The sequence below is a fragment of the Caenorhabditis remanei genome, chromosome I, assembly GCF_010183535.1.
Source record: "Caenorhabditis remanei strain PX506 chromosome I, whole genome shotgun sequence".
NCBI classification, from domain to species: domain Eukaryota; kingdom Metazoa; phylum Nematoda; class Chromadorea; order Rhabditida; family Rhabditidae; genus Caenorhabditis; species Caenorhabditis remanei.
This window is the reverse complement of record NC_071328.1, coordinates 15739434-15881998: the sequence shown is the minus strand read 5'-3', so window position 1 is coordinate 15881998 and position 142565 is coordinate 15739434. Positions and strand designations below refer to the sequence as shown.

Genomic DNA, 142565 nt, shown 5'->3' with positions numbered 1-142565 from the left:
AATCCTCGTTCTCACGCTTTCTTCCCTTGGAATTCTGGCCGGAGGACTCCTTGACGTCTTCAACGGTGGAGCACTCGGTGCCGTCGCTTTCAGTGTCGGTATCGTCGTCAGAGTCATCTGAATCCTCTTCTGGGAAAGTGATGAACCACTCGTGACATTTGATATCCTCCAGCTTAGCTCTCTCCGTGAAATCTGCCCGAAGAATACGACGAATGAGATCTGGAAATTATTGAAATTGGTATAAAAATGTGTATTTTGGTCACTGTATTTTTGTCAGTGTAACTTGATAAATCACAACTCGGTCATCATAGTATCTCACCATGACATCACTCGACACTCCTGGAAACAAGTGCTATTTCCTAAGATATTACCATAGCACTCGTTTGCAGTTGTGTCGAGTATCTTATAAAATTCTGAAACATACCGTAAATGCGAGGCTCCAACTCAACTCCATTCTGGCATTTCTTCCATTTCGCAAGAATCCACTTTTCGTATTCTTCGTCTTTCAATCTGGAAAACAATCAATGATTAACTTGTGAACCTATTTACGTCGAAGGCACCTCAGACAGTTGTAGATACGGATTCTAGCGTCGCAGAACATTTGCGCCAAAGACGCGCCAGATCACAGATTCTAGGCGCGACAGTCATCTTTAAAAGTCGACAACTCACCGATTCGCCTCAGTCCATGGTTGATTTCCAGTCGCCATGAAGAACAAAACGATACCAGACGACCAGATATCCGCAGGCGGTCCCTCGACACGATCCTCTGTCAACACTTCTGGAGCCGCGTAACTACGTGTGCCTTTATGTCCCTTCACCATCTCTTCATCGTCACATTCATCACGGAAAAACGAGGCGCTGCCGAAATCAGCAATTTTTAGAGTTCCTGGAAAAGAGTTATTTGGTAGTTTGTAGTCAACTATTGTGTAGTAGCTATTCAACAATACTCAAAAAACTGACCACCACTAGAAACCAGAAGATTCTCGGGTTTGATATCCATATGCACCACGCCGTTCTCATGCATATAGCTCAATCCAGAAATGAGCTGCTGAAATAATCGATGACACGTCCTAACAGAGAATCCATGTTCTGGAATCCAATCATATAAGCTTCCTCCTTCAACATAATCCATAAAAAACAAGGCGCCATCCCGGAGGTCACTCCGTTTGTGGATTGTCGTCAGATTGGGGTGGCCACCGTCTTCCGTAAGGTACCGTTGGATGGTGTACTCCGTGTTGATGTCCTTGTACCACACTCGTTCAGTTCGTTTGACACGTTTCATTGCATACATCTGATTGTCTGATAGAGTGACAAGTGACACGTCTCCATACGATCCTTCGCCGAGTTTCTTGATGACAGTGTAGTTGATTTTCGGGTATGTGACGAATGAGGGCATTTTGAAAACTGAAAGAAAAATGGAATTGGAATGGTTCAACAGGAAAAGGAGAAAATTGGTATAACACGATAAAAATCACCATGACTTAGTCCTACAGTAATCCGAACGTAGGCTATAAGGTACAGTAGGAAGGTCGGTACAAGAATAAAATGCATGAGAATTGAAATCAATAACGGGAAGACGGAAGAATGACAACCCCTACTGGTACCCCTGTTCTCACAGTACTCCTGCCGAGCCGCTACGCATACGGGTCGCGTGACAGTGGGAAGGTGATGGCACGATCGATAGACGTCTTGGGAAAAAAGGACGTGTGCGCACTGCCGCAACGCACACGCGACGCAAGGAAGTGAGAGTTGGAGCCGTTTACTTTAAAGGCGCATATCACAGAGTGGGCGGAGCAATGAGAAAAGTGTCAATTGTAAAAATGTAGCGCAAAATAGGTAATAAAATGAGAAAATTAGTTTAATGAGCAGAGCGAGCAAAATGTGAAAAGTGAATAAAAATCGTGAAGCGTTTCGAAAGTTTAGGCTAGCTTTGGAGTAAGGTACGGTAATCTTGGACTACGGAGTACAGTACAGTGACCTACGTTCAGGTTATGGAGTACGGTACATACAGTAACTTAGGCTCAGGCTATGTGGTACGGTAGAAATGTAAGGACAAGAATAGAATGCATAAAAAAGGGAAAACAATAACGAGAAGACGGAAGAATGACGATTTACCCCTACCGGTACCGCTGTTCTCACAGAACCCTGCCGAGCCGCTACGCGTACGCGTCGCGTGACAGTGGGAAGGTGATGACACGCTCGATAGACGTCTTGGTAGGAAATGGACGTGTGCGCTCAGCCGCTACGCACACGCGACGCAAGGAAATGAGAATCGGAAATTGAAGCCGGGTACTTTAAAGGCGCATATCTTAAAAATGGGCGGAGTTTTTAGAAAATTGTCAACTACAAAAATGTAGCGCTTGGTTTGATGTGCTTAAATAATTTGAAATATCACTAATTGAACAAGTTTTCGGCTAGCTGGGAAGGGTTGCACCGACAAAGGTACACTGACAAAAAAGGATTCTGCACAGCTCTGCGGTACAGTAAGCTAAACTTAGGCTATGGAGTACAGTAGGAAGGCCAGGACAAGAAGAGAATGCAATAAAATTGAAAACAAGAATGCGAAGACGGAAGAATGATGATGCACCCCTGTTCTCACAGTACCCCTGCCGAGCCGCTACGCATACGCGTTGCGCGTCTACTAGGGGGTAGATGGTTGACAATGTGTGAATCACATTGTACAAAGAGGTTAGAGTAGATGCATAACAGGTCACAACGCTCTCCGGGAAGTTTTCATAATGCAACTACGCTTTTCTGTCCTTTTCCGCCAAACACCTCTGTCTGCGTACACCATCTGTCCATCCATCACAACAGTAGAGATGAGAAAAGGATAGTCATATTCCCTCTAACTAGGGAATGTTCCAGACGTAATTTGGCCTTTTAACTTGGCTTATATCCTATAAGGTACTTCTGAACACGCTGATTCCGAATATGTAATTCAATTTTGCAGAACGCTTCGCTGAACTGAGATATATGCATTTTAAGTCATTTCTAGTGCAAAAATCTCAATTTTCAAGAGGCATTTTTGGCTTTTGCACCGTCGTGATTAAACTTTTCCTGAAAACTTTTTTTACTAGATAAAGTTTTTGATGTACTTTTGCAACCTCAATTCACACATATTACACAGAAAAAATTTGAAAAACTGAGTTTAAAATTGATTTTCAGCCTCTTGAAAAATGAGATTTTTGCACTAGAAATGACTTAAAATGCATATATCTCAGTTCAGCGAAGCGTTCTGCAAAATTAAATTACATATTCGGAATCAGCGTGTTCAGAAGTACCTTATAGGATATGAGCCAAGTTAAAAGGCCAAATTACGTCTGGAACATTCCCTAGTTAGATAGCCTACTGGATGGCCGTCGACAAATATGGTTTCTGATTTTCATTGAGTTCTTGTTATATATTATTGCTATTTTTATTCGGTGCTGAATATTGAAGGTAAGAGTTATAAGAAATCAAAGAGATCATTGATTATGTTGTTTCAGTGTTGAACCTGATCTGGAAAAACAGTCAAACGTTGAGATTTTGGAGAAGTGAAAGAAGAAACACCAGAAAATTTTGCAAAACGGATAGATAGAATATGAGATTGTGCTGACAAAGCCTGACCGTAAGAGATTCGTTTCCAAGATATTGACGGACACGAGGATACTGCTCCCTCCCACTCAACTCAGCCGGGAGGACAGCTGCACATGCTCCAGACCATTTCCAATGGACTCTCCTAGGCCGAAACGTCGCAATCTGGATCTCAATTCATCCAACTACCGTATCATCGATGATTTTCCAAATTTTATAATGATATCTTCTATTTGCAACATGATTCCACTACCGTTCCTGATTTTGTATGGTTGACCATTTCTTTTCTGTAGTTGTGTCTGAAAAACACTTACTTTAATGTGTTTCCGTTTTTTTATACTAATAAATACATGTGGAATATAAATTTTGTTTTTCCTTGATGTTCCAGAAATGCTTTAATTAGTTCATTGATCATATTTTTTTGTGGAAAAACGAAAAAAAAATGCGACTTAGCTCAAAAATTGTCTTTTTTGCAGTTTTTCAACACAAAACTTACATTTTTCCGCTGAAAAACGTCAAATAATCAATTTCAATCTTTAAAAAAGATGTTTTCCTGCTAAAACCTCTTTTTTTGCCGCAAATAGTGATTTTCCGTCTAAAAATGCCATTTTCAACAATAAAACCAAAATTTTAGTTATAAAACGCTGACTTTCAACCGAAAAATGCGATAATTTATTTCAAAATCCCTGTTTCTCAAGCTAAAAACTTGATTTTAACTATTTCTCGGTTCGAAAATTTCAGTTTCCCTTGAAAATCTGAAATTTCATCTCTAGATTAGTGAAAAATGCGTGACCGGATACGATTCATCCGAAATAAACTCCGCCCCCTTGACTCTGGGTGCGGATTCTGCAAAATTCCTTGTGATGCATCCGACGAGTGGGAATACCACGTCATGCTCTCTAGCTAGCTCCGCCCACTTTTGCGGTATGCGCCTTCAAAGCTGAAAACAGATCATTTTGTCATTGCCACGACCACATAATCAACCCAATTTTGAAAATTCGTTTTGTTTGTACAGATAAAGGACTACATTTTGAAATGCATAATTTTTTAAAGCTCCGCCCACTTTTGAGATATGCGAGGATGCCTGCGGCGCTAGAATCCATGAGCTGGCGCGCCTTCGGCGCAAAAGTGTCGTAACATGTCTGCGACGCTAAAATGCTTATCTACAACTGTCTGGGGTGCCTGCGGCGCAAGAATGGATATATAGCACAGGCTGGCGCGCCTTCGACGTAAATAGGTTTACAAGTTAATCATTGATTATTTTCCAGATTGAAAGACGAAGAATACGAAAAGTGGATTCTTGCAAAATGGAAGAAATGCCAGAATGGAGTTGAGTTGGAGCCTAGGATTTACGGTATGTTTCAGAATTTCATAAGATACTCGACACAACTGCAAACGAGGGCTACCGTAATACATCATGAAATAAAATTCAAGTTTCCCTTTCCCAAAATATTACGGTAGCACTTGTTTCCAGGTGTGTCGAGTGACGTCATGGTGAGATATGACCGAGTTGTCGGATCCTAGGTTAACCAAGTTACACTGACAAAAATACAGTGACAGGCTGGCGCGCATTTTGAGAGTGTCAAAAAATCATGTGTTTCCATGATCTGGTGAAATATATAACATCGGAAAGCATTTCGAGAGAGAAACAATCATTCTTAAATGAAAACACATTTTTATTTCACATTTGTCTGTCGATTTGAAAGTTGTAGGAGAACATTTTTGTGGGCAAATCATATTAGGAAGTTGAATTCTGTGCATACTAATCCCATCTGACGAATTTTTCGAATTGGCAAAAGAGTTGAACCTTTTTTCTTCTATAGATAAACGAACTGACACCAATGTTGCGTAAGCTCTACTCCGATTCCGGCTTTTGAACTTGAATACGGTCGTCGCTGATTTTGTACCACATATCTCTTTCTTTTGTCCACGTCCAGTAGTGACCTGTCCTTCCTCCATCTTTGGTGACGTAAACGCGACAAGAGACCATCTCTTTGCAAACATGCTAACTTCGACTGGAAATTCTGTGAACCGTTGGGTATGGGCTCGGTTGAGCACCAAAATGTGGTATTTTCCTTGATTTGTCCAATCCTCCGGTCTCCTTGCATCTCCGTGGGGGCAAAATTGCTCAGAATCGGTCACGTCGTCTAACACATCTTGAAGTGATCCATCTTGTACGATCAAGTTCGTGTAAACTCCAGTAGGAGTGACGGTCGATTTGAAAGTTTTAGGACAACGTTCATGTTGGACTTGGCATCGCAGACTTCATTGTGACGTCGCTATTTATCCAAATGAGTTTCTACTCAAGATTTCTTCTTGGAACGGTACGATTTTATACATCATACTGATGATGACGTTCAGGAAACAATTATGGATATTTGTACCACAATAGAACCATTTTCTCCCATGTCACCAAATGATAGAATATGTATTGTGGTGAGTAGTATCTTAAAGTCAAATTTTTGATAATTAATATTATCTTCTATATTTTTTGACTCTTACCTTCAACATACAGCACCGAATAAAAATAGAAATAATAAAACCAGAACTCAATAAAAATCAGAAGACATTTTTGTTGACGGCCATCCAGTAGGCCATCTTAGAGGGAATATGATTATCCTTTTCTCATCTCTTCAGCTGAGATGGTTGGACAGATGGTGTACGCAGACAGAGGTGTTTGGCGGGAAAGGACAGTAGAGCGTAGTTGCATTCTATGGAAACTTCCCGGAGAGTCCTGTGACCTGTTCTATGTATGCATCTACTCTCACCTGTTTGTCAATCTGATTCACACATTGTCACCCATCAACCCCTAGTAGACGCGCAACGCGTATGCGTAGCGGCTTGGCATGGGTAATGTGAGAACAGGGGCACCGTCATTCTTCTGTCTTCCCATTCTTGTTTTAAGTTTTATTGCATTCCATTCTTGGCCTGGCCTTCCTACTGTACTCCATAACCTAAGTTTAGCTTACTCTACCGCTGAGCTGTGCAGAATCCTTTTTTTGTCAGTGTAATTTCGTCAGTGTAACTTTTCCGAGCTGGCAGCAAACTTAGAATTTATTCGATGTGTGATATTTTAAATAGCGTATGTACATCAAACCAAGCGCGCCATTTTTGCAGTTGACAATTTTCTAAAAATTTCCGATGCTAACTTCCTTGCGTAGCGGCAGTTCTCCAAAACGTCTATCGATCGTGCCATCACCTTCCCACTGTCACGCGACGCGTGCGCGTAGCGGCTCGGCAGGAGTACTGTGATAACAGGCGTACCGGTAGGGGTACATCGTCATTCTTCCGTCTCCTCGTGATTTTCGAATGTTGTGGTTCTTGTTTTTGCGATTTCTTTTTCAAATGTTCCGGCTCGTTTCGAAATTTTATGGTAAAAACGCAAATCGGTCGAAACAACTTTTGATATTTTATTTAATTATTTAAATATACAGTAAAAGTCACTACAGGTCAGGTAAAGCGTCCCTCAGCAATAAACAACTTTGATCAGTGTACCTTTGTCGGTGTAACTCTTCCCAGCTAGCCGAAAACTTGTTCAATTTGTGATATTTTTAATTATTTATGTACATCAATCCAAGCGCTTCATTTTTGCAGTTGACACTTTTCTAATAGCTCCGCCCACTTTTGAGATATGCGCCTTTAAAGTACACGGCTCCAATTTCCGATTATCATTTACTTGCATCGCGTATGCGTAGCGGCAGTACGCACACGTTCTTTTCTTCTGTGACGTCTATTGATCCTGCCATCACCCTCCCACTGTCACGCGACGCGTGCGCGTAGCGGCTCGGCAGGGGTACTGGGAGAACAGGGGTACCGGCAGGGGTACATGGTCATTCTTCCGTCTTCCCGTTATTGATTTCATGCATTCTATTCTTGTCCTGACCTTCCTACCGTACAGTGCGGTACGCTCCATGATTTTTAATCTTGTTATATCAATTTTCTCATTTCCATTAGCCAATTATTTTAATTCCCTTTTTTGCAGTTTTCGAAATGCCCTCTTTCGTCACATACCCAAAAATCAACTACACTGTCATCAAGAAACTCGGCGAAGGATCGTATGGAGACGTGTCACTTGTCACTCTATCAGACAATCAGATGTATGCAATGAAACGTGTCAAACGAACTGAACGTGTGTGGTACAAGGACATCAACATGGAGTACACCATCCAACGGTACCTTACGGAAGACGGTGGTCACCCCAATCTGACGACAATCCACAAACGGAGTGACCTCCGCGATGGCGCCTTGTTTTTTATGGATTATGTTGAAGGAGGATGCTTATTTGATCGGATTCCAGAATACGGGTTCTCTCTTAGGACGTGTCATCGACTCTTTCAACAGCTCATTTCTGGATTGAGCTATATGCATGAGAACGGCGTGGTGCATATGGATATCAAACCGGAGAATCTTCTGGTTTCTAGTGGTGGTCAGTATATTTTTTCAATTTTCAAATAGCTAAAACACAATAGTTATATTTGACTACAAACCACTAAATAACTATCTTCCAGGAACTCTAAAAATCGCTGATTTCGGCAGCGCCTCGTTTTTCCGTGATGAATGTGACGATGAAGAGATGGTGAAGGGACATAAAGGCACACGTAGTTACGCGGCTCCAGAAGTGTTGACAGAGGATCGAGTCGAGGGACCACCGGCGGATATCTGGTCGTCAGGCATTGTCTTGTTCTTCATGGCGACTGGAAATCAACCATGGACTGAGGCGAATCGGTGAGTTGTCGACTTTTCCGTGATCTGACGCGCCTAAAGTGTTGTAACATGTCTGCGACGCTAGAATGGTTATCTACAACTGTCTGGCGTGCCTGCGGCGCTAGAATGCATATATAGCACAGGCTGGGATGCCTTCGACGTAAATAGGTTTACAAGTTAATTATGAATTATTTTCCAGATTGAAAGACAAAGAATACGAAAAGTGGATTCTTGCAAAATGGAAGAAATGCCAGAATGGAGTTGAGTTGGAGCCTCGGATTTACGGTATGTTTCAGAATATCATAAGATACTCGACACAACTGCAAACGAATGCTACCGTAATATCTTAGGAAATTAAATTCAAATTTCCCTTTCCAAAATATTACGGTAGCACTTGTTTCCAGGTGTGTCGAGTGATGTCATGGTGAGATACCACGGTGGCCGAGGTGTCGGATCCTAGGTCAGAGGACTTTTATGTCTGACCCGAATTCAGTGACCAGGTTCAAAACGTCCCTTTTCATATCAATTTCAAGTATTTTCAGATCTCATTCGTCGTATTCTTCGGGCAGATTTTACGGAGAGAGCTAAGCTGGAGGATATCAAATCTCACGAATGGTTCATCACTTTCCCAGAAGAGGATTCAGATGACTCTGACGACGACGACACTGACACTGAAAGCGATGCCACCGAATGCTCCACCGTTGACGACGTCAAGGAGTCCGAGTCCTCCAGTCAGAATTCCAAGGGAAAAAAGCGTGAGAACAAGGATTATGTTGAGGAAAAGGAGGAGGATAGCAATGTGAAGAAGAGAAAAGTCGAGGAGAGTGATGATTGATTTTTTAAATTCCCTGTTTTTTTTGTTGTCTTAAACCCTAATACCAGCGTGTCATACAAATCGCCACCAACTTGTTTCCTGTTTTTACGGTGGTACGCTTTTCCAGAACTGTCCCTTTTTTTTTAGAACTCTTCTTTCTCTGAACTTTCCTTTTCCAGAACTGTCCCTTAACCGTTTAAGTTGATTATTACAAGCTTATAATGTTAAAATTTAATCTGGAAATCATAAAGATTGTTCATTTTCTTTTAAATGTTTCCAATCATTTCCAACTAAAGCCGTCAAAATTGACACTTTACTCCATTGCTATGCGTTTTGATGAGATCTTCAGCTCTGAATTCTATGAAAAAAAAACAAGACAGCATTTTTATGACTGAAATGCCTTCTAAAATCTCAATTCTATGAAAACTTTTACTGTTCAGACTGGAAATTATTAAAACTGTTCATTTTCTTCATTTTTCTACTTTTTATATGTTACAGAACTTCTAGAACCCTTTATTTTGAACAAAAACCCTCAAAATTGACTGGAAATTATGGTTTTTACTCAAAAAAGCTTCGATACTGGGTTTGGTCAAAAGTGTTGTTTTGGAACGATTTTTCATCAAAAATTCTCAATTATTTCAAGTTGAAACATTTTAACATCTCCAGAAAAGCTCGATATTTACTTGAGAACGCATTCCAGCCTGTTTCCATCTAAAAAATTTGAGTTTTTCCAAAATTTTCTGAAATTTTGGAGTCGTTTCACCAGAAAAAACCTCTGCAGTGGAAGGAGAGGTTCGGACTGAAAATTGGGCGGGTTTTTGAGTGTTATTTTACTAGGAAACGCGTCAAAGGCGCCCCCAAATTCACGAAATTGGCCAAAACTACTGCAAAATCCACCTAAAATTGTCAAAAAATGACTGAAAACCGGCGAAAACTGATCAAAATCTCTGTAGAAACGAAAAGACTTCAAAACGCGCCGGAGGCGCGCCAGTCTAATGTTATTTCACCAGAAAACGGGTCAAATATCCGTTAGACGACTTCATTTTTGTAAAAACCAGAGTCCGGCGTACCTTTGGCGCGTTTAAGAAACAGTATTTGACTCTAGGGAAAGTCTGGGCCTCCTTGGACGTACTTACACCAAATTTGAACTGTTTTCCGCCGATTTAGAGGCATTTTTAGACAATTTTTAGTTTTAAATCAGCGAAAACTGGTCAAAAATCATGTAGAAACGGCGTGACTTCAAAACGCGCCGAAGGCCCGCCAGACTATAGCTGCTTCACTAGAAAAGCGTCAAAGACACGTCAGGAAACTTCAATTTTTCTTAAAATTAAAGTCCGGCGCACCTTTGGCGCGTTGAAGAGACACAATTTACACTTTTAACAAAGACTGGGCCACCTTGGACGCGTTTTTGGAGAAACATCGAATTTTGACTGTTTTCAGCCGATTTAAAGTCATTTTCAGCCAATTTTCAGCTTTTTAAGTTTGTTCTCGCTTCTGTATATCCTGTCTACTCAACTTTCACGATTTTTTCAAATCGTCCCAACCGCTGCCGCTTCCCCATGGCTCAAATGCTGACTAGGCAGTGCCTGAATTAAATATTCATGTTTGATTTAAACACCTTTTGCAGAGACATTGAAATCATTATTCTAAAAATAGTTTTCAGCAGCATTGCGTTCTTATCTAAGTACTATTTTTGACAGTTTTTGACAGCTTGACAATGGTTTGGACTGATAAGGAGAAATAGTGAGAGAGACGCAGAGAAAGAGAACATTGGTTATTTTAAACGTTTTAATTATTTCAAATATCTTTAGTTTTTCAATTAGTTTTACTTTTTTTGACCATTTTTTTATGTTTGAAATGAAGGGCCCATAATCCAAGGGTACATTGAATCCAAGGGTACAGTGAATCTTAGGGTACATCGAGAACCTATGATCATGGGGTACATCCATAGGGGTATCATAGGGTACATCGAGTCATAGTTTTCACAAAATTTCAGAAGTATCAAGGTTTTTACTAATTTTTGATAAAAAACTTTACAGACGTAGTTCGAGGAACATATTACTGCTGTTTGGGATAGTAAGCTTTAGCATCACTCTAGGGAAAGTCTGGCGCGCCTTGGACGTGTTTACACCAAATTTGAACCGTTTCCGCCGATTTAGAGGAATTTTTAGCCAATTTTCAGTTTTTTTTAGTCTGTTTTCGCTTTTGTCCATCCTGTCTACACAACTTTTCACGATTTAGTTTGAAACGCCCCGACTGTTGCCGCTTCCCCACGACATTATTGAAAACACGCGTCAAAGGCGCCCCAGAAAAGAAGAGGCGTCTCCACATGTTCCCTTGCGTTTGTGTGTACGTCGATTAGTGGGAGGGCAGTTGGTCACTATTCCGAGAAAAAGGGGGAATGGGGGGTCTTAAGAAATAGAGAGTGTGGGAAAGTGGAGGCGCAGAGAAGCAGAGAAAAAGGAGAGAGGTATTGCGAAGAGAGACGCAGACACGTGCTGGTGTGTTGGTTATCTTCTTCTTCTTCTCGTTTCCATTCCGTTTGTTCAATACTAGCTTAGGCTGACGCGCCTTTGGCGTTTATATTTTGATTCCGGCATACTTGCAACGTCCGGGACCGGCTGAAAAATTTTTTAACTAAAATTTTGAACGAAAATTTGAATTTTTTTGAATTTTTTCCCCAAAAATGTCGAATTTTCGACTATACTTCAGAATTCAATCAAAAATTGAACATATTAATGTAAAATTTCTAAAAAAAAATCAAAAAATTCGGTAAAAAATAGGTTCTTTTTTTTGAAGCCGGCCTTCGGGCTGTAAGCTTGCAAGTATGGACTCCGGGACGTTTCGAAACCATTTTTAGTGAATTTTAGGCAATTTTGAGTGAATAAAATGTCAAAAATGACCTAAAGACCTCATTTTTTGCATTTTTCCTACAAAAGTTACAATTTTTACATGGGTTTTTGTAAAATTGTGGTTTTGTAAAAAAAAAATTCAAAGAGGTTTTTAAAGCAATTTTTGACATTTTATTCGCTCAAAAATGTCAAACCATGACATTTCGATACTAAACTTTTAAAAAAATACTCATTTTTCATCGATTTTTTTGCGTTTAGTTTTGAAATGTCTCAGTTTTGAAATGTCCCGTTTTATTTCATTTAATTTTTGCAGGGTAATTAAACCAGAGACTACCTACTGAATGGTTCGGTCGACAACAACTATATTATATTCCTGATTTTTATTTAATTGTGAGTTTTCAAAAATATCGATTTTCAGCAAAATCTTTGTCTTTTTTCAGCTAAATTTTTGTATTGTATTGATTGCTGCTTTGGTCTCAAACCAACAACTGGAATTGTTTGTGAGTTTTTCGTTATTTCTTTTTCTATAGAAAATATTTGAATTTCGACAAAAATATCCTATTTTTTCCATAATACAGTAGAAAAGTACGTAAACTGTCTCAAAATCGATATTAATACCGAAAAATGCGTTCAATACACCCCAGATTAGAAAAACATTGTTAAAATCGGCTCTAAATCAGTCAAAATCAGCTAAAATCGCCAGAAAATCCCTCCTTTCTTGAAAACGCGTCCAAGGCACCCCAGCCCCCAAAAGTCAAATTCTGTCTCTCATTCGCGTTAAAGGTGCCCCACATTCTCATTTTAATCAAAAATTGAAGTTGTCTGGCGTGCCTTAGACGCGTTTTCTGGTGAAATAACTATAGTCTGGGACGCCTTTAGCGCGTTTCGGAGTCACATCGTTTCAAAATAGTTTTTGAACATTGTTCTCCGAGTTTTCAGTCATTTTTTGAACATTTTAGATGGTTTTTGCAGTAGTTTTGGCCAATTTCGTAAATCTGTGGCGCCTTTAACGCGTTTCCTGATGAAATAACACTCAAAAACCCGGCCAGTTTTCAGTCCGAACCTCTCCTTCCACTGCAGAAGTTTTTTCTGGTGAAACAACTTTAGACTCCCCAATTCCAGAAAATTTTGGAAAAACTCAAATTTTTTAGATAGAAACAGGCTGGAATGCGCTTTTCTGGAGATTTTAAAATATTTCAACTTGAAATAATTGAGAATTTTGATGTGTTTTAAAATCAATAATTTCTACAGAATTTTTGGCCTGTTTTCGCCTTTTTCCAGGTTTCTGAGGTTTTATAACAAATTTTGAGAGCTTTTCTAGTATTTTCAACTAATTTTACAAACCTGGGGCCTCTTTGACGCGTTTTCTGTTGAAAAATACTCAAAAACCTCTGAATTTTCAGTCATAAAAGCTGTGAGATACGAGCCTTCACTCTTGCCGCTGTTGGTCTCGCAGACTTTTGGTCTCTCCTTCCACTGCAGAGGTTGAACGAAGATTCAGCGTTGTGTTCCACATCAAGTCAGCTCGGAGATACCGCATGTCCATGACCACATTGAACGCCAATCTCCAGTGAGTACCGTATTCACAACTTCGACTTCAAACGCGCCATCTGTTACATGCTCGCGATACCACCGAGAAGTTGAGCGGGAATTCAGTATGTTATTCCATATAAAGGACAGCCGAAGATCCAGCATGAAAGTGCACACTTTGAGCAGTCACATGAGGTACGCAGTATTTACAGTACCGGACAAAAAACTATCAACTTTGGCTGTTTTCAGTAGAAAATGACCAACTTTGAGAGTGTGTCATAGTAATTCTGAATGTCACACCAAGAAAACTTTTAATGGATCATATATATTGAACGTAAAACTCCATTTTTGTAGTTGACAACTTTTTCGTAAAAACACTCCCTAGCAAGTTGCATATCGACAAAGTAATTTCTCCCTCAAAGCGACCAGTGCAAATTAGTGCGATTTTTGAGCTGTCGTCTTAAAATGACCACAACTTTTTAGGGAGCGTCCGTACAAAAAAGTAATCAACTACAAAAATGGAGCTCTACGTTCAATCTATATGATCCATTAAAAGTTTTTTTGGGTGGGACAATGAGAATTACTATGGCACACCCTCAAAGTTGGTCATTTTCCACTGAAAACAGCAAAAGTTGATACCTTTTTGTCCGGTACGGTATGTATAACACCAGCATCCTTTCATTTTCAGTGTTCGTCTAAACATCAAATTTTCAATCGATTTTAACACCCAAGGCGCCCCAGCCTTTGCCAATAGTCAAATTCTGTCTCTGAATCGTGCCAAAGGTATGCTTGACTCCAATTTTATCAAAAATTGAAGTCCACTGGCGTGCCCGCGTTTTCTGGTGAAGTAACCTAACGGTCACATCGTTTCTACATAATTTTTGACCAGTTTTCGCCGATTTTCAGTCATTTTTTGAAAATTAGGAGACTAAAATTCGAAACCGAATTCTAGAGAAATGTATAAATATTTGAACTACTTACAGTGATATGCTCAATCCCGGGAAGCACTGCAGATGTTGAGCGAAAATGCAGTATGCTGAACTACTTCAAGTCGGCCCATTCGCTATCCATGCAAGTTGCAACGGTTAATAGATGTTTTTATTATTTAATAAAAGATAATAGTTGTATCCAAAACTTGCATTCTGTTTTCTAAATACTATTTGGTTAAACCCAAATTGATTACCTTTTCTTCATTGATATCTTCCATCTGGTTTATTTCATTAATTTCGCAGGGTTTTTGAACCAAGACTACCTACTGAATGGTTCGGTCGACAACTATATTATATTCCTGATTTTTATTGAATTGTGAGTTTTTTACAAAAATTAATTTTCAGCAAAAAAAATTTTTTCAGCTAGTTTTTGGATACATTGATTAGTGGTTTGATCTCGAAGACAGTTTTTCATTGGCGTTCCAGGGCTGAATGTGTGCACCACCCGAAATGGTGCAATCCCTGTGATTGCATGGACAGACTTATTGTAGGCGTGGACGACCTTCTGCAAGTAGATGTCCCAACATCCTTGTAGGGTCGTAGTGCGGTCTCGATGACTTGATTCGCTCTCTCAACTTGTCAATTGGATGAATGATGATATGCTGTGGAGATTTGGTGAGTGACGTTTCTTGAAAGTAGGAAGTGGGCTACCACTTTGGACATAAAGTTAGCTTCTTGATCGGTGACGACGATCTTTGGGACCAGGCTTGGTCGAGGTGGGAAAATCGGGATACTCGATTTCTCGGTTTTCCCGACTTTTTTCGGGAAAATTTCCCGACGAGAATTTTCCCAAAAATTTTTTCGAGAATTTTTCCCGACCGGGAATTTTTTGTAACAGTAATATTCAAAAGTTCGAAATTTTCCATTTATTTTTACAGGGTTTCAACCGATTTTTTGTTGTTTTTGAACAAAATGCTTCTCAATTTTCACCTACGGTGCTCCAAAATAAAAAACTATTGAGTGCTGAAAGTTTTTCGAAACTGATGTTTCTCCTGCAAAACGTTAAATTCATGGGGTACCAATCTCGAACTGTGAAACCAAGTATACATTAATGAATAAAAATAAATTCTATCGAAAAATAGTTGTTTTTAAGTCATTTGAAGTCAGTTTGACAAAATTCTCGATTTTCCCGAAAAAAAATTTCGAGAAAAATTTCGAGTACTCGATTTCTCGAAAAAAAACTCGAGGAAAATTTCGAGTACTCGATTTCCCGAAAAAAATTTCGGGAATTTTTTTCGTTCTCGATTTTCCCGAAAAGTTTTTCTCGACCAAGCCTGTTTGGGACTCAAAATCTGGCAAACAGTCTGTCGCTGAGTGCTTGGACCGTTGTCATTGCCGTCTGGTATTCCAGAGGTTTGGCGACAATGAATTTGGAGAACACACAGCTCATGACCAAAACATATTTGTAGGAGCGTTCCGTTGTTGGCCAAGGTCCCACGAAGTCGCAATGGTCTCGTTCGAATGATTGTGACACGCTAAATCACAATTACCATCTGTTTTTCCAGAAAGTGAACCCCGCTCGCTCAACCGAAAACTTGGCTGCATTGATGCGCTCCACTATCGCCGTTCCTACCTGAACTGCTTCTGTGGAACGCTCATTCTCAATAAGTTCAAAGACCACGTGAGAACAAAAATGCAGCTGAACATGATGAACGCCAGACTACGGGTTGTAACCAATGCCGCTGATGTGAACGTTTATGATCCTACTAGGGCTACTGGAATGTTCCTCAGAGAAACTCCGTCACGCAAAACTGAACCCGTTGGATTCAACAATCGGAGAAACTAAATGTGTGTTTTCGAAGGTAACTTATTTCTATTCATCATACTTGCAAACCGGGCCGACACGGGCCGGCGCGTAACTCGCTTCAAACTCAGTTTTATGAGCTCAAAAATATACCAAAATGTAGATCTCATAGTCAGCGAGTTCTATGTCTGTGACCTACCACGGGCCGGATGGCTATTTATTATTGTACCGCGGGTCGGGAAAAAGTGCAAAAAAACGCGAAAATGACCAAAAAAGCCATTCTAGCCCGGCCCGCGGCATATTAACGAATAGACATCCGGCCCGTAGTAGGTCACGGACATAGAACTCGTCGAGATCTACATTTTGGTATATTTTTCAGCACATAATATTGAGTTTGACGCGAGTTACGAGCCGGCCAGTTTCGGCCCGGTGTACAAGTATGCTATTTATTCACCTATCCTCCCATTTTCAGGTGACGGCGACTACAAACAAGGAGACAATCTTCCTTCCTGGGCGAGACGTGTAAATTTGTTGGAAAAAAGTGAGTAAACGAGAAATTCAATGAAAATCTTGTCCGAGAGGACTACACGGCAACATTGAAAAAGTCGATGAAAATTTCGTAAACTGCTTCAAGATCGATTTTGACCCCAAAAAACGCGTCCAAGGCGCCCCAGACTTTGGCAAGAGTCCAATTCTGCCTGACTCCGATTTTTATCAGAAATGAAATTTGTCTGGTGTGTCTTTGACGCGTTTTCTGTGGATGGAAATAAATTCAAATTTTGACGGTGCTGGGGCGTCGTCGGCGCTCTCATGGCTCTTTTGAATGTTTTTTTGAATCGAAAGTTTGCACTACTTCACTCCTAATCTCACTAAATTCTATCATGTCATGTTAATTTTCAGGGCCAACACCATCTCCGGTTCATCAGAATCCGGGTCAATGAAAATTTCCTCTATTAGATAATTTATTTTGTATTCATTATCAATAAACGATAATTGTGTAGAGAAACTTGCATTCTTTTTTCTAAATAATATTTGGTCGAATCCAAATTTATTACCTTTTCTTCATTGATAGGAACATATTTTTCAGATTCTTTTTAATTTAATATAATTTTGCAGGGTAATAAAACCAAGACTACCTACTGAATGGTTTGGTCGACAACTATATTATATTCCTGATTTTTATTGAATTGTGAGTTTTTTAAAAGAAAAAATCGGTTTTCAGCAAAATCGTTGTTTCTTTTCAGCTAGATTTCGTATTTATTGATTGATGTTTGGTTTCCAACTGACTGGAATTGATTGTGAGTGTTTTTTCTTCCTTTTTCTATCTTAAAATCTCTGAATTTCCACAGAAAAATCACTGAAAAACGCAAAAGTTACTCATGGCAACCGTTATATGATGAAGTCGATTCTCCATAAGATAAACTTGTGTTTTGTGAAAAAGAGACCGGTTTTATTTAAAAGGATTGGCCTCCACATTCAAAAAAGTTGTACTTGAAGGTAGTGAGTTCAATATGACTGGAAACCAAAAATAATCAATTGATTTTTAGCTCATGCGTCACAACAAGAGTTTGCATTTGAGTTTATCATATTCTTACTGAAAATGAGAAAGTTGGCAGTCATTCGACACAAGAGAGGATGAAAATTGGTAAGGGATTGTAATCCCTTACCAATAAATACTTAATATTCCATATTGCAAACCGGGCCGGCTCATATGTAACTTGCTCCAAACTCAATATTACGAGCTGAAAAATATACCAAAATGCGGATCTCGACGAGTTCTATGCCCGTGACCTACTACGGGCCGGATGGCTATTCGTTAATGTGTCGCGGGCCGGGCTAGCAAGACATTTTTGTCCATTTTCGCGATTTTTGACACTTTTTCCCGGCCCGGGCCACATTGACGAATAGCCATCCGACCCGTAGTGGTCACGCCAAGCTCAACATTTTTGTAGTTGCCACTTTTCCACTTTTGAGATATGCGCCTTTAAAAATGCCTGCGGTGCAAGAATCCATGAGTTGGCGTGCCTTCGGCGCAAAAAATGCCGTGAAATGTCTACGACACCAGAATGAAACTGTCTGGGATGCCTGCGACGCTAGAATGCATATATAGAACAGGCTGGGGTTCCTCCGGCGCACAATATAGATGCGAGAGGGAGGAAGATGAGAGACCCAGAGAGACGGAACGTGCTCTGGGCAGACAAATTTTATACTTGCAAACCGGGCCGGCTCATAACTTGCTCCAAACTCAGTTTTATGAGCTGAAAATTATACCAAAATGTAGATCAAAGCGAGTACTATGTCCGTGACCTACTACGGGCCGGATGGCTATTTGTTAATATGCCGCGGGCCGGGCTAGAATGACTTTTTGGTCATTTTCGTAATTTTTGGCACTTTTTCCCGGCCCGCGGCACATTAATGAATAGCCATCCGGCCCGTAGTAGGTCAAGGACATAGAACTCGCTGAGATCTACATTTTCGTATATTTTTGAGCTCATAATATTCAGATTGACGTGAGTTACGCGCCGGCCGGTTTGCAAATATGCAATATTCTGTTCGAAAACTAATTAATTTCAGGAACATTCTCATTACAACAAGAACCTCGATATCTGTTCTTCAAATCGAGAGACGTCGGTCCAGCAATGATATTCTTCCGCCAAGTCTTCAAATATGTAAGTCTAACTTTCCGAAGATGTTGCAAAATGCAAATATATCTTTTCAGGTGGGAGAAACTGTCGAGATCAACCAAGAGTTGTGACATGTGACGTGGAAATAACGGATGCGTTCAAATGTCTCCTTGTAAAAGTTTTCGAGATGACAGAAATGTTTGCTGACCAAGATGTTGTGCTCATTATTAATAAAAGATAATAGTTGTATTCAAAACTTTCTTTCTAAATACTATTTGGTCATATCCAAATTGATTACCTTTTCTTCATTGATTTCCAACGCTTAAACTTTCCAGATTCTTTTTAATTTCATCTAATTTTTCAGGGTAATTAAACCAAGACTACCTACTGAATGGTTTGGTCGACAACTATATTATATTCCTGATTTTTATTGAATAGTGAGTTTAAAAAAATCAATTTTCAGTAAAATAGTTGTTTTTTCAGCTAGATTTTGTACTTATCAATTGATGTTTGGTTTCCAATTGACTGGAATTGATTGTGAGTCTTTTTTTTCTTTTTCTATCTTAAAATCGTCGCAGAATTGAGTTGAAAAGTACAAAAATTGACTGAAAATCAATACCGCAAGACGCGTCTGAGGCACACCAGTCTCTAAAATTGCATTAAAGCCGGTTTGAAATCAACAGAAACAGGCGATGCCAAAAAAAACGCGTCCACGGCGCCCCAGAATTTTTCCGAAAGTCAAATTATTCCTGTTAAACGCGCCAAAGGTACGCCGGACTCCAACTTTTATCAAAAATAAAAGTCGTCTGGCGTGTCTTTGACGCGTTTTCTGGTGAAATAACTTCAGTCTGGGGCACCTTTGACGCGTTTTGAAATTACGTCGTTTCTTCAGAATTTTTGAGCAGTTTTTGCCGATTTTCAGTCAGTTTTTTGAAAATTTTTAGGGCTCTGCCTATTTTACAAATCTGGGGCGCCTTTGACCGAGAGAAGTATCGAAAAAGTGAAATTTCACTAACTCAAAAAATGATATATTCCAGGACCACAACGGCACCGTTCCAAAGAGTCCACGTTGACTACGCCGCTTTCTTCAAAAAACAAGAAGAAGAAGAAAAAATACATTGTTGTCTTGGCTTTCAGGCAAATTCATAATCGCTGAGCCAGTCATGGATCAAACTGTAGAGACTATGTGCAATGTATTCACGGAGACAGAGTAGTCAGCCGATTCGGAGCACCAAAAAGTTCATCTAGAAGACTGTTTCCTACATATTTCGCAAATTCATCGACCGCTCAATTTGGTTCATTCAAATGAGAAGTGTTTATACATCACGATGGCCACAATGGATGAATGTGCAATAAGGAAAGCTAAGTGGATTTGGAGCACCAAAACTATTCGACACAGACAGAGGCACCAACTACATGAGCAAGAAGCCAATAATAAAAGAAAATTTTTTTAATAAAAGATAATTGTGTAAAACCTTGCATTCTTGTTTCTAAATACTATTTGGTCGAATCCAAATTGATTACCTTTTCTTTATTAATATCCAACGCTTAAACTTTTCAGATTCTTTTTAATTTCATATAATTTTGCAGGGTTACTAAACCAAGACTACCTACTGAATGGTTCGGTCGACAACTACATTATATTACTGATTTTTATTGAATTGTGAGTTTTTTACAAACATTGAGTTTCAGCAAAATAATTTGTTTTTTTTCAGCAAATTTTTGTATTTATCAATTGATGCTTGGCTTCCAATTGACTGGAATTTATTGTGAGTCTTTTTTCTTCCTTTTTCTATTTTAAAATCTTTGAATTTCGACAAAAATAGCCTATTTTGGGCAAAATTTGAATTGATGTAACACCGAAAAATGCGTCCAAGGCGCCCCAGCCTGCGCCAAAACTCAAATTCTGTCTATGAAATGCGCCAAAGGTACGCCAGACTCCAATTTGCATCAAAAATGGAAGTCGTCTGGCGTGCCTTTGACGCGTTTTTGGTAAAATAATTTCTAGTCTGGGGCGCCTTCAGCGCTCTCTCCATTTCTACAAAAATTTTTGATCAGTTTTCGTTAATTTTCAGTCATTTTGAGAGTTTTAGATAATCGACTTTCTGCCAAAATCAATTCGCTGCAAAACACAAAAGTGACTCAAGGCAACCGTGATATGATGAAGTCAATTCTCCAAATCTAACACCATGCATTCAGAAAAAAAATGAACAAGTTCAATTGTTTTCTCGACGGAATTCGTCACTCTTATTGCTGAACTTTTGTGTTTTTTGATTGATGTTTTGATCTCAAATCGACTGGAATTGATTGTGAGTTTCTTCTTTTTCTATTTAAAATCATTGAATTTCTACAAAAATAGCTTAATTTGCGCAAAAATCGATGTAAACACCAGAGTTGTCCGGAATCGGGATTCCGGAAATTCCGGATTCCGGATTCCGAAATTCCGAAATTCCGGGGTTTTTCGTCATTCCGGTTCCGGATTCCGGATTCCGGATTTCGAAAATTCGATTCCGGTTCCGGATTCCGGAAACAGAAAAATCGCATTCCGTACAACTCTGGTAAACACCTAAAAACGCGTCCAAGGCGCCCCAGACTTCCAAAAGTCAAATTCTGTCTCTTAAACGCGCCAATGGTACGCCGGACTCCAATTTTTATCAGAAATGGAAGTCGACTGGCGTGCCTTGGACGCGTTTCCCGGTGTTTGAATCAAACATTAAATAACGGGAAATGGCCGAATTTGAGCTAAAAAAAGTACAGAAACTTCATCGAAAAAAGCGTCCAAGACGCCCCAGTCTCGAAAATCGGCTAAAAATCGACTCGTATTGGCTCTGAAACGCGCCAATGGTACGCCCGTCTCCAATTATTATAATCCAAGATGAAAGTCGTTTGGCGTGCATTTGACGCGTTTCCTGGTGAAAAAAACGTTAAATTTTGATGATCTGGCGTGCCTTCGGCGCGTTTTGAAGTCATAGTTAGAGTTTTTTCTTTGAACCTGCAGAAAGTAATCCACATCTTTTTTGCAGCTGGTAAACGAAGTCTTCTTGGTGATGGACGTGAGCTGAAGAGCGTTTCCCGCATCAAATTTTAGTGACGGAGGTGTACTACATCACAAGACACCATAACACTACCAGCATTTTCCCGCACCAAGTATTTTTGGTGACGGACGTGTGCTAAACTCAGGAAAAACGACTCGAAAACTCAAACCACTCGAGAAATTCAATTGGCTGAAGTCTACTGGATTATAGAAGTTGGATGGAGCCCTTAGAAGTCACAGTAGAGAGCTAAAAACTAGAAATGTTTCAGCCGCAAGTTTCTAACCACTTTTAAAATTCCGTTTTTATTATTAATAAAAGATAATTGTGTAAAAACTTGCATTCCTTTTTCTAAATACCATTTGGTCGAATCCAAATTGATTACCTTCTCTTTATTGATATCCAACGCTTAAACTTTTCAGATTTTTTTAATTTCATATAATTTTGCAGGGTTAATTAACCAAGACTACCTACTGAATGGTTTGGTCGACAACTATAGTATATTTCTGATTTTTATTGAATTGTGAGTTTTTTATAGAAAAAATCGATTTTCATCAAAATCGTTTTTTTTTCAGCTAGTTTTCATATTTAATGGTGGATGCTTGGATGTCAAAACGTTGACAAATGCAAAACTGAGTGACTCAAGAAAACCGTGATATGATGAAGTCGTTTCTCCGTAAAATGAAGTTATGTTACACTCTCGAGAGTGCATTGGAATCTGACGACTGGAATTAATTGTGAGTTTTCGAACGATCCTTTTTCTATTGGAAATCTTCGAATTTCGACAAAAATAGCCAATTATTTGCAAAGTTAAGTTGAAAAGTACAAAAAAAAACGCGTTCCAGTCTCAAAAATAAAATCGGCTTAAAATCGATTCAAACTGCCTACATCAAAAAAAGCGTTGAAGGCGTCCCAGATTTCGCCAAAAATCAAATTCCGTCTTCTAAACGCGCCAAAGGTACGCCGGAATCCAATTCGTATCAAAAATTGAAGTCGTCTGTCGTGCCATTGACGCGTTTTCTGGTGAAATAACTTTAAAACTTGTAGGTCTGGGGCGCCGTCGGCGCTTTTTGGGCTTACGTTGTTTCTATAGAGTGTAGGACCAGTTTTCGCCGATTTTCAGTAAAAAAAAACCTGAAATTTAGCTATTTTGCCGGCATCTGTTTTCTTCTCCACGACCCTAACTAAACCACTTACAGGACTTGGAAATATCAGACGTCAACAGTACCATCTGGTGGTTTCTCCTTCGGATACAGTAATTACGCCTATCGCAAATCAGCTTATCAGATAAGACCGGAACCGGGGTAGGAGAGAAGGATTCCAGGAAACCCCGACACCAGAAAACGGTGAAGGAAACCTTCCAAGGGAATCACCACCTGACAATACCCTACTCCGAACAGCAATCTTCAATCCTGAAGTTGGCGGAAAACTTGGAAAAGGAGAGAACATAGGGGACCGAACTTTGACACACAGGACAACTATCGAAACTGCAGTCGGAGTCCTCCGAATTCACCACCGAAACTAGGAGAGAGATGGCGGTAACGGAAGGAGAATTCCAACCTGGAGAGAACAGGGAGAAATGACAAAAATCCTGGACAAGAGAATATCCAAGATGGAAAATCGTCCGAGATTAAGGAATGACTAGACGAATTCTCTCGTGCTCTTTTTCATCGGTGTCACATTGAAGCAGTGGAACTCATACCACTTCAGGACGAGCGCTTCTGAAATACAACCGATTAGACGAGGACAAGATATTGGGAGGAGGCAGCCAAGATGCTAATCGAAGCTCATGACTGTCCCGCGGAGTCCCTCAGAATTCACCACAATGGAAAACGGGAACAGGAGAATTCCAACCTGAAGAGAACAGGGAGAAATAACGAAAATCCTTGATGCGATTTATAATTTGTTTTCATTATTAATAAAAGATAATATTTGTATCCAAAACTTGCATTCTTCTTTCTGAATACCATTTGGTCGAATCCAAATTGATTACTTTTTTTCATAGATACGAAGCGTCTCAGTTTCAAAACGTCCCGTTTTATTTCATATAATTTTGCAGGGTAATTAAACCAAGACTACCTACTGAATGGTTTGGTCGACAACTATATTATATTCCTGATTTTTATTGAATTGTGAGTTTAAAAAAGTCGATTTCCAGCAAAAATCATTGTTTTTCAGATAATTTTTGTATTTATTGATGGAAGCTTTGGTCTAAAATCGACTAGAGGAAGTGATTGTGAGTTTTTTCTTTCATTTTCAATAATAAATTCTTTGAATTTCTACAAAAATAGCCTATTTAGAGCGAAATTTGGGTAGAATTTCAAAATTTGAATTTATTGATTTCCACCTGGAAATGACCGAATTTAAGCAAAAAAGGACGGAAATTTTCTCAAAATCAATGAAAAAAGCGTTCAACGCGCCCCAGACGTTGCCTGAAATTAAATTCCGTCTTTTAAACGCGCCAAAGGTACGCCCGTCTCCAATTTTTGTCAAGAATTGAAGTCGTCTGGCGTGCTTTTGACGCGTTTTTGAGTCACGTCGTTTCTGCACGATTTTTGATAAGTTTTCAGCGATTTTCAGTCATTTTCGGAAAATTTCAGAAGTTTTCTGGCAATTAGGAGACTAAAATTTGAAACGAAAACCTTGAAGTATAAGTATTTGATTTCCTTACAGTGATATGTTCCATCCCAGGCAACACTACCATGTTGAATTACTACAAGTTTTCCCACTCCGTATCCATGTGGCGACGGCTGACTTGAGAGACTCATGGTTAGTATCATTTTCCAGCTTCTCACCTTTGTATTTACTATTTCAGATCACACAACTACCCCCACGCAGCTGAAGCAGATCTTCCTGACGTTGCTACGGCTTGGACGGCAGCTGGAGAATTAAAATCGGCTATTTCCACGAAGTCACCATGCTGCGCAACGGTATCCCAGGTATCTCCTCCCTCACACAACTTCTCGTCCATACTGTTTTCTTTTTTCAGCTAGTTTCGCTTTTTTAGAAAAAAAGCAATGGCAATCAAAATTCAGACCGTATATTGATGGAGCTGAGACCACTATGATCACTGATCATGCTCCACTCAAAGCACTGCTGTACAGAACGGACCTGCAAGGTCGACTCGCGAAATATCAGATCATTCTCCAAGAGTATAACGTCACCTACCGCCTTGGAAAAGCGAATGTGGTTGCAGATGCACTATCATCCATTGGTATACTGCAGTAATCCCACAATGGGTCGATCTGAAAGCAATCAAAGAAGAGCATCATGCAGCCAAAGAACTCGAAACAGTAAGAGACTAACGACGGAGATATCTACAAGAACTACAATGGATACCCAGTCGTTTATCTACAAAAGGGAACTAAATATGGTCTAAAACAGGAAGAAGGTGCTCATCTCGGAAGAGACAAGACGATAGGAAAGAAATCGCTACATGGCCAGGACTCGAAATGGAAGTTCAGAATATCGTCCAACTTGTCAACACTCAAAAGACTCGACGGAAACCAGAACGAGAGCTTTCCTCCACGAATTCGGAGACGTTTCTCAACCGTCTGATAGAGTTCATGCCGATTTCGTAGGAGCATTGCCAACAACTGACCGAGCAAGAAAATATAAAATAGTTTCTGAAAATTTTCAACATTCTAATAAAAGATAATATCAAAACTTGCATTGTTCTTTCCTAATACTATTTGGTTGAATCCAAATTGCTTACTTTTCTTTATTGATATTTTTCAGCGTTTCTAAATGCTCCGGTTTATTTCATATAATTTTGCAGGGGTTATTAAACCAAGACTACCTACTGAATGGTTTGGTCGACAACTATTTTATATACATGATTTTTTGTGAATTGTAAGTAATTAGAAAAAAGTCAATTTTCAGCAAAATTGTTGTTTTTTTCAGCTAGTTTTTTGCATTTATTAGTGATGCTTCGGCCCTCAAATCTCAATTCGACTGGAATTGATTGTGAGCTTTTTTCATTCTTTTTTCTATTGAAAATCTTTGAATTTCGACAAAAGTAGTCTATTTTTCGAAAGATCTAGTAGAAAAGTATTGAAACTCCCTCAAAATCGATATTAAAACCAAAAAAATCGTTTAGGACTCCCCAGGTTTTGAAAAAATTGTAAAAATCGGCTAGAAATCAGTCAAAATTATTTGAAAAATCGCTTTGAAATTACTCCTTACTTTAAAACGCGCCAACGGCGCCTCGGACTTAGCGAAGAATCAAATTCTGTCTCTGAAACGCGTCAAAGGTACGCCCGACTCTAGTTTTTATCAATACTAAAAGTCGGCAGGCGTGCCTTTGACGCGTTTTCTTGTGAAGTATCTTTAGGCTGGGGCGCCTTTGACGCGTTTTGGAATCAATTAGTTTCTACGGAATTATTGACTAGTTTTCGTCGATTTTCAGTCAGTTTTTTGAAAATTGCAAAAGTTTTTTTGACAATTAGGGAGATGCTAAAATTTGAAGCCGAAACCTATATGATTTCTTTACAGTGATATGTTCCATCCCAGGCAGCACTACCATGTTGAACTACTTCAAGTCTACCCACTCCATATCCATGCACGTGACGACGGCTGACTTGAGGGGGGAAATTGATGTTAGTATCTTTTCTTGGAAATTCTCTCCTCATATTTACAATTTCAGATCACACAACTATCCCCACGCAGCTGAAGCGGACCGTTGAGATGTTGTTAGGGATTCGACAGCAGTGGCTATCAAAATTCAGACCGTATATTGATGGAGCCGAAACTACTATCATCACTGACCATGCTCCACTCAAAGCACTGCTGTACAGGACAGACTTGTCAAGCGCAAATTCAGTACGCTGAACTATTTCAAGTCGGCACATTCTCTGTCAATGAGTGTCAGCACAGCAGATTTGCGACTTCTGTAAGTTTTCCACCCTCAAAACGCCCACAAACCTCCTTCCTTGTAGGTCTCTCAATTATCCACCCGCTGCCGAAGCCGATCTTTCCGATGTCGTCAGACGACAGCTGCCGGCGAGCTTAACGACAACAACGTAGCTCACCGCCTCATTTCCACAGATGAGAACGGTTACTTCCACGAATTGACACAATTACGAAACGGCTTGCCACGTAATTCTTTCCTTAGTTAACATTCCTACAACTAATAGTTCTTTTTTCAGCAAGTTATGCCATTTTGAGTGGCGACGTTAAGTTCAACGCTGCTGGATCGCGAGTCATATCGGCTGGTAGTGACGACGTCAGTGACCAACCTCCTGCGAAGCGTAGGCACATTGCCAAGAAGAAAATATTGCCCGATGAAGAAGCCATACATTACCGCCATATTGCCACACGCAAGTTACAAGCGAAACATATTCTTTTCGGCAACTTCTGAATTCTTCTTCCCCCTTTGTGCAATTTTCATTTCCATTTGACTCCATTTGATCTTTATTAACTTTATCTTTATTAATCTAAAAAAGATAACAAACAATTCAACTATTTAATCGATCTGAAAGACAACTGAAAGACAACAACAATCGTAAAGCGATTCGACTTACACAACAATTACACCAAAAAATGTTCACTTTCTAAATTCCCGCATTGCGTAAATCTAATCGCCGTACAAACCAACACGTTTTAATTAAAATTCAAAAATCTATATCCCATTTTATGCCACAGCCAAGAGAAAATCGATACCCACCGGGTTCGCATTGGCATTGTTGTTTCTAGCCTCCACGCCGACCAGATCTTCAAAATTGGGATTTTTGATATTTGGAATGCATCGTGGCGCGTTCGGGTGAACTGCTGCGCCAGCAATCAGACGCTTACTGCAAATAATTCCTTGCTATTTTCTTCCTTTCACAATGGACTCACGACTTCAAGTATCGAGCATTTGCTAAAAATCGCTCTAAACGCCCTGAATTCACGTTTTCCCGGCTCAAAATGAGCCTAGGTGGAAGAGTTTTCACACGCGAATTTTTGCCCCCGTGTAGTCCTCTCGGACAAAATTATTTATTTTTATTTCTCGATTTCTCGTTTTCTTGCTTTTTTCAACAAAATTTCGTGTTTTTTCTTCTTTTTTTACGATATAAATTGAAAAAAAACACGGAATTTTGTTGAAAAAAGCAAGAAAACAAAAAATCGAGAAATGAACAGAAATAATTTTGTCCGAGAGGACTACACGGAAGCGAATATTCGCATGGGAAAACTCTTCCACGAAAGCTCATTTTGAGTCGGGAAAACGTGAATTTAGGGTGTTTAGAGCAATTTTTAACATGTGCTCCAATGATGAAAGTTGTTCAGAATTTTCTGAAGTATCAGAATCTGAAATATGAAAAAATATGACTTCAGTCCTCCTTTAACAATATTTGTATATCATTTTCGGGTTACTGTACACACCAGTTCTCGCAATCAAGTGTACAGAACTTTTTCGACTGAGTATTTCATGCGAGTTTTTCTAGGCCACACATTGCTGCAGCCCCGCCGTGTGAGACTACACAAAAACGCGTCAAAGGCGCCCCCGGCTCGAGCCCACATGTTCCCTCCCGTTGCGTTGAGAGCACCAAAGAGGGGATGAGAAAATGCTGTGGGAGATGTGGAGACGCAGAGAAGCAGGAAAAAAAAGTGTATGTGGGCGTTGCTAAGAGAGACGCATATAGTTTGGTGAACGCCTGGCGGCGTATTGATTTCGCCTTCTTCGACTTTTTGTTTCGTTTCTTCAATGGGATGTTTCGAAACTAGAAAATGCTTCATTTTTCACCGATTTTTTTGCGTTTAGTTGTGAAATGTCTCAGTTTTGAAATGTCCCGTTTTATTTTATATAATTTTTCAGGGTAACTAAACCAGCGACTACCTACTGAATGGTTTGGTCGACAACTATATTATATTCCTGATTTTTATTGAATTGTGAGTTTAAAAAAATAGATTTTCAGCTAAATCTTTGTTTTTTCAGCTCGTTTTGTATTTATTGATCCATGTTTTGTTCTCAAATCGGCTGGAATTTGTTGTGAGTTTTTAAATTCGTTTTTTTAAATTCAAAACGTCGGACAGACAAAATTTATAGAAAATTTATTTTTTCACCACAAAATCGCCCATTTTGCTCCAAATTTGGTTGAATGCGCCCAAGGCGCCCCAGCCTTCGCTGAAAAGTACCGAAAACTGTGTGCAAATTGATATTAAAACCAAAAAAAAAGCGTTTAGAACGTCCTAAATTTTTAAAAATTGAGAAAATCGGCTGGAAATCGCTCCTAACTAATAAACGCGTCCAAGGCGCCCCAGCCTTTCCCAAAAGTCAAATTCTGTCTCTGAAACGCGCCAAATCTACGCCAGGCTTCAATTTCCATCAAGAATTGAAGTAGTCAGATAGTGCCTTTGACGCGTTTTTTGATGAAATAATTTTTAGTCTGGGGCGCCTTCAGCGCGTTTTGAAATCACGCCAGTTTCTACTGAAATTTTGACCAGTTTTCGCCAATTTTCAGGGGGTTTTGAAAATTTTTTAGGGTTTTTAAAGCATTTATAGCCTAGCCTGGGTAGTGCTGTCAATTCAGACTGCCTAGAATTCAAAAAAAAAAATTGAAAATCGGCTAAAAAGGGAGTTATTCTCTAAACTTTAACCCAAAATCAGTGAAAACAAAACAAAACGTTTTCTTCCAGGTAAAGAGACCAACATGGCTAAATGATGAGGCAACCAACCGAATCGCGAAAAACGTGAAAACATACCAAACCGTGGCGGCAATCAATGCGATGAATGCCATGAAGGGAACAAAATTTAAGAAGAAGGAAAACACCAGGACTCGAATGTTTCAAATGGCTCTTTTGTATCGTCACCAATGCAAAAATTGGAAGAAGGATATTCGTGAACAAAAAGGATGTTTTGACGAACCAAGCAATGAGGATTTTCCAACAAGTTCTTCTTCACGGAGAAACATCAAACGACGCTCAAATAAACAGCCACTGTTGCGTGTTACATCTCCATTTATTTTGAATACATAAATATATACCCACTACAAGGCAGTACACTTTTACAATACATGCTTTCACAAGGGAATTCTTTGGAGACGTCTTTTTAAAACGACCTATAAATTAGGTTTTAGATATTTTCGACTACGAGGAGTCCATTTCTGCAGTCAAAACCGGCTAAATGTCTCTGCGAGCCGAGTTATGAGCTTTCAAACTTTTCATATGTACAAGCGCAGGTTAACTGGGGAACACAGGTGGAACCGCGAGGTGGCGTACATGCGACCGACTTGAAATTCCGTGTGAACAGGCTTAACCATATAAAAAGTTTGAAGGCTCATAACTCGGTTCGCAGGGACATTTAGCAGGTTTTGACTGCAGAAACGGTCTCCTCGTGCACAGGCTCCCAAGCTTCCAATACGCCAAGCAATGCCAGAAAAAGACGCGTCAATCAAGTAGCTGGCGCAAATTCGGACGATTTTTCGAAAATTTTAGCCTTTTTCGATCTTTTGTTCTGTTACATTTCACGGATTGTTTTTGTTAGAAAGACATTCCTCAGACTGAAAGACGTTCAAAAAGTGTAAAAACTTTAATTTTGGTGGAGTAAATAAAAAGATACGGCCGTTTTCACAGTGAAATTCATGAAACTTTAAAAGTATAGAACTCCTCCTACGCTGAATAAAAATTCAACTTTTTGTGCTTAATAGACTCGAAAAACACTACCTTAAAAAGTTCGGGAATTGTTTTTGGAAAAATTGTCACAGAAACTTTAAATTCCCAAAAAACTGCATTTCAAGCCAAAAAATGGGGTCTAAAATTTGAATTCGCGCCGAAATTGCGAAATGCGTCAACAAAAATCGGCAAGTGCGCAAACAAAAACACGCGAAACGTGCAACACCGCACCTTGCTTTACCGGAAGCGGGGGAGACTGTGTCGTGGTTGAAAATACCTATAACCAAATTGATAGGTCGTTTGAAAGTGGCGTCTCCAAAGACTTTCCTTGCCAGGCATCTCTGCGACTATCAATTTACACTGACCAATATGTAGTCAACTTTAAAGGCGCGTATCTCAAAAGAAAAGAGCTACCAAAAGAGGGCGGAGCTACCAAAAGACTGTCAACTACAAAAATGTAGTTCTAGTTTTGATTTACAAAATGCACATAAATTCGAAAATGATCAATTTACACTATCCCCATTAATCAGCCAAGACGCCTCGTTGATCAAAAAACGGCGTCCAAGGCACCCCAGCCTGCTGCCGCTACCTCAAGAACATATGTTCACTCCCGTTGGTGTGTGTGTGTACACAGCAAGTGCGCTCCATTGAATAGTGGGAAATAGACCAATTCAAATAATAGTCCCTCTCATGTATCCGCCCTCCCCCCTTCTGAGAGGACGATTTCCATTTTTTGACTTTTTTTCTTATTTTTCGTTTAAACTCAATACCTAATAATTTTCTCCTATTAATTTAATAATTTTGCAGAGTAACTAAACCAACTGAGACCAACTACCGGATTGATGGTCGACAACTATGTATTTATATGTGATTTTTTGTGAATTGTGAGTTTAAAAAAATAGATTTTCAGCAAATAATTGTTTTTTTTTTCAGCTAATTTTTGTGTTTATCGATTGGTGTCATGATTCAAGAAGGCCCAGAAGCAGTGCGATCTCTGTCTTCAAGATCCAGAAGTGTGAGTTTCTCCTTTTTCAATTTGAAACCTTTGAATTTCGACAAAAATATCTTAATTTCCGCAAAAATCGATGTAAACACCTAAAAACGCGTCCAAGGCGCCCCAGAATTTGCCGGATAGATTCGAATTCTGTCTCCAAGACGCCAAAGGTACGCCGGACTCCAATTTTTATCAAGAATTGGGGTAGTCAGATAGTGCCTGTGACGCGTTTTCTGGTGAACTAACATGGGCTGGGGTGTCTCCAGTGTTAGAATTATTTTGAGTTTCATAGATCAGAAGAGGGTAGATTGAAAACTTACTTGCAGTCCTTTTTTGGAGTCTGGGAGACCGGGTAATAATATTAAACTTGTGATAATTGCAGTGAAGTTTTTTTGGTTCAATCTGCAGCTTTTTGAAAATTCCTGTGTCAGTTTGTTCTCAGTGTTTCAACCGGAAAAAATTCCAACAACTCTGAGTGGCCGGGATTAAACGGGATGAGCAGAAAGTATTTCTATATGTCATATATAGAAAGTATGGTTTCATTTGACTTATTCTGGTTTCAGGGTCCTTCCGAAACACCAACATCCAGAAAGCATCGCAATGCTGGAAACACATGTGCTGACTCTGCAAGTGGAAAGAAGGTGTACCACCTTCAAGCACCCAATTTTCAGCAGGTTTGATCGTGGTGCTGAAAATTTGAGATGAATGTTTGATTTTCAGACCGAACAAGAAATCTCTCTTGGGGAACTGAAGAGCAGAGAAAAAAAAGGACAGCTCCTCCGTGATATCGATAAGGGAAAAGTCGAAGAGTTGACACTTCTTCCATATATTACTCTTGTCTATAGTCACGAAACATCCTCCCAGCCAGTATTCTTTGTGAACGCTCAGACAAGTCGTATTACGTATTATTGCTGTTGCACTGTATATTCCCCTCCTGTCTCTAGTATCCTTTCTCACTCTCTTGAAAAACCCCTCCGTCTTTATTCTCGTAAAGTCCTTCAACGCTGTAATATTTCATATTCTTCCTACCCCCACCGGCTCGAAATCCTTAACTTAGTCTCCCTCCGTCACCGCCGTCTCAAAGCCCAACTCCTTCTGCTTTATAGCTTTATTAGCGGTGCCACTTAATTCCCCAACCTTAAATTTCATGTCAAAATCTCTCAATCACTTCGACGTCCCATGACCTTAATTTGTTGCCATCCCTCTATCCCCGATTTTTTTGCATCCTACATTCCAATTTGGAATGCTATCACTGCTAATGTCCCCCAATTCCTTCCTCCATCTAAATTCGAAACTCTCCTTAACTCCTCTATTACCCGTTTTTAGTATTTTAGTTAATTATTAAAATTAAACTTTCAATTTTGAGAAAACTATATACATGTTTCTATTTTTATTTTTCCAACACGAAAAAGTGAATAAATGATATTTTATTATTTGTTCAAAATATATAAATTTTTTAAATCAGGATTAAAAAGAAAAAGGTATAATAAAATAATAGTCCAAATCGAGTGGGTCACGTGGGCGGAGCGCGGGATTCTGAAGTCTGACGGACGATCTCGTTCTTCCCGTGTGTCCGGCGTATAATCCCTCCACTGAAAAGTTTTTTTTTAAAACAAGAATTTAGTATGAGATTTTACTCACCAATTCGCCTCGTGAAGATGACGGTCGACTTCTTCTTCCGGGTGATCACGCTGGAAAAAACGAAAATATTAAGATTGAAGTATATTTTGAAATTTAAGTACTCACCTCGAGGCTTGACTGCTGAGGAGTGCGGCACATTCTTTTCATCTTCTTCTTCCGGTTCTTTTGAATTCCCAGTCGTCCAATGGCAAGATCGACCTCCTCGTTGGCGACATCTTCTTCCTCCTCTTGACTTCTGGAGCGGAGCGCGGGATTCTGAAGTCTGTTGGTCGATCCTACATATGCCAAGACCTCTTCTTGATCCGGATTCTGGAGCTGGAAAAATACAACAATATAAACTGATAACCTTAAAAACTAAGTACTTACCCAGAGCCAAATTCCTCCTCGGATATCATTGCTTGTTTTCATTTGTTTTGATGGATGTCGAGCTTTTTTCTTTGGTGTTTGGTTAGAAACACTGAAAAGGAAAAGATTTTCCTAGTTGAAAAATTGTTTTAACGTACCTCTCGTTGTGAACAACCAGACGCTTTCAAGAAAGAAGGTAGAAATGGCGAAAAAGTCAAGAAAGGTCTTTTAGTAGAGGGAGTACGAGACACAGACGTTTTCGATTAGTCATTTCTCAGTAAACACACGAACACGTCTTAGAACATTTTAGAAGAAAGATGAAATTTGAAAAAGTACAGAAATTTGAAAATAGATTTTGAAGATATCAATTACGCGGAAGACGCGGACGCCGCGCGCGACGCATTTTTTCAGAGATACCGTATACTCTGAAACTTGGGTCTCGAAACGATTAGACAGATATAGTGTAGTTTCGAAAATATTCATTTTTTAAAGTAATTAACGGAATAAGTAATTAACGAAATAAGTAATTAAATAATTTCGTACCTTTGACGCGTTTTCTGATAAAATAAATTCAAAATTTGAATTTTAGGAGAAAAATTATGTTTTTTGAGCTGAAAAACTCGAAAAATTTCAAAAATTTGGTAAAAAAGGCAAAAAAAATGAAATTTTTAATTATTTTCCAGGTTTTTCTACTTTTTTCAACATTTCAATTATATTTTTACTCATTTTTTTTGGAATTAAAATCGCTTTCAGACATAAACCAAAAATTTCAGATTTGTTTTCTGCAAGAAAGTTTGAAAAATCACTAATTTTCGCATTTTAAAGGCATTTTCGGTATTTTTTATGATTTATTCGATTTTCTCCTATTTTGTATCATTTGTAGGGTCGATATGCTTCTGATGAATCTGAATAAGCCAGAGAAAGTGCCTGGAAACCATCTCAAATGCTATTGAGTTGGCAATCTTCACCGAGAGGATGTGGAAAGTGATTCAAAGTAAGACATCTTGAATAGGATAGACGAGAATAAAACATAATTTCAGAGGTTACTCCGTGACTAGCCGCTAATTTTTTGGAAAATCCACTAAAAACCTGCGATAGATATAGCGAGAGATTTTGGATTGAATGAGAACACAGTTGGAGACTTTCAAAATTGGTTCAGAGACAACAATGGTGGGAAAGAGAGGCAAATGGAGAATTGTGTAGCTGAATGAAAGTGCCATGTATATGCTGCATCGCCATGCCATTTGGATTTTTGGGTTGAAACTTCATCTTTCAAATAATTTCATTCATTTTCATTATTAATAAAAGATTGTTGTACTAAAACTTGCATTTTTCTTTCTAAATTTTTCATGGATATCTTTCAGCGATTATAGTCTTGATTTCGAAGCGTCCCGGTTTATTTCATACCAGCCTGTCTCCCCCGCCTTCGGCGGTTGAGCCGGCTGGTCTCTCTTCATTCGCGTGGCCATTAACTTTTGAATGTGCCCGCATGGCCGAGTGGTCTAAAGCGGCGGTCGTTGTCCAAAGTACGCCAGTTCGGTTTTGCCCGCTGGCTCAGTTTCTCTTCTCTTTCCAAAACCGCTGCGGACATCGCCTCAGACAAACAGACAACGCCCAATTGTCTTTTATATATAAGAATGATAATTTTTTAGGGTAATTAAACCAAGACTACCTACTGAATGGTTTGATCGATAACTTTATTATATTCCTGATTTTTATTGAATTGTGAGTTTTTTTTGGAAAAATCGATTTTCAGCAAAATAGTTTTTTCAGCAAATTTTTGTATTTATCAATTGATGCTTGGCTCTCGAATCGACACGGGTTGCTATGAAATTGATTGTGAGTTTTTCATTTTTCAAAAAAATTATTAAACTGCATGAAAATTGGCTTAAAGTCGACTCAAACGGTCAAATTCTTTTTTTAAAACGCGTCCAAGGCACCCCAGAATTTTTAACAAGTCAAATTCTGACTCTTAAACGCGTCAAAGGCGCGCCGGAACCCTATTTTCATACAAATAGAAGTCTGGCGTGCCTTCGACGCGTTTTCTGATAAAATAAATTGAAATATTGACGAACTAGGGCGTCTTAGGATTCAAACTTTAAAAAAAATTGAAAACATAAACGTTAGAATTCCGTATAGATTTTTTTCAAAATTAAAATTGATTCAATAGGAGTCAAACGTCAAAAATTATGATGTTCCAGTGGATGGATTTCAATGGAACAACTCAGCAGGAGGTCACCAGTACATTCACAAAAATGAAAGTCGTCTTTCTTCTAGTTTTGGTGTTCTTCTCTGTAAGTTTCTGCTCAATGAAAAATACGGAATACCAAAAGAGACAGTGGTAAGAACGTTTTGAAGTAGCAAAGAAGTTTTTTGACTTTTTTTGTTTTAGGATCGTCTCAAAGAGACTGTAGACAACTTGAGTGAGAAAACTCGTGAAGCTCAGGTAAGACTATCAGAAGTCGACTCGAACTGAAATTATTGTTTTAATAAATTTGTTGGATTAGCACATATTTGTTTTCTGTTTCCATGTTTTCAGACACTGCATCAATTTTACTCTGACAAAATCATATATTGTCATCTTTAAAGATGCATATCTCGAAAGTGGGCGGAGTTACAGGAAAACTGTCAACTACAAAAATGTAGCTCTAGTTTAGTACTGCAAGATCATCCAAAAATCATTTAGCCGTTTATCAAAATAACGCGTCCAAGGCGCCCCAGACCAGAGAAGGCGTCTCCGCTGCCGGTTCCCCAAGGCCACATGTTCCCTCCCGTTGCGTTTGTATGTATGTCGATTAAAAGGAGAGCAGTTGGCCACTATTTGAAGTAAAGGGAGGGAATGGGGGGTCTTAAGATATAGAGTGTGGGGAAAAGTGGAGACGCAGAGAGGCAGAGAACAAAGAGAGAGGAATTGCGAAGAGAGACGCAGACAGTTTGTTGACCCATTTTTCGTCTTCTTCTTCTCGTTTTTATATCGTTCATTTTTACTATACTAATTTTACTAGTTTCGGTTCCCGGACGTTTTGAAACTAGGAAATTCCTCATTTTTCAACGATTTTTTGCGTTTTGTTGTAAAACGTCTCGGTTTCGAAATGTCTGGTTCATTTCATATAATTTTTCAGGGTTATTAAGCCAAGACTACCTACTGAATGGTTCGGTCGACTACAATTATATTATATACTTGATTATTTTTGAATTGTGAGTTTTGAAAAAAATCAATTCTTGCAAAATATGTTTTTTTCAGCTAAACTTTTGTATTTATTCGTTGCTTAGATGTCAAATCGACTGGAATTGATTGTGAGTTTTTCTTTATTTCTTTTTCTACTAAAAACCTTTGAATTTTAATAAAACTAGCCTAAAGGTGACGATTTGAGACCGAATTTTAGCTGAAAAATACGGCAATAGGAAAGCGCGTCTAAGACGCCCCAGCTTGAAAAATTATCGAAGGCTCTTTTGGCAATTTTTTCGTTTTCGCCACTTTTTAACGGCACGCGGCATATAACCATCAGAGTTTTCCGACTACCGGGCTTTTTTTCCGTTCCGCCTTCCGACTTCCGGTTGGCCCATAATCCAAGGATACATTGTGTTCATAGAGGAGCTATGATCATGGGGTACATCGAGTCAGAATTTTCATAAAATTTCGAAAGTCTTAGAGTTCTATTCATTTTTTTGAAAAAAAGCGTCACAGGCGGAGTTCAAGGAACATTAAGAAAAGATCAGCAATATGTTCCTTGAGATCAGTCTGTAAAGCTTTTCTCAAATGTTGATGAAATGTCTGAGATTTCTGAAATTTTATGAAAACTCTGATCCGATGTACCCTATGATAATCTCAAGGATGGGCCCCATGATCATAGGTCCTCTTTTTCGATTTACTCCTTGGATTATGGGCCGATTATGGGCCCTTCCGGATAAGAAATTTTCACTTCCATGCAACTCTGCTAGCCCCCCGGCCCATATTGGACATAAAAACACGCCGAGATCTACATTTTGGACTATTTTTCCGCCCAAAAATTGAGTTTTAAGTGAATTTTCGGCTCCGAGCCGGTAAATCAATGTTTATTGAATGATTTTCAGGGAAAAAGCGGGAGCTTTCAACTCAGGTTGTTCAAGTTAGTGGTAACCACTTCATGACGGTCTTAGTAATGACGAAATGTAACATTCCCATGTACCACTACACTGACATGCTGAAACTCCAGATGATAAATGGTGCTAACATCGGTGTTAACCTTTATTACGGTGGTGTGTATGCTGTGAGGAAACCGATGGGAGCTACGGATTGGAGCGTATGAAACATCGAGAGCCACTACTGTTCCGTCGAATGGACCGAAAATTATTGATTTAATAAATTTGTTGGATTAGCACATATCTGTTTTCTGTTTCCATGTTTTCAGACACTGCATCAGTTTTACACTGACCAATATGTAATCACCTTTAAAGGCGCATACCTCAAAAGTGGGCGGGGCAACCAAAAACTTGTCAACTACAAAAATGTAGCCCCTTTCTTGATTTACAAGATAAAATGAACCAAAAACAAAAAAACCAAAAATTGATAAAAATTTGACCCCAAGCGGGATCGAACCCTGGTAGCCATTCTCATAGTCGTCCACCTTGACCAACAACTTCTCGGCCAATCTCAAATTTGGCTAAAAATCGGTTTTCTGGCATGGAAAACAAGGTTTTGTATGATTTTTAACGTCATAAATGGAATTTTTGCTGAAAAATCACATTTTGGCGTGAAAAATTTTACTAACTTTGGCAATTTTCAACTTTAAAGGCGCATATCTCAAAAATGGGCGGAGCTACCAAAAAACTGTCAACTACAAAAATGTAGCTCTAGTTTTGATCTACAAGAAAAACATAAATTCAAAAATATTCAATTTACACTATTCCCATTAATAATCCCGCAATATTCAATTAAAGCGCGCTCTACTGACGAAATTCTCAATAGAGCGCGTTTTTCACACAAAAAAAAAGACCAAAAAAATACAAAAAATTATTTCGTCCAAACTTTGACCGTCAGACTGTCCGTCTGTTCGTTGGTGTCCTTTTTGAGTTCCGTCCGGAATAATTGCGCTTGTTGGAAGGCGATCGATCCCTCACCGCCGGATAGTGTCGCCTGGAGAGAAAAATTTGGATTAGGGCACGCCCACAATTGAAAAAAACGCGTTCAAGGCGCGCCAGCCTTCGGAAAATTGCCGTCAACTCCGAAAAATGCGTCTAGGGCGCGCCAGACTCGAAAATCGCTTAAAGCGGACAAAATCAAAAATGCGCTCAAGGCGCGCCAGCCTTTGTCTATATTGTCTCTCAAACGCCCGACTTCAAATTTTATCAAAAATTGAAGCCGCCTGGCGTGCCTTTGACGCGTTTTCTTCAGATTGAATGAATTAGGCCACGCCCACTTTTGATTCCGGCCCTTCCCCTCAGAAAGGGCGGGATTTGAGAGCTTGATGGTGCCACAAGGTCAAATTTTGTTTGATTTGATCGGAAAAAAATGGGCGTGGCTTAGAGAAGTGGCTCCGCCCACTTTGAAGGCGGGGCTTAAAAGTGGGCGGAGCTTATAACCTATCGTAGCTGATCAAGCTCCGCCCACATTGAGGCCACGCCCACTTTTTTGAGAGACTAGTCTTTTAAAATTCAGTAGAAAAGAGGCGTGACCTAAAAGTGGGCGGCGCCTAAAACCTATCGCAACTAATCTAGGCTCCGCCCACTTTTAGGCCACGCCCGTTTCAGAGAAAATAGGCGTGACCTAAAAGTGGGCGGAGCCTAAAACCACGATTTCATAGATTTTCAGACTCTAGAAAATCGGTTTTTAGAAAATGGACGTGACCTAAAAGTGGGCGGAGCCTATAGAAACGTATTTAGGCTCCGCCCATTTTCAGAGTCTAAAAAAGGGGCGTGTCCCAACAAGTGGGCGGAGCTTACCGAAATTTTCAAAACTCCCGCTTTCGGCGCGTCGATTGTCAATATTCCGCTTTTCGGGACTCTCATGCATGTCTGAAATTTCAGATTATTTTTTCAGACAAATTTAATTTTTGACTCCGCCTACATCTCCCAAACACGCAATGACCATGACGTGTGCCTTTTCGAATTTTTGAATTCCCGCCACACGGATTTCCACTTTTTCGATCGTTTTTGTCGTCGGGGTGATGAGAGATTCCAAGTCGAAGTACCATGAGATCTGGAAAGAAAAAACGCGTCAGAGGTGCGCCAGATGGTGAAAAATGGCGAAAAATGACTGAAAAACCATTAAAAATAGCTCAAATCTGTCATAACGTTAAAAAAACGCGTCAACGGCGCCCCAGATTTGCGCCGTTGACGTTTGGCTGAAAATCCTTGAAAAGCTCTCTAACATTGTCAAAAAACCTCTGAAAATTGGAAAAATTTCTGAAAATAGGCTAAAATTGGTCAAAAATTATGTAAAAACGACGTCATTCCGAAACGCGCCAAAGACACCCCAGTCAATCAAAATGAAATTTGAAAACGCGTCAAAGGCGCCCCAAACCGTCCAAATTTAACGGTTTTTCACCTGAAAACGCGTCAAAGGAGCGCCAGACGACTTCAATTTTTGATAAAAATTGGAGTCGGGCGCACCGTTGGCGCGTTTCAGAGACAAGAAATCGACTTCTGGCAAATGACTGGGGCGCCTTGGGCGCGTATTTTCAGTTCGGAATGACTTCCAGGCGATTTCCAACCAATTTTTCCTAATTTTTGAGGCTGGGGTGCCGTCGACGCGTCGTTTTCATGGACTTATCAACTTAAATTCGGTTTAAACAGTGGAAAACGCGTCAAAGGAACGCCAGGAAGCCAATTTCTGGTATTTTTGGGGCTGGGGCGCCTTGGACGCGTTTTTCGGCAAAAACTGATTTTGAACTGTTTTCAGCGGATTTAGAGTAATTTTTCAGCCAATTTTCAGCATTTTCAGCCTGATTTTGCCCCAAATCCTCAGATTTCCCTCCTTCTGTCGAAATACTAAAAATCGGCAAAAACGCGTCAAAGGCACGCCAGACGACTCCAATTTTGATAAAAATTTGAGTCAGGCGCACCTTTGGCGCGTTTAAAAGACAAAATTTGATTTTAGGCAATGGCTGGGGCGCCTTGGACGCGTTTTTTGAAGGGACAATTTCCAGTCTATTTCAGCCGATTTCAACCGATTTTGAGCCAATTTTCATGCAATTTTCGCGTCTGGGGCGCGTTTGACGCGTTTTTTGGCGATTTAGAGTAATTTTTCAGCCAAATTTCATATTTTGTAACCCATATTCTCACATTTCCGTCTTTCTGTCCATCCTGTCGACACAAATACACAAAATTCCAGTCGGTTTCGACGACTCGCTTCAAATTATCACATTCGAATGCTTGAGAGATGAATCCCGCCTCGGGAGACTGTGAATAGACGTCTCGATTGACGTCATATGAGAATTCGAAGCAATTCTCGTTGGAATTTACGAGTTTTATGGGCTCGCCGAGCACTTTTGGCGCCGCCGAGGGGGCGGAGTCGGTGCCAGCTTCACCACGAGCACGACGCCATTCTTCGGGGCCTGGAAACGAAGGTTTTTGAAGAAAAAACTGAAAAAATCGCTGAAAAACAGTAAAAACCACGAAATTTGGGCGGGGGGGCAAGTTTTTCGAAATTTGGATTTCTAAGCCATCGACTCATTTTTTGCGTTTTTCAGCGATTTTTGAGTTCTGAAATGCGTGGAACACTCAATTCTGAAGGAAAAACTGAAAAAATCGCCGAAAAACAGGAAAAACAACGAAATTTGGACAGGGGACTAACTTTTTCAAAATTTGGATTTCTAGGCCACCAACTTATTTTTTCGATATTATACTCATTTTGAAGCTCTTTTCACGCTGAATTCGAATTTTTCACTCTCGTGACCTAATTTTGTGATTTTAAGCCATTTTTGACCGGGGGACTAGTTTTCCGATAATTTGGATTTCTAGGCCACCAACTTATTTTCGACATTATACTCATTTTGAAGCTCTTTTCACGCTGATTCTGAATTTTTCACTCTCGTGGCCTAATTTTGTGATCCTAGGCCACGCGCCGCTTACCAGTAGTCCGTCCACCCAAATCGTCTCCCAACTTCTCCCATCCGATCTCTTTATTCCTCTTCTCAACCGCCATCATTTCCATTAATTCACACATTCGACGAATCGACAACTCTTTCTTTCGCTCCTCCGTTTGTCCGTCCATTTGACGGGCGTTCAGTTTCGAGAGAAAGTTCTCGAGTACCGCTGGACGGACTTCCGTCCGAAGGGAACGCTGAAAATGATTTTTTTTTAAGTGAAAAATCACTTTTTTCAGTTTTTTAGTGAAAAATCGCGAGAAAACCACTTTTTTAGAGTCGAAAAACGCGTAGTTTCGAGAATTTTCAAAAATGAATAGGCTCCGCCCACTTTTATAGATTGAAACTGCTGTTAAATGGCAAAAGTGGGCGAAGCCTGGAAAGGGGGCGGAGCCTAGAGACCTTTTTTGGTTGGAATTTGGCTCCGCCCATTTTTCGTTAAATATTGCTAAAAAATGAATAAACCCCGGATGGAGTAGTATTGGTGGGCGGAGCCTAGATTATTTTTTGACGGGAATTTAGGTCCGCCCACTTTATTATAGGCTCCGCCTACTTTTATTGCTGTTAAACGTGGAAAATGGGCGGAGCTTAAGACCATTTTTAGTTGGGACTTGGCTCCGCCCACATTAGACCACGCCCCTTTTAGAAAAATTTGAATTAAAGTGGGCGTGGCCTGAAAAACTTTCCATGTTCAACCGAAAATCTCAAAAAACACCGAAAAAGTGTATTTCCAGCCAGTTTCCCGCTGAAAAACATAATTTTGAAATATGAAAACGGGTTTTTTGGCATAAAACCGTGAAAAAATCGCCGAAAAACCGCAAGAACAACGGAATTTGGACGGGGGACTAACTTTTTCAAAATTTGGATTTCTAGGCCACCAACCTATTTTTCGATATTACATTCTTTTTGAAGCATTTTTAACGCTGAATTCTAATTTTTTAGTCATTCGGCCTAATTATTTGACTTTAGACCATTTTTGACTGGGGGACTAGTTTTCCGAATTTCGGGTTTCTAGGCCACCAATCATGATTTTTCACCATTTTTTTCGGCGAAACTCGGTCTAAAACCTACCGTATTCTTACTATCGTAAACATATCTCCACGTGACGTCAGCTACATGATCAATACCGTATCCGATACAGTATCTCAACTGTTTTCCCCATCCACGTGTATATAAAAGTGGGCGGTCCATAGTGTTCTCGCACGGATCCACGTGGATCCATCGATTCTCCTTTTTGATGAAAACTTCATTCCACACGTGGTCGGTCGTGTCCAAAACGAAGCGAGACTCGAATCCGATCGCCGAGAGCAAAAGGCCGAAACAGTTGGCCCATTCACCGCAACGACCCGTTCTGGAACACGGATTTTTGAGTGAAAAATGAGAAAAAACCACAAAAAATTAACAAAAAAATGAGGAAAACGCGAAAAAACCAGTAAAAACGACGAAATTTGGACGGGGGACTAACTTTTTCAAAATTTGGATTTCTAGGCCACCGACTTACTTTTTGCGTTTTTTACCGATTTTTTGTCCTAAAAATTCTTGAAACACTCAATTCTGAACAAAAACTGAAAAAATCGGTGAAAAACTTCAAAAATAACAAAATTTGGACGGGGGACTAACTTTTTCAAAATTTGGTTTTGTTGTGGCGTGAACTAGCATGGCCTAGCCTAGTGATCGCCTAACCCTGAGGTCATACGTGGCAAGAAGATCTGCCCATATAAGCCGAGAGAACTAATAGTTTTCGGTTATTCCTTATGTAAATAAATGGTTATTTATACTCCACTCTCCTGCCACCTAGCGATATAATATTGCTCTTCTGTCACTCATCATATCCATATCATAATCATCAGCAAAGTTCACTTCCTCTGGTGCCCGCGCACTTCTTCCACTCACTCTTCTACCAAATACCTCTTCCCCAACGAAAGTATCACAAAAATCTGAGGAAGACATCGATGCTGTGGGATACACCATGGGGTTTGGGAGTCGTCCGAAGACGTTTCGGTAACGTCTTATATGAGGTTCAAGTCGGTGAACGTTGTCATCGATCTCATGCGAACCAGTTGAGACTGCGTTTCGGAGACAGAAGTAAAGAGGATATGTTTGAGGAGACTGTATTTCCAATGTTTTTCGGACAGGCTGAAGGTGACGGGGTAGAGAACCAACTATCTGGGGGCCCGAGGGTTCACAGGGAGGGGCTTAACTCATTACAATTTTCAGACCCGCTTCAGTCCTCAGATGTTTCCTCAGATTTTTGTGATACTTTCGTTGGGGAAGAGGTATTTGGTAGAAGAGTGAGTGGAAGAAGTGCGCGGGCACCAGAGGAAGTGAACTTTGCTGATGATTATGATATGGATATGATGAGTGACAGAAGAGCAGCTCAAGAGTCTACTACCAGCAACCGCAGTGCTTCAGCTAACACCACAACTGCCACTGCCATCAATCCAGCGAATATCAAAGGTCCACAATCCGAATCCAGTACTAACCCAAGTCATTCTTTGCGACGAAGCCAACGGACAAAGCGTGCTCCAAACCGATTCGATCCTTGTCCAGCTCCAAGTCAAGGTCGAGGAAAATCACGAGGATCCTACCATCCGGATCATCCAGCCGCTCGTGACCGAGGTGTTGCTCCAGCCTCGAATCGTTTTGTTCTACCTAATTCGTCGTCGAAGGGGGGAGGTGTTGGCAAGGAACGTGGCCGCCCTCGCTGGCATTAACGTGACGTGAACTCTACGTAGTATTGAACTCTTAATTATTGATTATTCCTTGGTTTCCTACACTAAGAAACCTGTGCTCAAGTAAACTATTATTCTGTCTATCACTCTCTATTCTACTCTTCCTCACGACATAACAGGTTTTCTAGGCCACCAACTGTTTTTTTGCGTTTTTCACTGATTTTTGTGTCCTGAAATTCGTGAAACACTCAATTTTTAAAGAAAAACTAAAAAAAATCGCCGGAAAACAGCAAAAACAACGAATTTTGGACGGGGGACTAACTTTTTCACAATTTGGTTTTCTAGGCCATCAACTAATTTTTCCGATATTATACTCATTTTGAAGCGTTTTTCACGCTGAATTCGAATTTTCCACTCTCCGCTCACCTCGTCTGCAACAATTTCGCCGGATTATTATACCGCGGGAATCGCATTTCAGTGTTACACCCAATACAAATGAACACTTCAACACGATTCGCGTCTCCGTCGTCTTTTTCCTCTTTCGTCGGTGTTCCACTCAATCCGTCCGTCATGCATTTCAGGTAACAATTGGGACACTCGGGACGGTCGAACCAAGTGAAGAATTGCGTTTTGAACCATTCCAGAAGGTCTGGAAAATGTTTTGTATTCAAAAACTGCAAAAATCGGCTTAAAATTGGCTGAAAATCTGCTAAAAATCACTCAAAATCGGTCAAAAACCATCTAAATCGGTCGAAATTGTCCTAGAAACCCAGATTCTCAAAACGCGTCAAAAGCGCGCCAGGAGTTTGGAAATAAATGAAAAACTTTCAGAAAATGCGTCAAAATTATTAAAAATTAGAAAAACTCGGCGAAAATCGATTAAAATCTGACAAAATCAGTCAGAAATCGAAAAAAAAAATAGAAATCGGAAAATTCCAAAATTTGGATTTCTAGGCCACCCATCTATTTTCGATATATTATACTCATTTTAAAGCTATTCTCACGCTGAATCCAAATTTTCCACTCTCTTGGTCTAGTTTTGTGATCTTAGGCCATTTTTGACCGAGGGACTAGTTTAACGGAAATTTGGATTTCTAGGCCATCATTCTATTTTTTCGATATTATACTCTTTTTGAAGCTATTTTCACGCTGAATCCAAATTTTTCACTTTCCTGGCCTAATTTTGCTATTTTAGGCCAGTTTTGACCGGGGGACTAGTTTTCCTGAAATTTGGGTTTCTAGGCCACCAACCAATTTTTCGATATTATACTCTTTTTGAAGCTCTTTTCACGCTGAATCCGAATTTTTCACTTTCCTGGCCTAATTTTGCTATTTTAGGCCAGTTTTGACCGAGGGACTAGTTTTCCTGAAATTTGGGTTTCTAGGCCACCAACCAATTTTTCGATATTATACTCATTTTGAAGCTCTTTTCACGCTGAATCCGAATGTTTACCTCTCAAAACCTCTTTTCATCGCCTCCATTAGCCATTTTCTCCACCAACTCCTCCGGCATCACACTTCTCGCCAACGCCTTGTACACCTCATCGGTATGAGCCGTACGGATTCCCGTATACCGTACGAATTGCTCCAAAAATTTCTTTTCGTCGTCAGTCGCCGCATTCGGATTGGCTGGGGTGGCCGAATAGTGTTTCTGGATGGTCGAGACGATCGCCGCACGGTTTCCGCCGCGAATTAATTCGATTTGTTGACGATTTTTGAAGAAAATGAAGGTTGGGTAGGCGTTGACACGGTAGCGGGTGATTAGTTCTGGAATTTGAATGGTTTTTGAACAAAAAACTGAAAAAAAATCGCCGAAAAACAGCAAAAACGATGAAATTTGAACGGGGGGACTAACTTTTTCAAATATTGGATTTCTAGGCCATTGACGTATTTTTTGCGTTTTTCAGCGATTTTTGTGTCTTGAAATGCGTCGAACACTTAATGCTGAAAGAAAAACTGAAAAAATCCCCAAACACAGCGAAAATAACGAAATTTGGACGGGGGACTAACTTTTTTAAAATTTGGATTTCTAGGCCACCGACGTATTTTTTGATATTATACTCATTTCTAAGCTCTTTTCACACTGAATCCGAATTTTTCAGTCTCCTGACCTATTTTTGAGTTTTTAGGCCAATTTTGACAGGGGGACTAACTTTTCCAAAATTTGGATTTCTAGGCCATCAATCTTCCACCGACTTGGCAGCTGTCTTGCAGGAAAACCGTATAAAAGCTCTTTTTTCAAGCAAAAAACTGAAAAATCTTAGAAAAACCGAAAAAATAACGAAATTTGAACGGGGGACTAACTTTTTCAAAATTTAGATTTCTAGGCCACCAACTTATTTTTCGATATTATACTCGTTTTGAAGCTCTTTTCACGCTGAATCCAAATTTTTCAGTCCCCTGACCTCATTTTGAGTTTTTACACCAGTTTTGACTGGGGGACTAACTTTTCCAAAATTTGGATTTCTAGGTCATAAATCTTCCACCGACTTGGCTGCTGTCTTGCATGAAAACCGTTTAAAAGCTCTTTTTTCGAGCAAAAAACTGAAAAATATTAGAAAAACAGCAAAAACAACGAAATTCTGTCGGGGGACTAACTTTTTCAAAATTTGGTTTTCTAGGCCACCGACATATTTTTTGATATTATACTCATTTTGAAGCATTTTTCACGTTGAATCCGAATTTCTTAGTCTCCTGGCCTAATAATGTCATTTTAGGCCAGTTTAGGCCGGAGGGACTAGTTTTCCGGAAATTCGTGTTTCTAGGCCACCAACCTCTCACAATATCTCCATTAACTTTCAGAAAAGTTGCATTGGGGTATTGCGACGAGTACTCGTCGATAATCGGTGCAATCGCTCGACACGGTCCACACCAATCCGCAAAAAAATCCACTAGGATGAGACGATTCGCGTCGGCGCGCTCCAGAATCCGATCGAATTCCGCAGCGGACGTTATCTCGTTTACTGGCATTCCTGGAAATGAGTGAAAGTTTGGAAAAAAAAACACTGAAAATACAAAGAAATGACGATCGATATTGTATCGAATAGAAAGCAAATTGTTTAAAAAATCCAATTTTAACGCAATTTTTTCTTGGAAAAAATGTGAATTCATAAAAGATAGAATAAAAGTAAAAGAAAAATAAATAAATTAGAATAATCAATCCTCTCGTTTTCGGATATTCCGATTTCCAGACTTCTTTTTGAACTCGATTGGTCCTTTTACCTGAAAACAGGAAATTTTGTTGAAAAAAGTCAGGAAAATTTTTTGTGGTTTTTTAGTTCTAGGCCACCGAATTGTTTGTTATTTTGAACAAAAAACTGAAAAAATCTTCAAAAACCGACAGAAACAACGCAATTTGGACGGGGGACTAACTTTTTCAAAATTTGGATTTCTAGGCCACCAACTTAATTTTCGATATTATACTCTTTTGAAGCTATTTTCACGCCGAATTCGAATTTTTCAGTCTCCTGTCCTAATTTTGGTGATTTTCAGCTCTAAAACGCACTTTTTTCGTCATAACCGTCGCCGTCTTCTCTCCAAACTCGAATTTCGGCTCTTCGGCTCTCTTTTTCTCTTCTTCCTCCACTCTCTCGGCCTCTTCTTCACGAAAACGGGCGGTCAGTGGCGATTCGAATATCTCCGTTTTCTCCGTTTTCTCCACTTTAATCCACGCTCCGTACGGTGCCGCCGGAATCGACTGGCGTGCCTGTGGCGCGTTTTCTGGTGGAATAAATGACGGTTTCGGCGGTTCGATCAGTCCGATTTCTGGCATTTTTTCGGGTTTTTGAGAAGGGGGCGGAGCTTCGAGCATCTCTTCGTACGGCTCGTCGAGCATCGCCTCGCGTTCAGGGGTACCTGGAAATACGGTTTTTAGGGAGTTTTTGAGACAAAAATGAGATTTTTCGGCGGAAAAATAGCTGAAAATTGTTAGAAATTAGTTCTTCAGAAAACGCGCCAAAGTTACGCCCGACTCCAATTTTTATAAAAAATCGAAGTCGTCCGGCGTGCCTTTGACGCGTTTTCTGGTGATGTTGAATTTAGACGGTCGGGGGCGCCTTCGGCGCATTTTCGATGCCATAATTTAAAGTTATTTGAACAGAAAACGCGTCAAAGGCACACCAGCCGACTCAAAATTTTCATAAAAATTGGAATCAGGCGTACCTTTGGCGCGTTTCAGAGACAGAATTTGACTTTTGGCAAAAGGATGGGGCGCCTTGGACGCGTTTTCTCGCAGAAATTCGGGAATTGAGAAACGCTGGCGTGCCTTTGGCTCGTTTTTGATCAATTTTCACCAAAATGTTCAAATTTTTGATGAATTCGACGCATTTTCTGCGAGTTTTCTTTCATTTTTCAAAACAGCGCTGGCGCGCCTTGGGAGCGTTTTCAAGCCAAGGGTCGAAAAAACGCGTCAACGGCACGCCAGACTTGAAAATCATCAAAATTTCCAGTTTCTAGACCCAAAAATCGTGATTTTTTCATATTTTTGCATGAAAAATCTGGGAAATTCGGAAAAAACGCGTCAACGGCACGCCAGCCTTTATTAATGTCTAATTTTCAGGGAGAAAACGCGTTCTGTCTCTTAAACGCGCCAAAGCCACGCCAGACAACTTTAATTTATAAAAATTGGAGTCGTCTGGCGTGTCTTTGACGCGTTTTCTGGTAACTTCAAATTTAGACGGTCTGGGGCGCCTTCGGCGCGGTTTTTGGATGAAAATTTCTTGTTTCTAGACCCAAAAATCGTGATTTTTTCATATTTTTGCATTAAAAAACGGAAAAATCTCTGAATTTCTCACCAACAATCTCGAATTCCTCCTCCTCGTCATCATCCACTTCACTACCGTCCTCCTCCTCATCACTAATCTCTTCCTCTTCTTGATTTCCTTCCATTTCCTTCCGTTTCTTTTTCTCCTCCGCTTCCCTTTCTCTCCATTTCTTCTCTTTTTCTCTGCGTCTCTCCTCCCACAACGCTTTTTTCTGCTCTTTCGTCAGCTTCCGTCCGTCACTCGGCGGACGATATTCCTTATAGTTTTGCTCTTTTCTATTCGATTCCACGAGATCTGTGAGTCCTGATGCGGCGATTTGCGATTTGATGTACGATTCGACGTCTTTTTTACCACTTCGAACCACCTGAAAATGGGGGAAAATTGGGGATTTTTGGTTCAAACTTGACTGAGAATGAAAAAAAAATCGGTAAAAATCTTTGAAAATCCAGCTGAAATCGTAAAAAAGAGCCTAACGATGACCTGGCGCGCCTTTAGCGCGTTTTAATGACTGAAAATCGTGAAAACACCCCTTTTCTCGGCCCAAATCAGTCAGAATCGACCGAAACCCGTCATTTTCACCCGAAAATAGAGCTGAAACTCTCAAAAATAGGACAAAAAGAGGTCCGGGGCCTTGACAACTATCGAAAAAGGGGAAAAATTGGAATTTTTGATTGAGAACATGCTAAAAATCACTGAAAATCGCTCAAAAATCGGTTAAAAATCATCTAAATCGGTCGAATTTGACCCAGAAACCCAGATTCTCGAAACGCGTCAAAGGCACGCCAGCGGTTTTTCAGAAAATGAGTCAAATTGATTAAAAATTAGAAAAACTTGGCGAAAATTGATTAAAATCGGTCGAAATCGTTCAGAAATCAAGATTTTTCATCGAGAAAACGCGTCTGAGGTGCGCCAGATTTTGCCGAAAGTCAAATGCTGTCTTTGAAACGCGTCAAAGATACGCCCGACTTTCATTTTTCAAAAATTGAAGTCGTCTGGCGTGCCTTTGGCGCGTGTCTGCCGTTTTTCAGAGGTTTTTGACACTTTTTTCAGTATTTACTGGCGCACCTTAGAAGCGTTGTAAAGGTGCACTTAAAACGCGCTAAAGGCGCGCCAGATTCATTTAAAAAGTCAAAATTTGGCTTAAAATGTGCTGGAACTGGCCAAAATTCTTCAATTTTCGGCTAATTTTGGATAATTTTTCGGCTAAAATATTCAAAAATAACGGATTTTTTCCAAATTTTCGCTATTTTTCTCACCTGAACCTCATCCATTCCATAATAATTCTTCGTCCTCTGCTCTTCGAAATCTCGACATTTCTGTTCGTATTGTTTCTCGGTGTAGAAATGATTCGGTGTATCCCATCTCGTCGAATTATCAAACAGATTCCAATAGTAACTCCCTGGTCCATCCGGATTTTTCGCCCGTACCCACGCGATTTCAGCACATTGTACTTGAGTTTCAGGCATATAGCCGACTGCGAGATGTTCTGGAAGGGCGGGACCAGCTGCGTTCGGATTCGTTACTGTAAGCAAAAAAAAATTGGATTTTGTTGGAAAAATCCTGTTGAAAATCACTCAAAAATCGGTCAAAAACCATCATTGACCTAGAAACCCAGACTCTCGAAGCGCGTCAACGGCACGCCAGAAGTTTGAAAAAAAGGGAAAAAACTCTCAGAAAATACATTGAATTTATAAAAAATTAGGAAAACGTGGCGAGAATTGATTAAAATTGGTCAGAAATCGGGTTTTATTGAAAAACGCGTCGAAGGCGCCCCAGACTTCAACTTCTTCATAAAATTAAACTGATAGGCGTGCCTTTGACGCGTTTTTTGATGAAATAACTTTACATTTTGACGGTTTGGGGTGCCTTCGGCGCGGGTTCGTCGATTTTCAGTGATTTTTTTTTCAAATTTTAGAGGTTCTTAGAGGTTTCTTAGAGATTTAGGATTTTTACCGATTTTTAGTCATATTGAGCCAATTTTCAGCCAAAAACGGGATTTTTGCTTAACACGGACACCCGGATACACATCTGGACATAAAAATGGAAAATTCTGTTCTTTCGGCTCAAAACGGGTACTATCTGATTTTTTTTTTCAAAAAATTGATTGAAGAGGCACGCCAGAATTTTACCGAATTTTCGTTAGAGCGCACTTTCATTGTTCATAACAAAAATTTGGGCATAGCTTCCGCATCTCTGTGGCAAATGCGCTCTACTGATAATCTGGTGTGAAAATCATCATTTTTCGATCAGGAAAAAGGCGATTTTCACACAAAATTCGCAGTAGAGCGCATTTACCAAACCGAGATCATACTATTTTCAGGTAACCGAAAATCACGATTTTTCCAATTCCCAAAACGCGATAAAGGCGCGCCAGATTATCTGATACCTAGCTCAGTTTTTGTCGTTTTTCCACGATTTTCAGTCAATTTTAAGATAAAAATTCCGATTTTCCCCGATTTTCAAGCAATTTCCACCGGATTCTCGCTCAACTTACAATCTCTATACGCAGACACCACATCCCCCTTGGATATTTTCAGATCGGGCGCCCCGCCCACTGCCGTCGCCGCGCCCCTTTTGACGGCACCAGCCTCCCGTCTCGACGCCATCGCCCCGATGACAAAAGTTGCGTTAGAGCGCATTTTCATTCCTTATAATAAAAATTTGAGCATAGCTTCCGCAGCTAAGTGGCAAATGCGCTCTACTGATAATCCGGTGTGAAATTCATCATTTTCAATCAGAAAATGGCAATTTTCACACAAAATTCGCAGTGGAGCGCATTTACCAAAACCGAGATCATAGTATTTTGGAGATTTTCAGTCAATTTTCAACCAAATATACACGATTTTCCTCATTTTTCGGCGGGTTTTCAGGCGATTTCCACCGGATTTTTGCTCAACTTACAATCTCTATACGCCGACACAACATCCCCCTTGGAAATCTTCAGATCCGGCGCCCCGCCCACTGCCGTCGCCGCCCCCCTTTTGACGGCACCAGCCTCCCGTCTCGACGCCATCGCCCCGATGACAAAAGTTGCGTTAGAGCGCATTTTCATTCCTTATAATAAAAATTTGAGCATAGCTTCCGCAGCTAAGTGGCAAATGCGCTCTACTGATAATCCGGTGTGAAATTCATCATTTTCGATCAGAAAAAGCGATTTTCACACAAAATTCGCAGTAGAGCGCATTTACTAAAACCGAGATCATAGTATTTTGGAGATTTTCAGTCAATTTTCAACCAAATATACACGATTTTCCTCATTTTTCGGCGGGTTTTCAGGCGATTTCCACCGGATTTTCGCAAAACTTACAATCTCTGTACGCGGACACCACATCCCCTTTAGAAATCTTCAGATCCGGCGCCCCGCCCACTGCCGTCGCCGCGCCCCTTTTGACGGCACCAGCCTCCCGTCTCGTCGCCATTTCCTTCGCCATCGCCCCGACATCTTTGTGTTTCGTCGGATCGAAAATGTTCATTCTGAATAATCCAGTCGGCGGGAGACTCGGTCCCGCGAGTACTCCTTCCCCATGCCTTGCCATCGACGCCGCCGCCGCCGCTTCCATTTTCGCGAGTGTTCCATTCAATTTCATGTCGGCCAACTCTTGTTTCTTCCCTTTTTGCATTGTTTCACGGATTCGTTGTTGCAGTTTCGCTTTGTGTCCTTCGCCACGTTCATGGTTGTCCAAAGAGATCTTGTTGTTCGCGAACCATACCTAAAAATATAGAGAATTGACTGAAAATCGATGAAAATCGTGAAAAATCCCGCTTTTCTCGATCCAAAACACTTTGAATCAACCTAAAACCGTAATTTTCAGCCAAAAATTGAGCTGAAACCGTCAAAAACAGACAAAAAGGGGGGGTAAAACGCCTTGGGAGCGTTTTACACTCAGAATTTTCAAATTTCAAAGATTTGACCGCTTGGAAATGGGAAAAATCGGGATTTTTGGCTGGAAATTGACTCAAAATGAATAAAATTCAGTAAAATAGCTGAAAATTGATTGAATAGAAGCTAGAAAGAATCTGGCGCGCCTCTAACGCGTTTGCATGACGGACTTCAGAGATTTGGGATACTGTAACTGCAATAATTTTGCATTTTCTCCATTTTTCAGTGATTTCTGTGTGAAAAATAAGCAAAAACATGCTAAAAATCGATGTTTTGCTTATTTTCGGCACAAAAATCACTGAAAAATGGAGAAAATGCAAAATTACAGTAGTTACAGTATCCCAAATCAAAAATCCGTCATGCAAACGCGTCGGAGGCGCGCCAGATTCCTTCTGGTTTGCATTCAATCAATTTTCAGCTATTTCCACCGATTTTTATTCATTTTCAGCCAATTTCCAGCCAAAATTCTGATTTTTCCATTTTCAGACGGTTCCTTAAAATCCGACATTTCTGAGTGTAGAACGCTCCCAAGGCGCGCCAGCACCATTTTTGGCCTATTTTTGGAGTTTTTTTTCACAATTTTCAGACACTTCCAGCCGACTTTACGATTGTTTGACAAAATTCAAAAGTTGATGTTTTTGGAGAAATTTTTTACAATTGCGCTGAATTTTCTCTGAAATTAGCTTAAAATGCTGTTTTTTCTTTAAATTTTGATGTGTTTAAGTCGAAAAATTGTAATTTTTGGCCCAAATTTGATTATTTTCAATTTTTATTAAAAAATCTATTTTTTTAAGCTATTTTTAGCTGCAAAACTTGGATTTTTATTAATTCTAGGTTGAAAAATCATGAAAAATTCAATTTTCATGGTTAAAACTTCTATAAAACAGCCTAAAATCTCTTTTTTCTCAACTTTTTTCCACAATCTTTGTTGTCCTTCAATTTTTTACACACTTACCTTGCAAATCTCGCAAAAATGGCGTCCCACTGATTTCCATTGTTCTGCCATGTCTGAAAATTCGAAAATTTAAGAAAAAATCACGAAAATCGGCTGAAAAAGTTATGAAACGTGGCAAAAAACGGCAATAAATACGAATTATGCATTTGTCCGAGAGGAGTCCGAGAACTGACGGACTAGAATCCTCCGCTCGGCCATCACCTCTCGGACTCCTCTCGGACAAGTGCTACAAATATTTTTTATTTTATTTTCTCGTTTTTTGCTCGATTTTTATCGTTTTTCTTGGTTTTTTACTTGAAAAATTGTGTCAAAAATGAAAAAATTAAATTTTTTAGCTAAAACAATGACGGAACCCGAGCGGACACTAGAAATTCCCGACGAAATCTTCTATTTGTCGTTGGAATTTGAGGATGTGCAGAAAACTTGCCTGTTTATATCGTCAAATGCGAAACAATTGATTGAATCTGACAGACTGATTGAGTTTTATAAGTGAGGAGCTAGAAAATTATGGGAAAAGAAAGAAAAAAAGAAAAAAACATTTTTGATAAGAAGAAAAAACGATTTTTACCCAAAAACCATCATTTTTATGGTTTTAGCATCAAAAAACTTGAAAAACACGATTTTGACTACTAGAACCCATAAAAACACTATGTTTAGACTTAAAACCTTAAAAATTCGCATTTATTCAATAAATTTTTTTTTGGTAAAAAAACCTCAAAACTGATCAATTTTCAATATTTTTTTACATGAAAAACTTGAGAAAAACGCGATTTTTACTTTTAAAACGCTCAGAAACCTTATTTTCCTGCTTAAAATCCGGAAATTTTCAGTTCTCTGCCCTAAGACCGAAAATCCTTCGAAAACCTGAATTTTAGCTATTTTTAAATTTCAAAAAACTCTGAAAACCCTGATTTTGACTACTGGAATCTATGAAAACCTTGTTTTTCGAATGAAAACTAAAAAAATCGCATTTTTTCACTAATAACGATTTTTGGTCAAAACAAAACTTAAAAATTATTAATTTTTAGTGTTTTTATGCAAAAACTTGATAAAAACCCCTATTTTCACTCTTAAAACCTCCAAAAAACCTAATTTTGACAACTGAAACCTATCAAAAACGTATTTTTAGACTGAAAATCTTAAAAATTGGTTTTTTTTTCATCTAAAAATGGTTTTTGCACAAAAAACCTCAAAAATCATCAATTTTAGCGTGTAGTTGGTAGTTTTTTTTACAAAAATAAGCATTTTGCTCGAAAAACTGCACTTTTTATCAAATTTTAACCAAAAAAACTCTGAAAAAACCCAATTTTCTTACCTAAAATAACGAAAAAGCGCATTTTTTTTCGTTTTTTAAATGTTTTTGCTCAAAAAACTTCAAAAATCATCAATTTTTACCGAAAAACTCTGGAAAAAACCCAATTTTTACACTTAAAACCTTCAAAAAAACCCCAATTTTCCGCATTTTTCTAGACGCCACTGCTACGGAATCGTCCGATGCGTAGAAGTGGACAAGAAATGTTCGAAACGTTTCATTCCCGATTTCATTCAATCGATGCAACACGTCGATTCGGAGAAAGTGATTGAAAACGTCTATAAAGTGTTGGTGTCCCTCCCAATTATGCTGAAATCCAGATGGGATATGTTGACGTTGTTGGCGAGCTCAAGAATGATTACACATCTGGATGATATACTGTTCAAGGAGGTAAAATTGGCTGGAAATCGAGTGAAAATCGTGAAAAAAACAGTCAGAATCGACCAAGAACTGTAATTTTCAGCCGAAAATTGAGCAGAAACAGTGCTGGCGCGCCTTGGGAGCGTTTTTCTCCTAGAAATCAGTGTTGTTGGGAATTCCGACTTCCGACTTCCGGATAAGAAATTTCACTTCCGACTTCCGTCATTACATAACGGTGAAATTTCGGAAAAGTAAATTTCGCAGAAATACATGGAAAAATGGTCTAAAAGGACAGAAAATAGGCTTTTCTTCAGTCTAAAACTAATTTTCCACTGATTTTCGCGAATTTTATTAACTTTTTCTAGGAGTTTTTGAATCTTTGCGAAAAATCTAATACCAACTTCCGACTTCCGACTTCCTACTTCCGGATAAGAACATTTTCACTTTCCAACATCTCTGCTAGAAATGTCGAATTTAGAAGATTTGACAGGCTGGAAATGAGAAAAATTGAGAATTTTTTTGCTTGAAAACGCTCCCGAGGCGCGTCAGTCAAAATTACTGTAGCAACAGTAACCTGAATCTTCGAATTCTGTCATTTCTCGATGTAAAACGCTTCCAAGGCGCGCCAGACCCCATTTTTCACCGTTTTTATTAATTTTTTGAGAATTTTCAACCAAAAAAATCAGTAAAATCAGTTTTTCCGCCATTTCTAGAAATAAAACGCGCCAACGGTACGCCATGCCCCCAATTTTGACGGTTTCAGATCCCATTGTCAGTCAAAATTCCCCGATATTCGAAAATCGTGAAAAATCGACTGAAAATTCCATTCTTTTTGGTCCAAAATCTTCAAAAACAGGCCAATATAGGTGCTGGCGCGCCTTTAGCGTGTTTTAGTTAGATGATATACTGCTCAAAGAGGTCAAACTGACTGGAAATCGTGAAAAATCCCGAAAAATTTCGTTTTTTTTGTCAAAAGCGGTCAAAAACTGACCAGAAAGGTTCTGGCGCGCCTTTAGCGCGTTGTCATCTTGGATATATCGGATTTCAAAGGTTTGACAGTCTGGAAATAAGAAAAATCGAAATTTTTGGCTAAAAATGAATAAAAATGGATAAAATCGGAAGTTTTGGTTGAAAATGACTGAAAATCGCATCAAACACTCCGAATATTGAGCGCTGAAACCGTAAAAATGAGCCAATAGACAATCTGGCGCGCCTTTTGCACGATTTAGTTTGATGATATACTGTAGAAGGAGGTAAAATTGACTGAAAATCGATAAAAATCGCAAAAAACCGTCATTTTCAGTTAAAAATTGAGCTGAAACCGTCAAAAAGAGACCAAAAATAGAGTCTGGCGCGCCTTTGGAGCGTTTTACATCTAGAAATATCAGATTGACCGTCTGAAAATAAAAATAGGATTTTTAGCTGAAAATTGACTGAAATTTCCGAAATTCCAGGTGATGTCGTGTGCTCCGGACCAAGATCTCGCCGCCCGCTGCTCCAGTATGGTTCTTCAGATGGCCTCGAATCCGAAGACGTCGGAAAGAGCGGCTGGAATTATTTATAGGTACTACTGTAGTTTTGATCCTAGGATCTAAATTTTAGGATCCGACTACTGTAGTTTTGATCCTGGGATCTAAATTTTAGGATTTGACTACTGTAGTTGTGATCCTAGGATCTATATTTTAGGATCCGATTACTGTAGTTTTGATCCTAGGATTTAAATTTTAGGATCCTATTACTGTAGCTTTGATCCTAGGATCTAAATTTCATGATCCGATTACTGTAGCTTTGATCCTAGGATCTAAACTTCAGGATCCGACTACTGTAGTTCAGATCCTATGATCTAGGATCCGAATACGGTAGTTTTGATCCTAAGATCTAGGATCCGGTTACTGTAGGTTTGATCCTAGGATCTAAAATTTAGAATCTGATTACTGTAGTTTTGATCCAAAAATGCCAAAAATCTCATTTCCAGAGGTCTCACCTCGCCAGTCTTCTCCGTCCGTAACAACGTACACCGTTCGTGGCTCTGTCGTCTCATCAATATGAAAAGTTCACTGAAATGTATCGAAACTATTCTGAATCTGTGTCGGACCGAAGTTTGTAAGGTAAATTGTGTTTTTTTAGTCAAGTTTCGATAAAATGGCTTAAAATCCATCATTTTTTCCAAAATTTTTGACGATTTTCAGTCATTTTTTGATCAATTTTCTTTCAGAATCAATCAAAAATGTGGCCGGTGGCATTCCGTGAAATTGCCGGACTCACTTGCGTCGATTTGGAATGGAAAGCGGTTTTGGAGGAGGAGCCGTACGATACACTCACTTTTGCACTTTTAGCCTATTTTGCTGTATTAATTGCATTGAAACATACGTCAAGTCAAGTACACATCAAATTGAAGTCTAATGATGAGGTTGTGCTGAGAGGTACGGCTGAAAATCGGCGAAAATTGGCGAAAATCAGCTGAAAATCGGCTGAAATTGGCTGAAAATCGGCTGAAATCGGCAAAAATTGGTTGAAAATCCGCTAAAATCGGTTGAAATCGGCTGAAAACTACAGTAGCCCGATCTTGAAATTTAGATCCTAGGATCAAAAGTACAGTAGTCGGATCCTATAATTTAGATCCTAGGATCAAAGCTACAGTAGTTGGATCCTAAAATTTAGATCCTGGGATCAAAACTACAGTAGTCGGATCCCGAAATTTAGTATCAAAAGATCAAAACTACAGTAGTCGGATCCGAGATCCTAGGATCAAAACTACAGTAGTCGGATCCTAATATTCAGATCCTAGGATCAAAACCACCGTAGTCGGATCCTAAAATTTTGACCCTTTGATCAAAACTACAGTAGTCGGATCCTAAAATACAGATCATAGGATCAAAACTACAGTAGCCGAATCCTGAAACTTGGATCCCAGGATCAAAACTACCATACTTGTCAAATGACGGGCCGGGCCCGTCAGGCCCGTCTTGTCAGGGATATGAAATTTTTGAGAAAAATTTTCAATTTTTTTTTTCAATTTTCAATTTTTCAGGCGGAAAAATTGACAAAAAGACACTCATATTATTCTATGAGAAAAGTCTGAGTTCATCTCAGTACACCTTAATCAAATTTGAAAAAAAAATTTGAAAAAAAATTGAAAAAAAAAATTGCCTCCAAAAAGACGGGCCTGACGGGCCGGGCCTGAAAAGCTTCGGCCCGGGCCGGGCCGGGCCTGACGTTTTGAAAAAAAAGCCCGGCCCGGCCCGGCCCGGCGCGGCCCTTGACAAGTATGAAAACTACAGTAGTCGAATCCTAAAATTTAGATCCTAGATCTCTAGCTACAGTAGTCGGATCCCAATATTGGGATCCCAGGATCAAAACTACCGTAGTCGGATCATAAACTTCAGATCCTAGGATCAAAACTACAGTAGTCGGATCATAAAATTTAGATTCTAGGATCAAAACTACCGTAGTCAGATCCTGAAATTCAGATCATAGGATTAAACCTACAGTAGTCGAATCCTAAAATTTAGATCCTAGGATCAAAACTACAGTAGTCGGATCCTGAAATTTTGATTCTAGGATCAAAACTACAGTAATCGGATCCTTGGATCAAAACTACAGTAGTCGAATCCTAAAATTTAGATCTTAGGATCCAAAACTACCGTAGTAGGATCCTGAAAATTTGATTCAAGAATCCAAAAATACAGTAGTCGGGTCCTGAAGTTTAGATCATAGGATCAAAACTACAGTAATCGGATCCTAAAATTTCGGATCAAAAATTTTTTCCTTGGAACAAAAAAAATTTCAAATTTTTTTCAGGGATCGAATATTTCGGCGCGGTGGCCGCAAAACAGGCGTTCATCGTGTGTTCCAAATACAAAATCTATCCGGAACCCCTTGAAAAAGCGATAATCTGTGAAATGTCGTCCAACCGTAACCCGGATATCTACGATATAATTGACGAGGAAATGGTGAAAAGTTTCAGTCGAGAGACGCAAATGCTCTTTACGAAAGAGAAATTGAAATATTTGATCGCCGAGCAGAAAAGTCATCAGGCGGAGATTAAGAAATTGGAGGCGAAAGGCGGAGAATTGGTCGCAAAACTCGATAAATTCTATCCGGCGGAAGATGATGGGTGTTGGAGGGTTGAGGTCAACTTGAATTCTGAATCCGCTGCGTTGAAGACGTTGAATAGGTTCCTGAAGATTCAGCGTGAGTGATTTTGACTGAAAATTGCTTAAAATCGCTAATTTTCACCTTAAAATAGCTGTAAACCGCTTAAAATCGCTCAAAATTGCTTATTTTTACCTAAAAATGACTGAAAATCGCTTATTTTTACCTGAAAATGGCTGAACATCGCAATTTTTACCTAAAAATGGCCCGAAATTGCTGAAAATCGCTCAAAATAGCTCTTTTTCACCTAAAAATAGCTGAAAATCGCTAATTTTCACCTAAAAATGGCTGAAAATCGCAATTTTAAACCTAAAAAATGGCTGAAAATCGCAATTTTTCACCTGAGAATGTCTGAAAATCGCTAATTTTTAACCTGAAAATGGCCCGAAATTGCTGAAAATCGTTCCAAATTGTCAAAAATAGTCTTAAAGTGGCTGAAAACTGAATTTTTTGCATTTTGAGCTACATTTTTTGAAGTTTTCACGCAAAAAGCTCTATTTTTAGCTGAAAAATGCGAAGTTTTGCAGATTTTAAGGTGGAAAACTAGGGTTTTGAGAGTTATAAAAGAAAAATTGGTTTTTGTCAAGTTTTTCACGTAAAAACGCAAAAAATTTATAATTTTTGAGGTTTTTTGTGCAAAAACTCCGTAGCTAAGCAAAAACTAGGTAGTGAAAATCATAAAAATGACGGTTTTTTCACATTTTGACATGTGGAACCCATAAAATCATATTCGTATCTGAAAATTCCTGAAAATTCGCTTTTTTTTTTTCACTAAAATTGAGTTTTTTGCCTGCAAAAACCTCAAAAATCACCAATTTTTAAAAAAATCCGGCATATTTTCAGACCCAACAGAGGAGTATCCATCAGTTGCGGCCGTCATGGAACACCTCTCTCGTCAGAATATCGACGAACGACTATTCTGTCAGAAAATGACGATAATCAATGATATTGTCAGACAACATTATAATGAGAGGAGATTCAGTCGAAAGACTTACTCGGAATTAGTTTTCACTATGATTACCAAAATTCCGTTGAGGGTGAGCGGGAATTTGAAAAAAAAATGACTGAGAATTAGAAAATTTCAGTGTTTTTCACATTTCTAGCGCTCAAAAATGACCATTTACAGCCGAAAATTGCTGAAATCCGTGATTTTTCAGCTTTTTTGAGTGAAAAGTTCTTTAAAAATGGGCGAAAATAGACTTTCAAGAGAAATTTTATCAAAAATGGCTGAAAATCCGTTATTTTTGGCAATTTTCCGAGTGTTTTCTAGCCTAAATTGTCTGAAATTGACTGAAAATCGAAAATTTAAGGTGGTTTTTCAGCGATTTTTCAGTTTTCTTGAGTGAAAATGTTGTATTTCTGATCTTTTTTCAGCCGTTTCTCAGTGAAAAATGTCTGAAAATTGCTCATTTTCAGCAATTTTCAGTGTGTGGTTGTCTGAAATCATTGAAATACGGAAAATCCGAATTTTCTGTGATTTTCTGCAATTTCGTATTACTCCTGAAAGCTGCTGAAAATGAACGATTTTCAGACATTTTCTCACTATGAAAATGAAGAATAACCAGCTGCTGAAATTCTCGATTTTCTGTGATTTCACCGAATTTTCCCAATTTTTCACTCAAAAAAGCTGTAAAATTGCTGAAAATGCCCCATTTTCAGTAAATTTCAGGCAAAAACTGCCAAAAATAGAGCATTTTCAGCCGTTTATGATAAAAGATATTGCTGAAATCCGTGATTTTTCAGCTTTTTGAGTGAAAAGTTTGTGAAAAATGGGCGAAAATAGACTTTCAAGAGAATCTTTATCAAAAATTGCTGAAAATCCTTTATTTTTGGCAATTTTCCGAGTGTTTTCTAGCCTAAATTGTCTGAAATTGACTGAAAATCGAAAATTTAAGGTGGTTTTTTCAGCGATTTTTCAGTTTTCTTGAGTGAAAATGTTGTATTTCTGATCTTTTTTCAGCCGTTTCTCAGTGAAAAATGTCTGAAAATTGCTCATTTTCAGCAATTTTCAGTGTGTGGTTGTCTGAAATCATTGAAATACGGAAAATCCGAATTTTCTGTGATTTTCAGCAATTTCAGACTACCAGACACTGAAAGCTGGTGAAAATGAACGATTTTCAGACATTTTCTCACTAGGAAAATGAAGAATAACCAGCTGCTGAAATTCTCGATTTTCTGTGATTTCACCGAATTTTCCCAATTTTTCACTCAAAAAAGCTGTAAAATTGCTGAAAATGCCCCATTTTCAGTAAATTTCAGGCAAAAACTGCCAAAAATAGAGCATTTTCAGCCGTTTATGATAAAAGATATTGCTGAAATCCGTGATTTTTCAGCTTTTTTGATGATAAGTTCAGAAAAATGGGAATTTCAAGAGGAACTTAATCAAAAATGGCTGAAAATGCTCAATTTTTGTCTAAAACTTACTTTATGTGGTTTTTCAGCGTTTTTTAATGAACAATGTCTGGAATTGCTGAAAGTAACTGAAAATCCTGAGTTTTACAAAATTTCCCCAACTTTTCACTAGAAAAAAAACGGAAAAATCGCTTAAAAATTGATAATTTTCAGACATTTTGGATAAACTATTTTGGGAATGCCTACTTTCGCCCATTTTCATCATTTTCACGAGTTTTGATCAATTTTTTTACCGAAAAAAAGCTGTAAAATTTCTGAAAATTTGCGAAATTTCAGTAAATTTCGGACATTTTTGGCTTGAAACGCTCTTTTCAATGATTCAAAGTATTTTCATCTAATTTTCTCAATTTTCACTCGAAAAAAGCGGTAAAATTTCTGAAAATCTGCGGAATGGATCATTTTCAACTAATTATCGCCGTTTTTGCACCAGAAACGCGTCAGAGGCGCGCCAGTTTCTATTTTGACAATTCTGGGCTCAATTTCAGCCAATTTCAGCCAGAATTCCTCATTTTTAAACAAGAAACGCATCTAATGTGCGTTAGATGACTAAATTCCACAATTTGGAATTTTTTGCTCGAATTGGTAAGCAAAATGATCCGCTTTTAGGCTGAAAATGGCTGAAATTGAGCCCAGAATTGTCGAAACAGAGGCTGGCGCGCCTCAGACGCGTTTTTGGTGCCAAATCGGCGTAATTCGGTTGAAAATCGGTTGAAAATGACCCAGAATTGGGTAGAAGAGAGAAAATTCGGACATCCGGACACACAGACAGACGGAAAAGTCCCTAGGAGATTTTTGGCTGGAATTGAACAAAACTGCATTCTCAAAACCCATTTTCACACAAGAAACGCGTCTAAGGTGCACCAGATTACTAAATTGAGACTTTTCCGTCTGTCTGTGTGTCCTGATGTCCAGATTTTCACGTTTCTAGCGATTTCTGGATCATTTTTAGTCAATTTTCAGCCTGATTCACTCTAAAAATGTATCTGAGGCGCGCCAGTTTCAATTTTGACAATTCTGGGCTCAATTTCAGCCGATTTTCAGTGAATTTCACTCAAAAAAGCTGTAAAATTGCTGAAAATGCCCCATTTTCAGTGAATTTCAGACAAAAACTGCCAAAAATAGAGCATTTTCAGCCATTTTACAAATATTCTTTTTGCAGGCAGTCGTCGACTACGTCGGGATGACAATCAAACTGGAATGCCTAAAAGAGATAATGCTTCGTGAGAAGATATTTCTAATGGCATGTAATTTGATGAAATTGGAAGACGAGAATGCTCGTCCCCTCTCACTTTTTCACTGTTTCATCTCAACTTGCTATGGAGAACCTGTCAAGATTACAGAAGTCTGGAATATTGTTAAAGATCTGAAATGTGGAATTAAAAAGAGAAAAATGGCTGAAATGTTGGCCAAAGTCGTGACGAGCAATGAGATTCAAGTTGGTAAGGGATTTGAGGCGATTTCAGCGATTTTACGGCTTTTTTCGAGCAAAAATGACTGAAAATGGGCTGAAAATGAGCCCAGAATTGTCAAATTTGAAACTGGCGCGCCTCTGACGCGTTTCTGGTTCAAAAACGGCGATAATTGGCTGAAAATTACCAAAAATCGCCAGAAACGCAAAAATTTTGGACATCCGGACAGACAGACAGACGGAAAAGTCTCAAATAGTGAAATTTGGTGATCTGGCGCACCTCCGACGCGTTTTTGGGAACGGTGGCTGAAATGGGATAAAATTGACGCCAGAATTGTCAAAAAAGGCATTTCTGACTGCAAATTGGCTGAAATTCACAATAAATCGAGTCTGGCGCGTCTCGGACGCAGTTTTATTTTGAAAATATGCTGAAAATCGCTTAAAATAGCACCTTAGACGCGTTTTTAAAACGTTTTTCTGGCTGAAAATTAGCTAAAAATGACCCAGAAATTACTAGAAAAGCGGAAAACTGATAACTGGCGCGTCTTTGACGCATTTTTACCTGGAAAGTTTTTTTAAGGCAAAAATGACTTAAAACTCGCTGAAAATAGGTGGAAATTACTGAAAATGGACTGAAAATGATCCCAGAAGTGTCAAAGTTGCAACTGGCGCTCCTCTGACGCGTTTCTGGTTAAAAAACGGCGTTATTCGGTTGAAAATGAACCAGAAATCGGTGTGAACGCGAAATTTTGGACATCCAGACATACAGACCGACGGAAGTCATTTTCAACGATTTTTCTGTACAAATTGACCAAAATTATCTTTAAATTGGCCGAAATACTCAATTTTTTAACATCTGGCGTGCCTTTGACGCATTTTTGCTTTTAGTGGAACAAACCGTACTCCATAGCTGGAAATGACCTAAAAATGCTATAAAACTGTCAAAAAATGAGCAAAAATAGCTCAAAATAGGTCGAAAAAATGCAATTTCATGCGAAAATCATGGATTTCGGACGAATTTTATGCGATTTTCGTCATTTTTCAATAGTTTTCCCTTCATTAACCACAAATTCACTGAAAGTCTTGGATTTGAAAAAAATCAAGATTTTAGGCTTAAAATTGGCTGAAAATGATCCAAAAATCGCTAGAAAAGCGAACATCCAGACACGCAGAAAGACGAAAAAGTCCAAAGAGTGAAATTTGATGATCTGGCGCACCTTAGACGCGTTTTTTGCGTAAAAATGGTTGTTGAGAATGCGGAGAGAGTTCAGCATATTTTCAGCCAGAAGTCTCAATTTTCATACAAGAAACGCGTCTAAGGAACGCCAGTTCACCAAATTTAACCGTTTCGGGACTTTTCCGTGTGTCTGTGTGTCCGGATGTCCGGATTTTTGCTTTTCTAGCGATTTCTGCGTCATTTTCAACCAAATATCGTAGATTTTGGGCCAGAAACGCGTCTGAGACGCGCCAGTTTCTATTTTGACAATTCTGGGTTCAATTTCAGCCCATTTTCAGTGAATTTCCGGTTATTGAAGGGAAAATTATGGAAAAATGACTAAAAATTGCATAAAATTTGATGGAAATTCATAATAGTATTAAATAACCTGAAATTTCCCCATTTTCAGAAATCGAAGACCTCCATGATATGGTATTGTGTTGTTTGGGTATTCATCCACAACGATTCGACATTGAATCCACTCAATTATACGTGGCCGCCCTCTCGAAACTTCTGGATTTCCGAAATGAGACGGAACGGATTCTGTTGTTTGAGGCGATTGCGACGACACCCACTATTCTGGAATTGGTAAGCGAAATGGTTCAAAAACGGCAATATTCGTGTTGAAAAATCGGCTGAAAATTGGCTGAAAATGACCCTGAAATCGCTCAAAATGCGAAAATCTGGATATCCGGACACACAGACAGACGGAAAAGTCCCGAAATTGATGGCGCGTCTTAGGCACGTTTTTCGTGTAAAAATGTGCATTTCTGGCCGGAACTGAACTGAAACGCGTCTAAGGTGCGCCAGAGAAAATGACTTAAAATGCGGTTAAAATAGGTGGAAGTGAGTGAAATTTGGTTGAAAATTGGCTGAAATTGAGCTGGCGCGCCTTAGACGCGTTTCTTGTCTAAAAATAAGCATTTATGGCTGAAAATTGGCTGAAAATGACCCCCAAATCGCTCAAAATGCGAAAATCTGGATATCCGGACACACAGACAGATGGATATGTCCCAAGAATTGACAATCTGGCGCACCTTAGACGCGTTTTTTTTGTGTAAAAGTAGGATATCTGGACACACAGACAGACGACTGGCATTTTTTGCGATTTTATCTCAAAAATCCGCATTTTTATCTGAAAATTTGAAAATTCGTTGAAAATTCAAGAAATCACTCGATTTTTTGACCTTTTCAACGATTTTTCTGTAAAAATTGACTAAAAATAGCTCAAAATTTGCCAAAATAATCAATGTTGTGAAATCTGGCGCACGTTCGACGCGTTTTCGCAAGTACTGAGCTCAAAATAGCGAAACACGGCAATATTCAGTTAAAAATGACCCGGAAACCGTTGCAAACGGGAAAATCTGGACATCCGGACACACAGACAGACGGAAAAGTCACAAGAGTCGGCAATCTGGCGCACCTTATCCGCGTTTCTTGTGTTAAAATGGGGATTTTTGGCTGGAACTGAGCTCAAAATCCATTTTTACACAAGAACGCGTCTAAGGTGCGCCAGATTGCCGACTCTTGTGACTTTTCCGTCTGTCTGTGTGTCCGGATGTCCGGATTTTTGCTTTTATAGCAACTCTGGGGTTATTTTCAGCAAATTTTCAACTTATTTTTAGACAAGAAACGCGTCTAAGGCGCGCCAGCTCAATTTCAGCCAATTTTCAACCAAATTTCACTAACTTTCACCTATTTTAAGCGTATTTTAAGTCATTTTCTCTGGCGCACCTTAGACGCGTTTCTGTTCAGTTCCGGCCAGAAATTCACATTTTTACACGAAAAACGCGCCTAAGACGCGCCAGATCATCAATTTCGGGACTTTTCCGTCTGTCTGTGTGTCCGGATATCCAGATTATCGCGTTTCTAGCGATTTCTGGGTCATTTTCAGCCGAATATTGCCGTTTTTTGCACCAAAAACGCGTCCGAGGCGCGCCAGTTTTGATTTTGACAATTCTGGGCTCAATTTCAGCCGATTTTCAGTGAATTTCGGCTTATGAAGTGGAAAACTTTGAAAAAATGATTAAAAATTTCATAAATTAGGAAAGAAGTAAAAATTTGATCAATTTCAATGGTTTTTACTCAATTTTTGCGATTTTTGGGTTGTTTTTAACGATTTTTAGTCATTTTTAGCAATTTTTTGGTCATTTTCAGTCTAAAAATTCGCATTTTTTTCAGATCCAAGACATTCTATGCCACCCGGCGGCGTCATTCTCGAACTCAGCCTTCCAAATGGTTCTCTATTTCTTCACTCGTTTCCACGTCGGCGCCCTCCAATTCTATCCGGAATCCCATCTTCGTACCATCGCTCAAATCGTCAATTTCTGTCACTGGTCGATTCGAAAATTCGCCGGAGAACCAATGATTCTGAGTATCGCAATCGACGCCATTTGCGGATATCTTCCGTGGAGTTATTTGAGAGAAAAAGCACTTTTGAACGATGGAGGAGCCGATGAGTTGGAGGATCCTGTTGAGAAATTGATTGTCAAAAATTTGAGACATAATCGATATTGGTAAGCGATTTTAGAGAGGAAATCGGCTGAAAATTGGCTGAAATTGACTAAAATTCACTATACATGGAGTCTGGCGCGCCTTAGACACGCTTTTAGGCTGAAAATCGGCTGAAATTGAGCCCAGAATTGTCAAAATAGAAACTGGCGCGCCTTAGACGCGTTTTTGGTGCAAAACTGGCGATATTCGGTCGAAAATTGGCTAAAAATGACCGAAGAATCGCTAGATAAGCGAACATCCGGATATCCGGACACACAGACGGACGGAAAAGTCTCAAATAGTGAAATCTGGTGATCTAGCGCACCTCCGACGCGTTTTTGGGAAAAGTGGCTGAAATGGGATAAAATTGACGCCAGAATTGTCACATTTCTGACTACAAATTGGCTGAAATTCACAATATATCGAGTCTGGCGCGTATCGGACGCGATTTCAGGCTGAAAATATGCTGAAAATCGCTTAAAATAGGTGGAAATGAGTGAAAATTGGCTGAAATTTATCCCAGAATTGTTAAAAAGAGAAACTGGCGCACCTCAGACGCGTTTCTGGTGCAAAACTGGCGATATTCGGTTGAAAATCGGTTGAAAATGACCCAGAATTGGGTAGAAGAGAGAAAATTCGGACATCCGGACACACAGACAGACGGAAAAGTCCCTAGTTTTGGAATATGGTAATCTGGCGCACCTTACACGCGTTTCTTGTTAAAAATGACCTCCAAATGAAAATGACCCCCAAATCGCTAGAAACTCGAAAATCTGGACATCCGGACACACAGACAGACAGAAAAGTCCCAAATTGTGAAATTTGGTGATCTGGCGCACCTTAGACGCGTTTTTTGTTGAAAAATGGGGTTTTCTGGGCTAAAATCGGCTGAAAATTATCTAGAAATAGCTTGCGTTTTCAGTTTGCAAACGGACATCCGGACACATAGAAATACAGATTTTCTAAAAAAAATTGCCTTTTTTAGTCTTAAAAATCCGCGCAAAAATTAAAGAAATCGCTGGATTTCAGACATTTTCAGCTATTTAAAAAAATCGAATAAAAAGAAAATCTGGCGCACCTTTGACGCGTTTTTGCTTTCAGTTAAAGAACCATGCCCCATAGCTAAAAATGGACTACAAATGCTATAAAACTGTCTAAAGTTTGCGAAAATCTCTGAAATCGGGACATCCGGACGCACCCGCATCCAAATATTTCTTCCAGCGTGCTGCTCGCCGAGCACGACAAAGAGGACAAAATGATGACGGTGGAGGATTTCGAGCAGCTGCCGCAAGCTCAATTCATTGTTGAAATTCTCAAAAATAAGGATAAGGGACAAGGTATTTGGTGTTGAATCCAGAAAAATAAACATTTTCAGCGATTTTTCACTCAAAAATGGGGAAAAATCGTTATTTTTGAGCGGTGGCCGAGTTTTTGCATTTTTGGATTTCTAGGCCACCTGGTGAAATTCGTCGGAATTGGTTAAAAACAGTTGTTTTAAGCCGCTTTTCATACAAAAAATTGATAAAAATCAGCGTTTTTGAGCCGTGGCCTAACTTTTGCAAAACCTAGACCACTTTTGGATTTCTAGGCCACCGGCTGAAATTCTTCAGAAATGGTGAAAAAGACCAGTTTTGATCGATTTTGATCAATTTTTCATTTAAAATAAAGTGATGAAAATATTTTTTTATTGAGTGGTGGCCTAGAAAACCAAAAATGCAAAAGTTAGGCCACCGCTTAAAAATGACGGTTTTCCTTCATTTTTGAGTGAAAAATGCCTTAAAATCGCTGAAAACTATCGTTTCTCAGCGTTTCTGGTGAATTTTACTTGGTGGCCTAGAAAACCAAAAATGCAAAAGTTAGGCCACCGCTTAAAAATGACGATTTTCCGTCGTTTTTGAGTTAAAATTGGCTCAAAATGGCTGATTTGCAAAAGCTAGGCCATCGGAGCAAAAGTTAGGCCACTCTATGTCTCTTACGAGTTCATGGCCTAACTTTTGCGAAACCTAGGCCACCGAGTCGCGCAATTCCTCTTCCATTTTTGCAGACCAATTGAACATTTTGGCGCGAAAATTGGCGACAATGGTGCCAAATTCGAAGGCGTTCGAAGAGATTCACGCGGTTTGGCTCGCCTACGGACTCCTCTCGGACAAGGCGTTGGAGTTGATTGATGAGGCCGAGAAGTTTAAGGATACGGGTAAGATTTTCAGAGATTTTCAGAGATTTCAAGCTTGTAGTTAGCTATTCAGGCATGTTTCAGGTCTTTTTTAGGCGGAAATTGAGTATTTTCAAGGATTTTAGGGTTGTAGAGTAGGATAGGCCGGGTTTTAGGCATTTCAGGCTGAAATTTTGATTTTAGGCTTTTTCTAGGCTTTTTAGGCCTGTCAGTTTCGAATTCAGGCGTTTCAGGCAATTCGGGCCCGGTTTTAGACTTTCCGTAAGTGGTTTTAGGCACTTAAAGACTGAAATTTATCTAATTTTAGTTTAGGTTTTTTTTTAGGCTCTTCAGGACTGTCAGTCTCGAATTTCAGTCTTTTAGGCTCAAATTTAGGCTTTTCAGGACTCACAGGCAAAAATTAGGCTCTGATTTCACCCTTTTTAGACTCGAAAATCTGAATTTACTTATGAACAGCCTAAAACCAGGCATGACTAGCCTGAAAAGCATGAATACGAGCCTGAATTGCCTGAATTTGAGCCTGACAGGCCTGAATACAAGCCTGAATTGCCTGAATTCGAGCCTGACAGGCCTGAATACGAGCCTGAATTGCCTGAATTCGAGCCTGACAGGCCTGAATTGCCTGAATACGAGCCTGACAGGCCTGAAAAGCCTAAATTACGAATAGCTGAATTTCAGCTCACAGACAGACGGAAAAGTCCCGGAATTGTAGAATTTAGTGAGCTGGCGCGCCTTAGACGCTGTTTTCGTACAAAAAATGAGGATTTCTGGCTGAAAATTGACTGAAATTTAGCATTTTTGTCTCAAAAATTCTCAAACAATATCAAAAAAGTTTCAGAAAAGACTGGAAAAAGCGTAACCCGTCTCGAACTTTGATGGACGCTCTCGTCGACGTCGGCGCCGGATTCCACACGTCCGTCTCGGATCTCCGAATGGCAAACTCGTGGTTGGACAAGGGACTCGGCAAAATTCAAATTCTAACGGATCGAGAGTTTTGTCTCGACGATTGTCCTCCGTAGGCGATGGATTTTTCATTGATTTTTATTATTTCATTCGGTGGTTTTTTGATCTATTTCGGTCTCGGTATCTCTCTCTTTCCCTCTATTTCTAATTTTGACATATTTTGGTGTATTTTGGCTCATTTTAACGTTCAAAAAAGCATTTATTCACCCCAAATATTCGATTACCTGAAAAAAAGCGCGAAATTTGACCCCGGAAAAGTGGAATTTCAAAAAATTGTTGAAATGGAGCCGTGTACTCCTCGTGGACAAGTTGGGGGAAATTGGTTTTTTAGCGGTTTCGACTGTTTATCATTGGCGGTAGAGTCTGGAAAATGGTTTCGTTGGAAAAAGCGCGAAATTTGACCCCGAAAAAGTGGAATTTCAGAAAATTGTTGAAATGGAGCTGTGTACTCCTCGTGGACAAGTTGGGGGAAATTGGTTTTTTGCTGGTTTTGGCGGTTTTGAAGGATTTTCATGGGTGATTTCTATCATTGAAAGAATCAGCATGTCTGAAAATACCTATACACCGATTTTATAAAAGTTCTAAAAAAAATTTGCGGTGAACTCCTCGTGGACAAGTTGGGGGAATTTTTTAAACGTTTTTTTGGCGGTTTTGAAGCATTAATTTATTTATTTATTCACATAGAATTACAAAAAAAAAGAAGAAAAAGAAAATATATGAAAAAGAATTACAACGGATTTAGCTGATAATGGTGGAATTCTACATGTTCCTCTCAACCGGTTGCATTCGTCAATGGCTGCGCCCACAAAAAGTATCTATTTACTAAGAATCAATGCTAAAAGTAAAATTTCAATGATAAGCATCCAACTTCAGCTATGGTAAATCCCGAAGGACCCGACCCACCAGCATCCGCCAAATAACCAATCATGACGAAACGTCCAAAAATATCTATTTACTAAGAATCTATGCTAAAAGTAAATTCACGATGATAATAATTCAACATCGGGTTATAGTAGGTCCCGAAAAGGTCGTGCTGCGAAATTGTTACGTGGCCGAATCAAACATTTGTTCAATGTGAGTCCTTGAGCTTTATGAACCGTTGCTCCATAAGAGACGACTGATAGGAACTGACTACGCGTCATCATCTCATCTCTTTGGCGAAACAACGCAAGCTCACGTTTGATCGGAAATGGATGATCACGATCGTCAAAACGCACATGAATCCAATCAACTGCTGCTACACCATCGCTGTTCATGGTCACGACTCCAGTAGCAGAGCCCTCAGCAACGGACACGGATTGATGTGACAGCAAGATCTGTCTTCTGGAAAAAGCTTTTTAAACTTGGCCTAAAATCATAGTGACAAAAATGGCTCCGGGACATTTCGCCACCAGACGTTTCGCCACCGATTTTCGGAAAATTTCCAAACCTTTATGGGGAGAAAAACATATCACTAGCATGCGCTGACATTGCTGATTAAGGCGATATGTTTTTCTCCCCATAAAGGTTTGGAAGTTTTCCGAAAATTGGTGGCGAAGCGTCTGGTGGAGAAATGTCCCGGAGCAACAAAAATAATACAGTGACCAAGGTACACTGTTCATACTTGATGTTTGGTCAGTGTAACCAATTGAAATCAATTGTATAAAACTCACAATTCACAAAAAATCAATAATATCCATAGTTGTCGACCGAACCATCCAGTAGGTAGTCTTAGGTTTAGTTACCCTGAAAAATAGAAAATATATAAGTTAATCAAACAAAAATCGATAAATTGAAGAAAAATACAAAAAGAAGAGCGATAAAAGAGGAATGAGACCAACTGTTATCTACATAGGTCCCCTTAATGGCTCTAGTCATCTGCGTCTCTCTCATTAAACACTATTTTCATGTTTACTTGACCTAGAGAGAGCAAATGGAACGTAAATGCGATATGAGTACACTGATGACGTCACAGTACTCCTGGAGACAGATTAGGGGTCGTGGGATACCTAACCTACCTCTGTAATCCCTATTAGGTACTCCTGGTAAATCCGGGAGACGTTTCGAAACAAGAAACTATGAAATTTGTACACTAAAGTCGAAAATAATCATTTTAAATATTTCCCATCCGCCGGTGGCTGACCACTCACTCAAAGTTCGGCCCGTGGACGCGGAGTGGGTCTCGACGCGACTACCGTAGTATACAACTTTTAAATGGCTAAAGCACGGTCAAGAGCCGCCGTAAATCGAAATTCCGCAACGAGACCCACTCCGCGTCCCCGGGTCGAACTTTGATCGAGTGGTCAGCCACCGGCGGATGGGTAATAATGATGTTGATGTCGAGGTGCGGTTTTGGAACGTCAAGGTTGCCAAATGTCATTTCACAATGTGCCCTCTTGCAAAACAGTAAAAAAACCTTTGAGAACGTTCTTAGGGATCCATCTTTCTACAGGACAGGTGGTGGTGACATCATATTTGCTAATCCTGACACAGGTCGGTGCTAATTGAGAGTAGGGACCAATCCTAAGTAAGAAGAGAGGCAAATGTTATGTACCTAACAGAGTTGTGCGGAATTCCGACTTCCTTTTTCAATATTTTATTTCCGACTTCCGACTTCCAGTTTAAAGAAAATCACTTCCGCACAACTCTGGTACCTAATCTTCGAGACATTCATTTGCGGCGAAGGCACGCCAGCCTGTTCTATATATGCATTTTAGCAGACTTGTCAAAAATTGGGCCGGCCCGGTCGGCCCGAATTCAAAAATGGGTAGCCATTATTACAAATTTTTTTTTGAAATTTTTCAAAAAAAAAAGAGTAAAAATGCTCAAATTATCATACATGTTCACATTTTGATTCAATTTTAAATGTTTTTTCCAAAACTATACTTTTTTTCAAAAAAGTTCAAAAAATTTCCAAAAAAGTGTTCAAAAACACAAAGCGTTTTGAAAAAATGTTTCAAAACGGGCCGAGCGGGCGGGCCGGGCCGAGATTTTTCCTGATTTTGGCCCGGCCCGGCCCGTGACAAGTCTGCATTTTAGCGCCGCAAGCACCCCAGACAGTTGTAGATAATCATTCTAGCGTAGCAGACATGTCACGGCACGCCAGCTCATGGATTAAAAATAGGGAAGGCAGCGGAGGACTAAAATCTTCTCCTCCTGCTCCTCGATCCGAAAAATCTCTTCTGGCCAAGCAAAGAAACCTTCGAGAACGTTCTTAGGCATTCCCATCTACAGAACAGATGGTGGTGACAGGTGATAATTGAGAATGGGACCAATCTAAGAAGGCATCTGAGCAGGTGGATGGTATGTACCTAACCTACAAGACGTATTATAGCTGGATCATTGTAGAAATGAAATGCGAGGGCTACAAAACTACGCCGACAACGTTACACTGACAAAAATACAGTAACTTTGATTTTAAAGGCATATCCCAAAAGTGGGCGGAGCTAGCACAAAGTTATCAAGTACAAAAATGTAGATATGATAATGCGCTACCAAACTGGCATAATAGGTATTTTCAAATTGGTCGGAAAACTATTTCGTAGCGTGCAATTAAAGTTTACACTGACCAGCTATCTTTAAAGGCGCACATCTATAAAGTGGGCGGAAATATGAAGATAATTCTTGGATTCTAAGTGTCTGAAACCATTCTCTGCAATTAACAACTTTTGAAATCGAAGGCACTTTATTACTAATTATTTATTAAAAAGGCAAAAACATCACATTTTCATATAGAACGGAATTATCTACTCCAACAACGATTCCACGATCGTTGAACTTGAAATCAACTTGGGACATGAAACTAGGATAGTTACACTGACCAAAATACAGTGACCAATTAATGTACAAAGTTACACTGACAATTTACAGAAGTTCAATATTTTTATTCAAAGCCAAAATTACAGTAAGAAACCAAAACATTATGGTTCAACTTGTGCATGGAAACATCCATCCAAGCAGTACACCAATACCCGGCTTCCATCGCGCCTCTTGACACGAAAACACTCATTTGGTTGGAATTTTTGAATTCTGAAATTGTATAGTTACAGTATAAGGCCTGAGTAGGCTACTGTAACTTACTCATCATCCTTGATTCTTGCTTGTCTCACTATTTCTGCATCCAGTAACCTAACCACCTCTGGTAGATAAAATTGGTGCCAGTCGCTTTTCAATTCCAAGTGTCTGAGTTCATCCTTAGCAGTCCACTGTCTCAGAAATGAATTTAATGATTTCAAATAGTCGAAATCAGTGTTGAAATCAACATTGCTTATAAAATCAGACTTCGACTGCATCATGGTACAAAGATCAACTGGATTGAAAGATATGGGATTTTCAATCACAAGTTTTCCCACTTTAATATGATTTAAATGACATCGAGTCGGGGATGGCAAGATAACCAATTGCGCTCCGTTGCACAATTCAAGAAGACCATCGTTTGGATCATTAAAGGAGATATTCTCTGGTAGTTTGATATCTCCAAGTGATAGTCCCAGTGATTTCACATATCCAATTGCCAGCATCACGTCTTGCTCAACGCTCCACCCGAAATCGAATGAAACGGTTTTGAGATCAAAAAAATTGATTCAGAGAATCAATTAATTTTTGATATTCATAAAACACTTGATTGGAATTTGAAAACTGGAATTCGGAGGTCCAGTTATCTCCGGTTAGTAAGATATGGCTGAATGATGAGTCGCGGAGAGCGCAGAGCTTGATGTCGAGACGAATTCGTTGGGAGAGATGGGTGACAATGATTTTGGTTTTTTGAGAAGTTTGGGTGAGGGAGATTTTGGAAAATGTTAGAAATAAAATAGACTGACAAAGTTTACGCTCATTCCCCTTAAAGACTTTATAGATGCCTGCGGCGCTAGAATCCATGAGCTGGCGCGCCTTCAGCGCAGACATGTCTGCGACGCTAGAACGCATATCTACAACTGTCTGGGGTGCCTGCGGCGCTAGAATGCACATACCAGAGCTGTGCGGAATTCCTTCTTCCTTCTTCCTTCTTCCTTCTTCCGGCCATTTTTTCACTTCCTTCTTCCTTTTTCCTTCTTCTTTTTGCAAAATTGTATTCCTTCTTCCTTCTTCCTTCTTCCGTTGAAATTGTTTGCCACTTCCGACTTCCGTGTTAAAAGTTCACAAAAATTTTGTAATTTTCGACGGAATTTCAGCGGAGTTTTGGTGATTTTTAATGGAATTTTGTATGCAAAACAACGCCAAAATTGGTTTTCAGGGATGGCTAGAAAATTTTTTCCTCAAATTTGTCATTTTCAAAATTAACTTCCGACTTCCGGGTTCGGACCCAACTTCCTTCTTCCTTCTTCCGGGCTTTTTTCACTTCCTTCTTCCTTGTTCCTTCTTCCTTTTTGAAAATTGTCGTTCCTTCTTCCTTTTTGGAAATGTTATTCCTTCTTCCTTCGTCCTTCTTCCTTTTTTGAAAATTTTACTTCCGCACAGCTCTGGCACATACTAAACAGTCGGGCGCGCCTTCGGCGCAAGTAGATGTGCCGCTATAGCGACTACCATCTGTCCTGTAGGTGAGAATGCCTAAGAACGTTCTCGAAGGTTTCTTTGCTTGGCCAGAAAAGATTTTTCGGATCGAGGAGCAGGGGGAGAAGATTTTAGTCCTCCGCCGGTTAACTAATCTAACCGTGCGGCACGTAGTCTATAAGCTCCGCCCACTTTCTGCGGCACAGTCTCTAGCTAAGAATCAATAACGTCTTTGCTCTCCCTCTTTGCCTTGTCTGAGAACATATTCTGTTAAAGTGTGAGGCCCAAAGTCTGGGTAGGCAGGCACAATTCATTATATACTGTGGCAATTGTGTTTTAATGATAACCGTGACGGATTACCGTACATAGACGGGCTGCCAATTATAAAATATTTATTCTAATAAATGACACTACCGCAATTAAAAAGTTAATTAGTACTTAACGACCGAACCGTCGTTGATTTCGACACTGGATTAATTTTGAAATAGGGATGTGTCCAATAGAAATAACAAGACACAATATTCACTCGACAATCCAGAACAATCGGTCGGATGAGTATAACATATGAGGTGTATCTGACTGCAACGAGCACTGTCAATGTGAGGAATAGAGAGAATAACGAGGGGATGAGGATGATGCACATTGTAATTGTCAGTGTCATTTCGGCTTTTGATTAGCGACGCGAATTTTGGGTCCTGGAATGGAGGAAATAGGTTTAGAGACGTTTGGTCAGTGTATTTTTGTCATTGTATAATTGAAATCTGTATAAAAAGAAAATACCTGGCCTGATTGACGTTAAGCTCTCCATTTTTGTAGTTCACGACTTTTTCATAGCTCCGCCCACTTATGAGATAAGCGCCTTTAAAAAAAAAAAAAGAATCACGAGCTGGCGTGCCTTCGGCGCTAAAGTGTCGTTAGAGACATCATTTTGGTAATATTTACGCTAAAAATCATGTTTTTTACCCCTAAAAACCTCTATTCCATAAAAAAAAGTGTCAAAAAAACAAGGTTTTTAAAATTCTCGTAATTCGATATGAGACGACTCCGTAAATCTACAAGTAACATAAAAATCGTTGATTTTGATTTAAAAAAAAAGAAAAAAAAACGGTGGAAACCACACTTCAAAAGCCCATATGACGAGTTTCTGATTGTTTTATGTAGATTTATTGCAGAAATTTACGATTTTTGATTTTAAAAACCCTTTATTCCCATCAAAAAACGAAAAAAAAACCAAATTTTTAAAAATCTCGTAAATCCTCCCCCGTAAATCTACACTGTAGAATTTCACTGATTTTTCATCGATTTTAAGATGACGTTACGGCTTCAGAATTAATTGGAGGATTCTAATTTTAACACATTTTTGTAGATCACACTTTTTTCTAGCTCCGCTCATTTTTGAGATATGTGGCTTTTAAGTTGAAAATTGCAAAAGTTGAAAAAAAAAAACGCTCGTTTTCAGCTGTATCGATTGACGTCATGGTGCGATTTTATGATGGCTGAGTTGACGGATTCTAGGCCACGACTTCTTTTTATAATAATAAAGTGACTAAGTTACAACGACCAAGTTACACTGACCAAAGTACACTGACAAAAATACAACGACAAAAGTACAGTAACCAGTTTCAAAACGTCCCCTAAAAACTCACATCAACTTCAAACTCTTCATTTTCAGTAACATTGCTAATGTAGTCAGAACAATACAAGCAGTGACGAATATAGCAAATGTGTACCCACCGATCACTTGAGCGTGCTGAAAAGATTTTTTGTTCCGGTAGAGCGCGTTTGCATTTCAAAAAATCAAATGTTTACTTCCTGGTTCATAAAAACTCACACTAGCGTATCCAACCATTGTAGTGAGAATAATTGAACCATATTGAAATGGGTAATCCAACTGCATAGCCATCGCATTAGTCATGATATGAGGGGAGCAACCAATAAGGCTGATGAGGAGAGAGGTGATAGACCAGAAGATATAGAGATAACGGGATATCTGGAATAATTTGAAAAAATTAAGGTAATTTTGGGGTCGACAAGGTTTTTAATTGGGCACACAAAAATTATCATTCACTTTTGAAATATACGCCTTTAAGTGTGCCTGCGGCGCTAGAGTCTGGGGCACCTTCGGCGCGAAAGTGGCCTGGGATACCTGCGGCGCTAGAATGCTTATCTATAACTGTTTCGGGTGCCTGCGGCGCTAGGATCATCTGGGGTGCCTGCGGCGCTAGAATCGGCTGAAGTGCCTGCGGCGCTAGAATAGTCTGGTGTGCCTGCGGCGCTAGAATCGTCTGGGGCGCCTTCGTCGCAAAAATGGTTGCGTTGATGGTAGGGAATTTGTTGAAACAGCTACCTTTAAAGGCGCATAACTCAAATGGGGGCGGAGCTATCAAAAAACTGACAACTACAAAAATGTAACCCTAGGTTTGATCTACGATTTTTTGATTGCTTGTTTTTTGTTGCTCCGCCCACTTTTTAGATATGCCCTTAAATATTGCTATTTCTACAAGATCCTATCCCCCCTCCCCACCAACCATTGTTGCGCCAATGGTGCCCCAGGGCACTTTTGCATCGGACGTACACCAGACCACGTCCAACGGAAGAAAATTTCTTTTTTTTAATACGATTTCGGCCTTTTTTTGTAATAAAAAGTATCTAAAAAAAAGTTATATTTGTGTTAAAATTCATTTTTCGGTTAAGACTTATAGCTTTGCTGCAAAAAAGCTTTTAAAAACATCACTTAATTCGATTAGGCGAACACATTTTTCAGGCTGGTATCCTCAATGCGGAAGGCGAAAAGAGATTTAAATGACGGAAGGCGGAATTCCGCTCAATCCTGTCCGGAACTGGTTTCGAAAAGTTGGGTTTCAAAAACTCACAGTTGCCAAATTTCTCAGTTTAAAAAAGTCCGATTTTTCAAAAAGATTGTTACGGACCCGGAAAAACACGAAAATTACAAAAAGTTTGCTTAAAAATCGCCGAATATTCTGAAAATAGCTCATTTCGATGGTATACGACAGATCAGCTGTGCGGAATTCCTTATTTCGACTTCCGTTGAAATTTTTTGGTCAGTATAGTTTTGTCAGTGTATGTACATGGGTCAGCGTAAATTGTAACTGTACATCTTTTTCCGGAACTCCGACTTCCGTTTTGAAAATTTTTGCTTCCTTTTCTTTAACAATGACTTCCACACAGCTCTGGTCTACAGTAATGCCATTGATTCACATGTGAGACATGACGATTGCGTCGCTTAACCCCTACAGTAACCCTAACAATCGTGTTTATATCAGTATCCGTAGAGCGCAATTTTCATAAGGTTGTGATCGATTTTAAAGCTTTTTGAGATGATTTTCAAGTTTTTCACAAAACTTGGAAAACAATCAAGTTCTCATTTTCACCATTATTAGCTCCGCCCACTTTTAAAATATAACGCTTCAAAACTTGACTGCCAACAATACGAGGTGTCTCACATTTTCCTTCGTCTCGCATCTATATACTGTTCGCCGGAGGCGCGCCAGCCTGTTCTAAAGCAATCTAGCGCCGCAGGCACCCCAGACGGTTGTAGATAATCATTCTAGCGTCGCAGACATGTCACGACATTTTTGAGTCGAAGGCGCGCCAGCGGAATTTTTCATATTTTTATCAAAAACCAACCTTCAAATGCCTCTTTGGATGAAACAACACCAGCACCCTTACAAAACAAAACATGACCGTATACAACTGAGAAATATACTCAAATCCATAAAGCGCCGCAACCAAATACCTTATAAAACTATCTGGTTTCATAGTGGACGCATAGAAAGTGACAGCAGATGTAAATGGTATACGGTAGACGAGAGAATCCAACATTGTGCAAATAATATTCATAAATTGCATAGATAAAAACGATTTGAATACGTATGGATGAATTTCACGGCCAGTGGAAGAGTTTTTCTTTTTTTGATAAAATAGGAACATTTTTGAAGTTGAATAAATAGTGGGCAGGAGACAGATAAATAAGAATAATATATAGCTAGTAACATAGTCGAAATTATAGGAAAATGATTGATATTCAGGGAATTGGGAGATAGGGCGATACGCGTTTCGAGCGAGATCAGATGGCATCGGCATGTGCTCTGCCTTGTCTGAAAAAGAAGAAGACATGTGTGGTGTCACGAAACAGAGGTCAAGACATGTATTTATCATGAAAAACATGTTCAGTCATGCGTATATGGAGTCTAGCAGGGGTTGGACTTTTTGGAATATGACTGCATCTAAGGTGCGCCAGATCACCAAATTTTACAATTTGGGCGTTTTCCGTATGTCTGCGTGTCTGAATGTCCAGATTTCTGCGTTTCTAGCTATTTCTGGGTTATTTTTAACCTAAAAACGAATCCGAGACGCGCCAGACTCAATATATAATAAATTTCATCCAATTTTCAGCCAGAAACGCATCAAAGGTGCGCCAGACCACCAGATTGGGACTTTTCCGTCTGTATGGTTGGGGTTGATAATCTGAGAACAAATAAGACATGTCACGTTTTTTCTAGAAATCGAGATGAAACAGAGTTCAAGAAATGTATTTATCATGAAAAACATATCCAGTCATGCGTATATGGAGTCTAGCAGGGTTGGGTTTGAACTTTTTGGAATATGATGAATAATTCTCCACATGAATCAAGCCACTTGTTTCGTGTGGAGCGCTGAATAAGGAAGATTATGGAGTCAGTTTGGAGTTATGGAACGTGACCTATATCATTGGAAAGTTGTGAAAACGCTGATTCCAAATATATAGTCAGCTTTTGCCCTCGAGGCCTGATATTTGAGAAAAACAAGTTTGGGAAAGTAGCATTGGGAGAGTGCTCTGCTTTGTCTGAAAAAGAAGAAGACATGTGTGGTGTCACGAAACAGAGGTCAAGAAATGTATTTATCAAGAAAAACATGTTCAGTCATGCGTATATGGAGTCTAGCAGGTTGGACTTTTTGGAATATGATAAATATTTGCTATTATACACAGTCACGTAGCTCGTTTCAAAATGAATATTATCAGCTGAAAAATATGCGGAAATGTATATCCCAGCGAGCTCTATATCAGAAGTGAGTTTTATTTCGACAATATGAAACGAACTTCAAAAATATGAAGTTAATATGTTGTATCGACTTCTGACTTCCGGGTTTCAAATTCGGCTGCTTTTTCGGGGCTACTGGTAGGGGATAAGAAAAATTTCGGAATTTTTTATGCTCGAAGGGTAGTAATACCATTAATAGAACATATTAACTTCATATTTTTTAAGTTCGTTTCATATTGTCGAAATAAAACTCACTTCCGTCTAACTTCCGATAGAATCTATATCTGCGGCCTACTACGATCCGGATGGGTATTTCTAAATTTTACATGCCGTAAAAACGGTATTAGAGCGACATGTCGCTTTATTTTTCGAACAAGTTTTTGTCGTTATATTAGAGGCTGTCGTTTTATTTTTCGAACAAAGTTCTAAAAGCCAGCCAGGTTCGATTTATGCGAATAAACGTGAAATCAGAAGAAAAAACATGAAAAATTAATGAAAAAACAACGAAAATACCCAAAAACAGGGTGTCGGTCTATTTTTCGAAGCTTAATTGTGCTGTCGTTCTATTAACTTGGATAAAGGACGCCCTACCTCAACCTTCAGAAATTAATCTATATCTTAATAAAAAATTTCGGTGAAAATTTCATGCATTTTATCGAATTTCAGCCGATTTTAAGCTAGTGCCGTCATTAGACAGACTGAAAGAAGAAGCATGAAAACATCTGTCTCGACATGTGCCTCATTAGTTAAGTTGGTCAAACTTAGAAAAAAAAGAGTACATGTTCTCACTTTTATGTTTTTTTTCATGCGCATGAAAAATAGTTTGCAAATTTCTGTCTAATGACGACACTAGCTTAAATCCGGCTGAAATTCGATAAAATGCATTTGATCAGCCTATGTTGTTGTACCGGAAAATGCGTCAAAGGCACGCCAGCCGACTTCAAGTTTTGATAAAATTAGGAGTCCGGCGTACCTTTGGCGCGTTTAAAAGACAGAATTTGATTTTTGGTAAAGCCTGGGGCGCCTTGGACGCGTTTTTCAGTTAGGAGCGATTTCGAGGCAATTTTAACCGATTTTTATTCGATTTTGGCCGATTTTTATCCGACTTTCATGCGATTTTTACATTTTGAGGCAGTTTTTTTATTTTTCAGTCAATTTTCGCTCAGGAACCCAAACCTACAAACTCACTGCACCCTATCACTCCAAAATCTACTTTTAAGCCGTTTTCTACCGAATTCAGTAGAGTTTTGGTGTTTTATAGTAATAAAATTGCGAAAATTCCCCAAAACTTATTTTTAATCTCCAAAAATTGGGTTTTTTTTCCGGTGAAACAATTTTCAAAACATTTTTATCGCGTTATGCGCACAGTAGACTTCTGACGCGTTTCCTGTCGCGCTGACGCATTAAAAGTAGATTTTGGAGTGATAGGGTGCAGTGAGTTTGTAGGTTTGGGTTCCTGAGCGAAAATTGACTGAAAAATAAAAAAACTGCCTCAAAATGTAAAAATCGCATGAAAGTCGGATAAAAATCGGCCAAAATCGAATAAAAATCGGTTAAAATTGCCTCGAAATCGCTCCTAACTGAAAAACGCGTCCAAGGCGCCCCAGGCTTTACCAAAAATCAAATTCTGTCTTTTAAACGCGCCAAAGGTACGCCGGACTCCTAATTTTATCAAAACTTGAAGTCGGCTGGCGTGCCTTTGACGCATTTTCCGGTACAACAACATAGGCTGATCAAATGCATTTTATCGAATTTCAGCCGGATTTAAGCTAGTGTCGTCATTAGACAGAAATTTGCAAACTATTTTTCATGCGCATGAAAAAAAACATAAAAGTGAGAACATGTACTCTTTTTTTTCTAAGTTTGACCAACTTAACTAATGAGGCACATGTCGAGACAGATGTTTTCATGCTTCTTCTTTCAGTCTGTCTAATGACGGCACTAGCTTAAAATCGGCTGAAATTCGATAAAATGCATGAAATTTTCACCGAAATTTTTTATTAAGATATAGATTAATTTCTGAAGGTTGAGGTAGGGCGTCCTTTATCCAAGTTAATAGAACGACAGCACAATTAAGCTTCGAAAAATAGACCGACACCCTGTTTTTGGGTATTTTCGTTGTTTTTTCATTAATTTTTCATGTTTTTTCTTCTGATTTCACGTTTATTCGCATAAATCGAACCTGGCTGGCTTTTAGAACTTTGTTCGAAAAATAAAACGACAGCCTCTAATATAACGACAAAAACTTGTTCGAAAAATAAAGCGACATGTCGCTCTAATACCGTTTTTACGGCATGTAAAATTTAGAAATACCCATCCGGATCGTAGTAGGCCGCAGATATAGATTCTATCGGAAGTTAGACGGAAGTGAGTTTTATTTCGACAATATGAAACGAACTTAAAAAATATGAAGTTAATATGTTCTATTAATGGTATTACTACCCTTCGAGCATAAAAAATTCCGAAATTTTTCTTATCCCCTACCAGTAGCCCCGAAAAAGCAGCCGAATTTGAAACCCGGAAGTCAGAAGTCGATACAACATATTAACTTCATATTTTTGAAGTTCGTTTCATATTGTCGAAATAAAACTCACTTCTGATATAGAGCTCGCTGGGATATACATTTCCGCATATTTTTCAGCTGATAATATTCATTTTGAAACGAGCTACGTGACTGTGTATAATAGCAAATATTTATCATATTCCAAAAAGTCCAACCTGCTAGACTCCATATACGCATGACTGAACATGTTTTTCTTGATAAATACATTTCTTGACCTCTGTTTCGTGACACCACACATGTCTTCTTCTTTTTCAGACAAAGCAGAGCACTCTCCCAATGCTACTTTCCCAAACTTGTTTTTCTCAAATATCAGGCCTCGAGGGCAAAAGCTGACTATATATTTGGAATCAGCGTTTTCACAACTTTCCAATGATATAGGTCACGTTCCATAACTCCAAACTGACTCCATAATCTTCCTTATTCAGCGCTCCACACGAAACAAGTGGCTTGATTCATGTGGAGAATTATTCATCATATTCCAAAAAGTTCAAACCCAACCCTGCTAGACTCCATATACGCATGACTGGATATGTTTTTCATGATAAATACATTTCTTGAACTCTGTTTCATCTCGATTTCTAGAAAAAACGTGACATGTCTTATTTGTTCTCAGATTATCAACCCCAACCATACAGACGGAAAAGTCCCAATCTGGTGGTCTGGCGCACCTTTGATGCGTTTCTGGCTGAAAATTGGATGAAATTTATTATATATTGAGTCTGGCGCGTCTCGGATTCGTTTTTAGGTTAAAAATAACCCAGAAATAGCTAGAAACGCAGAAATCTGGACATTCAGACACGCAGACATACGGAAAACGCCCAAATTGTAAAATTTGGTGATCTGGCGCACCTTAGATGCAGTCATATTCCAAAAAGTCCAACCCCTGCTAGACTCCATATACGCATGACTGAACATGTTTTTCATGATAAATACATGTCTTGACCTCTGTTTCGTGACACCACACATGTCTTCTTCTTTTTCAGACAAGGCAGAGCACATGCCGATGCCATCTGATCTCGCTCGAAACGCGTATCGCCCTATCTCCCAATTCCCTGAATATCAATCATTTTCTTATAATTTCGACTATGTCTCTATCTATATATTATTCTTATTTATCTGTCTCCTGCCCACTATTTATTCAACTTCAAAAATGTTCCTATTTTATCAAAAAAAGAAAAACTCTTCCACTGGCCGTGAAATTCATCCCTACGTATTCAAATCGTTTTTATCTATGCAATTTATGAATATTATTTGCACAATGTTGGATTCTCTCGTCTACCGTATACCATTTACATCTGCTGTCACTTTCTATGCGTCAACTATGAAACCAGATAGTTTTATAAGGTATTTGGTGGCGGCTGTTTATGGATTTGAGTATATTTCTCAGTTGTATACGGTCATGTTTTGTTTGATAAGGGTGCTGGTGTTGTTTCATCCGAAGAGACATTTGAAGGTTGGTTTTTGATAAAAATATGAAAAATTTCATGAGCTGGCGCGCCTTCGACTCAAAAATGTCGTGACATGTCTGCGACGCTAGAATGCATTTATAGAACAGGCTGGAGCGCCTTCGGCGCACTGAAAAAATGGGTAACCTTGAGAGTCCGTCACGCTGCTCATTTTTATTTGAATTTTACAAAACTAAGTAATTTCGTAGACCGAAACTAGGGCAACATTTTTGTAGTTGACAACTTTTCTGTAGCTCCGGTGTTTTCCGCATTCCTTACTGATATTTTTTGAGATTTTTTGCAGCAAAGTTATCAGTTTTTACCGAAAAATGAATTTTAACACAAATATAACTATTTTCAGAGGCTTTTTATTACAAAATAAGGCCGAAATTGTGGCCTGGCGCACCTCCGACGCAAAAGTGGCCTGGTGTGCCTGCGGGAAGTTGTCAGCTTTGAAAATGTTTTTCTGGATTTAGTCTAGCTCCGCCCACTTTTGAGATATATGTCTTTTGTAGATAAGCATTTTAGCGTCACAGACATGTCATGACACTCCAGCTCTAGATTCTAACACCGCCGGCAAGGGAAAACAGAGGAGGTCTTCAAAAAAAAGAAGCAATTACTAAATTGTAGATAAAAACCAGGGTTACATTTTTGTAGTTGTCAGTTTTTTGATAGAGGGGAGCAACCGAGGAGGCTGATGAGGAGAGAGGTGATAGACCAGAGGATATAGAGATAACGGGATATCTAGAATAATTTGAAAAAATTGAGGTAATTTTGGGGTCGACTGGTCCGTTAATTGGGCACAATGCGCACAAAAATTATCACCCACTGTTGAGAGGGGTGCCTGCGGCGCTAGGATCGCTAAGGTGCCTGCGGCGCTTGAATCGTCTGGGGCGCCTGCGGCGCTAGAATAGTCTGGGGCGCCTTCGGCGCAAAAAAGGTTGCATAGATGGTAGGGAACTTGTTGAAACAGCTACCTTTAAAGGCGCATAACTCAAATGGGGGCGGTGAGTAAAATGCAGACAGATCTTGTCAGTTTTTTAAGCACAGAGACCTTTATAAATTCCTACAACCTGGACCTAGAGATCGCCAATTTGTCTGTCTGTTTGTCCTCCTCCTCGCTAACTTCATAACTTCATGATCCCCACTTTTTCAGATGTCATCGTCAAACCTGACACCGGGCCAAAAATTTATTAGAATGGTGATGAAGATAAATGTGAGTTTTTTCAGCTTGGTGACCAAGCTTACTGTACTTTTAATTACCGTACCACAGTTTTAAATGTTTTTCTTAAAGCTTAGAACTATCCGAATCGAAAATCTAACGATCATACTGTTCGAAATGTTCAAAGCATTTTTTTCTAAGACTTCCACCTGTCTGTGTGTCTGTTTGTCCCGCTACACCACAAATTAATACCAAAATTGATATCAATTGATCAATGACTTCCAGAGCGACCCCAATTCGTACATTTACGAGATTCCGTCAGAGGAAACGCTGAACGATGACGTGTCCACGGAGCCTAATGTCCAAAAGAATCCATTTCTGGAAACTTTGCATAGAAGATTGGATCAGATGATGGAAGCGGAAGGAGAAGTCGAGGAGAAGGTTGGTAGAAAATCTCTGTTTTCTCTCAAAAAATCAGTCAAAAATCATGGATTTCGAATGTAATTCTGTCAGACAAATTACAAAAAAAGACAAAAATGACCTAAAAATTGTCAAAAATTGCATTTTTTGACAGAAAATCTAATATTTCGGTTCAGAAACGAGTCAAAAATTGTGATCTTTGGCATAAAATTAGTCAAAAACCCTGTCTATCTGAAAATTGACTACCCACTACCGTATTCCAGAACGACTCTTCGGATTCGGATGACGGCGACAGTAGTGACGATGAGTTCTTGCAGGAGATTAACGGTGACCAGGAGCAAGACCTACAACCATCAACAGAGGAGAACACTGTCGGAGAGCCGCGTGATTTGGCTGAAAGTGTGTGCAGCATTTTGAGAAGACGGATGGAGGTGTCATGGGATAAGGAGAAAGTGAGCCCTTGAAAATTTCCAATCTTTTAAAGTGATTTTCATCCAAAATTTAGATTTTTAGCGTGATTTTCATCATTTCTACACTAAAAACTACGATTTTTAAGTTAAAATCGTTATTTTTTGAACAAAAATAACAATTTTTGAGTAATTTTTAGTCAAAAATCCCAATTTTTGCAATAGTTAGTCTAGCTGTCTCAATTTTACCGATTCTTTTTATTAATTTTTGAGATTTCGTCCCATAACTTTATTAGTTTTAATTGGATCAACACACTTTTTATACCATAAGAAAGCCCGTATTTTTCTCTATCGATATAACCTGATTTCAAATTTCAGATTACGCCCCAAATAGCCGGAGTGTACCCAGGAGCATCTCAAGTTAACCAGCCACCGGCAGAAGCGGCGGAAATCAGAGAATTGAAGTTGGCACTGGAAAAAGAGAGAAAAGAACATAAGGAAACGTAAGTAATCCAGATTTGGGATAAGTTTTGGGATAATTACCACTTTCCGAGTAAATTGCGTTTTAGAGCTAATTAGTGCCATGTGGAAAGCCATGTCGACTATTTTTTGCTATTTTCAGTCGTTTTAGAGCCAAATTATGCTGATCTGACTGTCCCGAAACTGAATTCCATGGAGAATGCTTGAATTCCATGGAGAATGCGATGGCGAGAAAAAGTGTGGTTTTTACCAATTTTGAGCACAAAATTGAGATTTTCAGCTCAAAATTACTGAAAATCAGCACTTGGAGCAAGTTTTGCCAATTTTGACCCCAAAATTGAGATTTTCAGTCAATTTCAGCACTCAAAGCTCCTATTTCTGCGATTTTAAGCATTCTGAGCTCAAAAATCGTCGATTTTCAGCCTTTCCGCTCCCAAAACTCACGCATTCGGCGATCCAGCGAATCCACCGTAATAACCGGCACCCATGACGACATTCTGTGGAATTTCCATTCCATATTTGCACTTCTCCACATCCAACACCAAATCGAAACATCCCGTACCGCAACGAGCCAGCTGACCGAGCATAATGTTCTCGGAGACTCCTGGAAATGAGGATTTTTTTTTTGAAAAACTTAATTGAAAATTTTTTGGGGGAAACTTTTTTACGCTATAAAAAATTCCTACTTCAAACCGCTCGATTCTCGATTTTCAGTTTTTTTTATATTTTTGATGCTGAAACTCTCAATTTTGTGCTCAAAACTGTCAAACACTGCTCCAAACCTTTATCTTCTGTCATTTAGAGCTGAAAATTGTTAATTTGGGCCTTTTTTGACAGTCGGAAGCATTCAAATCTTGAAAAAACTGATCCAACCCTCGATTATCAGCCCGAAAGACCAATTTCCAGTCATTTAGAGTTGAAATTGAGCTCGAAATCCCTTGAAATCGGCAAACACTGCTCCAAGACTTGATTTCTAGTCATTTCCGGCTGATAATCTGGAATTTAGACAGTTTTTAACAGTTTGAATCGCTTAAATCACAGAAAAGCTGAAAATCTGAAAATTCGACCATTTAGCAATAAATCTGACTGAAAATCTCTAATTTCTGACCAATTTTTCCATTTTTCAGCCACGAATTCTCGCCATCGCATTCTCCATGGAATTCAAGCATTCTCCATGGAATTCAGTTTCGGGACAGTCAGATCAGCATAATTTGGCTCTAAAACGACTGAAAATAGCAAAAAATAGTCGACATGGCTTTCCACATGGCACTAATTAGCTCTAAAACGCAATTTACTCGGAAAGTGGTAATTATCCCAAAACTTATCCCAAATCTGGATTACTTACGTTTCCTTATGTTCTTTTCTCTCTTTTTCCAGTGCCAACTTCAATTCTCTGATTTCCGCCGCTTCTGCCGGTGGCTGGTTAACTTGAGATGCTCCTGGGTACACTCCGGCTATTTGGGGCGTAATCTGAAATTTGAAATCAGGTTATATCGATAGAGAAAAATACGGGCTTTCTTATGGTATAAAAAGTGTGTTGATCCAATTAAAACTAATAAAGTTATGGGACGAAATCTCAAAAATTAATAAAAAGAATCGGTAAAATTGAGACAGCTAGACTAACTATTGCAAAAATTGGGATTTTTGACTAAAAATTACTCAAAAATTGTTATTTTTGTTCAAAAAATAACGATTTTAACTTAAAAATCGTAGTTTTTAGTGTAGAAATGATGAAAATCACGCTAAAAATCTAAATTTTGGATGAAAATCACTTTAAAAGATTGGAAATTTTCAAGGGCTCACTTTCTCCTTATCCCATGACACCTCCATCCGTCTTCTCAAAATGCTGCACACACTTTCAGCCAAATCACGCGGCTCTCCGACAGTGTTCTCCTCTGTTGATGGTTGTAGGTCTTGCTCCTGGTCACCGTTAATCTCCTGCAAGAACTCATCGTCACTACTGTCGCCGTCATCCGAATCCGAAGAGTCGTTCTGGAATACGGTAGTGGGTAGTCAATTTTCAGATAGACAGGGTTTTTGACTAATTTTATGCCAAAGATCACAATTTTTGACTCGTTTCTGAACCGAAATATTAGATTTTCTGTCAAAAAATGCAATTTTTGACAATTTTTAGGTCATTTTTGTCTTTTTTTGTAATTTGTCTGACAGAATTACATTCGAAATCCATGATTTTTGACTGATTTTTTGAGAGAAAACAGAGATTTTCTACCAACCTTCTCCTCGACTTCTCCTTCCGCTTCCATCATCTGATCCAATCTTCTATGCAAAGTTTCCAGAAATGGATTCTTTTGGACATTAGGCTCCGTGGACACGTCATCGTTCAGCGTTTCCTCTGACGGAATCTCGTAAATGTACGAATTGGGGTCGCTCTGGAAGTCATTGATCAATTGATATCAATTTTGGTATTAATTTGTGGTGTAGCGGGACAAACAGACACACAGACAGGTGGAAGTCTTAGAAAAAAATGCTTTGAACATTTCGAACAGTATGATCGTTAGATTTTCGATTCGGATAGTTCTAAGCTTTAAGAAAAACATTTAAAACTGTGGTACGGTAATTAAAAGTACAGTAAGCTTGGTCACCAAGCTGAAAAAACTCACATTTATCTTCATCACCATTCTAATAAATTTTTGGCCCGGTGTCAGGTTTGACGATGACATCTGAAAAAGTGGGGATCATGAAGTTATGAAGTTAGCGAGGAGGAGGACAAACAGACAGACAAATTGGCGATCTCTAGGTCCAGGTTGTAGGAATTTATAAAGGTCTCTGTGCTTAAAAAACTGACAAGATCTGTCTGCATTTTACTGCAAAAATGTCCTCAATAAGAGCCGTACTGTTTCAGAAGTGCTACCCAATTAAGCAGTACCTCCCATCTGAGGTCCTAAGGTTCGCTCTAGATTGGAACGGTTTTTTCAATGATTTGTGATATAAATCCTACAAAACTTGTACAACCCGTCTTATTAACAAAAGAAACATCGATGGCTACCGGACCATCACCACCATACTCCTCTCCCGCCCCGCGCGCACAAAGAAATAGTGTGTGTTTTCAGGAGATGGTGAGAGAAACGGACCCCTCAGACCGTCTCGGACGGAGTTTAACATTAGTGTGCGCGGTTGGTGGCCTCGGAGAAAAAGGGACCACCCGAATACACAAAAAACGAACGGACGGTCCGTTAGATTACATCGGGACGGGGGTCGTCGAGGGGGGAGATGGTGAGAGGGGGAAATCGATCATTTTCCGAAAAAGTGACAAAAACTACAGTCTGTTTTCGGATAATCCCCGAAATTTTCAACCATCCTGATTTGGCTCGTCGGGAGCTTTCAGAAAAGTACCAACAAGCTGGGTCTCGACACGATTTCCATAAAGGGTACTGTAGATTTCAAAAGTTTTGTATGATTTTCAGATTTTAGGTAAAATATTTAGACTCAGGCCGTTGAGAGCTTTCAGAAAAGTATAATTATGCCTAGATTCCCACCACATTGGGTCTCACCACGAAAGCTACAGTAACCCAGGAATGGATTACTGTAGTTTTCGTGGCGGTACCCCAACTCTCACCAAACCTAGGCATGATTATACTTTTCTGAAACCTCTCGACGCGCTGAATCTGAATATCACGTTTTCCACTCCATAATAGCTCAAATCGCATCATGTCTGTCTGTGTGTCTGTTTGTCTTGGAAAAAAGGCGTGGCCTCCGTACTCCATATCCTACCACTCCTCTTGTCCCCTCATTATAATAATCTTTTCATCGGGAGACGCAGACGACGAGAGGAAGAGCTGAAGGACGTGTCGTCGAAGAGACGCTCCCCTTATACCCCCTTCTCTTTGTACACAAATACCAAAGATAGTGAGAAGAAACGCAGACAGGTAGAGAGCGACGAGATTCTACAGGAAAAGACATCGAGAGGAAAGGGCAACAACAACACGTTTCGCCCCGAGAGAGAAGAGACGGCCCCAGCTGGTTGTCATAAGGGGGAGACATATTCAAATTATCTGGCTGTTAGCTGAGACACGGGCGGTGCTCTATTCATTTTCCATTTTTCTTTTGATTATCCGTGTTGGAGACAGGTGTGGTGTCGACTGGCATACATATCGATTAGGTTTTTCTTTTCCTCGACTATTTTTCATACGGCCGCCTCGTAACTCGCTTCAAACTCAATATTATGAGCTGAAAAATATACCAAAATGTAGATCTCAGCGAGTTCTATGTCCATGACCTGCTACGGGCCGGATGTCTATTCGTTAATGTGCCGCGGGCCGGGCTAGAAAGGCTTTTTTGACAATTTTCGCGTTTTTGGCATTTTTTCCCGGCCCGCGGCATATTAACGAATAGCCATCCGGCCCGTAGTAGATCACAGACATAGAACTCGCTGAGATCTACATTTTGGTATATTTTTCAGCTCATAATATTGAGCTTGAAGGGAGTTACGGGCCGGCCCGTGTCGGCCCGTTTCGGCCCGGTTTGCACCCAAAATTTTCTTTAATTTTTTGAAATTTTTCATTGAAAATGTGACCATTAATGATGAGTTTGACTTTTTTGCAGAAAAAAATCAAAAAATTTGAACTTTGAACTTTGGCGCCAATTTACCATGCGTAACTCGCTTGAAACTCAATATTATGAGCTGAAAAATATAGGAAAATGTAGATCTCAACGAGTTCTATGTCTGTGACCTATTACGGGCCGGATGGCTATTTGTTAATATGCCGCGGGCCGGGCTAGAAAGGCTTTTTTGTGATCATTTTCGCATTTTTGGCACTTTTTCCCGCCCCGCGGCACATTAACGAATATCCCGCCCGTAGTAGGTCACGGACATGGAACTCGTTGAGATTTACATTATGGTATATTTTTCAGCTCATAATAGTGAGTTTGAAGCGAGTTACGGGCCGGCCAGGTTTGCAAGTATGCTTGTCAAGTCCTGGCTTCAAAAAAGTCCTTTTTTCCCAAAATTTTGTTTAAATTTATTGAATTTTTCATTGAAAATGTGACCATTTATGATGTTTTTTCAGATTTTTTCCAACCTTTTTCATCTATTTTCAATCAATTTCCTTTCAATTTTTAATTTATACCGTTTTCTGGGTCAGTTTATCCCAAATTAGACTCTCAACCATTTTTATCTCATTTTCTGAAGTTTTTAGTATCTTTTCGTCGATTTCTCACCAATTTCCGCTTTTTGGCGTAATTTAGCCAAGTGTTTGGCAATTTGTCCCTCTACTTGGTTTTTTTCATCAAATTCGGTCAATTTTGCTCAATTTTTGCTTAATTTTGCTCATTTTTCATGCTATTTTCCAACTGTTCTACCCTATTCTACCAATTTTTTGCAAACTGTACAATGAGCTAATGAGCGCCCCACCGCAAACAAATTTTAACTTGAATTTCAGATGACTGACGAATCTGAAGCATTGATGAGCGTTGACCACGTAAAGTACAGAAAATCTGGAGCCGGAAAGTCACCAGTTGGGCGATTAGCTGTATTCAGTGATCGCATCGAATGGAGAGACAACGCAAGTTCAGAGGTTTTCACCTGGGAATTAACTCGCATTAAAGGTAAAATAGAATTAAAAAGCATACTTGCAAACCGGGCCGAAACAATGTTATAAGCTCAAAAATATACCAAAATGTAGATCTCAGCGAGTTCTATGTCTGCGACCGACTACGGGCCGGATGGCTATTCGTTAATGTGCCGCGGGCCGGGAAAAAGTGCCAGAAAACGCCAAAAAAGCCATTCTAGCTCGGATATGCGCCTCTAAAGATTGCAGTTTCAACAAGATGCAATCATTTTTGCGTCGAAGGCACCCCTGACGATTCTAGCGCCGCAGGCACCCCTGACGATTTTAGTGCCGCCAAAAAAGTCGAAACTTGGAATTCCGAAACAAACTCACATTTCTTCAAACTCCATGAATTTCAAAATTTCCCAAATAGGCAGAAAGGGAAGACGTAGAATCGGGAATCCCTTTTCGGCAGGTTTCTTCGTTTTCTTATTTTTGAAAATTTTCGAAAATTTTGATCCCATTTTGAAAAAACGTAAGAAAAGAACCGGAGTCGGGTGAATGAGAATCAATGTATTTCCCACCAGACCGCGACGCGCGACCGCAACGCACAGGCCTATGGCAATGTGTGTCTTGGGATGAGAACAGGAGATAATGGAGTAAATTTATTAGATGACTAGATAGTACATGTCCTGAGCTACATTTTTGTTGTTGACATTTTTCTGATAGCTCCGCCCACTTTTGAGATATGCGCCTTTAAAGACAAGGGACTAAAAACGAGGTGATATTTATATAAATGAATAGGATCTGGAAAATTCATTATTGACCGAAAAAATAAAGGAAACCGGTTAAAATTTCTAAAAATAACTAAAAATACAATTTAAAACTGTCCAAAATCCCTAAAACCCTCAATTTCTGGCTATTTTCAAAAAAACTGGCCAAATGGCTCAGTGGGATTTTCGACTGAACCATGTCTCCCACCTAAGTACCAGGGTTCGAGTCCACCCGGTGGCAAATATTTTTTTGGTTTTTATAGAAGTGAGTTTTTCAGCTTTTATTAGGCAAAACAATGCAAAAAATGTGAAAAATTATTTTCTCTAGCTTAGCTGCCCTCTCTCCCTCTGATTCGTTCTCCTCTGACCGTTTGAAGGCGCATATCTCAAAAGTGGGCGGAGCTATTAAAAAGTTGTCAACTACAACAATATAGCCCTAATTTCAATCTACAATTTTGTAGTTGACAGTTTCCTTCTGGCCCCGCCCACTTTCGAGATATGCGCCTTTAAAGATAGCGGTTTCAACTAGATCCTCTTTACCATCCCCACCAACAATTTTTGCGCCTATGGCGCCCCAGACGATTCTAGCGCCGCAGGCACGCCAGGGCCATTTTTAGCAGGCTGATAAGGGAAATAGGAATTTCGGAAAGTGCTATCATTCGTTTTATACTGTTAAAAAAGAAGACAAACTGGTAAATATTTTTGAAAAAAAAAAGAAGCCATTTTGAACTGAAAAAAAAATACTTGAAATCACGACTTTTTTGTATTTAATGGCTGGATAATGAATCCAGGATAATTCTAAAACTGAAATTTTATTTTCTAGACCTTTACGTTAAAAATATAAAAAAAATCAAGTTGTAGACCTGCAAATTTTTCAAAAATTTCTATTTTTGACGGTAGATCAAAATTTTTTTGTTGTTATGTTTTTGGAGAGCGGGAGATCGTGCGGTCTGAATCGATAAATAGGGGTCATCTCTCCATTACCGTCCTCAGTCCCTTTGACATTCTCATATATTTTTTCTGAAGTAATAATGGCTGCCCCCTTGGAGCCATTCCCTATTCAACGCCTTCCTCACGTCCCACTTCTGGAAGTTTTGAAGTTTATGGATCCAACGGAAATGTGAGTTTTTTTCAAAATGATTTTAATATATTTGTATAGATCAAGACTAGAGCAACATTTTTGTAGTTGACAAATTTTTGATAGCTCCGCCCACTTTTGAGATATGCACCTTTAAAGCGACTAAAAATCGGATGAGTAGGATCTAGAAAATTGAAAATTGACCAAAAATGAGCGAAAACCAGTTAGAATTTCTAAAAATAACAAAAAATACAACTTTAAACTGTCCAAAACCACTGAAAACCCCATTTTCTGGCTATTTTCAAAAAAGTGGCCAAATGGCTCAGTGGGGTTTTCGACTGAACATGTCCCCACTTGAGCATCAGGGTTCGAGTCCACCCGGTGGCAAATTATTTTTGTTTTTTTGAAAATGTGTTTTTTATGTTTCTAATAGTTAAAAGAACACAAAAATGTGAAAATTGACGTCTCTGCACTCTGCGCACTCTTACACTCTCGTCCCACTATTTTAAAGGCGCATATCTCAAAAGTGGGCGGAGCTATCGAAAAGTTGTCAACTACAAAAATGGAGAACTTGAACTGAACTATATCTTTATAGTTGGCATCTTTCTGCTAGCTCCTCCCACTTTTGAGATATGCGCCTCTAAAGATTGCAGTTTCAACAAGATGCAATCATATTTGCGTCGGAGGCGCCCCTGACGATTCTAGCGCCGCAGGCATCCCAGCCGATTTTAGCGCCGCAGGCACCCCAGACGATTCTAGCGCCGCAGGCACCCCAGCCGATTCTAGCGCCTCAGGCACCCCTGACGATTTTAGCGCCGCAAGCACCCCAGCCGATTCCACCCCAGACGATTCCAGCGCCGCAGGCACCCCAGCCCATTCTAGCGCCTCAGGCACCCCTGACGATTTTAGCGCCGCAGGCACCCCTGACGATCTGAATTGTCAGTGTAACTTTGTCAGTGTAACATAGTAATTATTTCCAGAATCGCCGTCTCTCAAACCTCCAAAAAATCCTATGGAAAGATCAGACAAGAGGCTAAAAGGCTCTCATTCGACTTGTCGCTGTTCGTCTTTGAGTACGCGCATTCCCTCATATTTTGGCAAAGAACAAGAAGGTGTGAAGAGCTGCTAGTGATCCATGATGAGTATACCCCAACGCATAACACACTTTTCGACTATACCACGAAGCCAGTTTCCTCGAGGTGCTCTGATTTACACGAAGGCTACCGCGATATTATCGACTTTTTGAACGACTTATTTTCGATTAAAAGTGTGTCAGTGGATTTCGCTGGTTGTTGGCAACTCGAGATAAATACTCTTCTCCAACATATCAAACATATCGGATTGAAAATGGATGAAATCGTTTTGCGAGGACCAGGCGATCATGACGAAGAGATAATCGGAAAGTGCGATGGAGCGCGAATGCTTCGCCTGATAGATCCGAGGAATTGTAATGTCCAATCGATTCATCTGGAACAACTTGTGATTAAGACTCCAGATGAATACGACGCATCTCATTTGGATACGGTATTGAATTCTAAGGCGGTGGTTATTAAACTTGGATGCGGTGGAGTCAACTTGGACGAATTCTGGAAGAAGTGGATGGCTGGAAGATATGAGTTGAAATACTTTGAAATGACTGTCAACAGAAATCCATTTGATCTACCGAAAATGGTTGAGGGTATGGAGGCGGAGATGATGGAGAGATATGCTGTTAATCACGGTGGAGAGTGAGTTTTTTTATTTAAATTTTTTGTCAGTGTATCCGTTTTGGAGTCACGCCGTTTCTACAGAATTTTGAGCAATTTTCGCCCCAATTTTGAGTCATTTTTGACAGTTTTTAACGTCTTTTTCAGAATTTACAGAATTTGAAAAAAAACATTTGTCAGTGTACTTTGGTCAGTGTATTTTTGTCAGTGTATTCTAGAAATCTGTGTAAAATTGACTCAAAATACCGAGAAATCCCTCAAAATTACTAAAAACTGGTCAAAAACGCGCCGAAGGTGCCCCAGACCGTCAAATTTTAAAGCCACCAGAAAACGCGTCAAACGCACGCCAGTCAACATCAATTTTTGATACAAATTTGAGTCGGGCGCACCTTTGGCGCGTTCAAGATTTTCCAATTTTTCTGAAAAACGACGCGTCCAAGGCGCCCCTTGAAAACACCAAAAAATCGGCCCAGCCGCCTCGTTTTTTGAAAAAATGCGTCAAAGGCACGCCAGAATTTCTCAATTTGCGATTTCCAGCGAGAAAACGCGTCCAAGGCGCCCCAGACTTTGCCTAAAATCAAAACCTGTCTTTTAAACGCGTCAATGGTACGCCAGACTCTAATTTTTATCAAAAATTAAAATCGTCTGGCGCGCCTTTGGCGCGTTTTCTAGGGCTGGGGCACCTTCGGCGCGTTTTGAAATCACGTCGTTTCTACAGAATTTTTCACCAATTTTTCCCAATTTTTAGAAGTTTTTTGACAATTTTGAGCTCATTTTCTAGGATTTTCAGCCAATTTCACAAATAAATTTCAGAATCCACGAATTCCAGCCTAATCAGTGTTATCGTGTCAAGAGACCAGATGGAGACTATGCAATGTTGTACACAATTGGAGATGTTATCACTTTCAGGAAGAAATGCCGCCCGCCTCAATAGTTCCAGCTCTATTTTTATCATTATTATTATTATTTGAATTTATATAAATGATTAATCTTGTGAACCTTCTCTGGGGTGTCTGCGGCGCTGAAATTGTCTGGGGAGCCTGTGGCGCAAGAATCGTCTGGGGGCGCCTTCGGCGCAAAAATAGTTGGTAGGGAGGGAGGAGAGAATCTTGTTGAAAGAGCAATCTTTAAAGGCGCATAACTAAAAAGTGGGCGGAGCAAACAAAAAACAAGCAATGACAAAATTGTAGATAAAATTTAGGGCTTTATTTTGGTAGTTGACAAATTTTCGATAGCTCCGACCACTTTGGAGATATGCGCTTTTAAAGTTGAAAATTTAAAAAAATTAGAAATACTCATTTTTTACGCCAAAATGCGATTTTTACATCAAAATAACCGGAAAATTCTATTTTTGACGTTATAAACTGTTCAAAACCTTGTTTTCCATGTCGAAAATCACATTTTTAGCAGAAATTTGGCCGAGATGTTCTCGGTCAAGATGCACCACTACGAGAATGGGTACCAGGGTTCGATCCCTCTTGGGGTCAATTTTTGTGAGTTTTGTGGTTTTTTCTGTTTTTAGTTTTTTTAATCTTGTAGATCAAGAAAAAAGCTGCATTTTCTTAGTTGACAACTTTTTGATAGCTCCGCCCACTTTTGAGGTACGCGCCTTTAAAGATAGGTGAGCGACGCTCTCTCGTCTTGTTGTGAGGTGTCTATCTTTAAAGACACATATCTCAAAAATGGGCGGTGCGATCAAAAAGTTGTTAATTACTAAAATAAAGACCACAATCAGATTTACATTTTCGTAGTTGACAATTTTTCAATAGCACCGCCCACTTTGGAGATAAGCGTCTTACACTGACAAAGTTACACTAAAGAGTTTTTTTTTCAATATAAGGCTTTTATTAGTAAATTCTGAATTGTTTATGGGAAATAAAAAAGACTTTATTGAAAATAATTAATTAATAATTAAATAACAAATAATTAATAACAGCAATTTCTTTTTGCTTCTAGATTTTGGCCTCCTTTTATCATACTTGCTTTTCACTATTGAATTCTGAAAAACACATGTTTTATGTTTTTTAATATCAGAAAGTTTAGATTACCTTTCATTTTTTTGTTTAGGAACTTCAAGTATTCCAATTGAACAAATTCAATAAATTTCCCATTGTAGCCATCCTCCACTATACACCAAAATGTCTTCCGGTGTATGCACAGCATGTATCCATCCAGAAGGCATGAAGAACGTTTGGCCTGTTTTTTTTGTTCCCTGAAATTAATACAAATATTAAGGTTTAATTTAAATGCTCTTATCTCAAAAGTGGGCGGAGTTATGAAAAATTTTTGACTGCAAAAATGTAGCACATAGTTTTGTCTCTATTTTTGTAGTTGACAATTTTTTGATAGCTCCGCCCACTTTTGAGATATGCGCATTTTAAGATCAACAAGATGCAATCATTTTCGCGTCGAAGGCGCCTCAGCAGCTTATAGCGCCGCAGGCACCCCTGACGATTCTAGCGCCGCAGGCACCCCAGCCGCTTATAGCGCCGCAGGCGCCCCTGACGATTCTAGCGCCGCAGGCACCCCAGCCGGTTCTAGCGCCGCAGGCACCCCAGCCGCTTATAGCGCCGCAGGCGCCCCTGACGATTCTAGCGCCGCTGCCACTCCATTCGATTCTAGCGCCGCAGGCACCCCAGCAGCTTATAGCGCCGCAGGCACCCCTGACGATTCTAGCGCCGCTGCCACTCCATTCGATTCTAGCGCCGCAGGCACCCCAGCCGCTTATAGCGCCGCAGGCGCCCCTGACGATTCTAGCGCCGCTGCCACTCCATTCGATTCTAGCGCCGCAGGCACCCCAGCAGCTTATAGCGCCGCAGGCACCCCTGACGATTCTAGCGCCGCAGGCACCCCAGCCGGTTCTAGCGCCGCAGGCACCCCAGCCGGTTCTAGCGCTGCAGGTACCGCAGGCACCTTAGGCTGAATCATCATCTATACTAATTAACCTTGATTTTCCTATTGTCATAAGCTCCGCCTCTTGACTCGGTATAAAAACCCAGAAGAGAGCACCTATTTGATATTCTTTTACTAAATATATGGCGAAACACAGCCAGTTGAGTTTAGTGAAAACAATTTCTTACTTTTTTAGTATCCGAAAGACAACCTTATGCATGTGATCGTGACAACCCGGTAACTTGAGTGGTTTTCCTTGACGAAACACGTATCTATATAAAAATCAAAAAGTTATCAAAATATATAAAAACCACTCACAAATTTTTCAGAAAGTCCCGTGACACTGGCAAGTTTCCGACTCAACGTGTTGTTTGGACGGTTTTGATGGTTGGTTTCGGCTGTAAAATCGATTTTTCAGCTCAAATTCGATCATTTTTAGTCGTTTTTTTTTGATAAAATCCGAAATTGCTAAGATTTTCAATCAAAAAAGGAAAACATTTGATTCAAAAACTAGGAAACGCGTCCAAGGCACGCCAGACGACTTCCATTTCTGATAAAAATTGGAGTTGGGCGTACCATTGACGCGTTTCAGAGACATGTTTTGATTTTAGGCAAAGTCTGGGGCGCCTCAGACGCGTTTTCTCACTGGAAATCGCAAATTGAGAAACTCTGGCGTGCCTTTGACGCGTTTTTCAATCAAACCTGATTTTTGACCGATTTTAATAGATTTTCGTCGAGTTTTCCTAATTTTCAATCAATTTGACGCATTTTTTCAGGTAATATCAGAAATTGCTACGATTTTCAATCAAAAAAGGAAAAAAATTTGATTCAAAAACCAGGAAACGCGTCCAAGGCACGCCAGACGACTTTCATTTCTGATAAAAATTGGAGTCGGGCGTACCATTGGTCGAAATTCAAAGATTTTCAAAAGAACTGAAAAAACTTACAATTATTTCCAGTCGATCCGACAACAAAGCATCAATCCATAAATACAAAAACTAGCTGAAAAAACGAAACATTTGCTGAAAATTAATTTTTTTAAACTTACAATTCAATAAAAATCATATAAAATATAGTTGTCGACCAAACCATCCAGTAGGTAGTCTCTGGTTTAATTACCCTGCAAAAATATATGAAATTAAAAAGAATCTGTGGAAAAAAAGCTGAGAGACATCAATAAAGAAAAGGTAATCAATTCGGATTTGACCAAATAGTATTAAGAAAGAAGAATACAAGTTTTGATACAAATATAATATTTTATTAGGATGTTAAAAAAGTGGTTTTCCTTGACAACCTTATGCATGTGATCGTGACAACCCGGTTACTTGAGTGATTTTCCTTGACGAAACACTGATCGAAGTAATAGATGATTTTCAAAACTTCCGCCGGCCGGATCCACGCTGGCTACTTGGTTGGAAGTTGATGCCACTGCTACCATTGGATCTTGATTCTGAAGGAGAGAAATTGAGACTTTTTAATGTTAAATGGTTTCTGAACTGAAAACTGATTGTGAGGTTTTTTTTAAATGTTTGTTTTAAGTTCCGTTCCGGTATGCCTGCGGCGCTAGAATCGTCTGGTGTGCCTGCGGCGCTAGAATCGTCAGGGAACTCTATTTTTTGAAACGTCTTTCAAAATGTTGAGACGTCCCAAAAAACGTTCAAACGTCCCATAAAATGTTTAGACGTTCCCTGAAACTCAAAAATATAGTTGTAAGTATTTAGACGTTCCAAAATAATGATGGATAACTTATTCTCTTTTTTTGAATAGTTCTGCAATTCTAGCGCCGTAGGCACCCTAGTCTGCTGTAGATAACCATTCTAGCGTCGCAAACATGTCTGCGCCAAAGGCGCGCCGCAGGCATCTTTAAAGTCTTTAAGGGGAATGAGCGGAAACTTTGTCAGTGTATTTTATTTCAATATGGGCGGAACTATCAAAAGGTTGTCAACCAAAAAATTGTAGCGTTTGATTTGATGTTTTTGTCAGTGTAAGTTTTTGTTACTGTATTTAATTCGTTTAGTATTAAAGAAAATGTCTTTTGTCAGTGTAACTTTTTTTGGCTCTATTCCAGTTTAGATGTCCTTTAAAAACTCAAACGTCCCTTCAAACTCTAATTTTTTTTAAACGTCTTTCCAAGAAACAATTAAACGTGTCAAAAAATATTTAGACGTCCTTTGAACCCTTTCAGTCATTTCATAAGGCTTGGTATTTTGATATCGCTGAGAGTTTTCCGAAGGGTAGCTCACATTGTTTTGAGCCAGGAGGCGGGCCGGGAGGCGGGTCACGCTAGTCTTGATTCTTACCATAGCAACTTCTGGAACCTCCTCCTCCTGCTCCATTGCTTCTGGACTCTCACTCGTTGCCGCTCTAGATGATGTGTCACGCTCTTCTTCCTCATTTTCCTCCATCTTTGGGCTCTCGGCGCGTGGCTGAAATTAATAAAATTATAAATTTTGCGTCTACTACTGATAGGGGGCTTGGATTGATTTTGACATCCGCTGAATTTCAGATTTGTGGCGCAGTGGAAGAGGGCGGGGGGTGAAAATCAGTGAGGTGATGGTTCGAAACCTACTGATTCGTTTTTTTTTTGTTTTTTTTGTTGCTTGTATTAAATTTCTAAAAGAATATGAAAGGAAATATTGTAAAAATTTCGAATGTTCTGATCGAATGCTGGGGAAAATAGGATCAGTCGGTGTGTCTGTTTCGAACGCCGGGAGGCGGGGGACGCTAGTCTTGATTCTGAAGGAGAGAAATTGAGATTTTTTAATGTTAAATGATTTGACCTTAAAAATAGTTTCTGAACTGAAAACTGATTTTGAGGTTTTTTCAAATGTTAGTTTTAAGAGACAAATTTTAAGAGTTTTCTTCAAAAACGACGTACGAATGTTTCAGATTTTTTGGAGTGGCTGCCGTCGCGTTCTCATGGATAGACACGCATACCGGATTCTGGAATATCGGAGAAACGTTGAGAATTAATGCTAAAATTCAAAAAATATATATGAATTTCAGAAAAAAAATCAGATTCTCAATCGATTTTCTCTTTAAAAACCCAAAAATCGCAAATCAGCCTTGTCAGAAAAGTGGGCGGAGCCTCATAAGCCACGCCTCTTTTCCCAACTCAATCGTCCGTTTCTCCTACTGTTACCGTAATCTCCTTTAAAGACGGGCAGTGTCTAGAATTTTCAGAAAAAATCAGAAAAAATCAGAAAATCAGAAAATCAGAGGTGTTTCAGAAAAAATCTAATTTTTAGTCAATTTTTCCCAAATTTTTCCTTAAAAATACCCAAAAGCTCTGATATTCAAACTTTTGATGATATTTTCAGCTCAGCTCAAAACAGTCTAAAATCGAATTTTTACGTTATTTATTTGAGAAATTCCTTTAAAAAATCGTTCAAAATCGTTCATTTTTTCGGCTTTTCAAACTTAGAAATAGCTTCAATTACCTTTTTCTGTGCAATGAGATCCTTTTTCTTCTGCCGGCTACGTTCTTTCATTTTCCTCATGTATAACCTGTGCTCTTCCTCATTCATGTCCCGAATTGGTTTTTGTGTTTCTGAAAAAACTCAAATTGAATTCTATTTAAATATATGTCTTTGTAGGTTTTGATTTTTTGCGGGACTAGCGTCCCCATATTTTTGAGCACAACTCGACTCTTTTTGACTCCAGAAGTATGCAATTTGACAAAAAGCAAGAAAAAGTTATTAGCTAAGCAGCTAAAGAAAATTATCAAAAAATATAAAGTTTGAACAGAGTTGCAAGCGGCAAAGCAAAAAAACTTTTTTGGACATATTTTTAAGCGCCGACCACTTTTTTTCCAACCCTGATCCCGACGCATCTGAAAATCAATTTTTCTTTGTTTTCAAAAAAGAAGGGAGCAAGGACTAAAAAAGAAGATATTTTATGTTTTTTAAAATTGCATTTCATATCTGGAATGTCTGAGAAAAAGATTACAGAACACAGAAACCGTAATAGAAAAAATATCAGTGAAGATTCAGGTTCAAAAAATTTTCAAAAAAATGTTGTTTGAAAATTTGTCAAATTTTTGAAAGCTCGTCACGGAGCCACATTTTAGTCTACTAATCTGAAATTTGTTTTTCAACATAGGTCTAACCTAGGGCTACATTTTTGTAGTTGACAATTTTTTGATAGCTCCTCCCAGTTTTGAAATATGGGCATTTAAAGATTTCAACATTTTTGAACTTTGAAAAAAAAATATTTTTTGAAGTACTGTAGCTATGAGAGATTTTGTCAAATTTGAAATTTTTTACAATCAAAATGTAGAGCAAGTCTGGGGCTACATTTTTGTAGTCAAAACTTTTTTGCTATCTCCCCCCATTTTTGAGATATGCGCCTTTAAAGATGGGCACCTAGGAAGACGAGAGAGAAAAGGAGGGAGAGACGCAGAGAAGCGAGACACTACTGTCTGTAAAGGCGCATATCTCGAAAGTGGGCGGAGCAATCGAAAATAGGTCAATTACAAAAACGTAACGCTCGTTTTGCTCTACAAAACTAGCATAAACGTTTCAAAATTGAGCAGAAAAATAATTCGTGGCAAATGTTACACTGACGTCATCTTTAAAGGCGCATATCTCTAATTTTGAAAAATTAGCAAAAACTTACCAAACAGCCGATCCCCTCGTACCAAAATAATATAATTTAGCTGCAAAAAATAGTTGAATTAATTAAAATAAATTAAATAAAACTCACAATTCAAAAAGAATCAAATATCCATAGTTGTCGACCAAACCATTCAGTAGGTAGTCTTGATTAAGTTACCCTGCAAAATGAAAAAAATTGAATAATTAAGAAATCCTAAAAAAAAAGAAAAGGGGGTATACTAGTAAGCGATCAAGGGGGAATACTGACAAGTTGTGTCACTTTTGGACACTTTTTGCCAGAGAGAGAGAGAGTAAACAGAGAGACGCAGACAGGGTCCGTTAGCACCTTCTGTTACGCACAAAGGTCGGAATGTCTGTTGGCTCTCGATCATTAGTGCTATTTCGTTTAGAATAGGTTAGAATGGTTGTTGGGTGACGTAATGGAAGAGAGAAGGTGTTTGTCCTCTTTGTGTTAGTGTTCTTAAGCTGTACAAGGGGCGGACTACTGCTAGCACTACAGTGACCAAAATACACTGACCAAGTATCAGATGCCTGCGGCGCTAGAATTGTTTCATAGAATCGTCTGGAGTGCCTGCGCCGCTAAAATTGTCTGGAGTGCCTGCGGCGCTAGAATCGGCTGGGGTGCCTTCGGCGCTAAAATTTGCTGGGGTGCCTGCGGCGCAAGAATCGGCTGTGGTGCCTTCGGCGCAGAAATAGATGAATTGATGGTAGGGATCTTGTTGAAACAGGTATCTTTAAAGGCGCATATCTCAAAAGTGGGCGGAGCTATTGAAAAAATGACAACTGCAAAAACGTAGCCCAGGACATGCACTATATAGTTATGTAATAATTTGAATATACTGTAATTATCAAACTTGTCCATTTTCGCCGAGAAAAAGTGCCAGCTCATGAATTCTAGCACCGCAGGTATCTTTAAAGGCGCATATCTTAAAAGTGGGCGGGACTAACAAAAAGGTGTTAACTGAAAAAATGTAGCGCGTGAGTTTTTCTTTATTTTTGTTAGTTTGCTATATTTTAGTAGCTCCGCCCACTTTTGAGATATGCGCTTTTAAAGTTTTTCAATTTTTTTTTAGAATTTTGAAAAAAATAAACTTAAATTTGAGGTACTGTAACTATGTGATTCAAAAATACAAGAAGACCAAAGACTTGTCAACACCAGCCGGCACATAGCTCACAGGCACCCCAGCCGATTCGAGCGCCGCAGGCACCCCAGATAATTTTAGCACCGCAGGCACCCCAGGCTATATCTCAACCAGTTTTTTGTGTCTGATTTAATACTGGAGGACTCAATGTTGTACATTTTTTTGAGAGCATTAAGAAAAAACAATCGTTCAATTACAAGTATTTTTTAAAAAGCGGAAAGACACAAAAAGAAGATATAACAAAAATAACATAAATAAAAGAATTTCTGAGTAGTTTGACGCAAAAATTGAAATTAGAAAATTTTCTTCAAATTATTCACCAATAATGTTGCAGCGTTCTTCAGGGCTATGATATTACCCGGTTTCATATTGAGGTTGTTGAAGACAATCGATTTCTTCTTCAAATTTTGATCTTTTGAAGAAGTTCAGGTGTCGCGCTCTCTCTGAGCACCAGTTGAAACCTTTGCATGTCTTCTTCCTGGAAAACAAAACTTTATTATGTTATCATTTCGAATACATTTTTTCAAAATAAAGTATGGTTTGGAACGTCAAATAATGCGCCTGTAAATTATGTAATGGGTTTTTTTGAAAGCTCGTCACGGAGCCAGGTTTTGATTTACTGGGGTGCCTGCGGCGCTAAAACTAACTGGGGTGCCTGCGGCGCAAAAATTGCCTGGGGTGCCTGGGGCGCTTAAACTGTCTGGGGTGCCTGCGGCACTGGGATTGTCTGGGGTGCCTGCGGCGCAAGAATCTCTGGGGTGCCTGCGGCGCAAAAATTGCCTGGGGTGCCTGGGGCGCTAAAACAGTCTGGGGCGCCTGCGGCGCTAGAATCGTTCAAAAAAATAAAAATTTCGCAATTTACTCTATATTTGAATCATTTAGTAGCACCAACGTCAGGTTGCTTTGTGAAACTGTTGCTTTAGAGTTCTCAAGTATGTGACGGGTGTTTCCAATTCAACAGATATTGAAACTGTTGTTTCCTACTGATCAAACTGCTTGTAAAAAATATAATGACTTACAAAAACTTCATGGGAGGAACGAAGAATGCTGTTTCCAGAATCTCTGGATGAGCCCTCGATTGGTGGCAGAGGCGGAAACTCATACGCTTCTTCCACAGCAAGTGCTTTGTAGCCAAGGTTCCCCCTTTGGTTACCCCCTTACTTGGCTACCAAAGGCAATCCGACGGTCCCCTCTGGTTTTGCCCACAAAACTAGGACCATCGGAGCCTTTAATTACCTTTTATTCAATCTGTTTATTAACAATGTTACAATTATCATCGTTATTTCCAGTTATCTGGTTTATATTAAATTATTATAAATTATTCTTATTCAAATTACCGCCCTAAAGACTCAAAACTCCGCAAATGCGCTCCAACAAACCCAATTCCTCTCCATTCTCACACTATTTTCGCCGTGACGCTAATGTCGTCACGCGCGCGCGGTCGCGTCGCGTGTCCGCGACGCTTCTTGCTCAGTCTAATCTTTTTAGGCCAGAGTTCAGTTCGTCTCGTTCGTTCGGTTGATGACGGTCGGTTCGCCGACCGTCTCCGTACAGTTTTACCTTGTACGTCCCGCCGAAAGAGTTGTTGAGGTGGTCAGATCTCAGCACTATACCTTTTCTGTGCCATCTGTACCGAGCGCGCGTTAGAGTCTAGGCCAAATATACTTTATCCGGTTTTTGGGACTTTTAGTCTCTTTTTCCCGCCGTTTCAGTTCCCGCCGCGTTCGTCGTCCATTTTCGTCGTCTTTACTCCTCTTCTGGACACGACGCTCTCCAAATTATCTTAAATTACACTTTCTCTCTATTTTGTTATACTTCGAGGAGAATTCCGAGAAGAAAAGGTTAAATAAATGGGTCACTGATTACTTGCGTTCTTTCGTTACACCGCTTATCCGCTTACACTCACAATTTATGCCGTTTACACTTTATTTTGGGATGATTTCTTATTTCTCCTTGAGAGGCATCAGTCTCCGACCGCTATTTCGTTGCCCTCTCAACATGGTGCATAACGACCGTTCAATATTTTTATTGATTGGCCCATGATTTTTACGTTCCGTCGATTTTTTCTTTACCGTTCTCTCTCTTTTTTGAGCGTATTTTGGTTCCCGCCGCTGTTGGAGTAGTCGTTTTTTGTGACCCTCGTGTCGCAAAACTCCAGGCGAACCGGAGTAGTCGTTTTTTGTGACCCCTGTGGCACAAAACTCCGGAAAAAACCAAAAAATAATTCCCGCCGCTGTTGGAGTAGTCGTTTTTTGTGGCCCTCGCGTCGCAAAACTCCAGGTGGACGAAAGAAAATCAATATATCGACAAAGTGAGCGAAAATCACTACAAAGAACCGCGTCGGCATCCCGAAAATCCAAAATTACGGCTTGTGAGCAGGTGAAACAACGTTAGAATGCTAATTTTATACCCTGAAACACCTTTTTCTCGTTCTTTTCCTTGTTATTTCTCTCTCTTTTCTCGTTATTCCGTCATTTTTTCTGGACAGGCGATTAAAAACCGTCACCCAGACCTGTCATTCGAATATTCGAGACAGAAAACCACCTTCACGCGTAATTACTGAGTAAAACCTGATTTATCCTCATTTTCTCATGAAAATGTGTGACACCGGTATCACATACGCTACAAAACGGTGTTCAAAATTTTTTCCATTGTCATTTGCCCAAAAATATTCGAAAAATTTCGAAAATCCGTCGAAATTTCATCGGGGAACCTCTAAAATGAGCTCCGTAAATCGACACAAATTTGAATTTCACAACAAGAGTACGGTACGCGACCGCAGGCTCCGCACACGGGCTGCGTACCATTGCGGACCGCAATGTACAAGACCTTACGCGCACGAGTTTCGAAATACTTTTTTCGCTCGGCCTAAAAAATTTTTCGCTCTTCCGTACTAAATTCTCTTTCGTTTCGTTAATATTTCACTTAAATATTATGAAAAATAAACATTCTGAACATTTTCAGACCAAAAATGTGGCATGGCAACCAAAAAATCACTATCAAAGAAGTCAAAAACTCCAAATCTACCATCCCGCCGTCTGGCAATATCGGAAACGTCGCATTGCTGAAGAATCCCGCCGATGGAGGAAATTCCTTCGAAAGAGTGAGTATTTCTTAAGTGATTTTGGAAAAATTCGAGAAAAAAATTACGAGAAAAATGACAAAAAATTCAAAAAATCGATAATTTTCTCATAAAATTTTCGGTTTCAAGGCTAAAACCTAGCCAACTTGTGAAAAATTCTCAAAATTATCTACTCGCTTGAGGTACAAAAGGCTATTAGCCAAGCTTTCGGCAAAAATCACAGCGTTCATGCTAAAAAATCGAAAATTTTCGTAAAAAAATCGCAAAAAATTGGAATCTCAAACGATTTTCGGTGGAAACTCGAATATTCTTGGTTAACCCCAGGTGGGATTACAATAAATACGCTGGAGCTTCATTGCTCGTGATGTGTTTGTTGGAATTTCTCAGGGAAATACCACATTTTTCGGGAATTTCAACCAAAATCGTCGAAAATGATGATGCAATACGTGAATGAAGGCAAAAACAGAGCGATAGCGTGGCGATCGTCTCTAATATTTTGTATTTCTCTGAAATCAAGCCTAAATATCCATTCAATTGCTCATCGCATACATTTTCAAGCAAAAATTCTAACATTTTGAATAAAAACAAGCTGAAATATATCGATAAAACGCGAAAATTCACTAAAAATCGATAAAAAACATCGCTTTAAATCTCAATATTGTATACCTAAAGCTAATTCTGTCAATTTGCAGAAGCAAGTCCCGCCGAAGAGCCGACGTGAACCACCACGTCTTCTGAATGCGTCCCAAGAGGACTTCGGAGAGTTCCAACACGTTCAGCGCCGTTTCGGATGTCTCAAAAGATCAAAGCGACCAAGTCGCCCGATTCCAGAGAGCTGAGGCCTCAATCCAGGTAATACAATCCAAAAAGCGAGCTCATGAATAATTATTCTTTATTCAGAGCCAAGCCAAGCGACTAGGTCCCGCCGTCTCTACGATCTGACAGGGCAACAGTCGCCGGATGATTCGGAAACACAGTTCCCGCCGTCACTTCCAGATGATAGCCCACATGGCCGATCCCCATCTCGTGAAGCATAAGCTTCTGAAACTGAAAAAGATGGAAATCGATTGGAATGTGTCGGTGAAGCGAGAACATGTCAGGAAAACGACACCGAATCCCGCCGTTAGCTTAATGCGAAGAAATGCTAATAAATTGTTAAAACCTTATTGTATTCTCTCATAAAACCACTGTCATACATTGTTGGTGTTCCTTTTAAGACACTTCTTAAACATATTCAACTATTTTACATATTCAGACGTGGAACACACGCGCTTCTGTTACATCAAACTGTGAAACTCGTCTAATTTGTAACAACTTCGTTGCAGATGACTTCTAATGAGTCACATACTATTGTAACTAATGAAGCAAGTGCACTGAAAGTGAATAAGAAGACAGAAGTTAGCAAAGTCACTCTCCTCCCGCCGAACGATATGCCTTTCAATACGTCTTCGGGGGACGTTAGAGATAGCGATCAGGTGACCTAGAGCCAAAGAAAGAAGAGAGCTCACAAGTCAGAACCAGTCAAGGACACTTATCCAGCAGCTCTTCCGAAGCGTGAAAAGCTCCTATAGCTAATTCCCGCCGGTGAGAACTCAGATTCAGTTGAAATCATTATTCCATCAGCTGTCCGTGGTTCATCATCCCTCGTTCAGGCTTCTTCTTGTCAAGGTATAACATCAATAGCATCAAATCAAAACAAATATGATCCTTATTCCAGAGGACTTCCCGCCGGACTGTCCATATCAACAACGAGGTTGGATAATATTGATCGCATAAATCGAGTAAACAAGAATCTTCGACAATTGATGTCTATATATGACATCTCATTCGAGCGAATCCTCTGTTTCGTTACATGTGAGCATAATCCCGCCGAGTTTGAGAGTGACACGCAGTCCAAGGAAGAAGGGAGTCATATTCCAGTAACCCCTCCTACAAGCGTGAGTTAAAGAGAATTACTCGAAAGATACCCTCATCTGAATACTTTTCAGAAAGGCCGCGTTCCATGCGTTCCATGCGAGCAGGACAATCCCTCTATATACGAGTTCTCCCGCCGCTCTACCGCCGTCTCTCAAAAGACCAGCCAATAAGGTATGGCACATATATCAACATGATAGTTAACAACTATTGATTATTACAGCATCCCATTTCGGCATCAACTCAACGAAGACACTTCTTCAATCAGAGTACTCCCGCCGTCTCCTCCCCCCGGGAGCGTAGCCAACGGTCCTCATACTACTGATTGTATACTATATCCCGCCGCTGTTAATCATATTATTTTCGTTGTTATCTCTAACGAGACATGTTGTTAAAGACCCATCCTGCAAATAAATTTGTCATTGTTAACCATGTCTGTTCTCTCCTTTTTGAAACCTAAAGGAGTCATTCTACTCTGAACATACTTGCTTCCAAAAGACCTTCATGTGGAGAGTCCGTATTGATATGAGATGATAATGAGAGCAGCCCGAGACGATCTTTTCGAGCACAAAAAAACTAGGCACTTTAGCCACAACTTCTGAGCTGCTTAAAAAGCACTCAAACACCAAGGGGATGATAAACCCTTATAAATTTTCAACTAAAATCTGGGTGTCACGGGTACGTCCCAACACTTGGAAAAACAAGACGCAAGAATAAGTTCGAGCGCAAAATGATACTGAGTACAGGGTACGTCCCACATTCAGTAAATTATACAAACAATCAGATAAAAAATAATCTGTTTGTCCCGCCGTTGGTTATAAAAGCGTATAATTCGAATCAAATCATTAGATTCACAAACGCCTACCGATGGCTTCACACATACAGTCTATACACGAGTAATATACTTTACTCTAACAGACTACATTACATCAGAAGAGCAGAATTCGTGACAAACAGTCACTTGCTCTGTCCCTGAAAAACAATAACACAAGAGCAGAAGCTCTAGAACCCGAAAAAATTACAATACTCAAACAAGGACTCACTTGATGAAAAATCATCATATCAGAATCCCGAGTATAGAAGTCCCGCCGGTGAACAAAACGCATCCAAAAGATCATGTTCAATGGTGTAAACTTCTAAAAATACAACGTTCCAAAAAGTAGACGTTCACACAACATAATGAACTACTTCGGAACACACAGAGACATCAGACGTAACATCCCGCCGCTGTTTCAGCTGTGCGAAAAGTTGCCAAGCACATGTCTCCAACACGAAAAATTCTAACACACTAGAATTTATAAGATCAAAACCGACTCTAGAAGAACTCAAATCTTCGAAAAGTTTTCAATTATGGTAGTGTAACATCTAAACTACTAGCATTGTATCGATTGTCCAAGTAATTCACTGTCATGTGCTGACAGCGCGAGTAAGCCCTCAATTGATCATGCGAAAAAGAAACCCTCTTCATACGGAAAGGCATCCCCTTCCGAAGAGGTGATATGTATTCCAAAAGTTAGGTTGTAGATTCGTCTACAATTGACAATACTGATCGGATCTTAGAAATCATAAACTATGGCGCTGTCGGCAACCGAATCCGTGTTGTATCAATGACACTGTAGTATCGGAGAGAGCCGCCAACTCTCAAAGACCCAACCAATCACTCTATATTCCCTGCACCACAGACTTTGAAGGCTGAAAGTTGTCTATAAGTGGCAGTTACAGATTGAAGCAGAAAGAAAGTTGTCTGTGCCGGAATGGCCATTCTGGTACGCAGCGGACCCTATAGAGTGAGAAGTCGGTAGCGATATTCCACGAATCGAGCCTCTGGTTGGCAGCCAGAGAACTTGATACAAGTCCATTGAATATCGCACTACAGCGAGATATAATATGGCCAAGGCCACCGACAGGGCGGCGTTTTTATCACGTTCTACTATCATATCCGTATCGATTAATATCGAATACGTTTGTGAGAACGCGCAGTCTGGAAAGTCATGCAAGAAATGCATAAACATACAAGTACAAATGCAAATCACGAGCAGAGTGATAGCCACAATGGCACACACATCCATTGCTCTTATTCATGTGATGCGTGATCTACATGACTGCAACTTCTTTCAAATGCTAATCGATATTCCTAACTGCAAAAGTCAAAGTGACAAACGAACGATTCCAATGCATCACTGCTACATTGCTAGAGTGATCTGAATCGTGTTCGTGTCCTTTGATCTGGAACGGTAGCACATCAAAGTATGCTACTGCTCACATCAGTTTGACCTACGTACCATAACCAGGCCAGGTTATGTCGATTTCATCGAAGCTGCGACCATACGGCTGTACGTAGTAATCAGAAAAGGACCACGGTCGACCTTTTCCCCTACACATAGGGTACTGTAGAGTACATGTCCGACTTCTGGACCACTCGGGTTACGACGTCAATAACCCAAGACATGCACACTCGTATGTATAAAAACAAAACATGCACACTCGTATGTATAAAAATCACTGATATCTAACGATATCAGGCGGATTACCAGAAACCGGTAATCTTAGAGATGCATGCGTATCTATAAAAAGCATTCGTAACACTCCTACTGACCGCGCACAGCTATTGACCTGTCACCACAGGAATACGTAGTTATCTGGAAAGTAGCCCCTACAACATCCGCAAACTCAGACACCAGACTAGATCCGGTGAACTCTCAAGTTCACCTACATGCATCTAGTAGTGTATAGTTCCGGATATAAGATTATTGAGAATTACAGTGCATCAAGAGGAATCCTCTTGTACTCATCTCATGTCAATACGACGATTCCACGAAAGCTAACATCAATCCTCCAAAAAATCATTCATTTCATTTTCAGTTGACTGGTTTCGTTGTCTCTGACAAGCTCTTACCCTCTCCAATGATGTCCGGTCGCTCCCGCCGTTCGACATCTCCATCCAACAGCAGTCCTCAGGCTCTCTCGGCTCTCTCGGAGCCGGAAAAGCCTCGTATTCGAGCGATGTCCCGCTCAAAATTACAATCAAACACGCTCACGCAATTGATTGCCGGGCAAATCAAAACGGCGATCACAAGAACAGTAAAGAAAGCCGAAGAACTCCTGGTGGAGTCGGAAGCATCCTTGAAACTCTTGTGTGATCCCAACAATAAGATCCTTGAATGCATTGATCAAGAAATGCTCTCATCCGCAGCCACACTTGCCTTCGACATGAAGGACACGGCATCTCGGATCGAGACACTTGACATGTATATCTACGAACAGTTCCAAATGCCAGAGATTCTAAACTCTGCGGACAGAGAAAGACATCTCCGTGACGTTACCAACGTTTTCATTGAAAGCGGTGCTGATCAGATTCTAATCAAAATCAATACATGCATCGAAAACATGATAGAAGCGTTGGCTAACCGCGGCCAACCGCTAAGCGGCTTCCAGCACAGCTTCAGAGTTGCGGATGACATCTCAACTGACGTTAGTCCCGCCGATGATAGAAACAGTTCCAACGTGTCGAACACAGTTCGCATTCACAAAGAGCCAACACCTACGGGAGCAGGCTCGAAAAACTTATACATACGTTCTCTATCACACTCAGATTATCCAGTCATGTCATCTGCAGCAAGCGATCTGTCTTTTATGGAAGCTGCAAAGCATCATACAGTTGCATTCAAAAATACAACGAATACTGACACTGAAGCACAAGTGGCTCTAGAAAGAAACGCTCCAAATTCCGACAGAGCTGAGTTCATCAGATCACGAATAACTAAAAGATCACACGTAAAGAGTTCGGTGATTTCTGAGTCGAGTAACGCGAAAAGATATGAGCAAGGAGATACGTCTGAATCCGAAACGGAATCACTGGGCTCCACACCGCCTCGTACAAAGCGTTCCCGCCGCCAATGCGCAGAAAGCCGAAGTCGAAGCCAAAGACCACAAAACGAAGGTCTACAACTAGACGCTTTGATTGATCTCTTGCCAACGTTCGATGAAAATGGTGACTTAGAATTCTTCGAAAGAATGTTTAATAAATTTGTCATGTCCTCAGAAGCATTGAGCACAGAAGGAAAATACACAGTGCTGCGAGCCCATATCAAGGGAGAAGCACAGCAATGCATATCCCGAGCAAAGGATTCAGCTATTGCCATTGCAACAACATTCGTATCATTGAACAGAGTTTACGGCAAAGTCGACAGCAAGCATAATCTAATGCAAAAGCTACAGCAATTGCCATTCCATCAATCAGATCCAGAAGTCATGCGCCTGGATGTGGTTGCTATATCAGTTGTACTTCAACAAATGATAGACAGAGGAGTTCCCGCCGATGACTATTGGACTATTTGGGAGGTAGCCCGAAAACTTCCAGAAGACTTGAGAAAGAGTCTGGCTAAATACAGTGTCAAAATTGGCGATTCACTCACTCATGCAATGGTCATTGACCGCATCAGTAGAGATGTCGAGACACTAGTCATGGATCAAATCTACAAGAGTCAAATCGGTCAGCAACCACTGAATGAACTCCCGCCGTCCTATGCGTCAGTAAACTCTGCAAATGCGAACCTGAACTCGGTTTCGACACCGACAGCTCAATTCTCTTCAAACTCACTGCACAAGAAACCACGCACATTGGCGTATATTCCAAGTGATCATCCTGCCGAATACATTGACCCGGCTACCAACCTCCGATTGGAAGGTTACTACGCTCCAAGAGCGAAAGGTGCTAACCTGAACATCATTCACCGCACTTTCCCATACTGCAAAGCCGAAAAGTCAAAGTGCCGGGTATGCTACGGTAAACATCACGAGATCAGATGCACGCTATCTAGTGCCGAATTCAGACGTCAGTGCAAGAAAAAGAGATTGTGCCCAATTTGTACTGAAAAGCATGGCATCAAAGAATGTACTGCTCAATTCCGCTGCGGATACTGTGATGGTCTTCACCACATGGGCGGATGTCCAGCCAAAGAGTACTACAGAAACAAAGAGAACTACCCAGCAGGTGCCAAGCCGGTGAGAAAATTCTTCCGTGGCACAAAATCCAACAAATCTCAGTAAAGGCATTACGGCAGGCACAGAGTCAAATGTACCGAACTCTGTGTCATAAGCTGACTTGCCAACAGCAATACTAAAATCACTTGCTAAAGATATTGATTTTCCTGCTTGTTCTACTAATCACGTTTCTGATAAAACTGTTCTCGTCCCGCCGTCGGAGCCATCACTAACCTAACAAACCAATAAGCTCTTTTATTTTTCAATTTTTTTTCTATATATACACATATATAGTTTTTTGTTTTTTGTTTTCTCGAGCTAACTGTTCCAAAGCTGAGGATCCAATAAAACTGGACATACTGATGTTTACCAACTTTTTCGCAAGATCGAAATTGTAACAAGAGTATAATGCTAATGCCTTATTGTGACTACAATCACTTTACGCCTACATTGAGATGTCAGAGTGAGTAACTCGTCTGGCTCTGTCGAATCGGGCGCTCAATTGTCACTCTTCCTAAAAAGCAACTAAATAACTCTTATACCTCAGAATCTTGAAACAAACACAGTAATCAGTCCAAAGATCCAACAATATCAGCCAGAACGATAAAATTGTATTCAAAGCTCTTCTCCGATTTCCAAGCATCCACTTTACATCATGATCGTGGTCAAGCCAAGTCTTGTAAATAGATATTCAAGGCTCCACAATGATCCAATGATTGACCAAGATCGCAAGTCGCAACCTGTGTAGTGCCATAAAAACACGGTGAAAAGAATGAAAAAAGTTCAGTGCCGCGATACTTTTTCCTACTCGGAAGATCACTGGCATAGACTCCGTCGCAAAGATCGTACAACGTCACCAAGGCTCCCTATTCCCGCCGATGGTTCACATATGCAACATCTCAAAAAACATGGTCACAGTACTTATGGAAAAACTCGGAAGAAGAGCAAAATTCTAACAAAGCAAACATCTAAAAACAGAGAAGCTGCTTCCAAAGTTGCTGAAAATGTCAAACTGTACATGTTGATCTCACTAGTCTGGTGATCGCTTACATCCAGCTTGAAGTAATGACAGTAATTGGAAGAGTCTCATCCCAAATGAGCTGCTACCCGTATGGGAGAGCTCTGCGTAGCACCTTCACAGACAGAGTGATCGTCATCCCTAGACAGCTTACGACGGAAACGAATTTTCCGAACAACTCTCGCATATGTCTAGCAGTGCGTCACATGACAACTGTGCGGTAGTCTGTTATGCCTACAATGTCTTGGGTGAGAGACCACCAATTGTCACTTCATTTTCAGCAATACAAGATCCCTTTACGAAATCACACGGACTGGTTGACACAACAATAATTCTTGATAGTAACAGTCGTCTAACCTCAGTAACTGCCCATTGAGCTCGAATAATAAAGCTCGATCCAGTCCCGCCGAAACAGTCAAGACTGTAGGCATCAACTACTACCCTTACAGCAACACAATTCTCTCATAAAATTATTTAAAATTGTATTAACAACATTCAAAGTTCAATAAAATACTAAAAATCCTATCATGGGCAAGCCATACGATGAAACAGCCCACCAAGTCTGATTTATCAATCAACTGATATAAAACAGACAGATTGCTCAGCAACAACGAGAAGCAAAAAGGCTGTGAATCTCAAAGCTATAATTCCCATCGGATATCAAGTATGAAACTTTGACAAAATTTAAATCACAAAGTACTCAAAGAGCACTTATATCGATACATTGTATAAATTGTACAAATTCATACTAATTAACCCAATTTGATTCCACAATACAACTGTCCAAAAGAAAAACTGCTCCATTATCAAAAGATTTTACCCTCTTTAAAGTCAAGATTGTACCTCTTGCCGACGTATACACATCAGATACTCTTTACTCGAGTACAAAGGTTATCATACAAACCTATCTGAACAAGTCGCATCAAGCTATCTGACTGGTACGAAAAATCTGATCGATATCTTCCGTCCAGAGAGCATACAGAAAAAACGGCTGTCGCCATTGCGTCCCGCCGTTGGACAGGTGGTCATCATTGAAAAAAGATTCTAAAAAAGGCACAATTGGTCATCGGCAATCATCATCTGTGTGAACGTGACGGACAATTTCGCCTTGAGATTGTCTAATGCTAGGCAATGTAGATTCGCGTGCATTCTGTCAACTGATTCCGCTGGAATTAAATCCACTGAACCGCCTAAATACCGCAGCGGAGGATAGCACAGATAACGCACAGAACAATCGTCTTAAAGAATTGCCAACTCCCGCCGTTCTAAAAGATAAACACATGAGATATGCCAGAAAAGTCACAAGATCAGCCAATCTATAACAGAATCTAAAAGCTATTACTAAAACTTATCAAAAATTATTCAATTATTCACCACCACTGAACCCAAACACCGATCAACTCAAGAATCTCGATGATGCAGATTGTGAATTACACCAGTCAAGACTGGAGGTTGAGGGAAATCCCGCCGATGCTATACTTTTGTAGTGGCCGTCGGGCTGAGTGAGAGCATACTTCTCTCGCAAACAGCTACAGACTTGCTCACTAACTGCGTCAAACTTGCTGAACTGCAGGAGCCCGCCGTCCCCTCCCCCCGGGAGTGTAGCCAAGGTTCCCCCTTTGGTTACCCCCTTACTTGGCTACCAAAGGCAATCCGACGGTCCCCTCTGGTTTTGCCCACAAAACTAGGACCATCGGAGCCTTTAATTACCTTTTATTCAATCTGTTTATTAACAATGTTACAATTATCATCGTTATTTCCAGTTATCTGGTTTATATTAAATTATTATAAATTATTCTTATTCAAATTACCGCCCTAAAGACTCAAAACTCCGCAAATGCGCTCCAACAAACCCAATTCCTCTCCATTCTCACACTATTTTCGCCGTGACGCTAATGTCGTCACGCGCGCGCGGTCGCGTCGCGTGTCCGCGACGCTTCTTGCTCAGTCTAATCTTTTTAGGCCAGAGTTCAGTTCGTCTCGTTCGTTCGGTTGATGACGGTCGGTTCGCCGACCGTCTCCGTACAGTTTTACCTTGTACGTCCCGCCGAAAGAGTTGTTGAGGTGGTCAGATCTCAGCACTATACCTTTTCTGTGCCATCTGTACCGAGCGCGCGTTAGAGTCTAGGCCAAATATACTTTATCCGGTTTTTGGGACTTTTAGTCTCTTTTTCCCGCCGTTTCAGTTCCCGCCGCGTTCGTCGTCCATTTTCGTCGTCTTTACTCCTCTTCTGGACACGACGCTCTCCAAATTATCTTAAATTACACTTTCTCTCTATTTTGTTATACTTCGAGGAGAATTCCGAGAAGAAAAGGTTAAATAAATGGGTCACTGATTACTTGCGTTCTTTCGTTACACCGCTTATCCGCTTACACTCACAATTTATGCCGTTTACACTTTATTTTGGGATGATTTCTTATTTCTCCTTGAGAGGCATCAGTCTCCGACCGCTATTTCGTTGCCCTCTCAACATGCTTCTGCAGCATACTCTGGAGCATTTGGTTCTTCGGTGCCGTTGATAAGCACCTGTGATAAAAATGCAATTTCTTTGAAATTGTTGCCTATAAACCAACCTGTTCATCTGCATATTCTGAGCCTTGCTCTTCGTACTCCATTCTGTTTGAGTTTGGAGTTCCTTGGTGGGAACTGGGTAATTGCTCAGGTGGAGATTGTGCAGGTTCCTCGGCCTGTAACAAAATACCTTTTTTAATTGTTTCTTTACCGGATTCCTATAATTTTCTTTGGAAACTGACTCTGGTAAACTTATCGAGCGAAAAACGAGTTCACAGAACTCTCCAAGCCTGGTCTTAAAGCAAATCAGCGCAAAAAACGTCATCGTTTCCAGAAGGTGCCAAATATGAGTTCACAAAACTCACCAAGCTTGGAAAAATTTAGCCAAAGTAGAATATCGGATCCAAAACGAGTCAATAAACCGGGAATTAACAGTTAAAGATCTCGGTTTCATACTCAATGACTGGCGCACTGCGATCAAAAATGCAAATTTCGCAATTTACTCTATATATTTGAATAATTTTGTAGCTATTGGGTCAGGTTGCTTTTATTTCTTTGTGAAACTATTGCGTTAGAGTTTTTGAGTATGTGACGGTCGTTTTCAACTCAACAGATATTGAAACTGTTGTTTCCTACTGATTGTAAAAAGATAAAATGACTTACCGAGATTTCAGGTGAGCGAGCAGAAATGCGGCTTCCGGAACATCCAGATGAACCCTCGGTTGGTGGCAGAGGAGGAAGCTCATTTGCTTTTTCCAAAGCAAGTCCTTCTGAGGAATATTCTGGAGCATTCGGTTCTTCGTCAACAATCATCTGTGATAAAAGTGTTATTTGTTTGGAATTGTAGCCTAATACTAACCAGCTCATCACCATGTTCTGGACTTTTCTCCATTCCATTTGAATCAGAAGTTCTTTGGCGGGATCCGAGAAGATGACCAGATGAAGATTGTACTGGTTCCTCGATCTATATAACAAAATATTTTCTATTTAGAAACCGGTTTTTTACTCAATCCCTATCTTTTTCCTTAGAAGCTGACTATGGTATACTTATCAAGCGAAAAACGAGAACTCTCCAAGCCTAGTCTTAACGCAAATCAGCGCAAAAAACGTCATCATTTCCAGAAGGCGTCAAATGTGATATTTTTTGCACTTCTTTAATAGAAGAGAGCAAACAAGTAAACATGATATTTTATGATTATAGTAGGGCATTTGATTGAGTGAGTATCAATATTTTGCTGATAGATACCCAATTCAATGTCAATGCTCACCTACTGAACTGGATTAATTATTTCTAGACAAACAGAACCTTCCGAGTAAAAATTGAGGACGATTTTTCTTCAAAAAAAAGTAAGCTGTGGGGCACCTTAAGAGGCGGTCGTTTCTCCACCACGTTCCTGTATTTTTGTAAACGAAATTGCCACTACTCTTCCTAGAACAGTAAGGGCGATGCAGTTCGCCGATGATTTAAAAATCCTCACTTCCTTCAGTAAGTCCTAAGCCGACAAACCCCAATGCTTGACTTTAAACTTTTTGTAGCACCAACGTCAGGTTACTTTTATTGCTTTGTGAAACGTTTGCTAGATTAGTTTTAGAGTATGTGACGGTCGTGTCTAACCCAACAGATACTAAAACAGTTGTTTCCTACTGATCAAAATGATTGTAGAAAATATAATGACTTACCGAGACTTCATGGGAGCAAGCGGAAATGCGGTTTCCGGAACATCCGGATGAGCCCTCGGTTGGTGGCAGAGGTGAACGCTCATTTGCTTCTTCCAAAGCAAATTCTTCATATTCTGAATCAGACTGTTGCTCGGCGCCGTCAACAACCATCTGTGATAAAAATGCAATTAGTTTGAATTTGTAACCTAAAAACTAACCTTTTCATCTGCATATTCTGGGACTCGGTCGTCCTCATCACTCCAATTTGGATACGGAGTTCCTTGTCGGGAACGTTGAAACTGGACAGGTGGTGTTTGTGCGGGTTCCTCGATCTGAGTAACAAAATATTTTTTCCGCAAACATTTTTTACCGGATCCCTGTCTTTAATCTCAGGACACTTCAGGTTAGTCCCCTCGTAACACAATTTAGCTTCCAGAATTCGTCAAATTTGAGATTTTTGAAAAAAAAACATTTTGTGCATCATCTAAGGGAATTTTCCAACCAATTTATTTAGATTTTATAGAAATCGTTCCACTTCGGGCGGAGTTATGGTTTTCAACAGCTAAATCGACAGACATACTCTGTTGAAGATAATTAGTAATAAAGATTTGAACTTTTTCTTAAAAGTTATGATTTATTTGAAAAGAATACCCGTCATAAAAATGTTATTTGTTTGAAATTGTAGAGTCAATTTTTCCCAAATTTTTCCTTAAAAATACCCAAAAGCTCTGATATTCAAACTTTTGATGATATTTTCAGCTCAAAACAGTCTAAAATCGAATTTTTACGTTATTTATTTGAGAAATTCCTTTAAAAAATCGTTCAAAATCGTTCATTTTTTCGGCTTTTCAAACTTAGAAATAGCTTCAATTACCTTTTTCTGTGCAATGAGATCCTTTTTCTTCTGCCGGCTACGTTCTTTCATTTTCCTCATGTATAACCTGTGCTCTTCCTCATTCATGTCCCGAATTGGTTTTTGTGTTTCTGAAAAAACTCAAATTGAATTCTATTTAAATATATGTCTTTGTAGGTTTTGATTTTTTGCGGGACTAGCGTCCCCCGCCTCCCGGCGGGGATATTTTTGAGCACAACTCGACTCTTTTTGACTCCAGAAGTATGCAATTTGACAAAAAGCAAGAAAAAGTTATTAGCTAAGCAGCTAAAAAAAATATCAAAAAATATAAAGTTTGAACAGAGTTGCAAGCGGCAAAGCAAAAAAACTTTTTTGGACATATTTTTAAGCCCCGACCACTTTTTTTCCCTCCGCCATTCCTGCTACCCATTGGGAAAGAAGGTGGTGGAAACAAATATTTGTAGTAAAGATCCGAAAACCCCCAAAATGAAACGGAACGTACTCCGGATTCTTTCCAGTTTAGCCTGTTCACGTTTTCTTCTTTTTCTTAATTAATCCGCTTCCCTTCGTATGATTGCTTTCCTTGAATCCTTACGCATCTGAAAATCAATTTTTTCGTTTTCAAAAATGAAGGGAGCAAGGACTAAAAAAGAAGAGATTGTATGTTTTTTTTTTTTAAATTGCATTTCATATCTGGAATGTCTGGAAAAAAGATTACAGAACACAGAAAAAAAAAGATTACAGAACACAGCATAGGGCTACATTTTTGTAGTTGACAATTTTTTGATAGCTCCGCCAACTTTTGAGATATACGCCTTTAAAAATTTTAACATTTTTGAACTTTGAAAAAAAGTTATTTTTCAAAGTACTGTAGCTATGAGAGATTTTGTCAAATTTAAAATTTTTTACAGTCAGTATGTAGACCAAGTCTAGGGTTACATTTTTGTGGTGAGAACTTTTTTGGTAACTCCGCCCATTTTTGAGATATTCGTCTTCAAAGATAGGCACCTAGGAAGACGAGAGAGAAGGAGAAGCGAGACACTACTGTCTTTAATGGCGCATATCTCAAAAGTGGGCGAAGCTATCGAAAAGTGGTCAATTACAAAAATGTAACGCTGGTTTTGATCTACAAAACTAGCATGAACGTTTCAAAATTGAGCAGATAAATAATTCGTGGCAAATGTTACACTGACGTCATTTTTAAAGGCGTATATCTCTAATTTTGAAAAATAAGCAAAAACTTACCGAACAGCCGATCCCCCTACCAAAAGAATATAACTCAGCTGCAAAGAATAGTTGAATTAATTAAAATCTTTAATTAAATAAAACTCACAATTCAAAAAGAATCAAATATCCATAGTTGTCGACCAAACCAACCAGTAGGTAGTCTTGGTTTAATTACCCTGAAAAATGAAAAAAAATTGAATAATTAAGAAACCTTAAAAAAGAAAAATAAAAGGGGTATACTAGTAAGCGACCGATGGGGGAATACTGACAAGTTGTGTCACTTTTGGACACTTTTTGCCAGAGAGAGAGAGAGTAAACAGAGAGACGCAGACAGGGTCCGTTAGCACCTTCTGTTACTCACAAAGGTCGGAATGTCTGTTGTCTCTTGATCATTAGTGCTATTTTGTTTCGAATAGGTTGTTGGGTGACGTAATGAGAAAGAAGGTGCTTGTCCTCTTTGTGTTAGTGTTCTTAACCTGTAGAAGGGGCGGACTACTGCTAGCACTACAGTGACCAAAATACAATGACCATGTATCAGATGCCTGCGGCGCTAGAATCGTTATATAGAATCGGCTGGAGTGCCTGCGGCGCTAGGATCGGCTGGGGTGCCTGCGGCGCTAGAATCGTCTGGGGTGCCTGAGACGCTAAAATTGCCTGGGGTGCCTGCGGCGCTATGATCGTCCGGTGTGCCTTCGGCGCTAGGATCGGCTGGGGTGCCTGCGGCGCTAAAATTGGCTGGAGCGCCTGCGGCGCTAGGATCGTCTGGGGTGCCTGCGGCGCTAGAATCGGCTGGGGCGCCTGCGGCGCAAGAATCGTCTGGGGTGCCTTCGGCGCAAAAACGGTTTTGATAGCGAGGAGGGAGTAGAGGATTTTGTTGAAACAGGTATATTTAAAGGCGCATATCTCAAAAGTGGGCGGAGCTATTGAAAAAGTGACAACTACAAAAACGTAGCTCAGAACATGCACTATATAGTCATGCCTTAATTTTAGTATACTGTAATTATCAATCCCATTTTCGCCAATAAAAAGTGCCAGCTCATCAATTCTAGCACCGCAGGCATCTTTAAAGGTGTATATCTCAGAAGTGGGCGCAGCTATCAAGAAGGTGTCAACTGCAAAAATGTAGCGCGAGAGTTATTCTTTATTTTTACAGTTTACTATATTTTAGTAGCTCCGCCCACTTTTGAGATATGCGTTTTTAAAGTTTTTTTGAATTTTGAAAAAAAAAACTACAATTTGAGGTACTGTAACTTTGTGATTCGAAAATACAACAAGACCGAAGACTTGCAAACGCGACAGGCACCCCAGCCGATTCTTGCGCCGCAGGCACCCCAGGCACCCTAAAAATGACCAAAAACTATATCTCAACCAGTTTTTTGTGTCTGATTTAATACGGGAGGACTCAATGTTGTACTTTTTTTTGAGAGCATTAAGAAAAAACTATCGTGGAATTACAAGTATTTTTCTAAAAAGCGGTAAGACACAAAAAGAAGATATAACAAAAATAACATAAATAAAATAATTTCTGAGTAGTATGACGCAAAAATTGAAATTAGAAAATTTTCTTCAAATTATTCACCAATAATGTTGCAGCGTTCTTCAGGGCAATGATATTGCCCCGTTTCATATTCAGGTTGGTGAAGACAATCGATTTCTTCTTCAAATTTTGATCTTTTGAAGCAGTTCAGGTGTCGCGTTTCCTCTTTGCATGCCGTCTTCCTGGAAAACAAAACTTTATTATTTTATCATTTAGAAAACATTTTTTTCAAAATAAACCTCTTCATTTTCAATCGCAACTGCAGTGGAGAGTGGATTGTTACAAACTCTTTGGGTGCTTTTTTGAAGTGAACTTGATAGTGACGTTTTAGATCTGCTATTCTCCTGAAATGTTGAAGTTTCAAAAACTATTTTGTTGGAAGAAAATGACTATTCCTTTTTTTTAGTCACCAAGTCAAAATAGCTTCAAATTATTCACCAATAATGTTGCAGTGAGAAAACGCGTCTGAGGCGCCCCATGTCTTCTTACTGGAAAACAAAAAATTTATTATTTTATCATTTAGAATACATTTTTTCAAAATAAAGTATGGTTTGGAACGTCAAATGATGCGCCTGGAAATTATGTACTTAGAATGGGTGTTTTTTTGAATGCTCGTGACGGAGCCAGATTTTGGTTTACTAGCTTACAATTTATTTTTTGAAACATATCAAGGCTAGGGCTACATTTTTGTAGTTGACAACTTTTTGATAGCTCCTCCCATTTTTGAGATATGAGATATCCCTTTAAAGTTTGGGGCTCCCAGCATTACTATGGGCTGCGGTGTACACGGATCCTGAACTTCACTGACCAAGTAGCTTTAAATGTGCCGACGGTGCTAGAATCTTCTGGGGTGCCTGCGGCGCAGAAATCGCCTGGGGTGCCTGCGGCGCTAGAATGGTCTGGAGCGCCTTCGGCGCTAGAATCGGCTAGGGTGCCTTCGGCGCAAAAATGGTTGGCGGGGATAATCGGGAAAATTTGGTGGAAATGAGCGAAAATTCAGCAGAAATAGTGGCTTTTGAGCTGAAAATCGATGAAACTATGTTCAAAAATGGTCAACAGGCCAGGAGACTGGAAAATTTGGATTCGGCGTGAAAAGAGCTTCGAAATAATTATAATAGCGAAAAATAGGTTGATGGCCTAGAAATCCGAAATTAGGAAAGCTAGTCCCCCGGAAACAAAACTGGCCTAAAATCACAAAATTAGGCCAGGAGACTGAAATTTCGGATTTAGTTTAAAAAGAGCATTGAGATGAGTATAATATCAAAAAAAAAAAGGTTGAGGGCCTAGAAATGCAAACATTGGAAAAGTTAGTCCCCGTACAAATTTCGTTGTTTTTGCTGTTTTTCGGCGATTTTTCCGGTTTTTTTTTTCAAAATATCAAATTTTACGAACCTGTTTTTTTCCGATTTTGCACTGAAGTACTCGGGACATTATTATCGAAAGACAAATGATGTGCTTCACTTGTAGATGGTTGATTTTCATACATCGACTGAGCTCTGGTTGGTGATGCTGAAAAAACACTGTCTTTTTTTCAAAATTATGAATAATCACTCTAAAAACTTACTCAAGATATCACCAACGACAGTTTAATCGTTCCTGATGTCTTCTTCTTCAAAAATAATGGGTTTTCCATTTTTGTCCACAGTGTTTTTTTGTCGGATCAAGATTTCTCATTTCCACGTCTCCTGATACTCAATAATATAACTTAGCTGCAAAAAAAGTGTTTAATTAGTTAAAATCAATCAAATAAAACTCACAATTCACAAAAAATCAATAATATCCATAGCTGTCGACCGAACCATTCAGTAGGTAGTCTCGGTTTAGTTACCCTAAAAGTTAAAACATATTGATTAGAGTAAAATTCGAAGAGAAAATCGATAAAAATTGGAGAAAAATGAAATGAGGAAAACGAAACGACTGTCCTTGCATAGATCACCACACAGGTCTATTGTCATCTGCGTCTCTCCTCTTTCCACACTATTTCTCTTCAGTTTGTGAGAGGCAGAACAAGGGGGATGCCAGCGAACGTCATCTACCCCTCCAAAAAATCAACAATTCGCCTTGTGACTAATCTATCGAGAACGTTCTATTGAAACAGAGAGAGAGAGAGAGAGAGCGCTGTCATACTTTAAAGGCGCATACCTCAAAAATGGGTGGAGCAATCGAAAAGTTGTCAACTACAAAAACATAGATCACACTCTGATCTTGGTTTTTGCTGTTAACAATTTTTCACTAGCTCCGCCCACTTTTGAGATATAACGCTTCAAAGTTATGCTGCCAAAAGTACGCCTCTGCGTCTCTCATCTTCCTCCCTCTCGCATCTATATATTGTGCGCCGAAGGCGTCCAAGAAGACCATATTATTCTGTTGTCTTCCTCTGATGGCCCTTCTTCTCCTCGTGGCTCTCCCAAAAAGAGGAGAAATAGTGTTAAGAGTGGAGAGAAACAGAGAAAACGCCGGTGCAATGAAATGGATACTGTAGAAAATAGATTAGAGAAACAGAGAAAAACAAAAGAGAGATTGTGGTGACCTATGCGAATGACAGTCGTTTCGTTTTCCTCATCTCCAACTTTTATCGTTTTTCTCTTTGAATTTTTTGAATATCAATCTTTTTCAACTTTCAGGGTAACTAAACCTAAGACTACCTACTGAATGGTTCGGTCGACAGCTATGGATATTATTGATTTTTTGTGAATTGTGAGTTTTATTTGATTGATTTCAATTGATTCAAAAATTTTTTTCAGCTAAATTATATTTATTGGTATGAGATGTTCCTGGATCGCTTTTTGGTAATTTTTATTTATTTTACTAGAATAATTATTAAAATTTTCCACAATTTTTATCTGTAATTAAGGGAAATAGTCGAATTTTGTTGATTTTTAAAGATCTGTGCCTTTAAAGATGACTTTGTCAGTGTAATTTGGTCACTGTATTTTGGTCAGTGTAACATTTGACAGTGTGCCACGATTTATTTTTTTGCTCAATTTTAAAAAGTTTATACTAGTTTTGTAGCGCAAAGTCAGATCTTCATTTTGCAGTTGACAACTTTTTGATAGCTCCGCCCACTTTTGAGATATACGCCTTTAAAGATGAGCGATTGCACTAAATGTTACACTGACAAAATTAATACACTGTCCATATTTGATGTATGATCAGTGTAACTAATTGAAGACGATTTAACCCTTTATTCCAATTTCAGTCAAAAAATCAAGATTTCAGTCTCAAATTACTAGAAATTTTTTATTGCAGAAATTCCACGAGAAAAGGAGGATGCTTGGAAGTTTATTTAATTTATTTATTGACTGGAATATAAATCATGCAAATTAAACAGGAGTCCGGATCATGCCCCTCACGAGGCTAAAGACCTGGTAGGAGGGCGAAATAAGAGGAAAGCAAGATATTAAGTCCGAAGGTATGGGGAAAAATGGGGGGAACGAGAATTAATTGTCATATTGAACAGATAGATCTCGAACATTTGCTGAACGTCGAGGAACGGGTATCGCATCAAGTCGTATTCTTGATAATCCTTTTGACGGTGAGGGAATTTTACAAAAACGGAAAAAAAAATCGCTGAAGAATAGTAAAAACAACGGAATTCGGTCGGGGGACTAACTTTTTCAAACTTTGGATTTCTAGATTTTTTCACGCTGAATCCGAATTTTCCAGTCTCCTGGCTTAATTGTTTGATTTTAAGCCATTTTTGAACCTAGTTTCATCGATTTTCAGCTCAAAAACTACACATTTCCACCGAATTTTCCCGATGTTTCTCAAAAATTCTTATATGCAGATCAAGATCAAGTGCCGGGAGTGTCGAAAACAGTTCCACGCGTGCTGCGTCAGGCTCAGTTCAAACTTGGAGGGACACTTCGTTTGCAGTGGCAACCAGCCGACAGAAGACGCTTAGAATGGATGGAACGGAACAACGAAGGTTTCGTGGGAAATCGTAAGAGACTAACCTTTCCGAAATTCGGATTTCTAGGCCATGGTGTTTTAAAGATTATACCAAGCGTAAGCTATTCAAAAGTATCGAAAATAGTGAAAAATCGCAGAAAAAGAGCAAAAACAACGAAACTTGGACAGGGGACTAACTTTTTCAAAATTTGGATTTCTAGGCCACCAACTTATTTTTCGATATTATACTCATTTCAAAGATCTTTTGAAACTGAATTCGAATTTACCAGCCATTCGGCCTAATTTGGTGATTATGGGCTATTTTTGACCGGGGGACTAACTTTTCCGAAATTCGGATTTCTAGGCCATTACTCGCCCACTAACTTTTCTTGCTGTTAGGAAAGTCGTGCAAAAACTTTTTTATGAGAAAAAAGCTGAAAAATGGTCAAAAAACCGCGAAAACAATGAAATTAGAACGGGGGACTAACTTTTTCAAAATTTGGATTTCTAGGCCGCCAACTTATTTTTCGATATTATACTCATTTCAAAGATCTTTTGAAACTGAATTCGAATTTACCAGCCATTCGGCCTAATTTGGTGATTATGGGCTATTTTTGACCGGGGGACTAACTTTTTCAAAACTCGGATTTCTAGGCCATCACTGGCCCACCAACTTTTCTTGCTGTTTCAAAAGGAAAATTGTGCAAAAACGTTTTTTATGAGAAAAAAGCTAAAAAATGGTCAAAAAACCGCAAAAATTTGGACGGGGGACTAACTTTTTCAAACGTCGGATTACTAGGCCACCAACTTATTTTTTGATATTATACTCATTTTGTTTACAGGCTGTGGCTTACTTCCGAATGAGACAAAAAATGGATAGAAAAAGCGGAAAAAATGTGATGGCCGAACATGATGAACCAATACAATGCTCTTCGTTTGTGGCGCGGAGTAAGTTGTGTCCTTTCAAAGCTAATTTTAAATATTAATAGTTTTTTTTTAAATTTAACTCATTGCAGATGCCCATGTAATCATGCATGCAGTATGAGAGTGCTAGATGAGGCTGATGATGAGGAAAAATTTGAAGCAAGGAGGCGAGATGAAGCTAAAAAAAGATATATCAACAGGATCTTCATTTTAATAAATATATTAAATTTTTACTTTTCTTCCATTGTCATTATTAAAAGTTACAATATTGGCACAGTTCCACCGTAACAACCATTTGATTGTTCTTTAAACGAGATTCCCACCTGATCTAATTGATCGTTCTTTTTCTGTTTTATCTGAATCAATTATCTGTCTCCTAATTTGCTTCTTTTCTTGTAACTCAAAAGTAACTGAAATTATTTGATTTGTTGTAAAACGTCAATCTGATTGTTGCTAAGTTTTGATGAAATCTGATTTTCTGAAATGTGGGATAAATAAATTTTTTAATCCAAAATGACAGAGTAATCCTAAGAAAGGATACAAGAAATTCTAGAATAGTTTCAGATGTATGTTTGGGGAGAAAAAAATAGAGAGAGAAAGAGAGAGAGAGAGATATCCAAATGGCGATCCCTTACTGACTAAAATATGTTAGATTCAAGGAAACTTTAGGATTGTAAGAAGGGGTACTGTAGTTTGAAAAAATGTTACATTCCAGATCGGGGGGTACTGTAGTTTGAGAAGATCCGAAATTCGGGATCAGGGAAACTGTAGGATCGTAAGAAGAGGTACTGTAGTTTGAAAAAATGTTACATTCCAGATTGGGGGAGTACTGTAGCATCGGGAGAGGGGTATAATCGTTTGAAAAAAATTACTACAATAGAAAAGTGTAATTTTCTAAACTTTGTCACAGTCTTAAATATTGACAAAAATTTTCATTGTTTAGAAAAAAACCAATAGAAAAAAACCGATTGAAAATTGAAAAATTCAATAAAATTTTGTGTCGATTCGTGTTGCGATACCACTGTGGCCGAGGTGACGGATCCTAGGCCAGGGGACTTATTTTTATATAAATTTCAGTTATAGAATTGATTTCCGAAAAAAATTATATTCTCACACGATGTTTCGGATCAAAATCTTCAGGCAATGACCGACAAGTACAAAGCATTATCTGTATCTGCAATTTAAATCTAGATAATTGGTTTTTTTCATTTGTTCACCAATAAACATATTAAATTTTTACTTTTCTTCATTTGTCATTATACGCAGCTTTTACAGCAACAGTCACGAGATAATATTGCTACAGTGCCCTCTGCTACAACAAAAAATCTGAACAGTTATACAAAAATCACGGTAATCCGACTGACCGATGACGTCACGTGGCCTAGAATCTTCTCGAATGAATTTTTGCCTAGATAGGAATCTTGTTTGAGATAATTGCCCATGTGTCGCTTTTACCTACTAATTAGTCCCGTAAGAGCAGCTGTCCCTCTTATTCCCCCTCCAGAAGGTAGATCCTATCTAGATATTCAGGCGGGCCCGCATACTAATTAGGCTAATTACATAATCCGGACAAGTGGTATGACAAAATGACCCCACCCCTCATTTACCTCCTTTTCCCCATTTTGTGTTCGTTTGTCTATTCTATTAAAAAACAATGCTAAAAGGTTTTCCTATTCAACGACTTCCTCAAGTCGTATTCAGAGAAGTGTTGAAATTGATGCCACCTGTGGAAATGTAAGTTATTGTGTAGATCAAAACAAGAGCTCTATTTTTGTAGTTGACACTTTTTTGATAGCTCCGCCCACTTTTGAGATATGCAACTTTAAAGAACGAGAGGCTTTTAAGCGCGCGCTTTCCCTCTCCCGCCTTTAAAGGCGCATATCTGAAAAGTAGGCGGAGCTATCAAAAAATTGTCAACAACAAAAATGTAGCCCAGGTTTTTATCTATAATTTTACATTTGTTTGTGTTTTGCTTGCTCCGCCCACTTTTTAGATGCGCGCCTTTAAAGATAGCTGTTTCAATAAGATCCTCTCCTCCCCCCCCACCCCCTCATCATTTTCGCGGCGAAGGCGCACCAGCCGATTCTAGCGCCGCAGGCGCCCCAGCCGATTCTAGCGCCGCAGGCGCCCCAGCCGATTCTAGCGCCACAGGCACCCCAGCCGATTCTAGCGCCGCAGGCACCCCAGCCTATTCTAGCGCCGCAGGCACCCTTGATGAGTGCGCTCTAATTAATTTCAATTTTCATTTTTTACATCCATTTTTTCCAGAATCGCCCTCTACCAAACCTCCCGAAAATCCGGAATCATTGTCCGTCAAATCACCAGATACCAACGTGTGAAAACAGCGTTTACACAAGAACGCCCCCCGTATTACCTATTCTATTTGTCTGGGAGTAACGGAATGATGTCGTCTTTAATGTTGCTCAAGATTTGCGAGGAAATGGAGGAAATTCCAGAAGAAATGGTGCTGAGCTATGAGGAAAGATGGGCGATTTTTAATCACACGGATGTCTGTGAAGCATTTCGAAAAACTTTGAACTTTTTGAAGGATATTTTCGAAATTGATTTGACAGAAATGAAGTTTTACAAGGCTTCTCAACAAGAAATAAACTCTATCATCCGGAGCACTGGACAACAAATTGACAAATTTCGAATGCGGTCTTGTGGGCTCTTTTGGGAGTTCTCGGAAGAAATAATGGATTGCAAAACAATTGAAATCCTTCGAGTACCCAAGAGCACTGAGGAGCTGAAGAAGTTCTTTAGGAATTGGATGGTATCAAATTGGAAATTTAAGGAGTTTCAGTTGGAGGGAAAATTTGATCTACAAACGATATTCAACGAGTTGATAGAAGAGATGAAGAATAGAGTAAAGGTTGGCAGAGAAGAGTAAGTTCTGACTTATGGGTTACGGTAGCTACAGTACCGCTCAAAAGGTTATGACTGTTTTAGCGAAAAAAAGTGTATTTCGGTGTTACCCGATTGTCCGATAAACTCAATTTTGTATGGGCTGAACAGAGCAAAAATAGCACATCATTTTTGTAATTGACCATTTTTTTGTAGGGACACTATGTAGAAAGTTACAGGTTGTCAAAGTCATTTCTCCCTGAAACCGACTGATGCATAAATTTCCGAGCTCTTTCCTTTAACAATCTGTAACTTTCCTGGTTGTGTCCCTACAAAAAAATGGTCAACTACAAAAATGATGTGCAATTTTTGCTCTGTCCAACCTATATAAACTTAAGTTTGTCGGACAATAAGGTGACACCGAAATACACTGTCAATGTTGGTCATTTTCCACTGAAAACATCTGTAGCTGAATTTCTCTTATTTCAGCATTGTTGTATACAAGCCCAATGATTCCTACGAGATTTGGAGAGTCGATGGAGTCAGTGCATATATCTTCATCTGTGGGAGGTCTTTGTTAGTGACAACATAGATAGAATTCTCTATTTAGCATGCTTGTAAAGGCCCGGCTTAAACAAAGATCTACATTTTTTATTCTTATTTTTACGCGATTGTTAACTGTAATTGAGGGAAATTGTCGAACTTTGTTGATACACTGACCAAATATCGGTAATTACACCTTTTTAAAGATTTGCGACTTTAAAGATGAGGTCAGTGTAATTTGTCAGTGTAAATTTTGTCAGTGTAACTTTGTCAGTGTATTGTGGTCAGTGTAACTTTTGACAGGATGTATTTTTGTGCTCAATTTTGAAAACATTATGCTAGGTTTGTAGCGCGGTTGGGGTGCCTGCGGCGCTAGAATCGGCTGGGGTGCCTGCGGCGCTAGAATCGGCTGGGGTGCCTGTGGCGCTAGAATCGGCTAGGGTGCCTGTGGCGCTAGAATCGTCTGGGGTGCCTGCGGCTCTAAAATCGGCTGGGGTGCCTGTGGCGCTAGAATCGTCTGGGGTGCCTGCGGCGCTAAAATCGGCTGGGGTGCCTGCGGCGCTAAAATCGGCTGGGGTGCCTGTGGCGCTAGAATCGTCTGGGGTGCCTGCGGCGCTAGAATCGTCTGGGGTGCCTGCGGCGCTAAAATCGGCTGGGGTGCCTGTGGCGCTAGAATCGACTGGGGTGCCTGCGGCGCTAGAATCGTCTGGGGTGCCTGCGGCGCTAAAATCGGCTGGGGTGCCTGTGGCGCTAGAATCGTCTGGGGTGCCTGCGGCGCTAAAATCGGCTGGGGTGCCTGTGGCGCTAGAATCGTCTGGGGAGCCTGTGGCGCTAGAATCGACTGGGGTGCCTGCGGCGCTGGAATCGGCTGGGCCTTGACAAATATTCAGACTGTTTTCCATTTTAAGCTCCGCCCCCAAAAACCAGCACTGTACATAAGATACCAATGTGAAATTTCTAGGACTTTCTACGGCCAGGTACCCGATCTGAGCGGTGAATAAAACATTCTTACGATATGAAAATGAAGTTACCTTTCAAGTCATCGATTATCTCCTTATATGTTATATAATTACTCATCTATCGTAAGATCAAATACAACACAATATACATATCTTAAATAGTCACATGTATGTACATCCTGTCTTGTATATTTGTTTTTTTCTCTGGTTTTTTTGTGTAAAAATGCAATTTTTTTTCCGGGATAACTTTAATATATATTTAAACATATAAATTTTGCTCACAACCGACCCTCGACATTAATCCGTATAAGCAGGCCACTCAGGGGGATATCCGCTGAAAATTGTTACTTGCTTTGATTAGTTTTTAACTACCGTAAACTGACGTATACTGATATACTCGAATATGCACAACTGTTGATGTATTGCCCGTATAATCGTAATCAAATCTCAATTGGGTAGAATTTTTCTCCGGCATGAACCATATTCCATAAACATTAGGTACACTTTGTGTTTTTTGTAAAAGTGGCACCGAGTTATCCCATGTTGCGTTCAAAATTTTGAATGAGTTAATCGGGACTGAAAATTGGATTATTTTGGCGTATTTCAGGGTAATCTCTGTAATACCATAATCCTGAACCGAAATGATCAAGAAATACACTTCTTCAATAAATCGTGGAAACAAACGAACGAAACTACCGGTTCCGCCGGGAACTACCACATTAGTAGCGTGAAATAGTCTCAGAGATGGGAATAGGCGAGCCTGAAAATAGAAAATTTGTGAATAGAAGAAATCACCCAATTGTTGAAATACGATGGGCTCTATTTCAGTTTAGATGCCATTTGAAAACTCGAATATCCCAAAAAAACATTTAATCGTCACAAAAAAACCTTTAAACGTCCCATAAAATGTTTAGACATCCTTTGAATTCCCAAAAATTGGATTTGAATATTTAGACGTCCCAAAAAATAGTTAGATGTCTCATGTACATTTTCAGCGACTTTTAGTGTAGGAGGAAGTCTAAACATTTTATGGGACGTTCAAGCATTTTTGGGACATTGAAATATTTTTTGGGACATTCAAGCATTTTTGGGACATTTAAATGTTTTTTTGGACATTTAAATTTTTTTGGGACATTTAAGTATTTTTTGGGACTTTTAAATTTTTTGGGACCTTTAAATGTTTTTGTGGACATTTAAATATGTTTTGAAACATTTAAATGTGTTTTGGGACATTTAAATTTTTTGGGATATTTAAGTATTTTTTGGGACATTTAAATTTTTTGGGACCTTTAAATGTTTTTGTGGACATTTAAATGTGTATGGAACATTTTAAGTATTTTTGGGACAGTTAAATTTTTTGGGATATTTAAGTATTTTTTGGGACATTTAAATTTTTTGGGACCTTTAAATGTTTTTGTGGACATTTAAATGTGTATGGAACATTTTAAGTATTTTTGGGACAGTTAAATTTTTTGGGATATTTAAGTATTTTTTGGGACATTTAAATTTTTTGGGACCTTTAAATGTTTTTGTGGACATTTAAATGTGTATGGAACATTTTAAGTATTTTTGGGACAGTTAAATTTTTTGGGATATTTAAGTATTTTTTGGGACTTTTAAATTTTTTGGGACCTTTAAATGTTTTTGTGGACATTTAAATATGTTTTGAAACATTTAAATGTGTTTTGGGACATTTAAGTATTTTTTGGAAAATTTAAAATTTTTGGGACATTTGAATATTTTTTGGGGACATGAACATTTTTTTTTGGGACGTTCAAGCATTTTGTGACATTTAAATAGTTTTTGGGACATTTAAATGTGTTTTGAAACATTTAAATGTGTTTTGGGACATATAAGTATTTTTTGGAACATTTAAATGTGTTTGGGAAATTTAAATGTTTTTTTGGGACATTCAAACGTTTTAAGGGACGTTCGAGTTTTCAAAGGACATCTAAACTGGAATAGAGCCATACACTGTTGTAGATATCAGAATATTCGCACAGTCCGTTAGTCCTGGTCGCAAGATCATACAAAGTCTCCGGGTAAAAACCTCCAGTTGACGATTTCAAAACAAAAAGATACGGAGCAATGTGATGATAACGTAACTTCTCAACTAGTTTGTCGATGTCCTTCTCGGTTTGATGACGTGAAACGAATATATACATTTTGGCACGGCATACAGGTGATTGAGTGCTGCTGGCGAAATTCTGAAAAAAAAATTCTGAAAATGGCAAATTTTATAAGGGGAACAGCTCAAACATCGATCATCTTCAAAACATCACTTCCGGTCTCCACGTCTTTGAAACCAAGAGATGGATCAGGAAGTCGTTCCATAATAGACACACCCATTTCCCTGAATAAGAATTAATAATGATAGATGCCAATGGTAAATTCTATACTTGTCCCCCGGACCGGCTCGTAACTCGCTTCAAACTGAGTTTTATAAGCAGAAAAATATACCAAAATGTAGATCTTGGTGAGTTCTATGTCACGGATCCACATAACGGATTAGGCTGACACTTTTCCCCTTTTAAATATGCCTGCGGCGCTATAATCCATGATCTGGCGCGATTACGGCGCAAAAGTGTCCTGGTATGGCTGTGGCGCTAGAATCCTTATCTATAACAGTTTTGGGCGCCTGCGGTGCCTGCAGTGCTAAAATCGTCTAGGGTGCTTATGGCGCTAGAACCGGCTGGGGTGCCTGCGGCGCTAGAATCGACTGGGGTGCCTTCGGCGCTAGAATCGGCTGGGGCGCCTTCAGCGCAAAAATTGTTGGAGGAGAAGGAGGAGAGGATCTTGTTGAAACAGCTATCTTTAAAGGTGCATATCTAAAAAGTGGGCGGAGCCAGGGGAGCACTGCAAACTACAAAAATGTAATTTGTTTGAAATTGTTTGAATGTTTGAGAAAAAGTTTCAAACATTATTCGGTGAAATAAATTATTTGACAACTCAAACAATGCCGAACCCTGGTCTCAGTGAGAAATTGATAATTTTGAAAAAAAAAACGTGAAAAACGTACAAAAATCAACCTAAATATATCAAAAACTGCAACTTTTTTCGGATTGTCACTAGAAATTGATCATTTTACATAAAGTTCAACCCAAAATCATTCCAACTTCATCCGAAAGCTTGTCTATCAGAAAACATTGAATTACGTGTAAACTTTGTAGTAAAATAGCTCAAAAAGTTGCGCTTCGAACGAAAATGGCATCTTAGGTACAAGAATAACTCCGGTCCGTTATATATCCAGTCCGTTTTATATCAGAGACATATATCTCACTGAGACCTAAATTTTGGTATATTTTCAGGTCATAAAACTCAGTTTGAAGTGAGTTACGAGCCGGCTTAAGTATAGTTATTTCAAAACTCACTCCCAAGATTTATGGTATTGCATGACGTCTTCGTTTACAGTATCGAATCGAATATTCGCGAACGCAATATACTCGTCGAAATTTTCCTCCACTTTAATCATATCAAAGTATTCCCAAAGTGTAGTGAAATCGTCTACTGGGATATCATTTGAATAAGCAACCACCAGAGTGGTCACTGATGTCTCATTGCATTCATTTCTTACTGTAGTGGTAGTTGGTAAACTATGCGGCGTGGTGGTTGTGGAAGAAACGAGTGTTGAAGGAAGAGTATCTATTGGAACCATTTACATAGTTATTATAATTAAAAATTGTTTTGAAAAGCTTACAATTCACATTCATGTCCTCATTGAAAATACAGATTCCATACATCTGATTAAAAGTTGTGAGTTTTACACGGGAACCAGTGTCAACCTTCCATTTGTTACTTGTCGCATCACATTGTCCACTGGCAGATGGAGTTCCGAACTGAAATATTTAATGGATACGTGTCACCGGCACGTTACTCTGAGAACTACATTCAACAAAAATGAAGAAATCCTAAATTCCAGTCAAAAAACTTACCAACTTCGCCAAATTAGTCCTGTCAAACACTAGCATACTGTAACCTGTCGGACAGGTCATTTTGACAGAGCAACTTTCATTAGTCACTGTCGGAAGGGCAACAGTTTCAGAGGTCAAATCGTTGTAGAACAGGTTATCCGAAGAGATGTAGTTACGGATAGTGAATCTATCAAGTGCCACGTATTCACAGTTGCAGATTGATTGGGTGGAGGTTACTGTAGTTGTAGTTGTAGCTTGAGAAGTTGTGGAAGGAGTGGTGGCAGTGGTTACTGTAGAAGATACTGTAGTGGACGATGACAATCTTGTAGTGCTTGGACTAGTTGTACTAGTTGGAACAGGAGTTGTTGTTGCAGTGGTTGGCGTGGTTACTGTAGAAGATGATGTAGTGGACGATCTTGTGGTGCTTGGTGTACTAGGAGTGGTTACTGTAGAGGATGTGGTACTTGGAGTAGTCGGAGCAATAAAGCATATTCCATATAACTGATTGAACCTAGTCAGCCCCAATCCATCCCTTGTATCCACCAACCACTCCTGACTCTCTGCATCACAGAACCCATTTGCAGGATATGCGCCGAACTGGAAATGAATTTGGAATCTCTTAAATTCCCCCGAATAACTCACTATTTTTCCAAGGAAAGTGTCATCGAATACCACTAAACTATAGTCTCCATCACACCACATCATTACACTACACTCATCGATCGAAACAGTTGGAGCGGATAATGTAGCAGTGGAGAGAACGAGATAGAATGGATTACTCGGTTGGATATAGGCATGGATGGTTGTGCTGTTCAGAGGGAGGGCTTCACAGCGACAAGCATCTGAAACTTATTTCCGTATGTCATAAAGGAAACAACTTACTTGGCGCCAGAGTAGTCGTAGGCAGAAGGTTATTTATTTTAAGACATCCATCTGAGAAGTGTATTAAGGAGAAAAATAGAAGAAGAGGAATAGGGATCTTCATAGCGGGGGGTGAGACCACTGATAATGGAAAGAATGAGTTCTGATCGACTGATCTATTGTATCGATATGATAATTTACTGACAGAGTGGGGGAGAATACTAATGAGGTATTGGTTTGAACTATTGAACAGAGATTGGGTGATTATCGATCGAGATTCTGGGGAAATTTGAGATCCGATTCTAGCGCCGCAGGCCCCCCAGTAGGTTCTTGCGCTGCAGGCACCCCAGCCGATTCGGGCCTTGATAAGCATGCTATTTAGAATGTTCTCAATTTAAGCTCCGCCCCAAAACCAACTCTTAAATTTTTTGTATAATTTGTTCAAAAGTGTAAAATTAAGTTGTATCTTTTTTATTTTAAACCAGCCTGTCTCCCCCGCCTTCGGCGGTTGAGCCGGCTGGTCTCTCTTCATTCACGTTGTCATTAACTTTCGAATGTGCCCGCATGGCCGAGTGGTCTAAAGCGGCGGTCGTTGTCCAAAGCGCGCCAGTTTGGTTTTGCCCGCTGGCTCAGTTTCACTTCTCTTTCCAAAACAGCTGCGGACATCGCCTCAGACAAACAGACAACGCCCAATTGTCTTTTATATATCTTTTTTATTTTAAATTACTATTAATGATCTTTTATGTTGAAATAATTATTTTCAGCGGCTTTCCTTCTGAAACCAGCTGAAAAAATGCGACAAAACAATTGAAACATTTCGCTGTCCTAGAAATTCGACTTCGGTCATGTTTTCAATGTTTTCAATGGAATACTACAAAAATTATGAAAAAAGTCAAGAAAATATAAAACTGAAAAAACCAACAACACATACAATATAATTTTTTTAAAACTAGCTTTGTCCTTTTTCAAATCATTGATTATCTATTTATATGTTATATTATTACTTCAATAGAACGTATCATACATAGCAAAATGTAAAACCTATCTTTTTTTCTTGTTTTGTGTGCAATTTCCTGTGACTCTTATTGTAGATTTAAATAGTTAAATAAATATCAATATCAATATCAAGAAAAACGCGAGCTTTCGAATTGTATATAAATCTTCTGCAATCTTGATCAGTTTTTTGACTGTTTAGCCGATCCGAATATTTCGACGCTGTTCGAGATCCGAGCACCAGAAGTTCCGAGTTGCAACGAACTGAGCCGAAGTTTTGCATGATTTTAGTCCAATAATTATTTTTTATCGATTTTCAAAGCCAAATTTCCCAAGAAACTGACTCAAGCTATTCTTGCCAGGACTGGAGCTCTGAAAAGTGTTCTACTCATTTCCATACTCTGAAATGAGTTGACCGGAATTAAATAATTTTTTTAAAACTTCAATAAAACATTTATTCGAGAAACCAAACGTAGTTTTCTTTCGGCAGACCAATTTAATCACTATAAACGGGCCAGGAGTAAGGTGTTGTTCTGAAAATAAAGTTTGTATTCTAGTACTTGGCGCTCAATAACTCACGTGCTGCCAACGACTCGAATATGCATAACCTGAGTGCCCTCCGTTGAATAATCATACTGCAGAAATAAATTGCTGTTGTTGCTAACGACGGCAATTCTGATTGCAGCATAGTTCCTGTTCCACTGAACAATATTAATTTTTTTGGAATCACACAATTTTTTTTATACTATGAGTATGTCGGCATAATCATCTAGAGATTGGATAGCAGTTATTCTGATAGGAGAAGGATGTATTCCATTTCCAGAAATTGTGAAATTATGAAACATATCCAGAGGAACTGTAACTGATCTATTATTTGTCGCTTCCCCATTTCTTCAGCTTACGATGATCCTGAACTGTTACTCGCATGGTGTAATTCCCTACAGGAACTTGTAATCTCGGTAGTTCAATTGTACCTCGGCCGGAAACTTTTGGATTTGCTGCGTAGAACAGATAAGTGGGTTCAATCTGAAAACGTGGGTTAGAGAGGAAAAGGGACGGAATGAGGACTCATTTTAGCTCATTTTGAGTTACTAGGGTAGACCACCGAGTCAGTGTAAAGATATGAGACGTGACCTATATTGTTGGAAAACTGAAATCACACGGATTCCGGCACCATTCCGGCGGTATATGTGCCGCAGGCACCACAGCCGATTCTAGCGCCGCAGGCACCCATATGTGGAATCAGTGTTTTCTTTGCTTTCCAACAATATAGATCACGCTCCATATTTTCACTCCATGACCTTTCCTAGTTAGTTGATTGCACAATCTGAATAAAAGAACTTACCTGTGCAACAGAGATGTTAATTATGACCATTCCGTTCGTTCTCGTTGCAAGGTTGTGCAAAGTTTGCGGGGAACGACCAAGAACTATATATGGATTATTGTCCATAAACATGTAGAGTGTCACATGGTGATAACGAATCTTTTCAACTAATTGGTCAATGTCGACTTCATTTGGATATCGAAAAAAGTGAATGATAATTACTGAGTTGCAGACTGGTGATTGAGTATTGTCAAGAAACTTCTGAAAACGGAAAGTAGCGTGAGACTATCTTCAAATTTTCAAACTTCAATCATCTTCAAGACATCACTACCGGCATCTGAGTTGTTGAAACCTAGAGATCGGTCAGGAAGATGGACCGATGATGTTGTAAGATCCCTAGCAAGGTAACAAAGGTTACAAACTTTTCAAAATTCAATACTCACTCCCAAGTTGTATGGTATTGAATTTCATCTTCCGCAACAGTGTCAAACCGAATAGTTGCGTACATTGAATACATTCTATCAGAGAAATCTCGGCTTTGGTTTCTAGGCGGCCAAATTCTGTGGAACTCATTTGCGAATTTATCGTTAGAATATGCGTATACAAAAGTTGACCGCGATGTCGGAGTGCATTCCGAGTTGGTGGTGGTTGTATGTGTTGTAGATGTTGAGACGTTGTGAGTATTCTCCGACTCTGAAGAATCTCATTACGAAGGTTTCACTTCAAAGAATTACCACTAGCAATGCAGGTTCCATAAAATTGGTCGAACTTTATCCGAGTTGAGCCTACATCCACTTTCCATTTTTTGCCAACATCAACATGAATAATTTCACAATCTCCACTAGCAAATGTCCCTGGGAACTATATTCAACAAAATTAAGAAGTCCTGAATTCCATTCAAAATACTTACCAACTTACCCAAATTAGTCCTGTCAAACACTAGCATACTGTAACCTGTAGGACATGTCATCGTCACGGAGCAACTCTCATTAGTCGCTATCGGAAGGACAACATTTTCCGAGGTCAAGTCGTTGTAGAAAAGATTATCCGAAGAGATGTAGTTACGGATAGTGAATCTATCAAGTGCCACGTATTCACAGTCACAGATTAATGTGGTGGAGGTTACTGTAGTAGATGTAGTTGTAGATGGAGAAGTTGTGGAAGGAGTAGTTGGAGTGGTTACTGTAGAAGATACTGTAGTGGACGATGACAATCTTGTAGTACTTGGATTAGTTGTACTAGTTGGAGCAGGAGTTGTAGTTGTAGGTCGTGGTGTGGTTACTGTAGAAGATACTGTAGTGGACGATCTTGTGGTGCTTGGTGTACTAGGAGTGGTTACTGTAGAGGATGTGGTACTTGGAGTAGTCGGAGCAATAAAACATATTCCATATAACTGATTAAACCTAGTCAACCCCAATCCCTCCCTTGTATCCACCAACCACTCCTGACTCTCTGCATCACAGAACCCGTTTGCAGGATAGGCGCCGAACTGGAAATGAATTTGGAATCTCTTTAAATTCCCCGAATAACTCACTATTTTTCCAAGGGAAGTGTCATCGAACACAACTAAACTATAGTCTCCATCACACCACATCATTACACTGCACTCATCGAATGAAACAGTTGGAGCGGATAATGTAGCAGTGGAGAGAACGAGATAGAATGGATTACTCGGTTGGATGTAGGCTTGAATGGTTGTGCTGTTTAAGGGGAGGGCTTCACAGTGACAGGTATCTGGAATTATTGTATTTCAGGTATATCATAAAGGAAACAACTTACTTGGAGCCAGAGTAGTCGTAGGCGGAAGGATATTTATTTTAAGACATCCATTTGAGAAGTGTATTAATGAGAAGAATAGAAGAAGATGAAGAGGAAGAGGAATCTTCATAGCGGTGGTGAGGCCACTGATAATGGAAAGAATGAGTTCTGATCGACTGATCTATTGTATCGATATGATAATTTATTGAAAGAGTGGGGGAGGGAATACTAATGAGGTATTGGTTTGAACTATTGAACAGGAATCGGGTGATTTTCGATCGAGATTCTGGTGGAATTTGAGATCCAATAGCTCCGCAGGCACCCCAGTTAATTCCAGCGCCGGAGGCACCCCAGCCGATTATAGCGCCAAAGGTACCCCAGCCGATTTTAGCAATTCAAAGTTTTTTTGTAGTTCCGCCCACTTTGAGATAAGGACGTTTGAAGATGTTTGTTCAGTTTTTCCAGTAAATTTTCGTGTTTTTGTTCAATTTATTTTACGAAAATAGAAATTCCTCGTTTTCTCAATTTTTCCAACATATTTTCGTAGGTTTTTTTTGCGAAACAGAAAAGTTTATTGAAAAAATAACGAAAAAAAGAAGAAATAGTCTTGTCCGAGAGGACTACACGGCCGCGCAGTAATAAAACTCTTCCACCAAGGCTCCAGGAGAACGGGAATTCTGCAATTGGAAAAAGATGTCATTTTCATCCGGCGCGAGCTGAAACTGGCACCCTGAAATTTCAAAACCATGGAGTTTTAACACTAATCATGAAGAAAACCATTGAAATTGATCAAAAATGACTCGATTTC

General features: G+C 39.5%; 17 protein-coding genes across 17 annotated transcripts in view; 8 read left to right on the top strand and 9 right to left on the bottom strand.

Moving 5' to 3' along the window:
• The window catches only part of GCK72_003372 (uncharacterized protein), a gene marked incomplete at both ends in the record, with an annotated part of 1464 nt that extends 68 nt beyond the window's left edge, over window positions 1-1396 (bottom strand). Inside the window, 4 exons of the mRNA XM_053724012.1 lie at window positions 1-219; window positions 425-510; window positions 670-886; window positions 961-1396. The exon at window positions 1-219 is cut by the window's left edge and continues 68 nt beyond it. Coding sequence (XP_053592657.1) covers window positions 1-219; window positions 425-510; window positions 670-886; window positions 961-1396 — 958 coding nt within the window. The remainder of the gene's footprint in view (window positions 220-424; window positions 511-669; window positions 887-960) is intronic.
• A 6167-nt stretch (window positions 1397-7563) lies between these two features.
• Window positions 7564-9112, top strand: GCK72_003371 (uncharacterized protein; the record flags this gene model as incomplete). The annotated part of the gene is made up of 4 exons (XM_003092064.2): window positions 7564-7999; window positions 8082-8298; window positions 8477-8562; window positions 8820-9112. The coding sequence occupies 4 exons, from the start codon at window positions 7564-7566 to the stop codon at window positions 9110-9112; spliced, it is 1032 nt and encodes a 343-aa protein (XP_003092112.2).
• Window positions 9113-16159: 7047 nt separating this feature from the next.
• On the top strand, window positions 16160-18961 carry GCK72_003370 (uncharacterized protein; the record flags this gene model as incomplete). Its single annotated transcript, XM_053724011.1, has 4 exons — window positions 16160-16250; window positions 16679-16747; window positions 18781-18875; window positions 18926-18961. The coding sequence occupies 4 exons, from the start codon at window positions 16160-16162 to the stop codon at window positions 18959-18961; spliced, it is 291 nt and encodes a 96-aa protein (XP_053592656.1).
• A 7639-nt stretch (window positions 18962-26600) lies between these two features.
• Window positions 26601-27221, top strand: GCK72_003369 (uncharacterized protein; the record flags this gene model as incomplete). Its single annotated transcript, XM_053724010.1, has 3 exons — window positions 26601-26753; window positions 26800-26959; window positions 27010-27221. 3 exons carry the CDS (start codon window positions 26601-26603, stop codon window positions 27219-27221), a joined length of 525 nt encoding a protein of 174 aa, XP_053592655.1.
• A 4194-nt stretch (window positions 27222-31415) lies between these two features.
• Window positions 31416-35910, top strand: GCK72_003368 (uncharacterized protein; the record flags this gene model as incomplete). Its single annotated transcript, XM_053724009.1, has 5 exons — window positions 31416-31469; window positions 32012-32122; window positions 32169-32361; window positions 35636-35775; window positions 35827-35910. The coding sequence occupies 5 exons, from the start codon at window positions 31416-31418 to the stop codon at window positions 35908-35910; spliced, it is 582 nt and encodes a 193-aa protein (XP_053592654.1).
• A 2517-nt stretch (window positions 35911-38427) lies between these two features.
• On the bottom strand, window positions 38428-47142 carry GCK72_003367 (uncharacterized protein; the record flags this gene model as incomplete). Its single annotated transcript, XM_053724008.1, has 9 exons — window positions 38428-38550; window positions 39357-39428; window positions 39481-39612; window positions 40698-40969; window positions 41487-41697; window positions 42572-42851; window positions 44599-44859; window positions 45636-45939; window positions 46947-47142. 9 exons carry the CDS (start codon window positions 47140-47142, stop codon window positions 38428-38430), a joined length of 1851 nt encoding a protein of 616 aa, XP_053592653.1.
• Window positions 47143-47328: 186 nt separating this feature from the next.
• GCK72_003366 (uncharacterized protein) lies at window positions 47329-53968 on the bottom strand (the record flags this gene model as incomplete). Its single annotated transcript, XM_053724007.1, has 7 exons — window positions 47329-47394; window positions 47678-48027; window positions 48966-49299; window positions 50192-50457; window positions 52243-52645; window positions 53771-53823; window positions 53944-53968. The coding sequence occupies 7 exons, from the start codon at window positions 53966-53968 to the stop codon at window positions 47329-47331; spliced, it is 1497 nt and encodes a 498-aa protein (XP_053592652.1).
• A 1354-nt stretch (window positions 53969-55322) lies between these two features.
• On the top strand, window positions 55323-70318 carry GCK72_003365 (uncharacterized protein; the record flags this gene model as incomplete). The annotated part of the gene is made up of 13 exons (XM_053724006.1): window positions 55323-55472; window positions 56897-57006; window positions 57418-57550; window positions 57658-57865; window positions 59244-59636; window positions 60441-60634; window positions 63169-63448; window positions 65043-65221; window positions 66815-67149; window positions 68348-68463; window positions 69171-69320; window positions 69524-69560; window positions 70138-70318. 13 exons carry the CDS (start codon window positions 55323-55325, stop codon window positions 70316-70318), a joined length of 2466 nt encoding a protein of 821 aa, XP_053592651.1.
• Window positions 69757-74761, bottom strand: GCK72_003364 (uncharacterized protein; the record flags this gene model as incomplete). The annotated part of the gene is made up of 3 exons (XM_053724005.1): window positions 69757-69942; window positions 71360-71585; window positions 74322-74761. 3 exons carry the CDS (start codon window positions 74759-74761, stop codon window positions 69757-69759), a joined length of 852 nt encoding a protein of 283 aa, XP_053592650.1.
• Window positions 74762-77373: 2612 nt separating this feature from the next.
• On the bottom strand, window positions 77374-79574 carry GCK72_003363 (uncharacterized protein; the record flags this gene model as incomplete). Its single annotated transcript, XM_053724004.1, has 3 exons — window positions 77374-77481; window positions 77563-77721; window positions 79380-79574. 3 exons carry the CDS (start codon window positions 79572-79574, stop codon window positions 77374-77376), a joined length of 462 nt encoding a protein of 153 aa, XP_053592649.1.
• A 5020-nt stretch (window positions 79575-84594) lies between these two features.
• GCK72_003362 (uncharacterized protein) lies at window positions 84595-87724 on the top strand (the record flags this gene model as incomplete). The annotated part of the gene is made up of 6 exons (XM_053724003.1): window positions 84595-84789; window positions 85938-85997; window positions 86229-86384; window positions 86627-86815; window positions 87149-87273; window positions 87673-87724. The coding sequence occupies 6 exons, from the start codon at window positions 84595-84597 to the stop codon at window positions 87722-87724; spliced, it is 777 nt and encodes a 258-aa protein (XP_053592648.1).
• Window positions 87725-88223: 499 nt separating this feature from the next.
• On the bottom strand, window positions 88224-89931 carry GCK72_003361 (uncharacterized protein; the record flags this gene model as incomplete). The annotated part of the gene is made up of 5 exons (XM_053724002.1): window positions 88224-88245; window positions 88596-88720; window positions 89054-89242; window positions 89485-89640; window positions 89872-89931. 5 exons carry the CDS (start codon window positions 89929-89931, stop codon window positions 88224-88226), a joined length of 552 nt encoding a protein of 183 aa, XP_053592647.1.
• A 4630-nt stretch (window positions 89932-94561) lies between these two features.
• Window positions 94562-97248, top strand: GCK72_003360 (uncharacterized protein; the record flags this gene model as incomplete). The annotated part of the gene is made up of 3 exons (XM_053724001.1): window positions 94562-94650; window positions 95589-96335; window positions 97128-97248. 3 exons carry the CDS (start codon window positions 94562-94564, stop codon window positions 97246-97248), a joined length of 957 nt encoding a protein of 318 aa, XP_053592646.1.
• A 3279-nt stretch (window positions 97249-100527) lies between these two features.
• Window positions 100528-102697, bottom strand: GCK72_003359 (uncharacterized protein; the record flags this gene model as incomplete). The annotated part of the gene is made up of 3 exons (XM_003092647.2): window positions 100528-100656; window positions 101507-101632; window positions 102647-102697. The coding sequence occupies 3 exons, from the start codon at window positions 102695-102697 to the stop codon at window positions 100528-100530; spliced, it is 306 nt and encodes a 101-aa protein (XP_003092695.2).
• Window positions 102698-118428: 15731 nt separating this feature from the next.
• GCK72_003358 (uncharacterized protein) lies at window positions 118429-121093 on the bottom strand (the record flags this gene model as incomplete). Its single annotated transcript, XM_053724000.1, has 7 exons — window positions 118429-118488; window positions 118536-118649; window positions 119137-119286; window positions 119333-119437; window positions 120154-120303; window positions 120351-120464; window positions 121007-121093. The coding sequence occupies 7 exons, from the start codon at window positions 121091-121093 to the stop codon at window positions 118429-118431; spliced, it is 780 nt and encodes a 259-aa protein (XP_053592645.1).
• A 9125-nt stretch (window positions 121094-130218) lies between these two features.
• Window positions 130219-131454, top strand: GCK72_003357 (uncharacterized protein; the record flags this gene model as incomplete). The annotated part of the gene is made up of 2 exons (XM_053723999.1): window positions 130219-130298; window positions 130833-131454. The coding sequence occupies 2 exons, from the start codon at window positions 130219-130221 to the stop codon at window positions 131452-131454; spliced, it is 702 nt and encodes a 233-aa protein (XP_053592644.1).
• Window positions 131455-133207: 1753 nt separating this feature from the next.
• Window positions 133208-141887, bottom strand: GCK72_003356 (uncharacterized protein; the record flags this gene model as incomplete). Its single annotated transcript, XM_053723998.1, has 14 exons — window positions 133208-133244; window positions 133294-133486; window positions 133535-133670; window positions 134884-135117; window positions 135170-135263; window positions 136282-136552; window positions 136608-136746; window positions 136843-137418; window positions 137464-137663; window positions 139255-139376; window positions 140443-140692; window positions 140918-141488; window positions 141534-141733; window positions 141779-141887. 14 exons carry the CDS (start codon window positions 141885-141887, stop codon window positions 133208-133210), a joined length of 3132 nt encoding a protein of 1043 aa, XP_053592643.1.
• Window positions 141888-142565: the final 678 nt, after the last annotated feature.